The 144,179-nt window shown below is 50.1% G+C and overlaps 1 long non-coding RNA gene across 1 annotated transcript; it reads right to left on the reverse strand.

Moving 5' to 3' along the window:
• Nucleotides 1-15,856: 15,856 nt before the first annotated feature.
• LOC142295359 (uncharacterized) lies at nucleotides 15,857-74,288 on the reverse strand. Its single transcript, XR_012751437.1, has 3 exons — nucleotides 73,985-74,288; nucleotides 56,384-56,459; nucleotides 15,857-15,936 (listed from the first exon to the last, which is right to left on the reverse strand). It is a non-coding gene; the product is annotated as an uncharacterized LOC142295359 (long non-coding RNA).
• Between the last annotated feature and the right edge of the window lie 69,891 nt (nucleotides 74,289-144,179).

Below are 144,179 nucleotides of genomic sequence, written 5' to 3' on the forward strand. Positions count from 1 at the left end.
ATGGAGGCCTGGGGAGGCTGGCTGTATTATTATACATGGAGGCCTGGGGAGGCTAGGTACATTATTATACATGGAGGCTTGGGGAGGCTGGCTGCATTATTATACATGGAGGCCTGGGGAGGCTGGCTGCATTATTTTACATGGAGGCCTGGGAAGGCTGGCTGCATTATTATACATGGAGGCCTGGGGAGGCTGGCTGCATTATTTTACATGGAGGCCTAGGGAGGCTGGCTGCATTATACATGGAGGAGTATGGGGCTGCATAATACAAAATGAAGGACATCTTATACATGGAATATAGGGGTGCATTATACATGGAGGAGTATGGGGGCTGCATAATACAATATGAATTTTTATAGGGTTGCGTTATAATACATATAGGACTATGGTGGCAACATTATGATATATGGAGGACTATGGAATCTACCTTATACATGGACTATGGGGGTGCATTAAAAAACATGGAGCACTATGTGGTGCAGTATAATATATGGAGGACTATGAGGTGACTTATAATACATGGAGAACTAGGAGAAATTCATTATAATAATTAGAGGGCTATGAGGGCTACTTTATACATGGAGGACTATGGGGGTGCATTATAATATATGGAGGACTATGTGGTGCAGTATAATATATGGAGAACTATGGGGTGAATTATAATATATGGAGAACTATGGGAAATGCATTATACATGAAAGACTATGGAGGCATTCTAATATATGAAGGGTTATGTGGGACCCTTTATACTATATGGAAGGCTATGTGGGGGCCATTATAGTATTTGGAGAACTATATACAAGAGGGGGCCAAAGATACAAGCATGGGATGGGAACGTTTTGTGCTAAGGGAAAAAGGCTCTTTCCCTCAGCACCCAGCTTTACCATGCTCTGCTATACATCTTCTCTCAGCACCCAGCATTCCTATGCTCTGATACAGGAAATCTAGGTGCTGAGGGAAAGATATTTAACAGCATGGGGAAGCTGGGTGCCAAGGACAAGATGGATATCAGAACATAGGAAAGCTGGGTGCTGATAGAGGGACTTCAGATTATGGGAAACCTGGGTGCCAAGTGTCAGCGTCATTATCCCGTAGCCCGAGTGTCAGTGTCATTATCCTGTACCCCAAGTGTCGGTGTACGTAGTGGGGGGGGGGGGCCAGGTCGGAACTTTGCATCGGGGCCCATCAAACTCTAGTTACGCCACTGTGTATAAATACATGTGTGGTCAATATAAAGGACTGGCACATGACTTATTTCTTCCAAAGACAATACTAAGGACAAGGGGGCACTCACTGTGAGTGGAAGAAAAGCGATTCCGACAGCTAAATAGGAAAGGGTTCTTTACAGTTAGAGCAGTCAGACTGTGGAATGCCCTACCACAAGAGGTAGTAATGGCAGATACTATAACAGCTTTTAAAAAAGGGCTGGATGATTTCCTCAGTACACAAAACATTGTTGGTTATAAATGACTTTGTGACCAAATGTAGAACTGGTGGAGGAAGGTTGAACTAGATGGACCTAGGTCTTTTTTTTCAACCTAAGTAACTATGTAAAAAATGGTGAGTGGCATTTTTAAAAAAAAAACAAGAAAAAAAAACAAAACAATTCCTGAATTGCTGTTTTATATTCATTCTGCATCCCAAAAACTGGAATAGAAAGTGATCAAAAAATGTTTCCCACCCCCCCTAAAAAAAGTGGCACTAATAAAAACATCAACTCATCTCACAAAAAAACAAGCCCTCACATGACTCTGTTGGGGCAGAAATATAGAAAAATTATAGCTTCCAATATTTGGTGATGCAAATTTGTAAAACAAAAAAAAAAGCAGTTTTTAGTGTGTGATAGTAGTCAAGCATAAAAAAAGATAGAAATTTGGAATTGCTGTTATTGCACCAACTCGACCAATAAAGCTGTCCAAACTCTTATACCGCATGGTTAATGATGTAAAAATAAATAAAACAATTCTTGATCTGTTATTTTATTCATTCTGCCCCCCAAAGATCACAGTAAGGCTGAGCTCACATTTATCCTGCGCGCTAAGCTGAGCGCTCAAACTGAGGTATCCATGTAAATTTCTGATTCAACAAAATCCAGAAGATTTCCCCTAATGAGACAGAGGGAGACACCATAGATTCTGTTCTGTGATCTAGCAGTGTCCATCTTTCTATGCTTGCATAAAAGTGCAACCACAGTTCTGTGCACTTCTGAAAAGCACACTTTGGAACAGAGGCCAAATAGAATCCAAAATAACTCTGCTGCTTCATTATAGTGAATGGATCCTTCAGGGATGTCATCTGAATCACGTCGTCCTGAGATTTAAACCCCAATGTAAGTGCTCATTGTAGAGCGCAGGACAAATCTGATCCAAAACGTTATGTAAAATCATCCCAATAAAAGGTTGAACTCAATCCACAAAAAAAAAACAGGTCCACCATCTGTAAATGGAAATATGGAAGGCCTCCATGTACAGGTAGTACAAAGGCTCTGGAAAAGCACTATGGCTCCCCTCTTCACGAGAAAAAAAAAATCAAACAAAATCTGTGCTCCCAAATCAAAATCCTCCCTCCCTTCTGAGCCCCACAGGGTGCCTAATCCACGTTTAGCATCCACACGTTTGACATTGTTGTAGTGAAGAAGCCCACTTAATTTACAGCGTGCATGTCTCCAGAAACTCAAGCTAGGCATGATATGTGGGCACTACAATGCACTGGGCACAACAAAAAAACTCCAAGGATTAAGAGTAAACTGCCACAGTAAATAATGATAAATCTTTATTGGACAATATTTATAAAAACGATTAAAATAAGTGTGTGTGTGGGGGGGGGGGGGAGAGGGGACTCAAACAGAAGACTTGAAAGGAATGCACATATGTTCTAATATGGTATCTCAAATAAGCAAGAACCCCCACACAATTATGAGGACAAAATGTATTGCTTCAATGAGTAACACCGAAAAGATCCACTAGATGGCCACATGAAATTATGGAGTGACATATTGACACATTGAAATGTGGAGGTAAGTGAATAAGCAGGGGAAGAAAAAGACGTACCCAAAGATAAATGGCTATACTGTACAGCAGGGGTGGGGAACCTCCGGCCCGCGGGCCGTTTGCGGCCCGCGATGACTTTTTCTGCGGCCCCCGGGCACATTCCAGGCAACCGCAGTGCTTAAGCGGCACTCGTGCTTTTGCTGGCCACTGGCCCTTTAACACTAGAAGTCCCAGAGAGGGGTCATTTAACATTTCTACCTTTGGAACCCAGAGATGGGTCGAATGACCTGAAGGATTTACACTCTCTTACAAGACCTTTGTTGAGGTGGATCAACACAATTGCCCCCTGCAGATTCCTCAGGCAATGGGCACATTTACAAATGAAAGGATGCTAATTGGAGCCATCAGAGTTGTCAGTTTGGACTAAGAGTCATTTGACCCTCTTTCGGGACTTCAGGGGGAGCTCGAAATTTCTGGGACTTCTAGTGTTAATCCCTGTGCATTCTGGGTAGATGCTAGAATGTATGGGCTTTTTCCAGATCCTGATTGCAGCCCGTACTAAATGTACGGGCTCTTTTCGGGACCTGACCGCAACCCATACACTCTAGAATGAACCCGGGCCTGTGCTCGCGTGCTCAGGGCTTATCTTGTGTGAGGGGAAAGCAGCACGCTGTGCTCCTGTCACAGAAGAAGAGGGGCAGCAGATGCTTCCCTGCTGTACATACCTCCCGGACCTGTGCTGTGTGACTCCTCCTCCCCCACCCATTACTGTGAGTATGCAACCCATCGCTGCCCCCACCGTCCAGTGCTGTGTACCCCCTAGTACTGTGTGTAGCCCCAAGTGCTGTGTACCCCCTCAGTGCTTTATAACTAGTACTCTGGGTAGCCCCAAGTGGTGTGTAATTCCTCAGTACTGTGTACCCCCTACTACTGTGTGTAGCCCCAAGTTCTGTGTACCCCCTAGTACTGTGTGTACCCCCTAGTACTGTGTGTAACCCCTCAGTGCTGTGTACCCAATCAGTGCTGTGTAGCCCCATCAGGGCTGTGTAATCCATGCAGCCTCCTAGTGCTGTCAGTGCTACCACATAGTGCTCTCCCAGCTGCCTCTTAGGGCTGTCACCTAATGGCTCTCCGTGCTGCTTCCTAGTGCTGTCAGTATTGCCACCTAGTACTCTCTGTGCTGCCACCTAGTGCCCTCTGTGCTGCCACCTAGTGCTCTCTGTGCTGCCACCTAGTCCTCGCCGTACTGCCTCCTAGTACTGTCAGTGCTGTTAGTACTGCCACCTAGTACTCTCCGTGCTGCCACCTAGTGCTCTTCGTGCTGCCACCTAGTGCTCTCCGTGCTGCCACCTAGTGTTCTCCGTGCTTCCACCTAGTGCTCTCTGTGCTGCCACCTAGTGCTCTCTGTGCTGCCACCTAGTGCTATCCGTTGTGCCGCCTAGTGCTGTTTGTGCTGCCACCTATTGATGTTTGTGCAGCCACCTAGTGCTGTCTATGCCCGCCGCCAGTGCTGTCCATGCTCAGCATCTCCTGTGATGTATACCACCCTCCTGTGATATATACGCCCCCAGTCCCTCCTTTTATGTATACACTCCTCCTGTCATGTATACACCCCAGCCCCTCCTGTGATGTGTATATGCCGCAGCCTCTTCTGGCAAGTATATGACACAGCCTCTCCTGGCAAGTATATACCACAGCCTCTCCTGGCAAGTATATGCCACAGCCTCTCCTGGCAAGTATATGTCCCAGCCTCTCCTGTGATGTATACACCCCTCCTGTGATGTATACACCCCAGCCCCTCCTGTGTTCTATATGCCCCAGCCTCTTCTGGGATGTATATGCCGCAGCCTCTCCTTGGATGTATATGTGGCGCCCTGGACTAGCCAGGTCTTCACAGGTACTACAACATACACCCCCACCCTGAGACAGGCACATCAGCCAGACACAAAATTCTTGTTGCCTGCCTCCAGGGGCTGATGTCCACACCAGGTGGGGTAGAGCCAGGCGGTTGGCCCCACCCACTGAGGAGTTCACAGTCCTGGAGGCGGGAGAAGGATGTCAGAGTAGTTGGTGAGTGAGAAGTGAGAAAGGAGTGAGGAGTGAAGTAGAAGTGGAGGAGCAAACTGACCGTGTCCGAGTGTGTGGCCCGGGCACTAAGAGCAAGGTTGTCAGACGGTAGTAGCCGTCTGCAGGAGAGACAGAACAACGCGGAACCGTAGGACCGGGGACGGGCGGTGGCCCGCCGGTACCAAACCGGGAAGCGAAGTAAAGCCAGCACACACAGGCAGGGCCTACGGACCCCGACCAGGCTTGGAGTCGCCATTAGAGGTCAAATCCGTCAGTGACCAGAACCCCAGGGGTTTCCTAACAGCCAAGACCCGATTGAAGGCAACCGTCCAACCAACAGAAGGAAATACAGCTACCGCCACAGCTAGAGTTCCAAGGGCCAGAGCCTGCGGGCAAAAGGGCTCCTCCGGCACATATATACGCTGGGGAGCGGGTTACCGGTGGGAATCCATTGGGACCGAACATACACAAAGGTGCAGGGAAAGGCAGCCACCACTAACCGTCCAGGAGAAGCCACAGCAGCCGGCTGCGGGACCCGTCCATCCAGCCGTTTGGTTTACCAGAGACTTTGCGTACCTTTGTAGCTGAGTGAGTACTACCGTGCCGTCTGGCACCGCGCTGCGCAGTCCAAGCGACCTTGCACCCATCCAACCCTGCCTCCCCGTCACCTCACCGGGCCCCGGGACCACCATCCCCTACCCACGGAGGGGGAAAACAACATCCCAGCTCCTCCCTGCCATCGCTCTCGGGATCCCCGTCACCAGCAGCGGTGGTGCCCAACTTCACCACAACCCGTGGGTGGCGTCACGGACCAAATCCCCAAACCAAACTACCCCCTTTCACTCACGGGCGAGGAGAGCCGCTTGAGTCCCCGGATCCGGCCCACTGCTCGAGCCACCGAGCAGCCATCGCATCAGCGCAGGACCCGAGCGTTAGCGAGCTCAGCGCAGCGGCGTCCTTCCCCGCCCGCGACATATTTGCCCCAGCATCTCCTATGATGTGTATGCCCCCAGCCTCTCCTGTAATGTATATACCCCAGTGTCTCCTGTGATGTATATGCCCCAGTGTCTCAAGTGATGTGTATGCCCCCAGCTTCTCCAGACCAAGACAAACCTGGAAAAGTAGTTGTGAGAAACAACATGATCAATATCACCAAACATCACAGCCGCACCAAAGAGAAGCCGCTCCAGCCACCATAGTAGGGGTGAGTTAATTAATTGTTTGACCAAATATAGCCGGGTAGTTTTCAAGTTGATAATTTGGTGCGGCCCCCGAAGGTTAAGAATTCCAAATGGCCCCCGGCAGTAAAAAGGTTCCCCACCCCTGCTGTACAGTATCCGGAAACGTTACAAAAGATACAATCTCCTACGAATATCTGCAACGTTGCAGCCTGATACAGAAGATGAAATAGAGAGTAACAAAATTCCCCAAGCTGAGATAACAAAGGATGCCACAGAAACAAATAAGTGCAAAAACGCAGACAGACAAATGGAGGGTAAAACTTTGAGGACAAAGGTCACTATGGCACCCCGACACACGTTTCTCTTATTGCTTGTCCAGGGTTTTAAACATACTGGGAACTACAACGTACTGGGCACTACAATGGAACATTTGCCATTTTCAGCCATTGCTGCTTGTTCTGGAAAACACCCATGGAGTCAAAATCGTCATAACACCTGTAGATAAATTTCTAGAGGGGTGTAATTTCCAAAATGGGGTAATTTGAGGGGGGATTCTGATTTTCTGGCACTTAGGTGCTCTATTTATGTAGTCTGCAAACTATTGTATGAAAATTTGTACTCCATTAGTCAAATAGCGCTCCTTCCCTCCTGAGTCTCATCTTGTGACTAAGCAGTACTGTACAGCCACATGTGGGGGTATTGCCATGTTCAAGAGCAATTGTGTGAAATTGTGTGGCCCCGAACGCCTCTCCAGTGGAACTTGAGGTGACGAAATCCTAGAACCCTTCCGCCTGGTCTCGACTCGGCCCGCCGTGCTGCCCAGAATATGTGGGAGTAACCTAAGATCCAGATGCTAGGTCTCAAAGGATTTAAAAGAAAAACTGTTAGCCACTGTTTGCAGACTTTGACAATCATCGCATTAACATCTCCCCAGCTTCGGAGGTATTTTTAGGTGATTTGTTAACCAAAAATGAACCAATGTTTCCTCTTTTTTTTTTCTTTGTAGTATAGCCATGCTAACGCCAGACACTGTTGTGCCGCCCCCGTGTCAGCAGCCGGGCTGCTTGGATCCGGGTTCTCAGTGGCTCGAGGGTCTCCGGACCGGGGGGGTCGTGCGGCCATTCAAATGAAGGGGGTTATTTACAGGGGATTATAGAGTTTGTGACGCCACCCGTGGTGCGCGGCAACTCGGGTGAATACCGCCGCTGCCGTTGGGGAGTACCTAGGGTGATGACCGGGGCAGCCAGGTGTTGTGACCCTCCACGAGTAGGGGAGGGAATGCATCGGGACTTGGTGTGGGGGAAGCCATGGGATGTAGGTTTGGGAGGTTGGAAGGCAGGGAGCAGGGAACTCACAGTTTTTAGTCGTGGTGCTGGATGAGGTTGGTGCTGTTTTGGAAGGCCATTACACACACACAGACTGTAGTTAAACCAAAAGTCCTGGAGTACTGCTGACGTTCAGGAGGGGAGCCCGTCCAGGTGTCCGCTCCCAAGGATATTGCTTTGCTGTTTTCCAGTCTAGTTCGACCTTCCGGGAGCTTCTACTCCTCAGCCCCTCACACCATGAGTGCTGCTGCTTTGCTGTCCTGGGAGCTTCAAATCTTTCTCAGCTTTCTCTCCCCTGAGAGCTACTACTTTTCTCCTTTCTCCTTGCTCCCCTGAAGTCGACTGCCCTGTCACCTCCCACCAGTCTGCCTGACTCCCAGGTAGGCAGCCCTTTCTCCACTAGACCTACCCACTGGTGTGTGTGTGACTGGGATTTGCATGCTGATGTTAGCAATATCATTAGGTGGCACCTGGAACCAAGGAGGGTGGGCTCTGCACTATAAGCACAGGAGTTCAGTTCCCTATAACACCCTGATTAGTGCAGGGGCGTCACATTCCCCCTTGGTTAAACGTAGCATGTCCCCGAGCTACGTGACCCATCAGGTTTTATTTAAAACTGCTCCTGTATGGAGGAAAAAGGGATAGCATGTTATAAACAGTTTTCTATCCCTCACAGGGGAGGCACATTTCTTAAACGTTGCAAAAGAAAAAAAAATCAGAGTCCACATTCCCAATGTTCCGGATCTCTTTAACCCGCCACCCAAACAAACCTGACCCGCTGCATACCTACTTGGGTCTGTGAGTGGAAGGAGATCCAGCACTCGTCCAGATAAAATCAATTTTCTTTATTTCAAAATTTCATTACAAAACATGGGCCAAAATAAAACAAGGTACTGGCACCAATACATAGCATGCTATGAGTAAGGACCTTACAGTCTGAAACGCGTAAGCGGTGTGCATTGGTGCCAGTACCTTGTTTTATTTTGGGCCATGTTTTTTAATGAAATTTTGAAATAAAGAAAATTGATTTTATCTGGACAAGTGCTGGATCTCCTTCCACTCACTAGTATCCTGGACTGCCCGGCGTCTTGTTTCCCTGCACCGCCCAGTATCAAGTGGACTCACAGCCAGTAATATGGACACTGAATAGGTGAGCTGAAAGAATCCCCCCTTTTTTATGGATCTATTTGGGTCTGTGACAGGGCTAAAGTCCCGGGTTTAAAGGGTGACTCTAGCAGATAACACTTAGCAATTGCTGCCGTGGCAGCCTCCTACTGCAGCTTTCCTTCCCACAACCCGCCACCCCAACCACCCGGATCCCCAGTGCCACCTTCACTCACGGTGCTGCACTGTCCTGAATTCCCTGTGGTCTTCCGTGGCAACTGGTGCAGCTGCCTTCGCTCTTTCAGACTCTAACCGGGTAACCTTGTAACCATTACCTACTGCACCATCCTCCACCAAGGATCTCTGGTACCACCTCCTTGGGGCACACCGCTCCGGACCCTGATGGCCTTTTCATCTTCAACAGGCAGGGTGAAGAGGTTAAACAAGAATGGCGCCTCTTTAACTTTAACTTTCCTGCCACCCTCCACCTGGGGACCAGATGGCCTCCTCCACGGAACACGAGGACGTTCAACAAGGGTGACAGTCCAAGCAGTAATTTTTTTTTTTCTTTTCAAACCTTTAACTAACTTGCGGGTAGCTATCCATGTTCAGCTACCACTGCTGCATAGGGTCTTGAGGTTCACTCAGCCCTCCAGGGCTAGGATTCCAGGAACAATCGCAGCACATTCCAGGAGTCGGGTTGACAAGCGGGAATGGAGGCGGTGTGGTCGGCGGTGCTGCAGCTTAGGGAGCTGGGCTGGCTGGTGCTCCACAACCAGATTGAAGACTGGTTCCAGCTTCGGGCAAGTCAATGAGGTTAATGGGGTCTGCATTCCCATCTCCTGACGCTGCTCTGCGTGTACGGCCTGGTTCTCACAGGCCCACACCACTGCCACCATTCTCCGTACCTCCGCTTTCCAGTCCACCACTTGTTGCAGGGACTGTACTCACAACCGGACACAGAACCAGGCTAGTTCTCGCTCCAGCCAGGCAGCGGTTCCTGATACAGGACGGCTCAGTTCCTGCTCTGCTGGCGCAAACATTTTGCTTCTCCGTGTCCAGGAACGTTATGGCAGAGTCCTGGCGTCCCTGCTTCTCTTCCTCTGCTACATGCCGTCACGCCCCCTCGGTTTTTGCTCAGCACTCTCTTCGATGCTGTGACCCTCTGGGAACTTCTGGTTCCAGGCTCACTCTCAGGGTGAAGGGCGGGGCTTCTACTTCTCGTGCTTTCGTGGAGAAGATGGCGGAAATGGTGGGAAATGGGATTTTTGACTCGCGGTTTCGACTTCTAAGGCGCACGTCACCCAGGTAAGTGGTTCCTGCTCGAATCCTGTTTGTGACGCCAGGAATTTGAGGTGTGCCGCCCACCGTGCCAGCAGCCGGGCTGCTTGGACCCAGATCCGCGGTGGCTCGAGGGGTCTCCGGACCCGGGGGTCGTGCGGCCACTCAAATGATGGGGGTTATTTACAGGGGATTATAGAGTTTGTGACGACACCCGTGGTGCGCGGTAACTCAGGTGAATACCGCCGCTGCCGTTGGGGAGTACCCGGGGTGATGACGGGGGCAGCCAGGTGTTGTGACCCTCCACGGGTAGGGGAGGGAATGCCCCGTGACTCGGTGTGGGGAAAGCCGTGGGATGTAGGTTTACAAGGTTGGAAGGCAGAAAGCAGGGAACTCACGATTGGTAGTCGTCGTGCTGGATGAGGTTGGTGCTGTTTTGGAAGGCCATTACACACACAGACTGTAATTAAACCAAAAGTCCTGGAGTACCGCTGCCGTTCAGGAGGGGAGGACAGAAGTGCAGTTCCCTATGACACCCTGACTAGTGCAGGGGCGTCACACTTAGTTATCAGGAGATTCCTCCACTGTGTGCGGGGATAGTGGTAAAAGCTGTGAACTACGTAACTGCACGCATAGCTATGGGACGGGAGGGGTGTCAGTAGTATCAACGACCGCAGTCGGAGGGAGGGGTAGATAAGGGGTAGGGAGGGGTCGGGGCAAATCAAATTAGGTTTGGCCTGATATAACGGAAGAAACAGTCGGATCTCCACCGCCCTACTTTCTGTATTTCTTCGTTCGTGAAGCCGGCCCTTGCTGCCTCGATTGCTGCACCGATGTAGAAGGATTGGGCGCCGTAATCTCCTGGCCGGAGGCCTAGGCCGGAAAGTGATATTTTGAACAAAGCCGAAAACTGCGTCGCCGTGAGCGGGGACCCGTCCGCATGCTCTAGAAAAAATGTTTTGAGAGCACGAGACTCTAAATAACGCTGCAAGGTAAGAATGGGACACAATAGCCTGGGGGATGGGAAAATAGGGAACCAAACTCCTCGACCGAGCTGATCCGTTTTGGAGCACCTTTTGCGAACTCGTACCCCGCCGTTGCAAACTATAACGTCGTCACGGCGCAGGCTGCCGGGGCGACCTAAGGACCTGCTGACCAATTAGCTGACTCACAGGGCTCCAAAGAAGGCAAGTGAGAAAGCGGCTGAAAACAGGAGGACCTCGCTGTTCTCGGTGCAGATGTCGTCCAGCTGGTTTATTATGCCTGAAAGGATAGCAAATTAAATGGGCTTCCTGCTTTCTGTGCACTGACACGTTTGCTTCCAGCCTTTAACGGCCTGCGTGAACAAGAAGGGCTTGGTGACGTCAGGCCATCTGCGATAACGGAAGTGAAAGGCCAACCCCGAGAGCCGCTGCTGCGCTACTGTGCCCGACACACCACTAGAATGCAAATGCACTATGTATTGAGCAACAGCGTTGCAGAGAAAGACCGCGGACACTTGCCTTGGCAGCGGTTGGACTATGTTGAACCATTCATCCCAAGCCTTACCGTACGAACGCCAAGTTGATGGAGCTAGGGAGGCCTGTACCAATGGCATCAGCGGTTCTTTGGGACCATCCAGAGGGACTTTGGACACTTCTGGCCATTGCTGTCCGCTTTTGGGTGTATTACTCGAAATCTCTGAAAATCAAAATGTGATAAAGCATCAGCAATACTGTTATCGAACTCCGGCACGTGGTGGGCCCTGAACCAGATGTTATGCTCAAGGCACCTAAGAAGTACAGTAGATATAGATGCAGTCTGATTACTGGCGGGGATGAAGATGCCAGGTGGTTAATGGCGTGGACGACGCTGATGTTGTCAGTCCAGAAGCAGATCCACTTGTTTGCCAGCTGTTCTTCCCAAAGAGCCGTAGCTCAAGTACAGGGATATTTTTTGTCCAACATGACAGGTGCCATGTGTCGGGCCAGCGACTAGCGCACCAATTGGAACCTAGGAAGACTCCAAAACCGATGGAGCTGGCTGCATCAAAGAATAGAGATATATCTGAGCTGGAATCCTCCTGTTCCTGGAAACACGTGTGTCCATTGTAGGTGGCTAGAAAGGACTTCTATACACCTAGGTCCTCACGTAGAGCCCTGGTGATGCGGATCCTGTGATGGGGCAACTATGCCCCTAGTGGCCAAGCAGAGTCTCTGGGAAAAAATCCTTCCCATGGGCATGACTCTGCAGGCGAAGGTGAGCATGTCCAAGAAAGATTGCATTTGTGCGTGGGGTTACCTTGCAAACCGCGTGTAAACCGTCAAGGAGGGACGTAGTTTTTTTCATCCTTTTCCGGTGGTAACCGAAAAATCATGTTAACGGAGTCGATTTTGATTCCCAAAACTGAAAGGCAGGTCACTGGGCCAACTGTTTTCTCGGCTGACATCGGTACCCCGAACCTGTTCGCTATGACTTGAAAGGACTCTAACGCGGTTGAGCATGCTCCAGAGTTGGCGGGGCCAACAAACATGAAATCTTCCAGATAGTGGGTGATGGATTTGATTTTTGACATGTCCTTGACCACCCATTCCAGGAAGGAGCTGAAGAGCTCGAAGTGAGAGCAAGATATGGCGCAACTCATGGGAAGGCACATGTCATAGAAGAATTTCCCGTTGAGGGATCACCCCAGTAAGTGCTGGCCATTGGGATGCACCGTAAGTAGGCGAAAGGCAGACGCTATGTCTGATTTTGCCATGAGTGCCCCTTGCCCCGCTTTACGGACTAGGGACACCACTTTGAGAAAAGAGACGTAGGAGACCGCAGAGTCCTCTGGGGGGATGCCGTCGTTCACTGACCTCCCAGCCAGGAAGGACAGGTGGTGAATCAGGCAAAATTTGCCCTTATCTTTCCTGGGCACTACGCCTAGGGGTGAGATGCGGAGGTTCGAAAATGGCACATCTGCAAATGGGCCTGCGATGCAGCCTAGTGCCACTTCCTTCTGCAGTTTGTCCTCCAGGACCTGAGGGAGGTAATGGGCAGACTTGAGGTTGAGGGCAAAGCATGGTTGTGAGGAGAAAACAAAGGGGATAAAAAACCCGTGGGTAAAATCGTCCCTTATGGTGGCAGCCACCGCATTATTGGGGTAACGTTCTAGGGTCTTCAGAACCTGGTGGTGCAGCCTTGGTGCGGTGCCTGGCCGGCTGCATGTCGCATTTGGCAGAGGTGTGGTTGCCCCCGCATGATGAGCACTCGTGCTTGTATTTGCAGAGCCCTTAAAACCTGCAATGGCCTTTGTTGAAGTGCCAGCAGCAACCTGGTCTGCGGACGTTTGCAGCTCCCGGTGTGCCGTGTTGAGAAGAGAGGAATGATGACCCGGGAAAGGGCTGGTAGGTCTTTTGAGCCATCATGAGTCTGAGCCACGGATCGGTGGCCTTGACGTCCCAACCCAATTGGGGTTTTTAGTGATAAACGCCACCTAAATTCTTCGTCGTACTTCCACCATGTGGGACCCCATGGGTTTTATAGGAGTTGTAGATGGTGTCGCAGTACGTGAAGAGTTCTGAGAAACGTTCAGAGTGCTTTTGGCCCATCAGGCACCCCAGAATGCAGAAAGCCTGTAACCAATTATTTATGGTTTTGGCTACCGTAGGTTTTCTTTGTGGCGGGTGGTTGTTGTCTCGCTTCCCCTTATCAATGGTGTTCTGCTCTGCTGATACTAAGGACCAGATGTCCACGTATTCGTTTTGCCCAAATTTATTGTATGGTCTCCGAAGTTAAGTGTGACCTGCCTCCCTCACTACCCCTGGATGAGCACAGGGGTAAGTAAAATTGTACTCACCGGTTGATGCCGTTGGTTAGTCTGCAGACGACGCGTTCTGTGGCCGTTGTTCAGTCGCTGTATCATAATAGACGTGGTGCTGTGAAGACTTTACGTGTTGAGGACCGCTTAGAGAGCAGCTGTGGCGTGAACTGGACGGGGTTATCCTGGAGGATGTGTGATACCTCCTGCGGGATGATCTCTTGCTGCGCTTGGAGAAATGAGAGTGGCGCTTACGACGACAGCTCCTGGGAGAGCGAAAGTGACGTTCGTGGCTACCTCGGCTCCTACTGCGGGAGGTGGATGTTGATGTCCCAGAACGGTGGGTTTTGAAGGACCCTCGGTATGAAGCCGTCGTGCGCGGCTCGACTGCACCCCCATGCAGAGCCTGGGGCTGCCTTGTGTTGGTATGTCCTGGAGGGGTTGGCAGGATGGGCTGGGGGTGCCCCTGAGGGGAGTCGCAGGGGGGTTACCACTAGTGGCGGGAGAGCACATTGTGCTTCTCCCTCTCCTTGTCCAGGGAGCTCCTGCTCCGGTGGTACAAGGGAGCATGGGGGTGTGATGGGCAATGGTGGGTCCTCCGTTCTGTGGAACTCCCAGGTCCTTGAGAGCATGGTGCCCATAATGGTCCCCATACTGCTTTCAAGAGCCCATATATGAGGTCTCCTTAGAGGTCTTCCTCCTGAAGAGCTTCTGCTTTCAGAGGCTCCCATGCTGTGGGCTGGTTGATGAGGGGTTAAATGGGAGGAGCTGCAGTGGTAGTGCGGTCCAGAGCAGGGAGAGTGTGCGGGTACCTGCTGGTGGCCCAAGCATTGGCGGGGAAATGCCTTTGAATTCTGGACCGGAAGTAATGTGGTGTCACGTGAGGCCAGACCTCTGCAAACCAGATGTTGCCGTAAGTGATGCGTCAGTACCGGTTTCCAGATGCGGTCGCAGGTGCCACATGGGATCAGAAGGGATGCGGTCCCCACAAGTGATGGCTGGTCACACGGGGCCCCGTCGCCCGAAGCGACGCTCTGGCCCGGGGAAACGGGGGAGGTGGTGAACAGCGTGGCCGTGGGGGCCGCGCCTTGGTGGAAGCCGGGGGCTCGGGAGCTGCATGAGTGGGCGGCACGGCCTTTTCATCTCGTGCCACCCTGCACCTGCTCTTGGGGGCTAGTGTTGGGCTCAGACGCTGCGGTGGATGGGAGGTTCTGGAGGTCCTTTCCCTTTACCGCTGCTTTCAGGGGGTCCATCGACGATGCTCACCCTGAAGGTAGTATGGAAAGAGGGAGGATGGACTCCGGGTGCTGCTTATAAAGCCTGGGGGAGGACCTTCGGAGTGCCCCTGGGAGGTGACGTAAGGGCCAGGGAAGCGGGGCCAGCGGGGGCATTGCACATCGGGGAAAGGGAGAGGGGAACGTGCCCTAGCAGGAGCAGGGGCTCCACAATCAGGGGCAGTGGCATCAACTGCATTGCCCTGCAAAGTCGTCAGTCACTGTTTGACTGCAAACTTATGCATCCTCAGATCTCTGTATTGTAAGGATCCACTTCTTTTGCCGGGAGTGGGTGGCCATGGGCCACAAGTATGGGTTTTGTGATTTGCATACTTTCAACCACATTCTGACTAGGCTAGTCCTGGCTCAATACATTTGCATTGAGCAAGGTTGTGCACATTTAGACGACACGTGACCGCATGTGTGCCACCCCTAGGCAGGCGAGCTGCTCAGATCCGAGATTACTTTGGCTTTAGCGGACACTCAATGAAGGGGGTATTTACAAGGGAGAAGTGTTTGTGACGCCAGCTGCGGGTTGCGGTAATGGGTATACCGCTGCTGTGTAAGGGGGCCAGGGCTGATGGAATGGAGCAGCTAGATGTGAGTTCCTCCGCAGATAGGGAAGGCCCGGTGACCTCGTGATGTTGGATGAGGTGGATAGTGCAGGAACAGTCTATAAGACCTGTTGGTGTTGGATGAGGTGCACAATGCAGGAAACAGCGACACACACTGCTGGTTATCGTGGTGCTGGATAGGGTTGCAGAAAGGAGACACACGCTGATGGTAAACAAAGTCTTTACTCACATGTGAGCTGCAGGGGACGGCCAGTTCAGGTTCCCGGTACTATCAGTGCCACTGTGTGATCCAGGTACTTCTTCCATGCACTTTGTCTGTCTTTGGGGCCCGACGGCTATGTCCAGCAGTCACTTCTCTCTAAAGAGCATTATCATCAACAAACAAACAGAAATCAGAGTATATTGTATCAAAATAGTTTTATTTTGCAAAAAACTTTTTTAAAAAACATTTATTTACTCCAAATCACTAAAAACATCACAATATCAAGAAAACCATCACCAGAAAAAACACAAACTAAGGGAATCTTTGACCCGAAAAAAATATATTATTGGTGACAAGAGCAGAAGGAGGTTATACTTAGTTCATAAAGAAAATATATCAAAAGTTTATATCATTAAAGCATCACCTCTGCCCTTTCACCAATATTAGAAAACAGCACTGATACATATATTATATTAATAAATAGATATTACATCAATAAATACATATAATAGCCTCTGTATATAAATATTCAATCCCCAAAAGAACAAATTCAACTCTCATATAAATCTGTAAAACCTATACAGGAGGGATCTCATCTACATACATATAGATTCCCCCTTAGAAATGATATTAAATTATAGCTATGGAGTTTATAAGGAGTACAAGGGGTTAATAGAGAGGAAAGACACAGCCCATTCACTGACTTGTCTACTCGGGCTGGATGTGAATATCCACCACCCCCAAACACAACTAAATCAATCGCTTTATAACAGAGGCTCTTAATTAAATGTAGCATAAATTACTGTACCATACTTGCCTAGTATAAGGACAAAGAAACCCTCAGAACCTCGACGCACGTTTCAAGACAAACCTTTTCATCAGGAGGCGGCTGCCGAGTAGACAAGTCAGTAGGGAGTCTCTACTAATGTCTCTACTGGCAGCTAGTCACCGGTTCTCCCTTTGCTACTGAGTCTTCGGATTCTTTAGGGTCAGCAAGGTCCTTGATGGTTCCCTTTGCTGTGCAGGTGTTAACAGGTCGACTTGAAGCTCTTTCCTGTCCTAGGGTCATGTACCCCGTCGGTGCCTAGTACCCTAGCAGGTAAGTGTAGGGAGCCGCCGCTGCAGAATGTCTCTACTGATGGTATTGGCAGCTAGTATGGTACTCCCTCCGCAAGTAGGGTTTTGCTCCAGCGGGTGTATGCTGCAGTGGGCATGGGAAGAAGGGAGTCCATGTAGGTATTCAGTGTAACTGGTTTACTCACTTTTTTGAGTTGGTAACTGAGGGCCCGAGGCCGGCTGGTTTCGCCTCCAGGTTCCCTTCATCCCAGTGCCAGTCTGGTTTCTCTGGTACCTTCTTCCCCTGCACCTGTCTGTGGTAAGTGGGTCCCTGTGGTATGGAACACTGGGCGTCCCCATTCTGTGGTTTGTCCACTTCTGTCCGCCTGACGGTAGCGTGAACCTTGTGGGGTTGGAGTCTTTGGTCCTGTCCCCGGTTCTCCCTTTGCTACTGAGTCTTCAAATTCTTTAGGGTCAGCAAGGTCCTTGATGGTCCCGTTTGCTGTGCAGGTGTTAACAGGTCGGCTTGAAGCTCTTTCCTGTCCTAAGGTTATGTACCCCGTCGGTGCTCAGTTCTGGAAGTACTCCACCGTACTCCACCAGCAACCACCTCTCCTTTGGTACCAGTTTACCGTTAACTCAAGTCAGGACGTCACTATGCTTACACCTTCTCTCCTCGCCTGTCTGACACTTCTCTCTGACTACTGTCTTCCCGACTACTCTCCACAGTCTGCCCCTCCCACCTGGTCAACTAGTGGACTGGAGTGGCTCCACCTCTAGGCGGCCATCCATTGGTCCCACCATAGCTAAGTACCATTGTATGGGGGAATGTTGGAGAAAACTGGGATTACCTGGGTTTTTGGTGTTACCGGCACTGGTATCCTGGATCCCTAAGGGGGTAGGCCCTGCATCCTTGTGGGGATGCAAAACCTTGTAGCACCCTGATGGTTTCAGGAGCGCTACATATGCAAATCTTATACTTGCGGTCCTGTGTACCCCGCTTCCAGCTCCGGCACAGTGAGCACGATGTGAGGATTAACAAGTCTGCAGTTACATAGAATGATGGACGACTTGTAGCCTAAAATAGATAAGAAGCACTCCCAGATTAGGTGAAAAAAACTTGAATATTTTATTTCATATTCAGTGTAATGCGTCAGACGTTTCGGCCCAGAACATGTCCTTTGTGAAGACTAGCATATAAAGTAAGTGTAGGTTATCAGTTCCTGAGTCACCTCTTGGACAGGGTTAATTTGTAAGGCGCTATTGAGTATGTGCAGTACAATTGAGCTCTATTGTGAGCGGTCTCCACCGCTGTATATATGAAAAGCACTAGCAGACTTGTGCTGTGTGTGTGAGTCCTGTCAGACAGCAGTATCCACCTCTGTGGTTGCCGGTGGATACTGCTGTCTGACAGGACTCACACACACAGCACAAGTCTGCTAGTGCTTTTCATATATACAGCGGTAGATACCACTCATAATAGAGCTCAACCATACTGGGCATATTTAATCAGTGAGCACAGCAAACAGTCTCATACATATGGCGCAATTTTGCTAGTTCTAATGCTTTACAAGTGCACAGCAGCGGATACTGCTCCCAATAGAGCTCAATTGTACTGCACATACTCAATAGCGCCTTACAAATTAACCCTGTCCAAGAGGTGACTCAGGAACTGATAACCTACACTTACTTTATATGCTCCTCATTGACAAAGGCCATATTCTGGGCCGAAACGTCTAACGCATTACACTGAACCTGAAATAAAATATTCAGGTTTTTTCACCTAATCTGGGAGTGCCTCTTATCTATTTTATACTACATGGTTTGGAAGCCTACGAGAGCACCCCAGTTACAGAACTGTTTTGGTGGAAGTGCCTTATTCTATTGGACTTGTAGCCTAATGCTGGCGTCACACTGTACGATATATCGTGTGATCGCACGAGCGATCGTACCTGCCCTCGTTGTTTGTGCTTCACAGGCAATTAGTAACCCCCGTCACATGCACTTACCTCCCGGACGACGTCGCTGTGTTTGGCGAACATCCTCTTCCTGAAGGGGGAGGGACGTTTGGCGTCACAGCGACGGCCCACAGCGGCCGGCCAATAGAAGCAGAGGGGCGGAGATGAGCGAGACATACCATCCCGCCCACCTCCTTCATTCCGCATAGCCGGCAGGACGCAGGTAAGCTGTGTTCGTTGTTCCCGGGGTGTCACACGGAGCGATGTCTGCTGCCTCGGGAACGATGAACAACCGGCGCGCAGAAGGAGGAACGAGATTAAGAAAATGAACGACGTGTCAACGAGCAACGATAAGGTGAATATTTTTACTCGTTCATAGTCGTTCAGAGGTGTCACACGGTACGATATGTCAAACGATGCCGGTTGTGTGTCACTAACGACGTGACCCCGGCGACATATCGCCCGATATATCATACCGTGTGACGCCGGCATAAGACCGGACAACCCTTTTAAGACCTTCATATGTCAGCGTATGACAGGAATGATTAAAGACGTGAGGTGTGAAAACCATGCTCAGGATTAATTGCTTGTAAACAGGGTAATGCTGCCTAATGTTATGATATGCCAAACAGCAGGGGAAGTAATGATGTCAATGCTTTGCTCTAGAGCCATACATTTGAGACTTACAAGTGACTATTTTCAATACCCCTATTAATCTAATTGCACAATGAAATCCAAGCTATGACTTCATCCTCCTCTGCTGGAAAATCACATAACCTTTTCATCTGTATATATATTATTCTTCGTGTCACTATTCAATGCCTTCATCAGCAACGCATCAGAGAACTTCTACATGAAACAGTGAGATCACGGAAATTAGAATGGGCTCAGATCAGCTCTAATATAAGCACATCGAGGTCCAGTCACAGCAACATAAGCCAAGTTCACATTTCTGCATACAAATCTATTATACAAGAGACAGAGTACAATGAATTGGAAGGTTTCTATGTATGATTGGGTACAAAGCCCGATCAGATAGCACCACTATGATATGCCAGTTGTCTGTAAGAGATTGAATTGTATATCAGGAAAAAAAAGAATAATGAAGAGGTGTAAAACTGCTAAAGGGTTAAGAATATTTCCCTCTTATCATTTAAAAAATAATGAATCAGTGTAGCCGTGCATGAAATGACGCCATCACACTTGCTTTGACATAGGCTTATGCATGTTTTACAATTTAAAATGTAGAATGTGTAATGAATGCTTGTTTTTAATATTCTCACTAAATTCCATATTGTACCATACCACTTCTTCTGTCCTGGTTACTGAGTGTGTAGCGCCCCTGAAGCCATCAGGGAGCTACAAGGTACTCCATCCCCACCAGGATGCCGGGCCTACCCCAGGGACCCAGAAGACCATTGCCGGGAACAACAAAAACATTCCAGTTAATCCCTGTTTTAACCCCCAAATTCCCCATAGACTGGTACCAGATTAGGGTTGGACCTAATGGATGGCCACTTAGAGGTGGAGCCGATCCAGTCCACTAGACGACCAGGTGGGAGGGGCAGACAGTGGACAGTCAGACAGTGGAGTTGAGAGTCATCGTCAGTGACAGACGGAAGCACTGACAGGTGTGTGATGGTGACCTGAGGGCCCAGGCGTGTAGTCGCCGGTGGAGTACGGTGAAGTGCTCCCGGAACCATAGCACCGACGGGGTACAGAATCCTAGGTCAGGCAAACGCTCCAGGAAGACCTAATAAAATCCGTACAGTGAGGGGACCATCAAGGACCTCACTGACCTTGAAGTTCAGGATTCAGTAGCAATGGGAGAAGCAAGGAACAGGACCAGAGACTCTGACCCCACAGGGTTCACGCTACTGTCATACGGACTACTGTTAAGAGACTACCAGGAGGGGTCCCCCAGCTGCTCCAAGCCACGGGGACCCACCAACCAAAGACAGGTGCAGGGGAAAGAAGCCACCAGGTCACTAAACCGGCACTGGGACTAAGGGGACCAGCGGTCAAGACCAGCCTTCCTCGGGTGACCAGTTTCCAGCTTACTGTGAGTAAACGAACCAGTTACACTGCAACCCCCTGTGTGGCCTACCTTCTTTCTGCACCCATCCACTTCACCTGCCTTCTGGGGCCCAACCCTGCTTCCGGAGGGCCCAACATCTAGGTTTCCACCAACACCAGCCCCAGTAGTGAGATCTACATAGCCGCAACCCGCAAGTGGCGTCACGTAATAAACTTTCATTTAATCTCCCCTGTAAATATTCCCCTTTTAAAAAGCGTCCCCAGGATATGGAACCAGGTAACGGCCACCAAGTGACATCTCGCCAGCAATATACCGCCCGGGACCAAGTACCCCATAGCCTTAGGCGACACAAGTGCATTTCTCAGGAATCTGTATTATACTGTATATACAGACAAGGCACAGTACCACTTCTCCTATCCTTTAAATATGGTGTAATTCTCAGTATCTGTACACTGTATATACATTATATATACACTGCACAGAACTACTTCTCCTGTCTTGTATACTGACTGTAATTCTCAGTACCTACATTATTCTGTATACACTGAACAAAAATATAACTGCAACACTTTTGTTTTTGCTCCCATTCTTCTGCAGCTGTACTAAGACTTTTATAAATGTAAATAAAAGGCTTGTTTCTCTCACATATTGTTTACAAATATGTCTAAATCTGTGTTATGAGCACTTCTTCTTTGCATTTATAAACCATCCACCTCACAGGTGTGATGTATCTAGATGCTGATTAGACAACATGATTATTGCACAGGTGTGCCTTAGGTTGGTCACAATAAAAGGACACTCTAAAATGTGTAGTTTTATCACATAGCACAATGCCACAGATGTTGCAAGTTTTGAGGGAGAGTGCAATTTACATGCTGACTGCAGAAATGTGTGACGCCCCTGACTCTATCAGGGTGTCACAGGGAACTGCACCCCTTTCTCTTATGGTGCAGAACTCACCCTCCATGGTTCTGGGTTCCTACACACTGGTATTGCTTCCATCAGCACTCAAATCCTAACCACACGAAACTCTGTCAGGCACACCAGTGGGTGGTCTAGCTGGAAAAGGGCCACCCGCCTAGGGGTCAGGCAGACTGGTGGGAGGGAGGAAGTCAGTTTAGAGTTGCCCTCAAAGAGTGAGGAGCTGAGGGAGTTGTAGCTCCCTGTGTGACCTTGGTTGGGTCGTAGACGGTGGTCTGGGACCAGAGGAGTCGGAGACATGGTCGCAGGGTATTGGAAAAGAGTGTACTGACTTAGTTTTGGAGAATGGTTAGAACCGGAAAGTCCAGTAACCGGACCGGTACCGAGCACGGCGGGTTACAGGACCCTAGATCGGGGAGTTGCTTCACGCAACCTGATAATTCACCTGTGGAGGATAGTCTCTTTATGAACTTTCCCCAAGAGCTCAGAGATCAAAGGCACTAACACAACGAGGGGTATAGGGCTTTCCAGCTTATGCGGCCTACAGAAATCCCTAGTGTAAGCCATCGAGAGCACAGCTCCACTATACCGTTATAGGGAGCGGGACCCTGACAGCTTCAGGCCGAAGGGTCACTTAGGAAAATCTACAAAATTGTGCAGCACCCGAGACTTGGTTTACTTCTGTGTCAGAGTCTGCTTAATGGTTGCACTAACGTCTACACCACCTGAGTGAGTACACTGCACTCCATGCGTCCTGCCTGCCCGCATAGCCTGCACAATGCTATCCGCCACTTATCTCCAGAGTCCCAGGGTCTCCCCTACCTGTGGAGGGATCACCATCTGGCTGCCCCACTCCATCTCCCCCAGGTACTCCCATCGGCAGCGGCGGTACTCCCCCTTACCGCAAACCACGGGTGGCGTCACAAACTCTCCCTGATGCTGCAAAAAACGATCCGTTGTTTATTTTTTTTGTTTTTTTTTTACTGTTTTACCAGCGGCCGGCTATTGTGAATGATCAGCTGATCACCCGGCCGCCGGGCGATCAGCTGATCGTTTACAATAGCCGGCCGCCGGGCGATCAGCTGATCGTTCACAAAAGGCCGCCGCTGGGTGATCAGCTGATCGTTCACAGTAGCTGGCCACTGAGCGATCAGCTGATCGCTCACAAAAGCCGCCGCTGGCCGATCAGCTGATTGTTCGGCCACCGAGAGAGAGACATTGATTCCAATGATTAAACACAAGAGCTGAGCATGAGCATTGAAAACAAAAGGATTCTGCCGCTCAAAAAACGCTACATGCTGCGTTCCTGCCGCCCGACGGTCAGTCGTTCCACAGCTGATCCATCACGCGGCGTATGCAAAGCAAGGCCATCAGTCGCAATCCGTCATCCATACAAGTCTATGGGGAAAAAACGGAATCCTGCAAAATATTTTGCAGGATACCATATTTCCTTAAGGCGACAGATTGTAACTGATGCAAAACAACACAAGTGTGAAAGCAACCTTACCCCACACGTATTGTTTATTTTTCAGCATTATTGGCTTTACTGGGGTTCCAGTTTTTCACATTGTTTGTATTGTGGCTGAGTGACTGATGGTCTTATTGGGGGGTTTCATACCCCGTGATTTTAAATGGTTTTATTTGCATACTTGTAACACGTGTGGTGTTTAATAAAGTTTTTTCATTGGCATTTACTAGTGGTGTGCTCTATATATACAGCTCTGGCAAAAATTTAGAGACCACTGCAAAATGTTCAGTTTTTCTGATTTTTCTCTTTATATTTTTGAGTAAAATGTAAATTCCTCTTATTTTATAAAACTACTGACAACGTCTCCGAATTAGTTTTTTATTCATGATCATTATTGTAGTTGGACAGGTGCGTATCTGGGTGATGTGTATAAATACAAGACAAAAAAAGGGGACCAGTCGCACACTGTGAAAAAATTTAGTTTTTCACAGTGTGCAACTGGTCTTCCTTTTTTATCTTGTATTTATACACATCACTCAGATACGCACCTGTTCACATTGTAAAGGTGCTGCCAGTCCGGTTTGAAGTCAGGTTATTACCAGCATGGTAAACCAGTAAGGGAACGCCTGCTTTCATTCTGTTTATGTTCTATTGTATAATGCATATAACAGGGAGTGATGCTCTGTTTTGCTGGATTTGCACCCCAGCTCCTGGCTGCTTCATTAGCCTTCTTTGTGTTCACCAGCTGATCTTGTAGGTTTTTAAAGCCCAGAAAAGATGCAGTTTAGTGTAGGACCCAGCAAAGGAGGGTGCCGTGAAGGGGCGCTGGGCTGGTATTACAATGGCCATTATAATATTCTAAATACCTCCATTTTATATATATATATTAGTACAGACCAAAAGTTTGGACACACCTTCTTATTCAAAGATTTTCCTTTATTTTCATGACTCTGAAAATTGTAGATTCACATTGAAGGCATCAAACCTATGAATTAACACGTGTGGAATTAAGTACTTAACAAAAAAGTGTGAAACAACTGAAAATATGTCTTATATTCTAGGTTAATCAAAGTAGCCACCTTTTGCTTTGATTACTGCTTTGCACAATCTTGGCATTCTCTTGATGAGCTTCAAGAGGTAGTTACCGGAAATGGTTTTCACTTCACAGGTGTGCCCTGTCAGGTTTAATACGTGGGATTTCTTGCCTTATAAATGGGCTTCGGACCATCAGTTGTGTTGTGCAGAAGTCTGGTGGATACACAGCTGATAGTCCTACTTAATAGACCGTTAGCTGCTTTTTTTTGCCATAATACAAATTCTAAGTAAAGAAAAACGAGTGGCCATCATTACTTTAAGAAATCAAGGTCAGTCAGTCTGAAAAATTGGAAAAACTTTGAAAGTGTCCCCAAGTGCAGTGGCAAAAACCATCAAACGCTACAAAGAAATTGGCTCACATGAGGACCGCCCCAGGAAAGGAAGACCAAGAGTCACCTCTGCAATGGAGGATACGTTTATCTGAGTCACCAGCCTCAGAAATCGCAGGTTAACAGCAGCTTAGATTACAGACCAGGTCAATGCCACACAGAGTTCTAGCAGCAGACACATCTACTCACAGCAAAAAAGGGCAACCAGTCCAGTTAGCCCAGGCCAACATATCTAATGCACAAACAGGATGCAGACAAGCCTCTCAACATGATGGACACTTCACAGGTGCAAGGTAAATCTTCTTGTTGCTATTTTTGATATTTATCAGTGTAGGGACCTGCAAGCGTGAGGATCCGTGATGAGGATTGTGGGCTTACGTACATTGGCCAATTTACAAACTAATACCTCACATATATTTTATATGTATTTTTTGCACTTTGACTATGCGGGGTGCAGCCGGGCCTCTTAATACGGCCGTGCATAGTGGAATTTCTGTCCCTTGGGTGCTGCAGTGAGTAGTGTCCGAGTAACCTGCCTAATCTAATAGTAAGGGCGTGGTAATAGGTTGCTGGCTGGACCCCATGCGCATACAAGTGTGAACAGTGCCCTATGCGCGCCACTAGTGTGCAATTTACCTTATACCTGTGAAGTGTCCATCATGTTGAGAGGCTTGTCTGCATCCTGTTTGTGCATTAGATATGTTGGCCTGGGCTAACTGGACTGGTTGCCCTTTTTTGCTGTGAGTACATTTTATAATACTTTTTTGGGGGAGTTTTCATCTCCTCTTCTTGTTGCTATTTTTGATATTCAGCAGACACATCTCTAGAACAACTGTTAGGAGGAGACTTTGTGCAGCAGGCCTTCATGGTAAAATAGCTGCTAGGAAACCACTGCTAAGGACAGGTAACAAGCAGACGAGACTTGTGTCACGAGGTTCTTTTCCCATATCATACAATCAACAGAGCGAGAGATGGCTGTACAATCCAAAGATCATTTATTCCAAGCAAATCAAAACGGTCCATAACATAATCCACAAAACAAAGGGTAAAATTAGTCCAGTAGTGGCATAAATGTCCCCATCTCTCTGAGAAGCTTCCCAGCTTCTCCCAGAGGATCAATCCTTCTTCCTTAAAGTTCTCAGACTGCCCAAGTCTTCAGGTAAGCAGAGAGTTTAGGTGGATCTCACGCCCCCTCCCCCGACTTAGGAACAAAAGCCTGGTAGGGGAGGAATTAAACCTGAAAATGGGACAATGTACACACAAGGGACACAGAATGGACAGTGAACCACGCCAAAACATTAACCCACACAAAATGGTACACAATCCACAATATTCCACCATCTAAACTTGTTTATGCTAAAGAACACAAGGAATGGACATTAGACCAGTGGAAATCTGTGCTTTGGTCTGATGAGTCCAAATTTGAGATCTTTGGATCCAACCACCGTGTCTTTGTGCGACGCAGAAAAGGTGAACGGATGGACTCTAAATGCATGGTTCCCACCGTGAAGCATGGAGGAGGAGGTGTGATGGTGGGGGAGTGCTTTGCTGGTGACACTGTTGGGGATTTATTCAAAATTAAAGGCATACTGAACCAGCATGCCTACTACAGCATCTTGCAGTGGCATGCTATTCCATCAGGTTTGTGTTTAGGTGGACCATCATTTATATTTCAACAGGACAATGACCCCAAACACACCTCCAGGCTGTGTAAGGGCTATTTGACTAAGAAGTAGAGTGATGGGGTGCTACGCCAGATGACCTGGTCTCTACAGTCACTAGACCTGAACCCAATCGAGATGGTTTGGGGTGAGCTGGACCGCAGAGTGAAGGCAAAAGGGCCAACAAGTGCTAAGCATCTCTGGGAACTCCTTCAAGACTGTTGGAAGACCATTTCCCGTGACTACCTCTTGAAGCTCATCAAGAGAATGCCAAGAGTGTGCAAAGCAGTAATCAAAGCAAAACGTGGCTACTTTGAAGAACCTAGAATATAAGACATATTTTCAGTTCTTTCACACTTTTTTAAGTATTTCATGCCACATGTTTTAATTCATAGTTTTGATGCCTTCAATGTGAATCTATAATTTTCAGAGTCCTGAAAATAAAGAAAACTCTTTGAATGAGAAGGTGTGTCCAAACTTTTCGTCTGTACTAATATAATAGAAAAAAACAGAATGAAACAGGGGTTCCCTTGCTGGTTTCCCACGCTGGTACTAACCTGAATTCAAACCGTACTGGCAGCACCTTTACAATGTGAACAGGTGCGTATCTGGATGGTGTATAAATATGACAAAGAATTCCAGCTGCACACTGTGAAAAACCAAGATAAATTCTACCTTATAACATAAATGGAGGTATTTAGAATATTATAATGGCCATTGCAATACCAGCCCAGCGCCCCTTCACGGCAACCTCCTTTGCTGGGTCCTACACTACACTGCATCTTCTCTGGGTTTTAAAAACATACAATATCAGCTGGTGAACAAAAAGGAGGCTAATGAAGCAGCCAGGAGCTGGGGTGCAAATCCAGCAAACAGAGCACCACTCCCTGTTATATGCATTGTACAATAGAAAAAAACAGAATGAAACAGGGGTTCCCTTGCTGGTTTCTCACGCTGGTACTAACCTCCAGCCGGACCGGGTGTGTGATATGATCCGTGTGCTGATTAGCGTGGAGCAGGGATCACCCAGACACGCTCCACGCTAAACAGCAGATGGATCATATAACACACCCGGTCCGGCAGGAGGGAGCATACTACTGCTGTTTCCTGCATTAGTGTCCCTAGGCATGGTTCCTTATCCCAATATCCACATAAATACATAAGGAGATTTGAATATAATTTAATCCCAGTACTGAATTTTTTACCCTGCCTGACCGTCTACATGACATCACGGCCATATGTGGAATAAAACTCTGTTTGTCTACAATTAAGTATTGCAATTGCTGAAGAGAACTATACAACAGATATCACATTTGCCAAGGCTCTCCCGACGTATATATATCCGTTTTCCTTACGAATATATATATACCAACACATAACTTACGCCTTACGTGTGCTAATAGTCCAGTCTGAACAGGCCCAAAGGCCGAAATGTCGACGTTTTTGGACAAATACATGTGTCAACTATTATCAAGATTTTTTGATCAATAAAAATACCTGATTATGCAAACTGTTTCTATTCTTGTAGGGTATACAGTGTGCCGGAGTTCTCTCTCCAAAGACCTCACGTCATGACCTGTCAGACACACCAGTGGGTTGGTTAAGCTGGAATAGGGCCATTCACCTAGGGGTCAGGCAGACTGATGGGAGGGAGGAAGTAGGAAGTTCAGTGGCAGCCCTCAAAGAGTGAGGAGCTGGAGTGGTTGCTACTCGGGAGCTAGACCGAGTTGAGTCGCAGACGGTGGTCCGGGACCAGAGAAGTCGGGGACCGGTGGCAGGGACATTGGAAAAGGGTCGGACGGACATAGTCTAGGAGGACTGTCGGCATCAGAAACCCAAAAGAACTGACCAATACCGAGCACGACGGGGTACAGGACCCTAGGTTAGGAACCGATTCAACGACCTGATAATTAACCTGAGAGGGAGAGTATTGTCACAAATTTACCTAAGAGCTCAGAGATTGAAGGCATCAGCACACGACGGGGGATAGGGTTTTCCAGTAAAGCAGCCCACTGAAATCCCAACTGCCAGCCATCAAGAGCACCCTGCGCTCCCAAATATCCACCAAAACCCCAGAGGCCGGGGCCTTTCCTGTAAATTATCCCCTTTCAAGGATCGTAGTGTTTGCCGAGCCCGGGTCGGGACACCTCGAGCCACGAACACCCCAAATCTGAGCACCCCGATCCGCGCCGGGGCAGCACATATGTATCTATCCATCTATCCATTCATCCATCCATCCATCCATCCATCCATCCATCCATCCATCCAATCTTTGTAGCTGAATAATCTGCTTCTGGTTTCTCTAATGCAATACAGAGGTTAAGATTACCAAATCTTCCTATGTTTTTCAATAAAGGCAGTAGCTCAATGGTAGAGCTGCTGCCTATGGACAATGAGTTCATGCGTTTGAGTCACGATAAAACTAGAGCATATGCAAATTTAATTTATTCACTGCACTGAAGGGAGGAGTCGGGAAAACATCTGTGAGCTGCGGGACTGCGGGGGAAAGCCCTCAAATCGGGACAGTCCCGCAGAATCCAGGATGGTTGGGAGGTATGGCTGCATCAAGCCTCTGCTTTGTTTGAATAGAATATGTATTTCTAGTGTAGCGCCCCTGAGACTGGTCGCTACAAGGTATTGCATTTTATGTATTTTACAATGTCCGTCCATCCTGGGCAGGAACAGGTTAAGGTCTGGTAAGTTTTATTTTGCATCACACAGCCTTGCAATCACAGACAGCAGGTGCCTCACACAGAGACAATGGGGAATTTACAGTGACCATAACAACGGGCTGGGACATTCCTCAGGTGGGGGCACAAGCAGGAGTGAGTTACAAAAGAAACAGTTTCGTTTCATTTTACCTCAGAGCGGCTTGAGAGACCAGACAGAGTGGACACACAGTGAGCAGCACCCTGAGGGAACCCCCTCAGGGAGGTAGAGCAGAGGAACAACAAGGTCCAGACCATTTCATACACCCTTCCCTCACCTTGGACCGGGCGGGTGGATGGCTGAGGGACCCTAAACTGAGAGCGGTTCTAGGTTTCTAGGTGGATACTGGATGCTGCCAGTTAGGAGGTTCTTGGTCCATTAGCCGGCAGAGACTTGGAATGGGAGAGGTGGCCAACCGTGAAGGAGTTGAGAGCCTGGGACCAGTAGTCATGCAGCATGGAGGAGAAGAGGGATACCGAGGGGAGGATTTAGTTGCCCTCTGGAACCAGAGCAGCTTTGGGTGGCAGAGTAGCGAGTCCCAAGCACTCCAAAGACAAGGAGGGGACCGCCACACGAGAGCACAAAAGGAGAAAGCCCACAGACTGCCCTACCAGACTTTGACCTCTGTCCTGCCTGGGATCGACTGGAAACCATCACAGTAAGGACCAGCATCCTGGGTGCAACACAAAGACCTGAGTAAAAGATCTGAAATCCGCAACCCAGTGACTCTGACTCTGTGTGTCATCGCCTTGCGCTCTGGCGATTCCCAGTTCCCCGTTCTTCCTCCCGGGGGCCGCTCCGCCTGTTGGGAGCGATATCATCCCAACTGCACCCTAACATTTTCCCCGACAAGGTACCTTGCAGCGGCGGCCTTTTCCGTGGCCGCATACCACAGGTGGCGTAGTCGACATCATCCGTTCCACTCCTGAAGGAGGGAAGGTCGGAGGAAGGGTCTGCAGTGGAGGAGGCCGGGACCCCAGTCACCACCGTAATCGGTGACATCCTCTCCAGGAACAATCCTTGCTTGCCCCTTTTACTGTGCACCACGGGGCCACGGAACTGGGCCAGGCCACGACTTCTGCAAACCACTGGCCCGGCGACAGGTATACAAGGTACGGACTGAAGCTCCTATCTTGGGTCCCGTGGGGTGTCACACTAGATATTGCAGTGGTTCCGTTATCATCAAAATAGGTATTATTAAATGGTTCAGGTCATGCAATAAGGTCAGACCCATGTGGCATATGTATAGGCCCAAGCAGCCATGATATCAGCCTGTTCTCTCTGTATGAAAGTCTTTTGTTTGGTTCTCAGCAGCTGAAACTTTTTAAGTGTTAAGGATTTTTAGCTGCAGAGCAAAACTAATATAAACCTTAGATTTATAGTCATAACAAAACAAAACCATTTTTCTTAGGACCCATATGTAACATTATGCAATGACTCAGGAAAGCTGACTTCACATAGGCAAGCCTGGTGGTTTAATTTAGCGATGTTAAAAACAAGAGCCAAAATTGCTTAACAAATCCTGGAGGTCTGTGTAAATGGGCCTCACCGTGACACTTTATCATTATGTCGGTACTTGATAGAAATGAGTATCCCGCTGGCTTCTACTATTTACAGATGATGGAATGAATTAGCTGTCGTCTAAATGGCAAGTTCCAACATATCCTTCATTATATGATCTGCAAACTGCACAAATACTTAGTGGGTACACTTAACACTCGGAAACCATGAAAATTGCAGGATTATCACATAAATATAAAATGTACATTGCCGTTTGTTAAAGACCAGATGCTTGCAACTAACTTCAAAGGGAGTGATAAACTTTAAAGGATGTGGGGCGCTGATAAGGGAGCAGAGGGGAGCATGATGCACTGTAAATACTGAATGTCATGAGAAGTAGAGAAGTCATTACCATGGATAACGTTAATCTTCCTGATGTTCACTATATTTTGTTCTTTACCCTCGTTAGCACAGGTCATATCTTACAGTACACTCACTACCTTTCTCAGCCATCACTTTCTCAAATTCATGACTTATTACATGCACCATACTAACACTCATAGTCACGTCATTACTATGTTTCAGCAGATACCATACATGTCTACGCAAACCTTTGGGGAAGGGTGTTAAGATAGGTTTAGGATACAATGCAGGTATGTTCACATGTTTCTGCACGAAAAACTAGAGTGGTGGCAGGAAAAATGTACAATAAACACTTTTGTTGCATTACGTGTATTTTTTGCAGTGTTTTTACCTTTTATTTTATTGGGTGAAAAGGGCTGCTAGAGCGCTGAAAGAATCGACAATGAAAAGTGCAGCAGTGTTCAAAAATAAGCCATCCCCCAAAAATAAGCTCTAGCAGAAATTTTCAGTATAAGGCTTAAAATATAAGCCCTCCTCCAAAACTAAGCCTTTGTCGTGGTTAAGTGTCCATGCAGCTAAAAAAGTTAACGAATACTGCAGGACACTTCATTATAGACAGCGGACAAAACAAAAGAAAGAAGGCAGAAGACCCCGCGATCATACTAACCAGATGCCGAATGGGAAGACCTGCAGTGAAACACACCCTTACACATCAGATCACACACCCACACACATTAGATCACACTCAGATCGCACACACAATCACACATCAGATCATTCACACACATCAGATCACACACCCACACACATCAGATCACACTCAGATCGCACACACAATCACACATCAGATCATTCACACACACACACAAACATCAGATCACACACAGATCAGGTCACTCACATAATTAAACATCAGAACACACACACATTCACATATAGGACGTGAAGTGGAACGCATGGATGCGTTCCAGCAACGAGTCCTCCATGCGTTCCATTGCACTGCGTCCCATCTTCCCCTGCTAGCCGGAAGCAATCGGTATTGCCGGATGTGGTGAGTGTGTGTGTGTGTGTGTGTGCGCAATCTGATGTGTGATTGTGTGTGATCTGATATATGTGCAATCTGATGTTTGTATGTGTGTGTACGCAATCTGATGTGTGATTGTGTGTGCGATCGGAGTGTGATCTGATGTGTGTTGCGATCTGATGTTTGTGTATGTGTGTGTGTGGCGCCCTTAAGGCTTCAGTCGCCACAGGGTACTGCACCTCACTTAAGGTGCGGTACTTATCCTGGATCCAAAGGAGGTCGGTACCAGTTCCACAACACACCAACTCATACACACAACCAGGTTGGCCTCCCCATTGGGGACTGGCTAGGGTTGGGTCTTAAGGCAGTCACCAAACATGGGGTGCTGCCACCCACTAGTGACAGGGAACCCGGAGGAGGAGCAGCCACCAGGGGGAGTTAGGAGCAACACAACAGTTTTACCAGTGGCTCTGGTGGGAAACAGGAGTCAATACGGTCGCTGAGGGGAGAGCTTGATTGCTCCCTTGGGACCGGCGCAGTGCTGGGTGCAGGATCCTAGGATGGATTAGACTTCAAGTTGTCCACCAAAATCTGCAGGCCAGGGGGATTGTATGTCTCTCCGGCCACCACAGTTCCTGGAGCACAGTGCTAAAAAGGGTCCGGAGTCGTGAACTAAGTCCGGCCCTGCCACGGACCCGCGGCACCTGCATATGGCACAGGAGTAAACACTTTTCAAGAACCGGGGTCCCCAAGAAGCTTCGGGCCATGGGGATCCATCTCTATAGGCGCAATGAAGAAGGGCCCACCGTCCACTGTACCAGTACTGACCTCCAATGGATCAGGGATCGGCTGGGGCCCATCAAGGTGGTGACCGGCATCTCACGGGTAAACCAGAACAGTGAGTAAAGAAACCTTGAACATGCAGAGACTGTGTCCGCCGATCCTTGCCGGCGCCGGCGCCCCATGCTTTGGCGCCCGCCATCACTATTCCCCTCATCATCCTCCCCGGGACCCGTTCTACCTGTGGGGAGCAGAAACATCTTAACTGCTACAACCATCAGCCCCGGAGTACAGCGACAGCAGCGGCGGCTATTCCATGGCCATGTACCGTAGGTGGTGTCACGAGACAAACCTCCACCATCATACAAATCCCCCCCTTCTTTATTGTACACCTCAGGGCCACGAAACCAGGCAAAAGGGCCACCCATGACATCCCCAGACCCGACATCACCAAGCCCAGCGACGAGTAAACAGTTAACTACTTGCCCCGTGGCTGCTACATGTGTGCAATCTGATCCGTGATTGTGTGTGTAATCTGAGTGTGATCTGATGTGTGTGCGATCTGATGTTTGCGTGAGCACGATCTGATGTGTGATTGTGTGTGCAATCTGAGGTGTCTATGTGTGTGTATGAGTGTGTGTGTGCAATCTGATGTGTGTGAGTGTGTCAGACAGAAGCAGGGGAGGACCTTGTGGAGCACCCGCTGAAGATTGCAAGAGGACCTGGGAGCCACGCAGATGTCTGGGGTCTGGAAAATATGAGTATCCTGGGAAGGGGGGGTCTGCTTTTTTGGGGGGTAATCTTACCCCCAACCATGTTTCTCCAAGAATAAGACCTACCCAAAAATAAGCCCTAGCGCTTTTTTCAGGGAAAAAAAGAAGTATAAGAGAGTGTCTTATTTTTGGAAGAACACGGTATGCATGGAAAAAAACAGCATATACATGAGCTATCAAAACTCTTACTGATTATGCTGGCACTTTAAAACTGCGTATTTTAATCACCAAACACTACATAAAATACACAGCAAAACACCGAGCCATGTTCGTTACTGACTGCACAAAGATTTTCAGGGAAGAATTTTAAATGTGAATGCAGAAAATGAATTTTCAATTAAATGTACTTCATTGCTTTGTAATCTTTAAGAAGGTTGTCAATCAATTCAATGTAGTTTGGTGCTTGATAGTGGCAAATTCTCGGAAACATCCTTGAATGATTTCCAAGCAATTTTCTCAGGCCCCACCAGCAGCTCTTCGAAATGCTTGTCAATCATGGTTTGTCGTATTTGCGAACCAAAAAAAATGCCTTTCTTAATCTTGGCATCTGTTATTCTGGAGAATATCTGTCTCAAATAATGAAAACCTTCTGCTTCCTTGTTTGTTGCTTTCACAATGGAGTGAAGTCCATTTTTATGTGGACTTCACATAAAAAGTCCGCTTTTTATGTGAAGTGGGCGCAGAATATCATTGTTGGGTCCACTAGTGCTTTATGTGCGACATTTTTCTGGCCGGGAGTCAACAGGTTACTTATTAACCATTTCCTTCTACTATGATGCGACTGATTAGCGCGGCTGGCCCATTCGCAAATGAAACAGCAGTACTTGGTATATTGAAGCTGCAATCCAAGCAGCTGGGCCACCACTTTTATATCTCCAGTTGTAGTTTCAGTATTTGATGTGTTTCAACAGTTCCATGTTCTTGTATGTTTCTTTCATGTGTACAGCATAACCAACAGGTATTGAAGGATGAATATTACCACTGTGTAACAAGACAGCCGTGAGGCTTAAGGCCCTGGGCGCATACTGCATTTTTTACCACGGTTTCGCCGCGGTTTTGCTGCAGAAAATGTTCATAACCTTGCTGCAGTCCTTCCCCAGCAAAACCTATGGTAAAAAAAAAATGCTGTGCGCACACTGCGGTTTTTTTTCACCTACAGGTTTTGCTGCATGTTTTCTGCAGCAAAAAGAATGTGCATGTCACTTCTTTTCCGCAGGTACCTGCAGTTTTTGCCATAGATAATAGTAAAAAATCGCAGGAAACAACCTGCAGAAAATTTGCGGCAATACCGAGGCAAATTGCAGTAAAACCACATGCGGTTTTCAGGTGCGTTTTTTTACAGCAGGTGCGGTAATCTTTCAGAGGGTGTGAATTTTCTTAAGAAAATTACATTGTCTAGTGTGCACAGGGCCTAAAACTAAAGAGTCAATATAAAGAGACGCCACTGCTTTGGCTCAAGCTCACAACCCAAAGCTGTGAACAACCCATCAATGTTGTCAACTTCGATGACATGCAAGGAATTCATGCCTTTGCTTGCCTATAAATTACAAAACAGCACATACAGTATATTGTGGACAATACATGGACAGACTGAAAATATGGAGAAAAAAAATTGCTCAAACTGAAAATGTCAGAAAAATGGTGCATGATTTAGGCACTGGTTAAATGGGATAAAGGTAATCTGTCAGCAGGTTTTTGCTATGTAATCTGAGGACAGCATGATGTAGGGGTTAAAAAACAAAAAGCAATTGTGCTTCCCTTATCTGTGTGTGTGCTATTGTTTATTTAAACTAATAGCTTAATCACCTGTGATTAACATTACAGGACTAGAAACTCAAGCGCAAGGCAGTCCAATACGCCCCCTGCTGTGATTGACACCTCACTGTCAATGCACAATCTCTACTGAGAGCTTGGTGTGGACAGGGACAGCTCTCAGCTCTGCTATAAAACTCAGTTCTTTAATTATGTGAAAACGGCTGCACCCAGTAATCTATGTTATATACCCTTGGATTCAGAATCTCCTTGCCTACATCAGGGTGCTGTCAGATAAGGTTGCAAAATCCTGCTGACAGGTTCCCTTTAAGTCACAAGAAATCCAAACCTGCTAGATGTGTTGCCACCTGTGTATCATGGTCTCAGCAATATGAGAGTTGCAATGCCATCACATTCACGTATGTTCTGTCGTAATGTGGCATTACCACACTTACTATGCTTTTTTGGCTGAACCAATGTCAAGTGGTCAAACTCCTTTAGCACCAAACTTAAAGGGGTTGTCTACCTTTTGTACATATAAAAAATGATATCATATCACTGTCTGGGTCCCTCACCAATCTCCTTGTTTACGTTTCTGGCTGAGATGACGGATATTTGCTGCTGTCAATCAACGGCCCCAGCAGTGACATGTTGGAAACTCCTATGGCCACTGTTTGCTTGCAGCAGTTTGATGAATTCTAAAAAAATAAAGAGATTGGCTAGGAACCCAGATAACAATACAAGGAAGCGGTTTAGAATTGTTAGTAATTTATTTTCTTACTATGCTGGATCAGTTCGTTTAAACACAAAACACAAACTGGTGTAGAACCCCATAAAAGTGTTTGTCAAGTACAATAGATTACATATTTCATCTGACCCACCTCCCAAATACCGGATGAAGCAGCATAATGCAGGTGCATAATGTGACCTCATGATTTACTGTAAATCGCAAAAAAAGTAAGAATCAGTTAGTGTTTTTTTTATTTTCTTGTTGCAGTCATGATACTGTACGGGTTGCAATGAAGCTGCCAGTTGAGGACCTGTGAGGCATCGATTTCTCAAACTAGAGACTCTAATGTACTTGTCTTGTTGCTCTCAAAAATAAGGAAATATCTAAGTGACCCTAAACTTTTGAACTGTAGTGTTTATACAGTATTTAATGGTAAGACACAAATGTGTGCTGCAATCAAGTAGCATATGTTCTAATACAAAAGGGTCAATACAGAAAAAAAGGTTATAATGTATGTTTATAAATGAACAATAAATGGCAAAAAGAAGGCTTCCTAAATGTACATAGAGACATAGTTTGAGATGTGTGGTAACAATGTAAACAGCCACTCATGTACTATATCTCTCCAAATAAAGTGCAATCACTACACATAAAAACAAAAGTGCAAATATGTAAGATCATATAAAGTGGAAACCCATATAGCAAAATGCTATGGCTTAGTATGCAGCAAACTTCTCTAGAGAAAGGTAAATCCAGGAACCCACCATACCCGACATGCGTTTCACAATGAAATGCTTCCTCCAGGGCCGTTTGCTGCATGCATTGAATAACGTGTACAGATGACACCAGGAATTGGCTGGAATGGATAACAAACAATATAGCTGGTTGAGTTAAGCTATGAATATTATTATATTTATATAGAAAGGATTATTTTAAACCATTTGTGCAGTTAATGATAGATTTTCTAACTTACATGATGTCTCTAGGAGACTATCATAAAAGGAGATCTCATAGGCTCCTGGAAAAGCTACAAAATCTACTCAACATCCCAGCATGTCACAAGTGGTGACAGTATGCTGAGTACTACTACATGTGGGAATGGATGGAAGTGCAGGAGTCGTGATACGTGAGCAATGACTGCCTTATGGACTATGTTGTGATATGAGTACCTGATGATCTACAGTATGTTTCCCATGATGGGGGAGCTACTCTTGTGTTTGTGTAGACTGGCTAATTCTCTCTTCAGCATGTGCAGCTTGTAATGAGAATGCTAAGATATGTATTTGCTATATACTTGGACATCAGGATCTATGTCAGGGGATGGTTGTCAGCAGGTTACAAAGTTTGGGATCTGTACACTGAGGGTGGAGTGGAGGTGGAGTACACTGCAGTTGATATACAGAGGTTCTGGTCTAAGTTCTGTACACAGAGAATCGGGAGTGGGGTTTGTATACAGAGGGTTCTGATCAGTACACTTCTGGGGTCTGTATACAGTGGGTCCTTGTCAGGTCTGGGCTCTTTATATGATGGGTTCTGCACCAGAGGTCATGGGTCCTGGTTCCCTCAGGGAGAAGGGATGGACTGGGAGATGACGGGGCAGCAGGAGTTAATTGAGAGGATGGCTCATCAGCACAGGAGGAGATATAGGGGAAGGAACTTCCTGGTTCAGGCAGATAGGGAAAGACTATGATACAGAGCAGAACAAGAGAGAGAAGTCCAGGAGGGACAGAAGAAGATCAGAGTGGAGTACAGAAGGGTGGAGGTGACAGGAACAGGATTCAAGGGTGAAGGGAGCCCAAACCTTCACCATCCCCTGGTCCCTGCTACAGAGACAGGACAGAAAGAAGAAGGAGAGAAGCCAAGCTGTTAGAAGGGGCTCTATTGCAGCAGGACATAAGTATAGAAGTGTCATGGAGACGTAAGGAGATATTGGGGTGCTCCTACCTGAGGCGTCATCTGCTGGTACCCGAGGAAAAGCAGTTGCAGCGGTAAGGCAAGTGGTCTACCTGTCCGTTAGCCAAGCAGAGTGTCCCAACACCATGCTGGGGGAGTCGGTCCGAAGTGGGAAGTTAAGTCGCTCCATTATGGCTGTCCCTGCAAAGCCGAGTTGGATGTTAGGGTACCTTCACACTTAGCGATGCAGCAGCGATCCGACCAGCGATCTGACCTAGTCAGGATCGCTGCTGCATCGCTACATGGTCGCTGGTGAGCTGTCAAACAGGCAGATCTCACCAGCGACCAGTGAACAGCCCCCAGCCAGCAGCGACGTGCAAGCGACGCTGCGCTTGCACGGAGCCGCCGTCTGGAAGCTGCGGAGACTGGTAACTAAGGTAAACATCGGGTATGGTTACCCGATGTTTACATTAGTTACCAGTGTGAGCAGGGAGCAGGGAGCCGCGCACACTGAGCGCTGGCTCCTTGCTCTCCTAGCTACAGTACACATCGGGTTAATTAACCCGATGTGTAATGCAGCTACATGTGCAGAGAGCAGGGAGCCGCGCACACTGCTTAGCGCTGGCTCCTTGCTCTCCTAGCTGCTGTACACATCGGGTTAATTAACCCGATGTGTACAGCAGCTACATGTGCAGAGAGCCGGAGCCGGCAGCACAGGCAGCGTGAGAGCTGCAGAGGCTGGTAACTAAGGTAAATATCGGGTAACCACCTTGGTTACCCGATGTTTATCTTGGATACAGCTTACCTCAGCTGTCAGACGCCGGCTCCTGCTCCCTGCTCGCTTCATTTGTCGCTCTCTTGCTGTCACACACAGCGATCTGTGTGTCACAGCAGGAGAGCGGCTTTGAAGAAAACGAACCAGGGCTGTGTGTAACGAGCAGCGATCTCGCAGCAGGGGCCAGATCGCTGCTCAGTGTCACACACAGCGAGATCGCTAATGAGGTCACTGCTGCGTCACAAAAAGCGTGACTCAGCAGCGATCTCGGCAGTGAGCTCGCTGTGTGTGAAGCACCCCTTAGAGTTGAAGTATCTGAAAGATAAGGATGACGATAAGACTATTGTGAAACTGTCTGCCTGCAGGCTATTTAGTAAAGTGAAGCAAATGTTACCAGGTGTTTGTCTCCTTCCTGACTGAGCAGGGCTCAAGGCCCATAGGAGTGAACAGGACCCAGAAGGCGATTGGCAGCAGTCAGCAGGTACCACCTCCACACCACATACCGCTTACTCCACTCTGCCCCCATGTCTGTACTGTGCCGGGGTGGGTTGAGGTCCACCATGACCCTCGCACACAACTGCCCCTCCCTGGCACTTTACATACTCATCATTCTTCTTCCTCCAAACACGGCGAGTGGATTTGATACCAAAAAGTTCTATTTTGATCTCATCTGACCAGATTACCTTCTCTCATTTTTCCTCTTGATCATCCAGATGGTCATTGGTGAACTTCAAATGGGCTTGGACATGTGCTGGCATTAGCAGGGGGAGCTTGGGTGCAGGATTTTAATCGATGATGATGTGGAGTGTTACTAATGGTAATCTTTAAGATTGTGGTCCCAGCTCTCTTCAGGTCATTGACCAGGTCCTCCCATGAAGGTATTGGCTAATTCCTGATCTTTATCAGGATCATCCTTACACCATGAGGCAAGATCTTGCATGGCTCTCAGACCAAGTAAGATTGACAGTCATTTTGTTTCAACCATTTTCTAATCAGTGCGCCAACAGTTGTTGACTACTCTCCAAGCTGCTTGCCTATTGTCCTTTTGTTCATCCCTGCTTTGCGGAGGTCTACAATTTTGTTCATGGTGTCGTAAGACAGCTCTTTAGTCTTGGACATGGTGGAGTGGTTGGAGTGTGATTGATTGAGTGTGTGGGCAGGTGTTTTTTATACAGGTAACGGATTCAAACAGGTGCAATTAATACAGGTAATAAGCACAGAGTAGGAGGCCTTACAGAAAAAGTAACAGGTCTGTGAGAGCCAGAATTTTTTCTGATTGGTAGGTGATCAAATACTTATGTCATGCAATAAAATGCAAATTAATTATTTAAAAATCTTACAATGTGATTTTCTAGATTTTATTTATTCTGTCTGTCATAGTTCAAGTGTACTTATGAAATAAATTACAGACCTCTCCATTCTTTGTGTGTATATATATATATGTATGTAAATGTAAATGTAGAGGATCCGATATGTGGTCACTATTCATTTTGGGTTGCTCTAACAGGGGTCACATGTACTTCAAATTACATATGTTGGGCATGTGTCCAATACGTAGTAGGTGTAATAATAATAAAATTAGCAAATACCTCCAACTAGAAATGTAGTATAGTTCTCCTTATTATGTCACATACCTCATTTGCACAGCATTGCAGCTTAGGTATCAATGCTTACGACCACGATCAACTAATTAACTGCCACTATAATGAGGTTGGATACCCGTCACTCTGTATAATAATGGGTGCAGCAGATAGGATATACCGCTCCTTATTTGTAGCGTAAACAATAAATCTGGCACTCCTTTGATTTATTGGTAATGGCAATCAAAAAAGTAATATTTCGGTCTTACAATATAGACCTTCTTCAGACGGACTGCCAGGTGTGAGGAGTGACGTGTAGCGCCAAGGAATAGGGGGAATAAGAGCAGTGGTTACCAATAAATCAATTGTCTACTACAATTTCCAAAAGAGTGCCAGATTTATTGTTTACCCTAACTGACACTATATGCGTGGTCATACCCATGGATACCTAAGGTCCTGCAATGCCCTGCGCATGAGGTGAGCGACATAGTGAATCATGAGAACTATACTACATTTCTAATTGGAGGTATTTGCTAACATTATTATTATACCTACTACATATTTTGATCTATGAGATGGGAATACCCCTTTAAGGGTACGGTTCCACTTGCGTTTTGCACGGACAAGTGCAATCCGATAAAACATCGGATTGCTCTCACACTAGTGCAAAATTATGGGGCAGTGTCTATCTGCGATTGATTTCTCATGCCATATCGGCATGTGGAATGAATCGCAGCATGCTGCGTTTAGCAGGGAGTCTTGGCTCACACCCCCCTATACAAGTCTATAGGAGTGTGTGAAACATTGCACTGCACTCGCATGTCATCCAACCACACTGCGATGTATACAGAGACAGGTCATGGAGGAGATGGGGAGAAAGTGCTCCCTCCTTCTTCTCCGCAGCTGTGATACGATTGCAAGATCACATCACAGTCGCATGATCCTCAGCTGATGCTCATTCGCATTGGAAGCTATGCGCAAGTGGAATCATACCCTAAGTCATACAATTCTAGCCACCAGTAGAAGGCACTTAGTCCACATAGATTTGTACAGCTCATATTTAATATAAGGTTACTGGGAAGAGATTCCCACTGTCCAAATAATCGCTACCCCCACCAATTTGTAGATTAAATATGTTTCTTGAGCAATTTCATATAATTATTGGTAACTAGAAGGAGGCCCGATTCTACGCATCGGGTATTCTAGAATTTACGTATTGTGTAGTTCATGTATGATTTTTGTTATAGATATAGATATATATATATATATATATATATATATATATATAGATGTTGTTGTGTGTAGTTACCAAGTGTTTGTGTAGGGCGCTGTACATGTTCTGGGTGTTGTCTGGGTGTGGCGGGGGGTGAGAGCGGTGTTGTATGTGTGTTGCGTTGTTTGTGGAGCGCTGTGTATCTGTCGCGTTGTGTGTGTGTGTGTGTTGCGCGGTTTGTGTGGGTGTGGTGTGTTTTGGGGGGAGGTATGTTTTGTGCAATGTGTGTGTTGTGCGGTATGTGCGTATATTTATGTATGCCGCGGTGTTTGTGTGTTGGGTGTTGTGTGTGTGCAGCGTTGTCTGTGTGTGTGGGTGTCTGTGTATGGCGGTGTTTGTGGTTCCCTGTGTGTGTGTGTGTGTGTGTGTGTTGGGGGGAGGTGTGCACCTCCCATCGTGCTCCATCCCCCATGCTGCGCACCCCCCATCATGCCCCATCCCCTATGCTGCGCATTCCCCATCGTGCTCCATCCCCCCTGCTGCGCACCCCCCATCGTGCTCCATCCCCCATGCTGCGCACTCCCCATCGTGCTCCATCCTCCATGCTGCGCACTCCCCATCGTGCTCCATCCTCCATGCTGCGCACTCCCCATCATGCTCCATCCCCCATGCTGCGCACCCCCCATTGTGCTACATCCCCCATGCTGCGCACCCCCCATCGTGCTACATCCCCCATGCTGCGCACTCCCCATCGTGCTACATCCCCCATGCTGCGCACTCCCCATCGTGCTACATCCCCCATGCTGCGCACCCCCCATCGTGCTACATCCCCCATCGTGCTACATCCCCCATGCTGCGCACTCCCCATCGTGCTACATCCCCCATGCTGCGCACTCCCCATCGTGCTACATCCCCCATGCTGCGCACCCGCCATCGTGCTCCATCCGCCATGCTGCGCACTCCCCATCGTGCTATATCCGCCATGCTGCGCACTCCCCATCGTGCTACATCCCCCATGCTGCGCACTCCCCATCGTGCTACATCCCCCATGCTGCGCACTCCCCATCGTGCTACATCCCCCATGCTGCGCACTCCCCATCGTGCTACATCCCCCATGCTGCGCACCCCCCATCGTGCTACATCCCCCATCGTGCTACATCCCCCATGCTGCGCACTCCCCATCGTGCTACATCCCCCATGCTGCGCACCCGCCATCGTGCTCCATCCGCCATGCTGCGCACTCCCCATCGTGCTACATCCGCCATGCTGCGCACTCCCCATCGTGCTACATCCCCCATGCTGCGCACTCCACATCGTGCTACATCCCCCATGCTGCGCACTCCCCATCGTGCTACATCCCCCATGCTGCGCACCCCCCATCGTGCTACATCCCCCATCGTGCTACATCCCCCATCATGCTACATCCCCCATGCTGCGCACTCCCCATCGTGCTACATCCCCCATCCTGCGCACCCGCCATCGTGCTACATCCCCCATGCTGCGCACCCCCCATCGTGCTACATCCCCCATCGTGCTACATCCCCCATGCTGCGCACTCCCCATCGTGCTACATCCCCCATGCTGCGCACCCGCCATCGTGCTCCATCCGCCATGCTGTGCACTCCCCATCGTGCTACATCCCCCATGCTGCGCACTCCCCATCGTGCTACATCCCCCAAGCTGCGCATCTCCCCATCGTGCTACATCCCCCATGCTGCGCACTCCCCATCATGCTACATCCCCCATGCTGTGCACTCCCCATCGTGCTACATCCCCCATGCTGCGCACTCCCCATCGTGCTACATCCCCCATGCTGCGCACTCCCCATCGTGCTACATCCCCCATGCTGCGCACTCCCCATCTTGCTACATCCCCCATGCTGCGCACCCCCCATCGTGCTACATCCCCCATCGTGCTACATCCCCCATCGTGCTACATCCCCCATGCTGCGCACTCCCCATCGTGCTACATCCCCCATCGTGCTACATCCCCCATGCTGCGCACTCCCCATCGTGCTACATCCCCCATGCTGCGCACCCGCCATCGTGCTCCATCCGCCATGCTGTGCACTCCCCATCGTGCTACATCCCCCATGCTGCGCACTCCCCATCGTGCTACATCCCCCAAGCTGCGCATCTCCCCATCGTGCTACATCCCCCATGCTGCGCACTCCCCATCGTGCTACATCCCCCATGCTGTGCACTCCCCATCGTGCTACATCCCCCATGCTGCGCACTCCCCATCGTGCTACATCCCCCATGCTGCGCACTCCCCATCGTGCTACATCCCCCATGCTGCGCACTCCCCATCTTGCTACATCCCCCATGCTGCGCACCCCCTATCGTGCTACATCCCCCATCGTGCTACATCCCCCATCGTGCTACATCCCCCATGCTGCGCACTCCCCATCGTGCTACATCCCCCATGCTGCGCACCCGCCATCGTGCTACATCCCCCATGCTGCGCACCCCCCATCGTGCTACATCCCCCATCGTGCTACATCCCCCATCGTGCTACATCCCCCATGCTGCGCACTCCCCATCGTGCTACATCCCCCATGCTGCGCACCCCGCCATCGTGCTCCATCCGCCATGCTGCGCACTCCCCATCGTGCTACATCCCCCATGCTGCGCACTCCCCATCGTGCTACATCCCCCATGCTGCGCACCTCCCCATTGTGCTACATCCCCCATGCTGCGCACTCCCCATCGTGCTACATCCCCCATGCTGCGCACCCGCCATCGTGCTCCATCCGCCATGCTGAGCACTCCCCATCGTGCTACATCCGCCATGCTGCACACTCCCCATCGTGCTACATCCCCCATGCTGCGCACTCCCCATCGTGCTACATCCCCCATGCTGCGCACTTCCCATCGTGCTACATCCCCCATGCTGCGCACCCCATCGTGCTACATCCCCCATGCTATAATAGTTCTCCTATTATACTCAGAGAGGAGTATAATAGGAGGACTGTAATAGGAGTAGTCCTGGGGGGAGAGGAGTATAATGCCGGCTCCCTGCACATGTGTACCGGGAGCCGGTGTACACTGGTAACGGACCTTAGTTACCCGATGTGTATAATGGTTACCAGCGTTCACGGGCTCCGTCAAGATCCCAGCATCGCAAGGTTATGTCTGGCGGTGCTGGGATGGTGACGGAGCCGGTGTACACTGGTAACTATGATACACATCGGGTAACCAAGGGACCTTAGTTACCCGATGTATATAGTGGTTACCAGCGTTCACGGGCTCCGTCAAGATCCCAGCATCGCAAGGTTATGTCTGGCGCTGCTGGGATCGTGACGGAGCCGGTGTAGAAGCAAGCGATATCCCAGGATGTTGTGAGTGTGTGGATGTGATGTGTGAGGTGTGTGTGAGAGTGAGTGTGATCTGATGTGTGTTTGTGTACTCACCTGGGAGTCGGAGCTTCGTGTCAGTTGGGCCAGAGCGAGCGTGCATTGCGTGAGGGGGGCGGGGCCTGCAGAGTGCCGGGGCGAGAGGCCAATCCGTGTGGGGGGGCGGGCCATGGCGAGCCCAGCGGCCAATCAGCTTTGTGTCACCGTAAGGACACAATTTTGGAGCATGACAGACAGACAGACAGACAGACAGAATAAGGCAATTATATATATAGATTATTACCTCCTTTTGCTCGGATAGTTTGGAACATGGACGTTACATAATAGGGGTTGAGCCAATATTCGTCTATCATCCACTATACTTCAAGTGTGGTTAGACGCTTCTACCACTTGGAAGAAGATAATTGCACTTTTTAGGACTCAACTAACTTATTATTGTGCATGAGATTATTTCGGCCATTAAGTGAAGAACGCCAGTGCCGTTAATATTTCTGTATACAAATACCTGTTGGTTGTAGGCAGCATAGGAGATCTTTTATAATGTCAGACTCATTCTCCATGAGGATTAATCTGGAATGATTACACAGCAGACTCCAGTTCACATCATTCTACAGATATCTATTTTGTCTGGTTAATGCGCTGGTGAAGCTGCAGCAGAATAAATCATGTGAATTGGCCCTTCGCTAGCCATGTTTTCATTAATAGTCCCCAATACTGGCAGCCTGTAATGTGCCCTGTAGGCATTTTTCAGACGTGAAGAATGAACTTAGAGTAAGCAAAGCCCAGTCCGGCTATTGAATGCAGGCGAAAATCCACTGACGCCGTCACCGCAGCCCGTACACAAGCCTTCAATTCAAGTTCAATTAACAGCTGCTAAATTATGCCAAATGACATGAAATGACTGCCTGCAGATTTGTAGGTAATTTCTAGTTAGTCGAAAATATAGGAATCTTATTTTAGACAGCCCGTGCTATTAACGTCATGTTAATGGGTGCTGTGTTTATTGTGTGCTGGAGTGAAATATGGATATTGCTACTTTGGGTTCAGCCGTTCCTGATGGATTTTTTAAAACATTTTTTTTTTAAAAATAAAATGTTTGCATCGATAAGACGGCTTTAATGTAGTCTGCAGGTGGCATAAAATGAATGTGTATTGAATGCATGTAGAAACACTGGAGAACAGTGTTTTATTATCAGCCACTCTAAAATAAAATGCCTCCTGCGCTTTCTGCACGTTTTATATTTCAATAATAAAATGTCACACTGCCGACTGAGAGAGCGGATTGTGCCGAGCATTTATCTGAATTAAAATCAATTCATCATGAAAACATAGTTATTGTGGAAAGTGCCATTTCTGGATTGTCGCGTCAAATACATGTTACGGATGACAAGTGTCAAGATTATACTCATGAAAAAATGCTACTGATCTTACATGTCCGTCTAGCAGCATCCAGTTATTTGTGAAATGCTCAAGTGTTTGCCTGTATCGTGACAGCACTATTGTTAGACTGCAAGAAAACTGAGATGATGAAGAATCCATACATACTACAAATAACATGTCCTATAGGTAAAAGAGTGCAATACTGCCAAACGATCAATAATACATAACATAGCAAACTAGGACTATAGACACAACCGCAAGTGACTATTATTAAAAAATTCAGAATTCACCATAGGTCTTCTGTTCTCAGATTTCGGAACCCCCTCCTGGTCTTAGTGTAAGAAAAGATTACAAAATCGATCGGCCTTCAGACATGATACTTCAGGTGTCGCGGGCGGGGAGGAGGGTGTCAGCACCGCGCTCACCCCTCTGCTCGGGTCCGGCTGCTGCTGCTCAGTGGTGGCTCGAGCGGTGGGCCGGATCCCGGGGGTTCTCGAGCGGCACTCCTCGCCCGTGAGTGAAAGGGGATTGGGTGTTGGGATATTGTCTATTGTCCGTGACGCCACCCACGGTTGTGGTGATTTCACCACCGCTGCTCTATATGGGGATCCCGGGAGTGATGGTGTATAGCAGCGAGTTGTTGTGTTGCCCCTCCGTGGGTAGGGGTTGGTGATCCCGGGGCCCAGTGATGAGGTGGGAGATGCAGGGCTTGGTGGGCGCAGGGACGCGGGGGAAGCGCTGTGCCTTGCGGCACTGTGGTACTCACTCAGCCTGAGACGTTGACACAGTTCTCGGTAAAACACACGGCTGGAAAGACGGTTCCCACGGACGGCTGCACTTGCTTTCCCCAGTAGGTGATGGTGATGTCCCTTTTCCTGCACCTAATGTTGTTGATGGTTTCGATGGGTTCCCACCGGTAACCCGCTCCCCGGCTTCAAGCTGGACCGGAGGAGCTCTACTCTTTGCCCGCAGGCGCTGGCCCTTAGAAACTGGTGCCCTGGCGGTGGCGGTGTCTCTACTGTAATGGTTGGGCTGTTGCCTTCAATCGGGACTTGGTTGTTGGGGGATCTACGTCCCCTTCACTGACGGATTTGGCAAATTATGGCGACTCCTAGCCTTGCCGGGGTCCGAGAGGCCCCTGCCCTGGTGCTGACTGTCCTTTGTACACTGCTCCAGACCGCCGGGCCACTACCCGTCCGCGGTCCTTCCAGGAACTTCCAAACGGTCACCCCTCCGGACAATCACCGCCGTTGCTGACCTTGCAGACTCTGTCCTGCACACAGCTGGACCCACTTCCGGCTTTCTTACTGTCACCGCTCTTACTTTCCTCCTTTGCCACTTTACTTCCTTAGCTCATCTTAGCTGTTTACTCCTTCCACTTCCTCCTCCAAACTCTAACTTTTCTTATCTGCCTGGTTCTTCCCGCCTCCAGGGCTGTGTACTCCTCGGTGGGCGGAGCCAACCGCCTGGCCCACCCCCTGGTGTGAACATCAGCCCCTGGAGGAAGGCAACAAGGATTTTGGGTTAGCTTTGATGTTCCTAACTGGGGTGTAGGGTGTGGTGGTGTGATGACCTGTGACCCCTGGCTTGCCCAGGGCGTCACATTCCCCCTTAGCAAAATGCAGACCGTCCGCGGGCTGCCCGTCCAACACCGGTTTTATTTTTCTGTAAAATATAACATTGTAAAAAAAGTAACATATGTACATTTTTATTAATTCTTCCCATAACGGGAGGCACATTTCTTAAACGTTGCATAACGGTTTACGGTTACGGTTTCCGCTCTCTCCCACCCAAGCCACCTGGCCCTGATGCTGCCCCTAAAACCCAGGCAGCACCCCTTGACCCACAGTCCAGCACACGTTACCCGAGCGGGATCTGTCCTTCCCCTCCAGAGGGTAGCCACCGGTTCCTGTGGTGGCTGGGCCCCAGCCGGCTCTACTGCGGGCCCTCCCTCCAACCTGCTTCTCCGGAGGCGGTAACTGCGGAAACGGTAACGGTAAAACAACTTATTTACATTCCACTAACGTTTGTGGTTGCCCTGCAAGTTCACGGGCTTGTCCATAAGGAGTCCCTTATGCAACTTTTTAAACGGTCCCCATGGGGACAACGCTGCCGGCAACGGCCGGTTCTCAATCACGGTTGAATCAGGTGAAGCTTCGGTAATCATCTTATCATTGCTTTAAACTTTCAAACATAAACTCAGTGGTGGTCCCAACGGGGACTGGACAACGGTGCTCCGCTGCCATTACTCAGAGTCCTCAACATCACCTGAGGGAGGGGGCGCGGCGCTCACTCGGGACTCCTGGCTGCCCCTTAGCTTAGCGTCCAGCGCAAACCACCCCCTCTCCCCACAGTGCAGGGTGTACTGCACAATGTCGCCTGGCATTAGGTTACGGCCGGGATGCTCCTCAGGCAGGTGGGCATTCACATCCCGCCAGGCTACAAACACTTCGGCCTCCAGGCCCGGTTCATATATAAACCCATAGCCCCGGCGGACATCAAACCGCCTCACCTGCCCTTCGTACAGCGGGCCCCGGACACAGAACGTTGCTTGATGGAGGTTCTCCTTTTCTCTAATCGCTCGGGCCACCAGCTCCGCTTTCTTCCTCTCTCTTTCACCGATCTCCAGGCCCAGCGGTACCGGCTCCCTGTCCCAATACGGCGCTGCTGCGAGCTCCGGCGCACGGGTCGGGCCCCGCGGGACATTCTGGACGCTGCCCACTGTCAGGGATCTGGGCGGCAGGTCCCGCGGTGTCTTGGCCTTGGGCGCCGCCTTGCAGCGACAACCCGGCGCTACCTCAGCCGAGGTGTGGGGGATGGGCACAGGGGCTTTCCGCAGCTGGGCCTCCGGCTCGGAACGGGTCATCAGCTCCGGCTCGGGGGACTTCTCAGGGGCTGCCTCCGGTGCAGACTTCGGGGCCTTCCATGGCAGCACCTCCGACTTGCTACGGGCTCCGGCTACAGGTCGGCCCGCCGGGGCGGGCATGCTGGGTATCGCTACCGGTTGCGGTGGCAGCGGGACTAGTGGCGGGGTCACAGCTTCCGAGACGGGTGGCGATGGAGGCAACAGAGCGAGAGGGCTTGGACCGGGTCCCGCAGCCGCGATGACCGGCCCTTCAAGGGCATCGGGGCGTGGGTCACTCACCCTCCCTTCCTCGGCTTCCTCCTCGCGTCTCCGCACGGTCGCGATCACGTCCGCCATGTCGGCCTCCCACTCCTCCATGAGGAGCTGCATCTTGACCTGCAGCCTTTGGTAGAGCTGCGCGGTCCGGATCTCCACCCACGCCGCGGTTCCCGGCGCGGGGGCTACGGTGCTACGGGACAGCATCCACATTCTGCTGGTGACTTCTTCCAGGAACAGGGTGACTGCAGAGTCCTGGCGTCCCTGCTTTTATAGCTGCGCTCACATGCAGCCAGCCGCCATCGCGTCCCCCTTAGCTCTTTCCGGCTCCTCCTCTCTCGGGGCGGGGTTTTGGACTTCGCGCCTCGACTACTCGAGAAGACGCTCGAGTGGGAACTTTTCGCGCCAAAGATGGCGGCTTATGAAATTTTCCTGCCGGATACCTCCGGCGGTCACAAGGCGCACCTCTACCAGACGGCAGAGCGGTAAGATCCTGTTCGTGACGCCAAGTTGTCGTGGGCGGGGAGGAGGGTGTCAGCACCGCGCTCACCCCTCTGCTCGGGTCCGGCTGCTGCTGCTCAGTGGTGGCTCGAGCGGTGGGCCGGATCCCGGGGGTTCTCGAGCGGCACTCCTCGCCCGTGAGTGAAAGGGGATTGGGTATTGGGATATTGTCTATTGTCCGTGACGCCACCCACGGTTGTGGTGATTTCACCACCGCTGCTCTATATGGGGATCCCGGGAGTGATGGTGTATAGCAGCGAGTTGTTGTGTTGCCCCTCCGTGGGTAGGGGTTGGTGATCCCGGGGCCCAGTGATGAGGTGGGAGATGCAGGGCTTGGTGGGCGCAGGGACGCGGGGGAAGCGCTGTGGTACTCACTCAGCCTGAGACGTTGACACAGTTCTCGGTAAAACACACGGCTGGAAAGACGGTTCCCACGGACGGCTGCACTTGCTTTCCCCAGTAGGTGACGGTGATGTCCCTTTTCCTGCACCTAATGTTGTTGATGGTTTCGATGGGTTCCCACCGGTAACCCGCTCCCCGGCTTCAAGCTGGACCGGAGGAGCTCTACTCTTTGCCCGCAGGCGCTGGCCCTTAGAAACTGGTGCCCTGGCGGTGGCGGTGTCTCTACTGTAATGGTTGGGCTGTTGCCTTCAATCGGGACTTGGTTGTTGGGGGATCTACGTCCCCTTCACTGACGGATTTGGCAAATTATGGCGACTCCTAGCCTTGCCGGGGTCCGAGAGGCCCCTGCCCTGGTGCTGACTGTCCTTTGTACACTGCTCCAGACCGCCAGGCCACTACCCGTCCGCGGTCCTTCCAGGAACTTCCAAACGGTCACCCCTCCGGACAATCACCGCCGTTGCTGACCTTGCTGACTCTGTCCTGCACACAGCTGGACCCACTTCCGGCTTTCTTACTGTCACCGCTCTTACTTTCCTCCTTTGCCACTTTACTTCCTTAGCTCATCTTAGCTGTTTACTCCTTCCACTTCCTCCTCCAAACTCTAACTTTTCTTATCTGCCTGGTTCTTCCCGCCTCCAGGGCTGTGTACTCCTCGGTGGGCGGAGCCAACCGCCTGGCCCACCCCCTGGTGTGAACATCAGCCCCTGGAGGAAGGCAACAAGGATTTTGGGTTAGCTTTGATGTTCCTAACTGGGGTGTAGGGTGTGGTGGTGTGATGACCTGTGACCCCTGGCTTGCCCAGGGCGTCACACAGGCACTTATTGATTTTTAAGGGCAATCAATACTGTAACATTATTAAAATGTATTTTAAACACAATATATGGAGTCATTTTCAGATCAAATGTTTCCTCTGGGAAAAGATTTTAATGTATTCAGGATTGCGGTAAAAGATGACCATGACATGTTGTGGTGGTTTCACCCAGTTAAAGGAGTTGAGGCATCTTAATGAGTGAAATTGCAAAGTGCTTGTAAAACAATCTACCTCTTATTAAAAATCCTCCCTGTTCTCCGAGCTGATCCAGTCTTAATGCACTTCTCTCATGCTGCAGAGGCCAAGTGACCTGTGCTACCAACACAGGAGAACGTACAGCTCAGACTCAGGCAAGCCCAGCCCAAATCTGAAGATAGGGAAATGAGACAACCCATTGGTGCCTGGATCCCGTGTCTTCTGCCGCGCAGCCGACCAAGCTACCTCACAGATGGTGGAGAATGCGGGCATGCCAGCCCGGTGAGGTGTAGCATCCATCCCTGGTGACCCAGTAGCGCATGTCCTGGATTCGAGCGGCTATACTACAGCCCAAACCCGGCGACGCCATGGAGGACATACTAAAGCAGCTGGCTCAGGCTAATGCACAGCAACAACAGACCAATGCACACCTGCTCCGGTCGTTGGATCGTCAGCAGCAATCCTTGCAATTGCAGGAACAAAGGCACCAAGAACAGATGGTTCTCCTGGCCAAGTCGATCCGTGCCGGACCGGCAGCAACAACCCCGGGACCGGGTGACGACGGCAGCGTCCGGAAAACGGTGAGACAAGCGTTGCAAAAGATGACCCCGGGGGATGATGTGGAAGCGTTCCTGGCGGTGTTTGAGCGGGTGGCCGAGCGGGAAAAGCTGCCGACCCCCCAGTGGGCTGAGGTATTGTCGCCCTATCTGACGGGGGAGCCCCAAAAAGCGTACCTGGACCTTTGTACCGAGGACGCCATAGAATATGAGACCCTGAAAGCCGAAATACTTGCTCGGTTGGGGGTGAATACCTATGTACGGGCTCAGCGGGTAAATCAGTGGTTCTATGAGGAAGTCAAACCCGTACGCTCCCAGGCCTATGACTTGTTGCATCTGGTAAAGAAGTGGTTGCAGCCTGACACTCTGAGCCCTGCGCAAATGGTGGAAAGGGTAGTGGTTGATCGCTTTGTGCGCACTTTACCCGTCACCATTCAACGGTGGGTAGGACAGGGTGACCCAAGTACCCTGGACCAATTAGTGTGCCTGGTGGAGCGGCATGTGGCTACGCAGGACTTGATACGGGACACTGAGACTTTGCGTGCCGCCCGTCGGTCCGGCCCCTCCAAGCCTCGGGCCAAGGACCCACCGCTGACACCGGTGCGGGAGTCTGCTACCGTTCCGTCTGAGGCCGCGCCCGCCATCCCTGAGGTCCGGAAGGCTATGTACCCTAAACGACAATTCGTCAAGGGGGTTTCCTTCCCTATTAGATGTTGGCGGTGCCAGCGGGTGGGACATATGGAAGCCCAGTGTCCACTCATCACGGAGCCCATGGATTGTGGGGTTACCCGGCGGGGTTCAATGTATGCTCAGGCGGTGTGTACCGTGGACCTTGTCTCCCCTGAGACTGAGCCCCACTTGTGCCAAATACAGGTGAATGGATGTCCGGTTATAGGCTTGTTGGACTCCGGAAGCTTAGTGACCCTTCTGCGAACAACCCTAAGGGCTGAAGTAAAGGCCACAGGACGTACCGTGGGGGTGGTTTGCATACATGGGGACCGCCGAGACTATCCCACGGGGGTTGTCACCATCACAGCACCCTGCGGGCAGGTGCAACATGAGGTGGGACTTATGAACACTCTTCCCTATGACGTGATCCTAGGAAGGGATCTGCCGTATTTTTGGACTCTATGGAAGGGGCCTCCTAAGTCCCCTCAAGTATTGGACAGTCCGGGACCTGAGCCCGACAATCCCGAATCCGGGACGCCTGCCGTAGGGGTCCCCATGATAGGGACAGGATGTGAACCCGATAGGTCGCCCCTAGAGGTATTGGCAGGAGAGGCTGAGATGGTCGAGCCCATCCCGGAGTTGTAGGCGTCCCCAGATACGTTTGGGACAGCCCAACTCCAGGACCCTACATTAATACATGCCCGGAGTCGGGTGACAGTAGTTGACGGGGTGGCACAGCTGCCCGGTGCCCAGGTAAGGTACCGACATTTCGCTCTTAAGCAGGATTTACTCTACCGGGTAGATGAAATACGGGGCGTGGGGGTAGAGCAGTTGGTGGTGCCCCAGCCGTATCGCCGGCGGGTCCTCGACTTGGCTCATAAACACCTGATGAGTGGCCACCTAGGGGTCAAGAAAACGCAGGAGCGAATATTGCAAAGGTTCTATTGGCCCGGGGTCTTTGGGGAGGTAAAACGGTTCTGCGAAACCTGCCCAGAGTGTCAGCTTACCGCATCCCTGACCCACTTTCGCAGTCCGTTGGTACCGTTACCCATTATAGAAGTCCCTTTTGAACGGATAGGGATGGATCTGGTGGGGCCCCTCGTAAAGTCCGCTCGAGGGCACCAACACATCCTAGTGATCGTTGACTATGCCACCCGGTATCCAGAGGCGATACCTCTCAGACATACTGCGGCGAAGCTTATAGCTCGGAAGTTGTTTGCTGTGTTCTGCCGGGTGGGGTTGCCCAAGGAGATCCTTACGGATCAGGGGACCCCATTCATGTCTAAAGTGACCAAAGAGCTATGCCGGCTACTCCAGATCAAGCAGTTGCGTACGTCTGTGTATCATCCTCAAACGGACGGTTTAGTGGAGCGATTCAATAAAACCCTGAAAACCATGCTCAAAAGAGTGATTTCCAAAGACGGGAAAGACTGGGATATGATGCTTCCCTATTTGATGTTTGCCATCCGAGAGGTGCCACAGGCATCCACGGGGTTTTCGCCTTTTGAGTTGTTATACGGGCGACATCCCCGGGGATTGTTGGACCTGGCAAAGGAAACATGGGAGCAGGAGCCCACCCCCCATAAAAGTGTGATTGAACACATTTTAAGAATGCAGAACCGCATAAGCGCGGCCATGCCAATTGTGAAGGAGCATTTACAGGAGGCTCAGGCCGCGCAAAGCGGCCGCTACAATAGACAAGCCACCGTGCAGACCTTTAAACCCGGGGATCGGGTGTTGGTATTGGTCCCCACGGCGGAGAGTAAATTCCTGGCTCAGTGGCAAGGCCCCTACGAGATAAAGGAAAGAATCGGGGTGGTCAACTATAAGGTATTGCAGCCCGGTAGGCGGAAACCTGAACAAATATACCATGTCAACCTGTTAATACCTTGGCAGGAACGGGAAAGCCTGATGGTTGATTTATCCCCATCTCCCTCCTCTTCGGGTCGTTCATACCCTGCTCCAGCGACCTCCGGAGAGGATGAACCGGAAGTAAGGATTGGAGAAGCCCTCACCAAGCAACAGAGGCGAGAGGCCAGACGGCTGGTTCAGCAGAACCCCGATGTCTTCTCCGAGCTGCCTGGTAGGACCAGTCTGATACGACATGACATTGTCACCGAGCCTCACCTGAAGGTACGCCTGAAGCCATACCGGGTACCGGAGGCTCGAAGACAAGCCATATCAGAGGAAGTGAAGACAATGCTACGCCTGGGGGTCATCGAAAAATCCCGGAGTGAATGGGCTAGTCCCATTGTCCTAATACCAAAACCCGATGGCTCCTTAAGGTTCTGCAATGACTTTTTAGGTGCGGCACCTCACGCTGCCGCACATGTGAATTTGCCTTACCTTGTAGCTCATTTTCAAATACTGGTGAGACTGCCACATATTCCATTTCGAGGTACATTAATTGTAATACCACCAATGTGGTTTATTGCATTAAGTGCACCAGCTGTAACCTACTTTATATTGGTTGTACAGTGAGAAAACTCAAGGTGCGTTTTAATGAACATATCCGGGATATTTATAATTCTAAGGGCACCGTTATTCCAGCCAGAAATCTCTCATCGGCATCCAGACATTTTATTTCACATCACAATTGCAATACTGACTCCCTGCGTGTTTTTGGCTTAGAAAAAGTTAAAATCTCTCCTCGTGGTGGTGATATCCAACATCAGGTTCTCACACGTGAGGCTTTTTGGATATTTCATTTGGGAACTAGAATACCCAATGGTCTTAATCTGAGACGAGATGTCATGTTTCATTATTAAATCTTGGTAGATAATGTTCGCATGTACATTTCGGATGATAGAGTTTTTTTATGTGGAATTTGAATATCAAAAATCTTTTCTGTATATATGAAAAAAAAAAAAAAAAATCTGTTCACTTATTGTTGAATTTTTGTATTGTTGCTTTGTATGTTATCTACCCCATGCTGGCACATGTGCTTTCTGATTAAACACACTCCTCCCATTGGTAGGAGTGAGTTTAAATGCTTGTGAGCAAGACATGTTCACTCAGGCTTGACAAAGAACGCAGGCAGCGTTCGAAACGCGTAGCCTTACGCCGCATATGGGCTCCCTATTTTTGTCATCACATTAATTTTTACGTCATTTAATAAAATTTTGCATCAGTTTTATTACTACTCCGGAAGCTGGATTTTTCTTTCTTCTATTGGACCCTTGCACTGCCAGAGTGTTATCCTTGCATGCCGGACTTTGCCCCAGTTGAGCTGGATCACCTTTTTTCCTTCTCATTAAAATACAGTGGTCCAAGCAGTTCAAAACAGCATTAATGCAGGAAAGTAGTGCAGATAGGACTACGCGTTTCAGTGGTAAAATCCGCCTTCTTCACGGTCCAGAAGAGATTCAGAAGAGAAGGCGGATTTTACCGCTGAAACGCGTAGTCCTATCTGCACTACTTTCCTGCATTAATGCTGTTTTGAACTGCTTGGACCACTGTATTTTAATGGATCTATGAATAAAAAGTAAGAAAAAAATGTTTAACAGCATCCTGGATTGCTCACGTTATTGCTGGACTTTGCTCTGTTGTTGTTCACATTTGTATGGATGACTCCTACATCCTGACCCGGGCACAACGAAGTTAACCAGGTCAGCTGAGGTTCCAGGTGGTTCACAGGAGTGAGCTGGTCTACATTGCTGGACTTATATATATATATATATATATATATATATATATATATATATATATATATATATATAAAAAAAAGAAAAAAAAAAAGAAACACTTGTGAGGCTCATGTGTTGCCCATGGCAATTGCTTGTTAGTTGGTTGCTATGGGTAACCACAATTTTTAAATTAGTATTTTTTTTACACATAAAATGGCCACCAGCAACATCAGGATGGCATCAGAGAGAACAGCGGCCATCAGATCCTTAGCAGCCAATCAGAAATCACGTTTCATGTTTTCCATCCAGGATTAAAAATGAAAGCCAAGCTCTGATTGGTTCCCAACGCCGTGTGTTGTTGGAGATACCTGTCACCGTGTAGGGGTAGTAGATCCAGGGTTTTTCCACACGTAGAACATTCAAGGAACCACGCTGGGTATCCTTCTGCAAAAAAAAGAGGTGAAAATTAATACTGACCCATAATATGCTCCATAAAGTCCCCCACCGCTTCTTAATGCCACTTGTAAAATAACACTGCTCCTCCCCCACCTGCAGCCCCTCATATAAAAGTACATCTTCGGCTCCTCTGGAGCGCTTACCTGTGCCTGCGCGTCCTCCTCTTCATTCCTGCAGCTGCGGCCCCCGGTGATGATTATGTCGGTGCAGGACTGAGGCGCGCTCCTATGCAGCCCTGGCGATTACGGTACGTCGCGGGGCTGAGCAGAGCTGCTCTCCCTCCTGTCACCGGCCGCACTGTACAAATGTATTGCGCGCCTGAAAGACACGCATACATCTGAATACCGGCGCGGTCGGTGCAGTCCTGGGGACTCCCGCAGTGAACCGCTAGGACCTTTGGTGAGTCACATGACACATGTGATGTCACTAAAGGTCCTGCAACTGCGAAAACTTCAGTGATCGTACAGAACTTGTACGATCACTGAAGTTTACGATTGAAAGGCTGGGTGCCAGGGCCCACTCAGGCCTGTGCATGGGCGTACCCAGGACCAAAACTAGGGGGGGGGGGGCAAGCCATGGTCGTTCGGGTTGTAAAATATTAGAACGGAAAAGGTGAATGAAACGAAAATTTTGAGAATTAAATGTAATTATAGCTTGATTAATGACTCCGCGCCCCTCTCCACACACACACACACACACACACACACACACAATACATCCCCCATTACCCACTACATACACACAAATACCATGCACCCCCCATTACCATCTCCCCACGCACACAATACAATGCACCCCCCCATCACCCCCTACACACACACACAATACAATCCTGATAACCCCCCACACACACACACTACAATGCACCCCCATTACCCCCCACACACACACACACAATGCATCCCCCATCACACCCCACACACACACGCACAATACAATGCATCCCCCATCACACCCCACACACACACACACACAATGCACCCTCCATCACCCCCTACACACACACACACACACACACAAATACAATGCATCACCCCCTACACACACACACACACACAAATACAATGCATCCCCCATCACCCCCTACACACAAACACACACACACACACACACAAATACCATGCACCCCCATCACCCCCTCCAAACACACACAATACAATGCACCCCCCATCACCCCCTCCAAACACACACACACACACACACAATACAATGCACCCCCCCCACACACACACATTACAATGCACCCCCCACACACACACACAATACAATGCACCCCCCATCACCCCCTACACACACACACACACACACACACAATACAATGCACCCCCCATCACCCCCTATACACACACACACACACACACAATGCACCCCCCATCACCCCCTGCACACACACACACCACACACTACAATGCACCCCCATCACCCCCTATACACACACACACACCACACACTACAATGCACCCCCCATCACCCCCTATACACACACACACAATGCACCCCCCATCACCCCCTACACACACACAATACAATGCACCCCCCATCACCTCCTACACACACACTACAATGCACCCCCATTACCCCCCCCCCACACACACACACAAATGCACCCCCATTACTCCCCCCACACACACACAATGCACCGTCCATCAGCCCATACACACACACAATGCATCCCCCATCACACCCCACACACACACGCACAATACAATGCATCACCCCCTACACACACACACAAATACAATGCATCCCCCATCACCCCCTGCACACACACAAACACACACACACACACACACACACACTACAATGCACCCCTATTACCCTCACACACACACACAATACACGCTCTATTATCCCCCACACACAGTACATCCCCCCATCACCCCCTACACACACAAATACAATGCACCCCCCATCACCCCTACACACACACCCACAATACAATGCACCCCCACTACTCCCCACACACACACAAATGCACCCCCATTACTCCCCCCACACACACACACACACACACAATGCACTGTCCATCAGCCCGTACACACACAATGCACCCCCCATCACCCCCTCCAAACACACAGAATACAATGCACCCCCCATCACCCCCTACACACACAATGCACCCCCCCATCACACACACACACACACTACAATGCACCTCCCATCACCCCCTACACACACACACACACACTACAATGCACCCCCATTACCCTCACACACACTACAATGCACCCCCCATCACCCCCTACACACACACACTACAATGCACCCCCATTACCCTCACACACACACACACACAATACACGCTCCATTACCCCCCCACACACAGTACATCCCCCCATCACCCGCTACACACACCCACCCACAATACAATGCACCCCCACTACTCCCCCCACACACACACACACACACAATACAATATATCCCCCATTACCCACTACACACACACACAATACAATGCATCACCCCCTACACACACACACACACACACAATACATCCCCCCATCACCCACTACATACACACACAATACCATGCACCCCCCCATTACCATCTCCCCACGCACACAATACAATGCACCCCCCATCACCCCCTCCAAACACACACACACACAAATACAATGCACCCCCCCATCACCCCCTACACACACACACACACAATGCACCCCATCACGCCATACACACACAATGCACCCCTCCATCACCCCTACACACACTACAATGTACCTACAATGTACCCCCCATCACTCCCCACACACACACACACACACACACACACACACACACACAATACAGAGCACACTCCATTACCCCTCCCCCACATACAATACAATGCACCCTTCATTACCCCCTCCCCAGACATAATACATTGCACCCCTCATCACCCCCTGCAGACACAAATTACACTGCCCTATTACTACACACACCTGCCTCCCCCCTCCCTCGGAATACAGCACTCCCCCTCTGCCTGTCACAAAACTGTGTCTCCTTCACAAATGTTCCCCGTTATGTGTCCTCAGACCCTCCCCACACATCCCCATTAATTACACCTGTCACTTCGGCTCCTCCATGGAGCGCTTACCGCTGCCTGATGAATCCAGTGTGGCGCCCGCAGCACTGTGATGACGTCAGCAATGTGCTGATCTCATCACGTCCTCTCACACATATCCATAGGGGCCCAGGGGGGGGTAGGGGGGCTGTGCCTAAGGGGCATGGCCATCAATAGCAGGGTCCCACCGTGGGTTCTCCCGACCTCCTGGTGGGCCAGTCCGCCCCTGTACGTGAGGATGGGGCCCACAAAAACCTGTAGACGGCCCTGCCTGCATCCCTATATGTCACACAGCCTGTACCCAAACTTACCCCTCTCTCAAACACCCTGCACCCCATTTTGTCACAATCTGTACCCCTCATATGCACTCACCCTGCAACCCCATTTTCCCTCATTACCGGTCACGCGTTCCCATCTCCTTCAGGAATCAGGATCGTCTGGCTTTCTGAGCGGCTCCTCCCACTCCGTCACATGGGCATGACATCATCGCAGGTCCTATCTACACCACTAGGATGTATTTTCGTCATCTGGACAAGTTTCTGCTCTGCCTCTGCAGCACTCAGGCTATTTGCGCATGTGGCGCCCCTGAGGCTTCCGTCGCCACAGGTCATTGCACCCCATCCAGCGGTGTGATGCCCCATTCTGGGAGAGGAAGAGAGTGAACTCCGGTCCCCTGGTAAATCCACACTACACCCATTGCTAGGAACACACTGGGACCAGGGAAAGTGGCAGACAACCTTCCCATGCTGCATGCTGGGAGGGGTCGTAAGACCCATCCCTGCTCCTATAGGGTAGAACAGGGCAATTGGGGAGGTGCCATCAGAGAGCAGACACAGAGAGAAAGGTCAAGTTTAGTCAGTCTACCTCAGGGAAGGAGAGTGTGAAGAGCCAGCATGTAGTTGAGGAAGAAGAACGAGAGAAAGGAGGGAGGAGGAGGCCTGCTGGAGGCAGGCAAGGAGGAAAGAAAGAAGGAAAGAAAGCTCCAAGTCAGAGAGGAGCAGAGAAACAGAAGGAGACGCTTCCTGGTGAAGACCCTGGGACCCAGAGGTCCAGGTGACACCACGTAGGAGACAGAAGGAGTCGCAGGGCCACGGGTAGTCTGTATAGCTGTCGGGGCAGTTTAGAGCTACGGTGGCCTGTTCCACAAGAACATCGGTGGAGGGATCAAGCTGCGACAGGGGACGGTCCCTAGAGACTGGAGGAGTGCAAAGATCATCTCCAAACAGTAAAAACCGAGGCCCAGGGAACGTTGTAGACTCCCCGGGCCAGAACCCATAGCAGAACTTCCAGAAAACGGGTAATCAGCCGACAGGTGACCCCCCAGCCTGGAGGCTGTAGTGGAGGCCAAGCCAGGTTTATCCTATCAAAGGCAAGGCTAAGGAAGACAGCAGAAGAAAGAGACACTAAGAGAAGGGTACCGGCTTTCACTCTCAGAATCACCCAGAAACGGCGGAGGTCCCTGACAGTGGTCCCAGCAGTCCAAGGGTCCCTACAGCGCTGTGACAAGAAGTGTGAGTAAAGAACTTGAACTGCACCCTTGAAGTGGTCTCTGTTATTTCAGCTGCATTGACATTCCCAAGCACCAACAGTGCCCCGGGCATTGCTCCACCTGTGGGGAGCAGTACCACCATTGCTGCCATAACATCATCCCGGTGGCCTCACACAGCAGCGGCGGCTTAATAGCCGCATACCACAGGTGGCGTCACGAACACAACTTTATCCACCAAGCCACATATTTTACTGACACCCACCAGGGCCACGAAGCCGGGCCCAGCCACCACTGACTACCACCGGACTAGTCCGGCCCGGCACCGGGTGTCCCACAGCCCTGGGGTGGGCGAGTCACGCACGTGTGCGTATTGCATGCATTTATGCTGCGTCTATAGCACTGCAGTGTATATGCATGTGTCCTGCGTCCCCTGCACAATCTATGAAGATTGTGCATAATCCGTGCGCACCATGCTTTTTTGAACGCAGCGATTTGAGTGTCAAAAATTTTACAAAATCTCTGCATTTAAAAATGTAGCATGTCACTTCTTTCGTGCGCTTTGGATGCTGCTCCCACTCTGTCTATGGGAGAGGCGGCATCCCGAGCGCGTGAAATCGCCATCTATTCTGCAGACACACTACATCCATTATGCAGTGTCTGCAGCGATTTGAAGCGCACATGAGCTGCCAAATCACTGCAGAATTTTCTACAGTGACACGACGCAACGTGCGCACATAGGTGGAAGCGCCTAGTGGACCTCCTCTGAGCACAGGGCAACTGCCCCCTCTGCCACCTCCCGGTAGCTACACTACTGCCGGTCATTAATAGTCCTGGTCTTCTCATATGGACCAACATGGAAAAGGAGTAATAGATTGCAGTCACCTGTCCTACAGTCTCTTCCCCCCAGTAATGGCTGATAACAGGGAGTAATAGATTGCAGTCACCTGTCCTACAGTCTCTTCCCCCCAGTAATGGTTGATAACAGGGAGTAATAGATTGAAGTCACCTGTTCTATAGTCTCCGCCTCCATGGCTGATAACAGAAAGCAATAGACTGAAGTCCCCTGTTCTACAGTCTCCCCCTCCAGTAATGGCTGATAACAGGGAGTAATAGAATGCAGTCGAGGGCCTACAGTCTTTTTCCCCCAGTAATGGTTTATAACAGGGAGTAATAGATTGCAGTCACCTGTCCTACAGTCTCCTCCCCCCAGTAATGGCTGATAACAGGGAGAAAGGCAGGTTTCACATATGCGTTGTTTCGACGCAAACGGACTCCGTCACTAATGTATTACAGTTCATTTATTTACAGTTGAAGAGCGACAGCATGCCTCATGCACTACCCGCATGTGTCCACATGGTGTCGCGCTTACACTGTAAATAAATGAACTGTAAGGCTGCTTTCACACTACGTCTTTTTAACATGCGTCCTGAACGTTTTTTTGCTGCAAAAGCGGATCCTGCTTTTACAGCAAAAAACGCATGCAAACGCATGTGTTACTTTGCAGGATCCTGTCACTGGATGTTTAGGGGCGGGCATTGGAGTCATGTGATCGGGAGTGAGGGGAACTAAACGTGCCAGACTGGGAGCCGGCTTCTTACAACTGCGGAGGTTCGTAACCAAGGTAAACATCGGGTATACTTGCTTGGATACCCGATATTTACTTTGGTTACGAGCGTCTGCAGCTGCTAGGAGCCGGGCTCCCTGCACACGTAACCAACGTAAACATCGGGTAACTAAGGACGCATGTTAGGCTGCTTTCACACTACGTCTTTTTAACATGCGTCCTGAACGTTTTTTTAACGCAAAAAGGATCCAGTGCAAATGCGTTTTCATTTCAATGCATTTGCAATGGACTCGCGTTAACATGCGTTCACCTGCGTTTGCGTGCGTTATAGTGAGGATTCAGCGACTTGCAGTTTTTTAACATCTTTCAAAAACGCTACATGTAGCGTTTTTGAGCTGCGTCCAAATACTGCAAATCGCTGGATCCTGACTAAACAGCACGCAAAACGCAGGTGAACGCTGGCGTGCTGATAGACAGGATCCTGCTTGCTCTACTGAGCATGCCCAGAACCAGTCTCGCGTGATCAGTCCCTCTCTCTCCTCCCTCTCTGTCTCTCCCCCTCCCTCTCCTCCACCTGAGAGCTGCGGACACTCGTAACCAAGGTAAATATCGGGTAACCACTTATCTTAGTTACCCGATGTTTACGTTGGTTACGTGTGCAGGGAGCCCGGCTCCTAGCAGCTGCAGACGCTCGTAACCAAAGTAAATATCGGGTATCCAAGCAAGTATACCCGATGTTTACCTTGGTTACGAACCTCCGCAGTTGTAAGAAGCCGGCTCCCAGTCTATCACGTTTAGTTCCCATCACTCCCGATCACATGACTCCAATGCCAGCCCCTAAACATCCAGTGACAGGATCCTGCAAAGTAACACATGCGTTTGCGTTTTTTGCTGTAAAAGCAGGATCTGCTTTTGCAGCAAAAAAACGTTCAGGACGCATGTTAAAAAGACGTAGTGTGAAAGCAGCCTAATACATTAGTGATGGAGTCCGTTTGCGTCGAAACAACGCAGATGTGAAACCGGACTAATAGATTGGTCACCTGTCCTACAATCTCCTCCTCCATGGCTGATAACAGGGAGTAATAGATTGCAGTCGAGTGTCCTACAGTCTCTTCCCTCCAGTAATGGTTGATAACAGGGAGTAATAGATTGCAGTCACCTGTCCTACAGTCGCCTTCCCCCAGAAATGGCTGATAACAGGGAGTAATAGATTGCAGTCGAATGTCCTACAGTCTCTTCCCCCCAGTAATGGCTGACAACAGGGAGTAATAGATTGCAGTCGAGTGTCCTACAGTCTCTTCCCCCCAGTAATGGTTGATAACAGGGAGTAATAGATTGAAGTGACCTGTCCTACAGTCTCCTCCATGGCTGATAACAGGGAGTAATAGATTGCAGTCACCTGTCCTACAGTCTCCTCCCCCCAGTAATGGCTGACAACAGGGAGTAATTGATTGCAGTCACCTGTCCTACAGTCTCCTTCCCCCAGAAAAGGCTGATAACAGGGAGTAATAGATTGAAATCACCTGTGCTACAGTCTACTCCTCCACAGAGTTCCGGAATATCCCTGACGTCAGATAAAATCATGTGACTGCTGAAGCACGCGACACCTGACCGAGTAGATAGCACTGCGCATGCGCGACTAATTAAAGGGCCAGCTGGGACCGATTATGTAGTGGGGGTATAAAAGATCTGAAGGACACGGCATTTTGAGACTCCTTGAGGAAGACCATGTGAAACAGTGGCAAAAGAGACACAGCAGTGCCACATATTACAGGAGATGATGGGTGAGTGCAATAAATAACTACTTGTGTTTATGCTGCTGGGTGGTGAGATATATCTGATTTACTGTTTATGCATTCAGAGCCCATTAGAGATATTACTCCCTCTGGACTTTTAGGTACTTAGCACTTTATTTTGCTTGTAGTCCTGCACCATGCACTTTTTTGTAATGTATTGATGTGTTTAGATATTTATGTGCAATAAAGTTTATATGAAGCCTTTCAATATAGGTGATGATCTATATGTTGCCATTTTTCTATAAGGTAAAATTCTGTGGAGGAGCTTTTCAGTTATACTATCCCATGATCTCAATTGAGGAGGCTGGGAAAGTCTTAGGCTACATGTCGACGCTGCGTTATTTGCTGTGGTTTTTTTGGTGCAGTTTTGTTGTCAGAACTTTCTGACTTCCCAGCAAAGTCTATGAGAAGTCAGATTTGCTATGTGCACATTGCAGTTTTTGTCTGGGGCTGCCACCGGTCGGGGTTTTTGTGGGCCCTGGGCTGCCACCGGTCGGGGTTTTTGTGGGCCCCATCCTCACGTAGACACGCACATACAGGCATAGGCTGGAGTCACACTTGCGTGTATCGGATCGCACTGCCCGGACCGGCCGCGGCTCTCCTGAGAGGAGCGGGTCAGCATCATAGAAATACATACAGCAGAGCCGCTCCTGACAGAAGAGAAGCCAGCCGGTCCGGGCAGTGTGATCCGATACTCGCATGAGTCACATACAAGTGTGACTCCAGCCTATGCCTGTATGTGTACGTATCTGTATGTGCGTGTCTACATGAGGATGGGGTCCACAAAAACCTGCAGACAGCCCTGCCTGCATCCCTATATGTCACACAGCCTGTACCCAAACTTGCCCCTCTCTCAAACACCCTGCACCCCATTTTGTCACAATCTGTACCCAGGGCCGGATTATAGGCGGGGCAGACGGGGCTCCAGCCCAGGGGCCCCCACCAAAAGAGCTTCTAAGGGGGCCCCCACCATACTTGGCACCTGTCAGCATTTTTTTTTCTTCACACCCTCTCCCCCTCCGTAAAAACAGTAATAAATCAGCTGTGTTTTCGGGGGGGGGGGCGCGGGGTGTTGAAGCACCGCTATTTATTTGTATCTGCGTCTTTAAGACGCAAAAACAAACTGCGGGCACAGGACGCTGATTGACACCGGAAGTACCAGCGGCCACTTGTACTTCCGGGGTCAGGTGTGCTAATGCTCCCTGCTATGTGCTGCGGCCGTACCCAGCGAGGGGCGGGCAGCTTCCCCCCCCCTCCCCTCCCCCTCCCTCTCCCTAGAAGCAGGGGCACTGTGTAGTGCACCGCTGTATCTGCTGTCCCCGCTGCGCTCCTCTACACTGTGTGCATGCCAGGCACACTAGAAGGAGGCAGCGCGCTGTGCTCTGTCGGCTCTGCTGTGTGCTGTGCTCGGCATGCACCCAGTGTAGAGGAGCGCAGCAGAGCCGATGACCGCAGCTTCCTCTTTCCGTTCCTATTCAAATGTATTTGCATCTTTCAGACGTAAATACATTTGAACAGCGCGCCGGGACTGGGCCCCGCCCCCGACGTGCAGCAACGTGATGAGATCAGCAGCTTGCTGACGTCATCACAGTGCTGCAGGCGCCACACAGGGGACAAGAGGAAGCCAGCGCTCCATGAAGGAGCTGAAGAGACAGGTGTAATTAATGGGGATGAGTGAGGAGGGGCTGAGGACACAACGGTGAACATTTGTGAAGGAACACAGCTCTGTGACAGGCAGAGGAGGAGTACTGTATTCCGAGGGAGGGAGGAGTGTGTAGTGATGGGGCACTGTAATTTGTGTGTGTAGGGGGTGATGAGGGTTGTATTGTGTGTGGGGGGAGGGGTAATGGAGGGTGCATTGTATTCTGTGTGGGGTAGGGTAATGAGGGGTGCATTGTATTGTGTGTGGGGGAGGGTTAATGGGGGGTGCATTGTATTCTGTGTGTGTGTGTGTGTGTGTGTGTGAGGTGATGTGGGGTGCATTGTGTGTGTGTTTGTGAGGTGATGTGGGGTGCATTGTGAGGTGATGTGGGGTGCATTGTGTGTGTTTGTGAGGTGATGTGGGGTGCAGTGTGTGTGTGGGATGCATTGTAGTGTGTGGTGCATTGTGTGTGTGTGTGTAGGAGGTGATGTGGGGTGCAGTGTGTGTGTGTGGGGGGGGGTGCATTGTAGTGTGTGTGTGTGTGTGTGTGTGTGTGGGGGGTGCATTGTAGTGTGTGTAGGGGGTGCATTGTAGTGTGTGTGTGTGTGTGTGTGTGTGTGTGTGTGTGGTGCATTGTAGTGTGTGTGTGTGTGTGTGTGTGTCAGAGCTGTGTGTGTAAGAAGCAGTACTGTGTGTGTATATATGAATTAGAGCAGTCTGTGCGCCCCCCCCCCCCCAGAACTATATGGGTCCCCCAGAGCGCTATGTCACCCATCGCAGTAATGAGTACACCACCAAAGCTGTTTGCCACTCCAGTAACGTCTATGCCCCCTGCCCCTCCTGTAATGTATATATTGTAGCCCCCAGCCCCTCCTGTGATGTATATACAGCAGTGCTGTCAGTGTGCAGTCATGTCTGTTAGTGACAGCCATCATGAAACACAGCCACATGTCCTGAAGGAGCTGGACGGAAACAAGCGGGAGAGGTGAGTGAGGCTGCTGGCGATTTCCCCATATTAATACCTGTAAAGGCTCATGCACACGTAACTGCTGAATATTCTGCAGCGATTTGACAGCACATGTGCACGTCAAATCGCTGCAGAAACACTGCATAATGGATGCAGTTTTTCTGTACAGAAAATCCGATTTCATGCGCTATGGCTGCTTCCCCCACCATAGACAGAGTGGGAGCTGCATCCATAGCGCACGGAATAATTGACATGCTCATTTTATGAACGCATGGATTTGGGTCAACATTTTAGCACCCAAATCACTGCGTTCCTAAAAGCTACGTGCGCACGTATCATGCACAATCTACATAGATTGTATAGGGGACGCAGGACGCATGCATTTACACTGCAGTGCTATACGCAGTGTAAATGCATGGAATTACGCAACGTGCGCACGAGCCCTAATGCGTCTGTGTCTGCATATATGTCAGTGTATATGACTGTGCATATATTTGTCTGTTTATATGTATTTTTCTGAATTTGTCTTCAAATATGTATATGTATGCCTGTATGTGTATGTGCGTGTCTGTGTGTGGATGGGGTTCACTGAGACTCTTTCACCCGGAGGCCACAAAAACCTGGAGCCGGCCCTGGCTGCCTTAACATTGGGATCAATAAAAAATGTGGGTAAAGTTTTACACGCTACAATATATATAACGATGTGTCACGTCGTAAGTGACGCACATCCGGCATCGTTAGTGATATTGTAGTGTGTGACAGCTACGTGCGACCCTGATTGTGCGTTAAAACGTTGATCGCTGACACGTCGTTCATCTTCTAAAAATTGAACGTCTGGTTGTTCATCGTTCTTGAGGCAGCACACATCGCTCCGTGTGATACCCCGGGAACAATGAACTGCAGCTTACCTGCGTACTGCCGGCAATGCGGAAGGAAGGAGGTGGGCGGGATGTTTACGCCCCGCTCATCTCCGCCCCTCCGCTTCTATTGGCCGGCCGCTGTGTGACGTTGCTGTGACGCCGAACGTCCCTCCCACTCCAGGAAGTGGATGTTCGCTGCCCACAGCGAGGTCATTTGTAAGGTACGTGTGATGGGGTAATCGTTTGTGCGACACGGGCAACAAATTGCCTGTTCCGCACATACGATGGGGGCGTGTGTGATCGCATATGAGATCGAAATGTGTAAAGCAGCCTTAACTCTACTTTCCGTGTATAAGTGACGGCTGTGAGTGATCCTGGACTGTGTCTGTATTGTAGTACTGTAAATCTGAATGTGGCAGAACAGGATAAATGTTCATGGATTTCTATCTAAATGCTACAGTTCGCGCTCTACTGTTATGGCTAAAAATGTTAACGTTATGGGGCCCCCACCAGATTTTCTGCCCAGGGGCCCCCACCAACCTTAATCCGGCCCTGTCTGTACCCCTTGTGAGGTAAATCCGGAGATATGACGATAAATCATGATATTCAAGTTATGTCAGGAAGCCCTCTCCTGGTGTCACCCCCCCCCTTTCCTTCACACAACTTGTTTAGCAACCCATCCCATGGCCATCTCCTGTGATATGGAAATTAGGTGATGTGGGAACAAAGGACACAGGATGACTCCCTGCCGTCACCCTGTAACAAGAGTTGTATCTCATTATAAGGCTCTGGAACTAGCCAGACAGAACGACTCCAGTAAAAAATGGTTCATATCTCGCAAGCCATATTTCCGATAAATACGGCAACCATAAAAATGGTGTTTTCGCATGCGGACGATGCTGGCACACCTTTTTTATGGGAGCGGGAGCTTGGGAAATACCCCAGGCGTGATATCAGCCAATGTGGAACTAGTAGACAAGTCATGAAACCTCTCATTCTGTAGCTAAATTCATAACTGTCACAATGAGAGCATTGGCGTCCGCCTACGACGCTCCCAGGCCAAGTTATGGCCATATTCCATGTTGTGGATTTTGTCCATAACTCCAGCCAGGGGTGGAGCAGTGCTCCCTCTGAGGTCACGAAGGTAGGAGGGGACCTGGATTTGCCCAGGTTGATAACCCTACTTCGGCCATTTTCCAGTGTTCTTTCGCTGGGGGTCACGTGCAGGAAACATCTGTGGGAGTTCCTGGAAACCTGGTCTACAGCGCCCCCCTGTGGCCAGACGCACAAGGTAACTGATTGAATTGCATACCTGTTTGTAAACCATGCTTTATCTGTAACTGTACTCTGACATATGTATATTCTGTAGATTCCCTATTGTATATATTGTAGTTTCTAGTGTGCTTTAGGCTGATTAAATTATATAATTAATCTTGGGCTGTTCTGTTATCTCGATCTTGAATCCCACGTCTGTGTGTTCGGCTAATAGTTACCGTGAAGCGGTTGGTGGCAGCGAGTTGTGCCAAGGATTATTGTGGGGAGGCCAGTGAGATTCGGGAAGATATTATATATTCCGCCCGCGGAGGTCGGGGGAATATATACCCTACTCTCACCGGGGACCCTTCAATAATCGGCATAAGTAGTATAGCGGCCTCCTTGCTTATTGTCGGGCAATTCCATAATTGGCCTGACTATAAGAGGGGCGCTAGAGAGCGCGTCACGTGCTCTGTCTGTCGGTCGGGAGGTATAAAGGAGGGGTGACCCCCACTTGTTACCCCCCCGATTGTGACGTACTGGTAGCCAGCGCGGGGGATTTCTGAGTGACCCCCCCGGTGGTTTGTGACACCCCTCATATGCACTCACCCTGCAACCCCATTTTCCCTCATTACCGGTCACACGTTCCCATCTCCTTCAGGAATCAGGATCTTCTAGCTTTCTGAGCGGCTCCTCCCACTCGGTCACATGGGCATGACATCATCGCAGGTCCTATCTACACCACTAAAGGGTATTTTCGTCATCTGGACAAGTTTTTGGAAAGTCTAAGGGCGGCTTTGCACACTACGACATCGCAGGTGCGATGTCGGTGGGGTCAAACTGAAAGTGACGCACATCCGGCATTGCATGCGACATCGTAGTGTGGAAAGCCTAGATGATACGATTTACGAGCGCAAAATCGTCGTAATCGTATCATCGGTGCAGCGTCGGCGTAATCCATAATTACGCTGACGCGACGGTCCGATGTTGTTCCTCGCTCTTGCGGCAGCACACATCGCTGTGTGTGAAGTCGCAGGAGCGAGGAACATCTCCTACCGGCGTCACCGCGGCTTCCGTAGGATATGCGGAAGGAAGGAGGTGGGCAGGATGTTTACATCCTGCTCACCTCCGCCGCTATGCTGCCTGCCGTGTGACGTCGCTATGACGCCGCACGACCCGCCCCCTTAGGAAGGAGGCGGGTCGCCGGCCAGAGCGACGGTCGCAGGGCAGGTAAGTGCATGTAAAGCTGGCGTAGCGATCATGTTCGCTACGCCAGCTATCACACAATATCGTACCTGCGACGGGGGCGGGGACTTTCACGTACGACATCGCAGCATCGGCTTGCGATGTCGCAACGTGCAAAGCCCGCCTTAGGCTACATGTGGACGCTGCGTTATTTGCTGTGGGTTTTTTTGGTGCAGTTTTGTTAGACTTTGCTGGAAAGTCAGAAAGTTCTATGAGAAGTCAGATTTGCTATGTGCACATTGCAGTTTTTGTCAGGGGCCCCGGGCTGCCACCGGTCGGGGCCGTTTCTGGGCCCCGGGCTGCCACCGGTCGGGGCCGTTTCTGGGCGGCTGTAAGCTGTTATATTACATATTAAATTTCTTCACATGCATATCATCCTACTGTACCCTTTTTCAATTACCCTGGCAATGAATGGTGACACCCAACACAGTAAGATCCCCAACTGTGACCCCACCCCCACACAGCATTCCATGCAGTATAATGGCTCACACACAGTCTGATAGACCCCCACACAAACTTTCATACTGAGTAGATGCTTGCTTACAGTATAATGGCACTCCAATAATAAGTAAATTATAAAGACTCCCTCATAGGCATTGAAATAATATAATTGGCCTGACAAAACTTTCCACATAGTATAATGGGCCCTACATCGTCTTCCATGCAGTAATGGGCCTTATGTCCTCCATGTATTATAATACACCCCATATTTCGTGTTATGCACCGCTTGTATTCCTCAATATAGTATTATGCAGACCCCGTATAGAATTGTGCGCCCCCATATAGTGTTATGCACCTTCATATGCTTTTAGGCAACCCCCATATAGTAGTGTGCAGCCCCAATAGTCGTCTGGCCACCGTGATACATAAACTCACTTCTTCCGCTCTCCGATCTCCTCAGCAAGTCTACTGAACTGCTGCTTTCGTCACATCTCAGCACAGCGGCACAAAGTGGTGACATGATAGCGCTCCGCTGTTCTGACACATCAGAGTGCTGTAGACACAGCGGGAGAGTGATGAGAGAGCAGTGATGGCAAACCTTTCACAGGCTGAGTGCCCAAACTGCAACACAATTTTTTAACTTTTTTTTTTTTCCTTCTACAAAGTGCCAACTTGGTAATTTAACAAATTCTATTATGTTAACAATTGATTTTAAACTTACCTTTGCAGTCTTCTCTTCAGCAGGGGGGCATCAAGCTCATGCCTGCTTAACACACATTGAAGCTGAGCCACTCCCACTGCTCTTTCTAGCGACAGCAGTTGGATCGATCTTTATGGAAAAAATGCATAATATTACATATATTTTTAGCTTAGAATGCAATCCGATTCCATCCTGAAATTCACATCTACATTTCAAAGTGTCAACATCTCTAAATCTTATGAAGACATACGAGTTGTTCCTCTCCCCTTTCATTATGTAGTAATGTCCCCCATCCTGTACTAACATCCCCCTTCCTGGTAAATATGACACCATCATAAAATAGACATCCTACATTCTGGTATTTGTCCCTATCATGGCCCCATCCTGATAAATGTCCCCCATCCTGGCAAGTTCCCTCCACATCCTGGCAGGCTCACCCATCCTAGCAGGTCCCCAATTGCCAATACAATTGATAGTGTGATTCTTGATGGGGGCACAGTGTCAGTGCTTACTCCGTGCCCCCTTAACTAATGGGCCCCAAAGTGGTCATGTTGCATGCCTCTATTAGCAGTATGCCCCTGGGTACTGTATGTGCTGGGAGCATCTGTACAAATCAGGGCAGGAGGCTAATTGGAAATTTCTACAATCATTGGTCGGCCGCACAAAATGATGAACTTACAAATTACCCTGCTATATTTTGGGAAAACAATGAACTCCCTCCTACTGTGGTGGCTGGAGCTGCTTCTTTGTGTGGGTTTGATATTAGGCGATATTGATCTTATTGCTTCTCACTACTGCTTTTCCAGGTTTGTGTCAGCTGGGTCTGCTGTATATACATCACATAGGAAATGCTGGGGTGAGATACATTACTGAGGTGGGCTGGGGGGCCTAGACATGACTGGGGGGGCTATACAGGACTAGGGAGGCTGATGGGGCCTAGACAGGACTTGGGGCATATACATCACAGGGAAGGGCTGTGGGGCATAGATGTTACTGGGGAGGTCTTGGGGGCATAATGTGACTGGGGAGGCTAGATGGAACTGGGGGTCCTATACGGGACTAAAGAGGTTGGGAGGGGCTTACATGGTACTGAGGAGGCTGGGGGAGGGGTCTATACGAGACTGGGGAGGCTGATATGAGGCCCAGACAAGACAGGGGGACTAGACATCACAGGAAACACTGGGTGCATATACATCACTGGAGATGCTGGGGGTATATACACCACATGAGGGGCAGGAGGCATATACACCACAAGGGAGGGCTGGGAGTCATCACTGGGGGGGCCGAAACATGACTGGAGAGTCTTGGTGGGGGTCTAGATAGATTATGCTATTTGATGTTTGGTAGCCCTTGTCACAGCCGTCTGACTTGTACAGATAAATGTCTAAAAAGAGCAACTATAGCAGACACCAGGTCCCAAAATCCAGCACCTATGTAACAGAACTGTCCAATCACACAAAGCATTGCAGTATCCAGGCAACTGAAAGGCCAATCATAAAGAAGGTATGTAAAAGCTTTCCAATCCTGTGAACGAATCCCTATCATAGCAACCATACAGACCAATCATGAGAGCCCATCTATATGTTTTATACACCTTCACAGTACATACTCGCTCACATATAATATCTAATACACGCAGCTCCGCTACATGGGTAAGGGACTATTAACAGAATGTAAGTGAACCCTCTAACTCAGAGGTCTCAAACATGCGGCCTACAGACACCTAGACCCCGTGACTATTGTGGCACATATATACACATCTACACTAATAACAAGGGATATTGCAACAGGATGGGCACATTAGTACAAGGGAACAATATGGGCACATTAACACAGGATGGGGAGACCTTATACAAAATGTTGGCTTAAATTACTATATGGTGGTAATTGTAAAATATTACTTACAAGAAGTGGATAAAATGGGGAAAACTAATTTTTTTCCCCATTGAAAATACTTTTTTATATATACTGAAATAAAAAAGTGCACATTTGTTATAATAAACGAGCGAAAATGTTAAAAAAAAAAAAAAGTGATGCATATTTTATTCTATAAACATTTGGAATCACTAAAAAAATGTCACTGGGTCCACCAAAAAATGCAGCCCCGCCAATAATTTTTTTTTTCGATATGCAACTCTTATACTCAGCCAAGTTTGAGACCCCTGCCCTAACTTATTAAGCCCCTATTCAAATGAACTGCATTAATGCATGTGCGCCCCTAGAGTGAAGCAACACAATGTGAGGCCTTTCAGACTGACTTTGCCTTTTTTGGACATTTATTTATTTATTTATTTTTTTTATATATATATAATTTTATCCCCATCCCCCCCCACTTAGTCTGGTGAAACCTCTCCTCATTTATCAAAGCTTTATAATTAAAAAAAAAAAAAAATACCCTCTCTTAGTTATCCATAGAAACCAGCCATGATTAATAAAAGCTGAGGCCTGACTGGTTGCTATGGGGTAACAAGAACAGTTGTAGTAATGTTATATATTCTCCATAACTTCTCACCTTTCTCGCCCACCAGGCCGATGTGACTGGGTCCTGAGTCTCTGGAAGATTTGCTGTAATGGCTCGTCCTCCATTTACATCTGAGTCTTGTCATGGCTCTGTGAAGGTGCGCTAAGAAGCAGTTATCCTTTAATTATTTTTTCTTGTCTTTACCCTCCTTTCAGTGTCCATGTTCTCTAATTGGTTTCTCTCGCCACGATTTCCTTCTCATCCTTTGGTTTCCAAATCCTTTGTCTGCTTCGCTTTCCCCACTCTGAGCGCTTACATGTATCTCTACTCTCCTGCAGTGAGTGAGTGCAAAGCACCTTAGCTGTCCGCCTGTGCTGCCACATTCTGGAACCTACCATTGTGATGTCATACAGCTGCCACATTCTACCACCTGCCATTGTGATGTAATTGCTGTGTCAATGTATCTAGCTCCCAGCCATCTTGGATCCTGCTGGACTGTCCTGATTTTGAGGGACATATCTTGGTAGATAAAGACATTCTGCCACCATATGATATGTATTTAATGCTGCAGATATTTTAAAAGTGTATGTGTGTGTGTGTATAATATAATATATATATATATATATTATACACACACACATACACTTTTAAAATATCTGCAGCATTAAATACATATATGTGTGTGTGTGTGTGTGTGTGTGTGTGTGTATAATAAATAAATATATATATATATATATATTTATATATTATATTTTATTTTTTTTTTTTCAATTTAAATGTATTAATTATGAAAGTTCAAATTAAACGCAAAGCTTCACTGTGCAATCAATTATCTTCAGATTGAGTTCTTATAGTAAGGGATTCCAGCTTAAAGCCGTGACCACCGGCTACATGGATACAAGGATAAAGTGAATCCCATGGGTAGCTTAAAAAAAAAAAGCTGAAGGATTTTTACTAAATGCTCCATGAATGCATTTCTGGCATTATACAACCTTAGTCAGAGTCTGGAAATTGCATCATGGGACATTTGTGTAACCCCTTAACAAGCGCGGGCAGTAAAATTACGCCCTAAGCATTCATAGTGTAATCTCCACCGGCTGCTGATGGGGAACTGCACACATGTCAGCTGACTTTAACAACTGACATGTGTGCATTGCAGGCACAAGTGGATCCATGTTCCACCCATGCCTTACCCCTAAATCTTCACTTACCCGGCTTCATCAGCATCGCATTGATGTGATCACTGTGAGCGAATTGTTGTCATGGTAGGACAGGGTCATGTGATAACTCCCGTAGCTAGCATTAATCACTTCCTGTTTCACTCGGCCGGCTGCTGCCAGTGACAAGAGGTAAGTGTTTCTGTGATCACAGCTGTGTAGCTGTAATGAACAGAAATACATCAGCAATCAGACTGCTGATCCTTATAATTGTAAATGGTGCTCAGAAAAATGATCAATATAATACAAATTTGTGGCACACGTGGGATTGTGAGAACATATTTTTTACTTTAGTGATTTCTGCAAAAAGTCAAACCGTCGTATTTTTGTTTTTTTTTGCCAATGTTTGGGCTCTTATATTCAGAGCCTTCGTCTGGGCAAAATTGATTCTGAGGTTGACTATGACAGACTTGCAGAACTAGTTGCCTGAAGCAGTAATGAGTGCCTTGTTATTAGGACAAGGAAGCAGCAGCCTTCACACCGGATATTCCTCCCAGGCACCCAGCTGCTCTCCTAAGGCGCCAGCCCTCCATTATCTTCACCACAGATGTCATGGATTGTGATAGGTTAATCTCCAGTGGCTGTCTCCAGCAGCAATTCCCTACACATGTCAGCAGATTTAAACAACTGACATGTGTTGCTATCATGCACGAGTGGATCTGTATTCCACTCATGCCTGTTAACACCTTGCATCTCACTGTCTAAATGTGACAATACCACAGCAAGCAGAAAGTCCAGCACCACAGAGCTAACGATAGACGTTTTTGTTTCTTATTTTAATTAGTCCCTATATTAGACATTATATTTTATTGCACTGATTGCATGTATAATGTATTGAAATGCACCCGCTTTGCAATATATTATACTCAGTGCAGCACTGACAGACATCTGGGATCATGCTCCTGGTATTATCCCAGAGGCTTTCTGTACTTTGCTGACCCGGAGGTCATCATGACTACCTCAAGCATGGCAACAATTAGGCCCTGACTATATCACTTTGTGGAGGTACCAATCGGAGGGGAGAGGAAATAATCCCTCAAACCTGCCCGATAGCAATTGCAGCATTTAGAAGGTTAAACACAGTTGAGACCATCCCTGGCTGTGAGACGGGGCTTGGCTGTTGCATACGCAGTCTCCGGCAGCGATCTCGTGGGCATATCTCCCATGCTCCCGCTACTGCCAGGACTTACTGGGTATGTTCTTGGTTGGGAGCACACTGACTGTCAGGATGTACCCAGTACAGGCAATGTTGGGAATAGGTCATGGCATTTTCTCCTGTTACCCTTGTGAAAATGGAAAACTTGAGGCTAAAGTAACATTTTTGTGGGAAAGAAATTTTCATTTTTTTTTATTCCTTCCACATTGCCTTATTTCCTTTGAAGCACCTACAGGGTTAATACGTGCCAGCATTGAGAAACATGTGATGGTGTCTCTGTGGCATTCTTATTTTGCATATTTTCCCAGGGGGCCTTGTTCTAGTGTCACTGCATTGAGAAACACGTGATTGTGTCTCCGCGGTGTTGGATGTTGATCTCCCCGAGGTCAACCATCCTTACCTATGTTGAATATGGATTTGAGCAGTTTGAGGGGTGCTGTTATTGTAATGGTGTGAGTTTTGGGTATTTTCAAAGTCACTTCAAATGTGATGTGGTCCCTAAAAATATTTTTGTTAATTTTGTTGGAGAAATGAGAAATTGTTGATAAACGTAACTCCTCCAACTTCCTAACAAAAAAATGTTTGAAATATTGTGATGATGTAAAGTAGACATGTGGGAAATGTTTGTTCACTATATTGTGTCCTTAAGCCAGAGAGTTATATGACATTCATAATTAAAATTTTGAAAACATTTTCACCAAATATTTTCTCAAACAAATATCCTAAATTTACCACTAACTTGAAGTACAATGTGTCACGAAAAAATTGGCCTGGTCAAAGGTGAAAACTAGCAGGGAGTGAATGGGTTAAAATAAAGATAATAAAAAATGAGTAGTCTATGGTATCACCACATTCAGAAAAGTCGCAGTTATCAAGATATAACATTATTTAACCCAGTGGCAAACACTATAAATGGAAAACATTCAAACCAAAACATGAAAACCAAAATGTCATTTTCTTGGTCTCTGCAATACCATAAAAATGCTGTAACAATCAAATCATCATATCTATCCCAGAATGGTGTAAACAAAAAATGGCGTTTTGCCCAACAAAAATAAGCCATAACACAACTCGATTGTCTACAAAATTAAAACATTATGGATCTCAGAAAATGGCGACAAACCCCCCCCCCCCAAGTTTTGGTTTTTTTTTTTCCCACCTCTAAAAAAAGTAAAAAAAAAAAATTGACATGTTTGGTATCACTGTAATCAGACTGATAGAAGAATCATATTGCCAGGACCTTTTACCATATAGTGTACGCCATTAAAACAATCCCAATGCCAAAATTATGTTTTTTAATTTCACCGCAATTGGAATATTCTTTTTTTAGTACACTATGTGATAAAATGAATGGTGTCATTCAAAAGTACAAGACGACCCTGAAAAAACCCCATCATATGTCTATGAAGACAGAAAAATAAAAAAGTTATGGCTCTGGGAAGTGGAGGAAAAAGGAAAAATTGAAACCGCAAAAACGGAAATCGTGCACATTGTCAAGGTTAATGTATATACTGAGACATACTGTATAAGCAAAGCATATCCTATGACCAATAATACACAGGGGCATCTGTCACCTCAGGAATCCATAGCAGAAAAAATGTATACAATTAACATTTTAATTTTCTTAATTTAATAGTAACTTTATTGGTTATTTAATAAAAGTTTTGTACAAACACGTACACTTTACAGCACTTATGTATTCTTTTCCCATCCTCAATCAACACAGAGGAAGAGGAGGAGAAAGAAAGAAGAAAAGGAATTAAAGAAAAAATTGGAGAGGTTGTAGGTAGAAAATGATTACTTTAATACAATTATTCTATACGAGTTATTTTAACAAACACATAAATAGTGTATACATTAAACAAATGTCTGCATATGATGTAAATAGTCTTATCATCAGTTTCCAACAAAACTTAAAACATGAGGGGTATACTGCCGTAGAAGGAAAAGTGTCTGCAATAAAATGCCAGTAATCTGCAGGTAAAGGAGCTATTTGTAGATAAATACTGGTTTAACCATGTGCAGCAATGTAATAGGAAGTGTGACTCAGGGAGAAAAAAAAATGATGTTCTCTCTGCAACCACTCACTTCCAATCATCGGTGCCAGGGCAGTGATCCGTCAGTGATCACCACACAGTGAGGGCTGTGTAATCTCACCCATCGCTCGCTGTGTAGTGATCGCTGACTGGTCACTGCCCTGGGGCCGCCCCAAGAGCTGGAAGTGAGCGGCTGCAGGGAGAAGAGAAATTCATTGTTTTCCTTTTTCCAATTAGACGGCCACACGTTATGTAACACAGCATTTATCTGCAGAGTTTTATCTGCTGAGAGGATTTCATTAAGATTCACATTAGAAATAAGTTATACAGCTCCTTCCAAGTCATGGGACCAGTTCTCTCCTTATCTCTGTGCATATAGACTGTGTGATGTGAGTGTATTGTGCTGTATGTACTGTACATGGGGTACAAAGAATGATACTCACCACACGATGATCAGTAAAGTGTGGTGTAATCCTGGAAATCCTGCAAAATGTAAAACTCTCAATCCAAGAAGTGTTCAGTTGCCGTAGTGACCAGTAACTGCCACTCACCTGCCGGCACCTGCCAGTCACATGACCTCCTCTCTGCAGACACCACTTTTCTCTTCCATTTAAAGCTTTCAAGTAAAGATTTATTCCCCAATTCATCAGGATTAACGGTTATGATGCCAGTCTTGATGAGGGGTCGTGCTGGAGTCAGACCGGTTTGATTCTTTGGGAGGCGTATGTCTCTTAAAGAGATTTTCCCATGGGCAAAGTTCATTATGATCAATAGATCGGAGTTGAGCAATAATTTTGTAACTTCGGCGTGAGGCTCACACCACTTTTCAGATGCTTCTGACTCATTAAAGGATTTTCCCCACAAAGTTTAATTTTAAAGTTGATTTTAATCCATAGATCCTGGAATAATAATAATTTCCACAATTGGACATGTTTAAAAAAAAAAGTTCCTGTTCTGAGATAATCTTATATATGTGCCCCTGCTATGTACTGTGTAATGGCCGTGTCTGACCGTACAGGGACGTGGTGTGATCATACCACAGCTCCTGGGCAGGGGAGAAAGCAAAAGAGTATTAAAGACATTACAGTACGGGATCAAAAATTCTTTCTTTGAGGTAAGCTGTGATCCCGTGCTGTACTGTCTGTATACTCCCATTTGCTTTCTCCCCTGCCCAGGAGCTGTGGTATGATCACACCATGTCCCTGTACGGTCAGACACGGCCATTACACAGTACATAGCAGGGGCACATATATAAGATTATCTCAGAACAGGAACTTTTTTTTTAAACACGTCCAATTGTGGAAATTATTATTAATCCAAGATCTATGGATTAAAATTGACTTTGTTTGTGGGGAAAATCCTTTAATGAGTCAGGAACATCTGAAAACTGGCGTGAGCCTCACTCCAAAAGTTGCAAACTTCTTACACATCTCCTGCGTTGTGAAAAAAAAGTGCAACTTTTCAAAGCCCTTAATGGCAAAATTCTGGAATAATCTCTTTTGAACCCCTCACCCCAAAAAATAAACAATACATGGATTTTATTATTTTCTGTATTTTTTATTATTATTAATGTGGCGCCCTGCACTAGCCAGGTTGTCACAGGTACTACAACATGCACCCCCATCCTGAGATAGGTACATCAGTCACACACAAAATCCTTGTTGCCTCCCTCCAGGGGCTGATGTCCACACCAGGTGGGGTGGAGCCAGGTGGTTGGCCCCACCCACCGAGGAGTTCACAGTCCTGGAGGCGGGAAAAGGAAGTCAGTTGAGTTGAGATCAGTTCAGAGTGGAGGAGAGTGAAGTGGTAGTGGTGGAACAGACTGACCGTGTCTGGGTGTGTGGCCCGGGCACCAAGAGCAAGGTTGGCAGACGGTGGTGGCCGTCTGCAGAAGAGGCAGATCGACGTGGAACCGTAGGACGGGGGTCGGGCGGTGGCCCGCTGGTACCGAACCGGGGCGCGAAGAGAAGCCAGCACACTCAGGCAGGGCCTGCGGACCCCAACCAGGCTTGGAGCTGCTGTTAAAGGTCAAATCCGTTAGTGACCGGAACCCCAAGGGCTTTCAAACAGCCAAGACCCAATTGAAGGCAACCGTCCAACCAGCAAAAGGAAATACAGCTACCGCCCCAGCTAGAGTTCCAAGGGCCAGAGCCGGAGGGCAAAAGGGGCTCCTCTGGCACACATACACGCCGGGGAGCGGGTTACCGGTGGGAATCCACCGGGACCGAACAAACACACACAGGTGCAGGGAAAGGCAGCCACCACCAACCGTCCGGGAGAAACTACAGCAGCCGGCTGCAGGACCCGTCCATCCAGCCATTTGTTTTACCAGAGACTTTGCATATCTTTGTGGCTGAGTGAGTACAACTGTGCCATCCGGCACCGCGCCGCGCTGCCCCCGCGACCCTGCACCTCACCAACCCTGCACGCCCCCGTCACCTCACCGGGCCCCGGGACAACCAACCCCTACCCACGGAGGGGGAAAACAACAACCCAGCTGCTCCCTGCCATCGCTCCCGGGAGACCCGTCACCAGCAGCGGTGGTGCCCCAACCTCACCACAAACCGTGGGTGGCATCACGGACCAAATCCCCAAACCCAAACTACCCCCCTTTTCACTCACGGGCGAAGAGCGCCGCTCGAGTCCCTGGATCCGGCCCACCGCTCGAGCCATCGAGCAGCCATCGCAGCAGCGCCGGACCCGAGCGTTAGCGAGCGTAGCGGCGTCCTCCCCACCCGCGACATTAATAATTCTAAATAATATAATAAATGACAGTGGAGAAATAGCAGATTCTGAGACACTGCAATGTGGTGTGTGTGTGTCACCATTAACACTCATCCCGGGTGACATGGTAGATATGTTGGTGAAATTACACCTTTACATTTCTAATGGCCGCTCAGGTTTATGGGGGTTAAGCATTTCCTCTAAAAAAAATAGTGATTGTCTAACAAACTAGAAAACACAGTGGTGATCAGCATCAGTGATTCTCTCATTGTGTTTGGCCTTAAGCCCGCTTTACACGCTGCAATGTATCTTACAATGTGTCGGCGGGGTCACGTCGTAAGTGACGCACATCCGGCATTGTAAGGTACATTGCAGGGTGTGACAGGTACGGAAAATCCGTTCATCGCATACACATCGTACCTTTCTCTAAAATTGAATGGCAGGTTGTTCAATGTTCCCGAGGTAGCACACATCGCACTGTGTGACACCCCGGGAACGATGAACAGATCTTACCTACGTCCTGCAGCTCCCGGCTGACAATGCGAAAGGAAGGAGGTGGGCGGGATGTTTACGTCCCGCTCATCTCCGCCCCTCTGCTTCTATTGGCCGGCTGCCGCGTGACGTCTATGTGACGCCGATCGTCCCTCCCACTCCAGGAAGTGGATGTTCGCCGCCCACTGCGAGGTCGTATGGACGGGTAAGTACGTGTGACGTGGGTTAATCGTTTGTGCGGCACGTTCAACAAATTGAACGTGCCGCATATACGATGGGGGCGTTGTAAATCAAATACGATATCGTATGCGAAATTGCAACGTGTAAAGCAGGCTTTACAGAGGTATTCCCATCTCCAAGATCCTGTCCCAATATTTAGTAGGTGTAAAAATAATTATATTCGCTAATGCCTCCAATCAGAAATATAATATAGGTCTCCTGATTCGCTGTCGCTTACCTCATGTGCAGGTAATTACAGTAGCTTAGTTATCCATGGTTACAGCTCACTCATATGGTGACAGCCAGTTACTTAAGTTTCCATGGTGACGATCACAAGCACCTAAGCTGCAATTCCCTGCACATGAGGTAAGAAACATAGATAATCAGAAGAACTATACTACATTTCTACGTGGAGGTATTTGCTATTATTATTATTATTATTTTTACACCTACTACATATTGGGATAGGATCTTGGAGATGAGAATACCTCTTTAACCTGAGTTTTTTGAAGCCTTCTGTATTCTCCAGTAAGCTGCTGATTTTGCTGGGCAATGCCAGGGGTCAGCCACATATTTCTCTTACAGTAATTCATGATGTTTGTTTAGATGAATTGAAGGTAGGCGTGTCGCGGGCGGGGAGGGGGCCGCTGCGCTCACTACCACGCTCGGGTCCGGCGCTGCTGCTGCTTGCTGCTCGGTGGCTCGAGCGGTGGGCCGGATCCGGGGACTCGAGCGGCGCTCCTCGCCCGTGAGTGAAAGGGGATGGTTTTTGGGGTTTGGGAAGTCGGTCCGTGATGCCACCCACGGTTTGTGGTGAGGTTGGGACACCACCGCTGCTCTGGACGGGGATCCCGGAAGCGATGACAGGGAGCAGCCGAGATGTTTCTCTCCCCTCCGTGGGTAGGGGGTTTTGGTGGTCCCGGGGCCCGGTGAGGTGACGGGAATGTGGATGGCAGGGTTTGGTGAGGTGCAGGGTCGCGGGGGCAGCGCGGTGCAAGACGGCACGGTGGTACTCACTCAGCCAATAACATATACGGAGTCTCTGGTAAAACAAACGGCTGGATGGACGGGTCCCGCAGGCGGCTGCGGTGGTCACTCCCGGTAGGTTGGTGGTGACTGCCTTTCCCTGCACCTGTAAAGTTCCTTCGGTTCCAATGGCTTCCCACCGGTAACCCGCTCCCCAGCTTGGATAGATGCCGGAGGAGATCCTTTTGCCCGCAGGCTCTGACCCTGGGAATTGTAGCCTTGGCGGTGACTGTATTTCCCTTCTCTGGTTGAGCGGTTGCCTTCAATCGGGTCTTTGTTGCTGGGAAACCCCGGAGGTTCCCGTCGCTAACAGATTTGACCGGTTTAACAGCGACTCCAAGCCTGGTCGGGGTCCGTAGGCCCTGCCGAATGGTGCTGGCTTCTCTTTGCTCCCCGGTTCGGTACCGGCAGGCCACCGCCCGACCCCGGTCCTACGGTTCCGCGTCGATCGGCCTCTCCTGCAGACGGTCACCACCGTCTGCCAACCTTGCTCTTAGGTGCCCGGGCCACGTACCCGGACACGGTCAGTCTGCTCCACTACCACTTCACTCCTCTCTTTTCACTTTCCCTCACTCCACTACTCTGACTTCCTTTCCCACCTCCAGGACTGTGAACTCCTCAGTGGGTGGGGCCAACCGCCTGGCTCCACGCCACCTGGTGTGGACATCAGCCCCTGGAGGGAGGCAACAAGGATTTGTGTGTGACTGATGTGCCTAACCGGGGTGTGGGGTGTGTTGTTGCAGTACCTGTGACGTCCTGGCTTGTCCAGGGCGCCACAGGGCCACAGGCGCCTGTAAGAAATTAACATTATTTGATGTCTGAAGTGTCAGACAACGTTCCCATGATTAATGTTTGGTGAGTTTTGATGCTGCTTACAGCAAAGTGGAAGGATTTATAGACCTCTCCGGCCACTGGGCTTCTCAGTGTAATCTGATCATGGTGCGTGTCTCAGATCCGCAGCGTGTCCATTTCTCCTGCGGGTACACTAAATTTCTCTGTGCAGATTTTCCCCATAGACGTGTGTGACGCCCTGGCAAAACCAGGTAGTCACACACAGGCCCGTGCATAACAGGCACGGCTCCTCAGGTACACAACAAACCGGGAGTGGACTCCCGTGTTCCAAACTGGGAAGTCCTATCTACAAACACCAGTGCAGAGGGGAAAGACGGCGACCACCAGCCCGGGTGGGGGACCAAAGTAAAACCGGTCGTGGAGGCCGGCCACCAGCACGTTGGTTTACCAAAAGACTTATATGAATCACACAAGTGTGAGTAACCAACCATCCCCTGATACGTCCGGGCTCGCAGGACCCTGCCATTGCCATACCCTGCACAGAGACACTGGGTCCCGGGCCAACCATCCCTACCCACGGAGGGGTTAACATCCAGCTGCCACTACATCTCCCCTGGGTGTCCCACAACAACAGGGGTGGTGTCCCACTTCCCCACGCACCCTGGGTGGCATCACGAACTGAGTACGGTCAAGCCAGTACAACTACGTCCCCCTTTTCATTTGGCGTGTCCGCGTGACCACCGGGTCCGGAGGATCCCTCGAGCCACACACAGCGGGTCCAGATCCGAGCAGCCCGGCTGCTACAGGCATGGGGGTGGCACAATTGCATCAGATACAGAATATCTGCAGGTAGGAAAAGTGTGACGCCCTGGCGCCGCCAAGTGGTCACACACAAATAGACCCCTGCACAACACCCTCCCTCACAGGGTTACACCAAGCCAACAAAACCCTAGTCACCCCCCCAAAGCAGGACAGGCACACCAGTGGGCGGGACCAGGTGGAAGGAAACGCCCACCTAGGGGTCTAGAGAGTCAAATTGTTGATTAAACTTAACCCCTCCAACTTCCTAACAAAAAAAATGTTTGAAATATTGTGCTAATGTAAAGTAGACATGTGGGAAATGTTTGTTCACTATTTTGTGTCATTTAACTCTCTGGCTTAAGGACATTAAAAATTAAAATTTTGGAAAATTTTTCACCAAATATTTTCTCAAACAAATATCATCCTAAATTTACCAATAACTTGAAGTACAATGTGTCACGAAAAAATTGGCTTGGTCAAAGGTGAAAACTAGCAGGGAGTGAATGGTTAAAATAAAGATAATAAAAAATGAGTAGTCTATGGTATCACCACATTCAGAAAAGTCGCAGTTATCAAGATATAACATTATTTAACCCAGTGGTAAACACTGTAAATGGAAAACATTCATGAAAACCAAAATGTCATTTTCTTGGTCTCTGCAATACCATAAAAATGCTGTAACAATCAAATCGTCATATCTATCCCAGAATGGTGTAAACAAACAATGGTGTTGTGCCCAACAAAAATAAGCCATAACACAACTCGATTGTCTACAAAATTAAAACATTATGGATCTCAGAAAATGGCAACGAAACCCCCCCAAGTTTGTTTTTTTTCCCACCACTAAAAAAGTAAAAAAAAAATTGACATGTTTGGTATCACTGTATGGTATCACTGTAATCAGACTGATAGAAGAATCATATTGCCAGGGCCTTTCACCATATAGTGTATTTTAGTACACTATGTGATAAAATGAACGGTGTCATTCAAAAGTACAAGACGACCCTGAAAAAACTCCATCATATGTCTATGAAGACAGAAAAATAAAAAAAGTTATGGCTCTGGGAAGTGGAGGAAAAAGGAAAAATTGAAACCGCAAAAACGGAAATCGTGCACGTTGTCAAGGTTAATGTATATACTGAGACATACTGTATAAGCAAAGCATATCCTATGACCAATAATACACAGGGGCATCTGTCACCTCAGGAATCCAGAGTAGAAAAAATGTATACAATTAACATTTTAATTTTCTTAATTTAATAGTAACTTTATTGGTTATTTAATAAAAGTTTTGTAGAAACACGTACACTTTACAGCACTTGTGTATTCTTTTCCCATCCTCAATCAACACAGAGGAAGAGGAGGAGAAAGAAAGAAGAAAAGGAATTAAAGAAAAAATTGGAGAGGTTGTAGGTAGAAAATGTTGATTACTTTAATACAATTATTCTATACGAGTCATTTTAACAAACACATAAATAGTGTATACATTAAACAAATGTCTGCATATGATGTAAATAGTCTTATCATCAGTTTCCAACAAAATTTAAAACATGAGGGGTATACTGCCGTAGGATGAAACGTGTCTGCAATAAAACGCCAGTAATCTGCAGGCAAAGGAGCGATTTGTAGATAAATATTGGTTTAACCATGTGCAGCAATGTAATAGGAAGTGTGACTCAGGGAGAAAAAAAAATTATGTTCTCTCTGCAGCCGCTCACTTCCAATCATCGGTGCCAGGGCAGTGATCCGGCAGTGATCACCACACAGTGAGGGCTGTGTAATCTCACCCATCGCTCGCTGTGTAGTGATCGCTGACTGGGCACTGCCCTGGGGCCGCCCCAAGAGCTGGAAGTGAGCGGCTGCAGGGAGAAGAGAAATTCATTGTTTTCCTTTTTCCAATTAGACGGCCACACGTTATGTAACACAGCATTTATCTGCAGAGTTTTATCTGCTGAGAGGATTTCATTAAGATTCACATTAGAAATAAGTTATACAGCTCCTTCCAAGTCATGGGAACAGTTCTCTCCTTATCTCTGTGCATATAGACTGTGTGATGTGAGTGTATTGTGCTGTATGTACTGTACATGGGGTACAAAGAATGATACTCACCACACGATGATCAGTAAAGTGTGGTGTAATCCTGGAAATCCTGCAAAATGTAAAACTCTCAATCCAAGAAGTGTTCAGTTGCCGTAGTGACCAGTAACTGCCACTCACCTGCCGGCACCTGCCAGTCACATGACCTCCTCTCTGCAGACACCACTTTTCTCTTCCATTTAAAGCTTTCAAGTAAAGATTTATTCCCCAATTCATCAGGATTAACGGTTATGATGCCAGTCTTGATGAGGGGTCGTGCTGGAGTCAGACCGTTTTGATTCTTTGGGAGGCGTATGTCTCTTAGGCCCCCTTCACACGTCCGTGAAAAACACGCACGTGTGTTTCGGGCCGTTTTTCGGGTCCGTGTTCCGTTTTTGTGTCCGTTTTTATGGTCCGTGTGGCACCTGTGTGAATTGCGTATGCTAGCCGTGTTTGTGTGCAGAACGTCCGTGTGTGCGTGTGGAATTAACGTGTATGTGTACGTGGAATATCCGTGTGGAATGTCCGTGTGTGTGATGCACAATGTCGTTTATAAATGTCGGCTGACAGCAGACAGAGTTGCGCGATGAGAATGAACTCGGGTGAACTGCACCCGACTTCATCCTCATACCGCGGCTCTGTCTGTGTCGAGTACTGATTAGCGGTCACCTGTGAAGGATTCACCGGTGACCGCTAATCCCCCGAGTGACTGAAGTTTCCCCCCCTCTCTCATACTCACCGTTCCTCGATCCCCGGCGCGGCCCTGCACGGCATTCACACTGCTGCGGCGGCTTTTACTATTTTGAAAAAGCCGGCCGCTCATTAAACAATCTCCTATTCCCTGCTTTCCCCGCCCACCGGCGCCTATGATTGGTTGCAGTGAGACACGCCCCCACGCTGAGTGACAGGTGTCACACTGCACCCAATCACAGCAGCCGGTGGGCGTGTCTATACTGTGCAGTAAAATAAATAAATAAATAATTAAAAAAAAACGGCGTGCGGTTCCCCCCAATTTTAATGCCAGCCAGATAAAGCCATACGGCTGAAGGCTGGTATTCTCAGGATGGGGAGCTCCACGTTATGGGGAGCCCCCCAGCCTAACAATATCAGTCAGCAGCCGCCCAGAATTGCCGCATACATTAGATGCGACAGTTCTGGGGCTGTACCCGGCTCTTCCCGATTTGCCCTGGTGCTTTGGCAAATCGGGGTAATAAGGAGTTATTGGTAGCCCATAGCTGCCAATAAGTCCTAGATTAATCATGTCAGGCGTCTATGAGACACCCTCCATGATTAATCTGTAAATTACAGTAAATAAACACACACACACCAGAAAAAATCCTTTATTAGAAATAAAAAACACACATATACCCTGGTTCACCACTTTAATCAGCCCCAAAAAGCCCTCCATGTCCGGCGTAATCCAGGATGCTCCAGCGTCGCTTCCAGCGCTGCTGCATGGAGGTGACCGGAGCTGCAGAATACACCGCCGCTCCGGTCACCTCCACGCAGGTAATGAAGACAGCCGCGCGATCAGCTGCTGTCACTGAGGTTACCCGCTGTCACTGGATCCAGTGACAGCGGGTAACCTCAGTGACAGCTCAGCTGATCGCCGGCTGTCTTCATTTGCTGTGTGGAGGTGACCGGAGCGGCGGTGTCTTCTGCAGCTCCGGTCACCTCCATGCAGCAGCGCTGGAAGCGACGCTGGAGCATCCTGGATTACGCCGGACATGGAGGGCTTTTTGGGGCTGATTAAAGTGGTGAACCAGGGTATATGTGTGTGTTTTTTATTTCTAATAAAGGATTTTTTCTGGTGTGTGTGTGTTTATTTACTGTAATTTACAGATTAATCATGGAGGGTGTCTCATAGACGCCTGACATGATTAATCTAGGACTTATTGGCAGCTATGGGCTGCCAATAACTCCTTATTACCCCGATTTGCCAAAGCACCAGGGCAAATCGGGAAGAGCCGGGTACAGCCCCAGAACTGTCGCATCTAATGTATGCGGCAATTCTGGGCGGCTGCTGACTGATATTGTTAGGCTGGGGGGCTCCCCATAACGTGGAGCTCCCCATCCTGAGAATACCAGCCTTCAGCCGTATGGCTTTATCTGGCTGGCATTAAAATTGGGGGGAACCGCACGCCGTTTTTTTTTAATTAATTTATTTATTTTACTGCACAGTATAGACACGCCCACCGGCTGCTGTGATTGGGTGCAGTGTGACACCTGTCACTCAGCGTGGGGGCGTGTCTCACTGCAACCAATCATAGGCGCCGGTGGGCGGGGAAAGCAGGGAATAGGAGATTGTTTAATGAGCGGCCGGCTTTTTCAAAATAGTAAAAGCCGCCGCAGCAGTGTGAATGCCGTGCAGCGCTGCGCCGGAGATCGGGGAACGGTAAGTATGAGAGAGGGGGGAAACTGACCGACAGACTGTGAGAGAGGGACAGACAGAGAGACCGACAGAGAGACAGACCGACGGACTCAGGGAGATTGACCGACATACACAGAAATAGAAAGAATAGCCGACATCACTAGAAATAAAAACACCAAACGGACACGGACTATAGGTAGATGCATACGTGTTTACTAACGTGTGTGCACATACCCATAGGCTTTCATTGTGTCCACATGTGCGTGCTCCGTGCAGATAACGGACATGCATCCGTGCAAAACGCAAACACATACGGATCACGGACACGCACACACGGACATAATGAAATAACGGACGTGTGACCACAATCATAGATTAACATTGGTGCACGTTTGGCCGTGTCTCCGGTATATACGGAAACGGACCAAACACGCACGTGTTTCACGGACGTGTGAAGGGGGCCTTAAAGAGATTTTCCCATGGGCAAAGTTCATTATGATCAATAGATCGGAGTTGAGCAATAATTTTGTAACTTCGGCGTGAGGCTCACACCACTTTTCAGATGCTTTTGACTCATTAAAGGATTTTCCCCACAAAGTTTAATTTTAAAGTTGATTTTAATCCATAGATCCTGGAATAATAATAATTTCCACAATTGGACGTGTTTAAAAAAAAGTTCCTGTTCTGAGATAATCTTATATATGTGCCCCTGCTATGTACTGTGTAATGACCGTGTCTGACCGTACAGGGACATGGTGTGATCATACCACAGCTCCTGGGCAGGGGAGAAAGCAAAAGAGTATTAAAGACATTACAGTACGGGATCAAAAATTATTCTTTCTTTGAGGTAAGCTGTGATCCCATGCTGTACTGTCTGTATACTCCCATTTGCTTTCTCCCCTGCCCAGGAGCTGTGGTATGATCACACCATGTCCCTGTACGGTCAGACACGGCCATTACACAGTACATAGCAGGGGCACATATATAAGATTATCTCAGAACAGGAACTTTTTATTTAAACACATCCAATTGTGGAAATTATTATTAATCCAAGATCTATGGATTAAAATTGACTTTGTTTGTGGGGAAAATACTTTAATGAGTCAGGAACATCTGAAAACTGGCGTGAGCCTCACTCCAAAAGTTGCAAGCTTCTTACACATCTCCTGCGCTGTGAAAAAAAAGTGCAACTTTTCAAAGCGCTTAATGGCAAAATTCTGGAATAATCTCTTTTGAACCCCTCACCCCAAAAAATAAGCAATACATGAGGCGGGGAGGAGGACGCTGCGCTCACCACGCTCGGGTCCGGCTCGGGGTTGCTTCGCTGGCTGCTCGGTGGCTCGAGCGGTGGGCCGGATCCGGGGACTCGAGCGGCGCTCCTCGCCCGTGAGTGAAAAGGGGAATGGTTTTGGAAATTTATTGTCCGTGACGCCACCCACGGTTGTGGTGAGGTTGTGACACCACCGCTGCTCTGGACGGGGATCCCGAGAGCGATGATGGGGAGAAGCTTGGATGTTGTTTTTCCCCTCCGTGGGTAGGGGGGTTGGTTGTCCCGGGGCCCGGTGAAGGTGGATGGCAGGTGGGTTACGGGACCTGGGGAGGTGCAGGGTCGCGGGGGCAGCGCGGTGCCGCACGGCACAGTGGTACTTACTCAGCCAATGATGAATGCAAAGTCTCCGGTAAAACAAACGGCTGGATGGACGGGTCCCACAGACGGCTGCGGTGGTTTCTCTCCCGGTAGGTTGGCGGTGACTGCCTTTCCCTGCACCTGTGTTATGTTCTCGGTTCTGATGGCTTCCCACCGGTAACCCGCTCCCCAGCTTGGATGGATGCTGAGGGAGCCCCTTTTGCCCGCAGGCTCTGGCCCTGGGAACTGTAGCCTTGGAGGTGACTGTATTTCCCTTCACGGTTTGAGCGGTTGCCTTCAATCGGGTCTTGACTGCTGGGAAACCCCGGAGGTTCCTTTCGCTAACGGATTTGACCGGTTTTACGGTGACTCCAAGCCTGGTCGGGGTCCGTAGGCCCTGCCGAATAGTGCTGGCTTCTCTTCGCTCCCCGGTCCGGTACCAGCGGGCCACCGCCCGTCCCCGGTCCTTACGGTTCACGTCAATCAGCCCCTTCTGCAGACGGTCACCACCGTCTGCCAACCTTGCTGTATGTGCCCGGGCCATGTACCCGGACATGGTCAGTCTGCTCCACTACTACTTCACTCTCTCAGCTCTCAAACTGCACTAACCTCCTGCCTCCAGGACCGTGAACTCCTCGGTGGGCGGGGCCAACCGCCTGGCTCCACCCCCTGGTGTGGACATCAACCCCTGGAGGGAGGCAACAAAGATTTTTGTCTGACTTTGATGTGCCTAGCCAGGGTGTGGGGTGTGTTGTTGCAGTATCTGTGACGTCCTGGCTTGTCCAGGGCGCCACAGCATTTTATTATTTTCTGTATTTTTTATTATTATTAATAATTCTAAATAATATAATAAATGAGAGTGGAGAAATAGCAGATACTGAGACACAGCAATGTGGTGTGTGTGTCACCAATAACACTCATCCTGGGTGACATGGTAGATATGTTGGTGAAATTACACCTTTACATTTCTAATGGCCGCTCAGGTTTATGGGGGTTCAGCATTTCCTCTAAAAAAATTGTGATTGTCTAACAAACTAGAAAACACAGTGGTGATCAGCATCAGTGATTCTCTCATTGTGTTTGGCCTTAAGCCCGCTTTACACGCTGCAATGTATCTTACAATGTGTCGGCGGGGTCACGTCGTAAGTGACGCACATCCGGCATTGTAAGGTACATTGTAGGGTGTGACAGGTACGTGCAATTGCGATTGAACAAAAATCCGTTCATCGCATATGTCGCGGGCGGCGGGGCGCTGCGCTCGCTAACGCTCGGGTCTGGCGCTGCTGCTGGTGCTGCTGCTCCGTGGCTCGAGCGGTGGGCCGGATCGGGGGACTCGAGCGGCGCTCCTCGCCCGTGAGTGAAAGGGGAATGATTGGTGTGGGGAGATTGTCCGTGACGCCACCCACGGTGTGTGGTGACGGTGGCACCACCGCTGCCGGTGACGGGAATCCCGGGAGAGATGACAGGGGGCATCGAGGATGTTTTCCCCTCCGTGGGTAGGGGGGTTGGTGCTCCCGGGGCCCGATGGAGTTGACGGGGTGGCTTGACCGGTGGGGGTGCAGGGTCGCAGGGACAGCGCGGCGCGGTGCCGGACGGCAATGGTGTACTCACTCAGATAGTCAATGACAGAGTCTCTGGTAAACCAAACGGCCGGATGGACGGGTCCCGCAGCCGGCTGCAGTGCTGATGTTGTGTTCTCCCCGGACGGCTGATGGTGGCTGTCTTTCCCTGCACCTGTGTACATGGTTGACTCCGATGGTTCCCCAAACGGTAGTCCGCTCCCCGGCGTATAGGTGCCGTAGGAGCCCTTTTGCCCGCAGGCGCTGGCCCTTGGATCTCTAGCCTTGGCGGTGGCTGTATATCCTCACGGTGTGAGCGGTTGCCTTCTAACGGGACTTGGGTTGTTCGGAAACCCCTGGGGTTCCGGTCACACTTGGTATTTGACCTTTACTGGCGACTCCAAGCCTGGTCGGGGTCCGATGGCCCTGCCTGTGTGCTAACTTCACTCCGGTCCCCAGTTCGGTACCGGTGGGCCACCGCCCAACCCCGGTCCTACAGTTCTGCGGAGATCCGTCACTCCTGCAGACGACCACCACCATCTGCCAACCTTGCTTTAGGTGCCTGGGCTCCAACCCAGACACCGCAGTAGTTTACTCCTTCCATTTCCACCTCCAAACACTATCTGCTCTCCTTTTCCTGCCTCCAGGACTGTGAACTCCTCGATGGGCGGGGCCAACCACCTGGCTCAGCCCCACCTGGTGTGGATATCAGCCCCTGGAGGGAGGCAACAAGGATTTTTGTTTGCATGCTGTAACTGCCTAGGGTGGGTGTGTGTGCATGTTGTTGCAGTCTGTGACCCCTGGCTAGTCCAGGGCGTCACACTCCCCCTTGGTAAAACGCAGACCATCCGCGGGCTGCCCGTCCATCACCGGTTTTATTTTTACAACTGTAAAAGATAAATAACATTTAATATTCAACATATGTATATTTAGGAATCTTCCCTTACGGGAGGTGCATAGCTTTAACGTTGCAAACATTTTTTTAACATACGGACGGTTGTCTTCCGCTCTCCCACCCAAGCAACCTAGCCCTGGTGCTGCCCCTAAAAAGTGGGCAGCACCCCTTTACCCCAGTCCAGGTTCAGGCTGCCCGAGCGGGAACGGGTACGGTAATGCGCACTTCAGGGGACCCCACGTCCAGGGGGACCCCTGACCCCCAGAGGATGGCCACCAGTCCAGGTGGTGGCCGGACCCCAGCCTGCTCCGCTGCGGGTCCCTCCTCCAATCTGCCTCTCCGGAGGCGGCACTGACGGAAAACAGCCCATAACATTATTTACAATCCCACAAGTTCGTGGGTGGCCTGCCAGTTCTCGGCCTTGTCCATGAGTAGTCTCTCATGCAGCAACAAAACACAAAGGGTCCCTCCGGGGACAACGTGTCTCAAACGGACGGTAATCAGGCAATCAGGTGAACACTGGGTTTGATTCATTTATTTACTTAGTTACATGGTTAACACCTTGCACCCCTAGATGGTAGTTTCCCTGTACCTAAGTGGGGGCCTACCTTGGTTGGGGCGTGTGGACCTTCTGGGCCCAATGTCGTTAGTGGAGGGCAGGGGAACAGAGAAAGCAGCTGGTTCCTCTTCCCGCGTAACAGATATGGCTGTTGGAGACCCATGGGGGTCGGGCATAGGTGCATCCCTGGGCGCTGGCTCAGACGGTTCGCTGGCGGTTCTCTCCGTTTCCATTTCTTCCACGGGTTGTGGGAACATTACCACCGGAACAAGCACCGCACCGTTCTGCACCGGCCAGTCTGCTGGAAAGTCACCCATCACTGTATGGATCATCTCTCCTTCCTTCTTCTCACTCGGTTTCGGGACCGGAACTTCATTTGTCAGCCTTAAACGGGGTGGACACCTTTTCAAGTGATCTCTGGAGACCGTAGCCGTGGTTTTTCCTTGGTCACGACTAATCCGATAGGCCTTTTCATTCTCCCATTCAGTAGGCTGGATGACATACGGGGTCTTCTCCCATTGATCATCAAGCTTATGGGTTCTTCTTTTCCATTTCAGCACCACATCCCCGGGCTCAAAGGGGGTGGCGTAGGCCCGTTTGTTAAAGCGCTGTTCCTGTTTTGTTCGGCTCTGACACAGGTTCCTCTCCACGTATTCCTGAACTTGTCGGTACTGGATTTGCCGTCGGGCATCCCAGCCTGTAGTTGAAGGAAGGGCCTTGGGAGCTTCCAAGTCCATTTCTAGGTCCACCGGCAGCCGGCCCGGTCGGGCTCTCATCAGATACGCTGGGGTACATTTAGTAGAACTACTGGGGACGTTGTTGTACATGTCAATCAGGTCAGGTAGCTTCTCTGGCCACATGTTTCGCTCTTCCAGCGGTATCACCTTGAGGAGATCCAGGACCAGGTGGTTCATCTTTTCGCACATTCCGTTAGTCTGGGCATGATATGGCGTGGTCCTGATCTTCTTACAACCGTACAATTGACAGAATTCTTGAAATACTTCTGCTTCAAAGGCGGAGCCCTGGTCCGTAAGCACCCTCTTCGGGTAGCCGTGCGGTCGGCAGAAATAGGCCTGGAATGATCTAGCCGCGGTACGGCCGGTCAAGTCCTTGACTGGAACAACCACGATGAATCTAGAGTAGTGGTCCACGATGGTCAAGGCATAGGTGTATCCGCTCCGGCTAGGTGTAAGCTTGACGTGATCCAGTGCAACCAATTCCAGCGGTTGATGGGTGACGATCGGATGTAGAGGGGCCCTTTGGCTGGTGTTGTCCTTCCTTCTCAGCGCACAGGGGCCGCACTCTCGGCACCAGGCCTCCACAGATTCTCGCATCCCACTCCAATAGAACCGTTCTCTCAGCAACATCTCCAGCTTTTTCCAGCCGAAATGCCCGGCGCCATCGTGGTATGCTCGTAGGACTTTGGGCACGCTGGCCTGAGGGACCACCAGCTGACGAACCTTCTCGTGAGTCTTCAGGTTAATCAGCCCCCGATACAGCTTCCCTTCATGCAGGTATAGCCGAGCCCGTTCTTTCCACAGGCGCTGGGCCTCAGAGGGAGCTGCCGGATCCATTCCGGAGGAGCCTTGCTCGATCATGGTCTTAACCAGCTGGACAGCAGGCGCTTGATCTTGGGCTTCTTGCCTAATTGGGTAACGGGTCCAGGGCCACCTGTTGTTGTTTGATGTATAGTTTTTCGACCGGCGGCCGATGGAACACAGGCAACTCGATTTCTTCGAGGTCGTTGTCTTCTGGCCCCCCATCTGGCAGGTGGGGCATCTGGGATAACGCGTCCGCGTTGGTGTTCTTGCGGCCAGCTCGGTATTTAATAGTGAAGTCGTATTTAGACAACCTGGCTACCCACCGTTGCTCCAGAGCGCCCAGCTTGGCTGTATCCAGATGGGTTAGCGAATTATTGTCCATGTAAGCGGTGAATTTTGCCGCTGCGAGGTAATGTCGGAACCTCTCGGTGATTGCCCACACCAGGGCCAGGAACTCCAGCTTGAAAGAGCTGTAATTTTTGGGGTTTCTTTCCGTGGGCCGGAGCTTTCTGCTGGCGTAGGCGATCACTTTTTCTTTCCCGTCTTGGACCTGGGACAGGACTGCTCCCAAGCCCACGTTGCTGGCATCTGTGTAAAGGACGGACGGAAGGCTGTAGTCGGGGTACGCCAGGACCTCTTCTCCCATCAAGGCCGTCTTCAGCTGGTGGAAGGACTCTTCATGCTTCTCCTCCCACACGAACGGAGGCCCAGGGTCCCTGCCACCCTTGGTCTGTCCCACGAGGAGGTCTTGCATAGGCGCAGCCATCTTTGTATACCCCTTGATGAAGCGGCGGTAGTAGCCCACCAGGCCCAGGAACTGTCTCACCTCTCTCACGGTGGTCGGCCTCGGCCAGTCTTGGATAGCCGTGATCTTCTCGGGGTCTGGGGTGACACCTTCGGCGCTCACCACGTGTCCGAGGTACTGTACCTTAAGCCAGCTTTACACCTTACAATTAGGTGTGCGATCTCGTATGCGATGTGACACGCCCAGGTCGCATATGCGATCTAATGAGATTGCATGTAGGTCGTTCATTTGCTGTCACACGTGCGTTAGTAGTCTATGTTAAATTGATCAATTTTGTGTTCGATCCTTTAGATCATGTGTTCTGTGACGTATGCATTGGGCACCTTTTTTTTTTTTTTTAATTTATTGACTTGCCAAGCGTGTGTAATGTGTAGGGATGCGTTTTTACTATGTCATCTGCCATTCAGCTCTGCTACATGGCCGCTGACAGCAGACACAGACAGCCATGTAGCAGAGCTGAATGGCAGATGACAGCAGACAGAGCCGCACAATCTGAATGAACTCGGGTGAACTTCAGCCGATTTCATTGTCATGCTGCGGCTCTGTCTGTGTCGCGTCCTGATTAGCGGTCACCTGTGAAGGGCTCACCGGTGACCGCTAAACTCCTGAGTAACTGAATTGAGCAGCCCTCTCTCATATACTCACCGATCCCCGGCGCTGCACGGCGTTCACACTGCTCCGGCGGCTTTTACTATGTTTAATGAGCGGCCGGCTTTTTCAAAAATCTCGTATTCCCTGCTTACCCCGCCCACCGGCGCCTATGATTGGTTGCAGTGAGACACGCCCCCCACGCTGAGTGACAGGTGTCACACTGCACCTAATCACAGCAGCCGGTGGGCGTGTCTATACTGTGAAGTGAAATAAATAATTAAATAATTAAAAAAAACGGCGTGCGGTTCCCCCCAATTTTAAAACCAGCCAGATAAAGCCATACGGCTGAAGGCTGGTATTCTCAGGATGGGGAGTTCCACGTTATTGGGAGCCCCCCAGCCTAACAATATCAGCCAACAGCCGCCCAGAAATGCCGCATACATTATATGTGACAGTTCTGGGACTGTACCCGGCTCTTCCCGATTTACCCTGGTGCGTTGGCAAATCGGGGTAATAAGGAGTTATTGGCAGCCCATAGCTGCCAATAACTCCTAGATTAATCATGACAGGCGTCTCCCCGAGATACCTTCCATGATTAATCTGTAAATTACAGTAAATAAATACACACACACCCGAAAAAATCATTTATTAGAAATTAAAAACACAAACACATTCCCTCGTACACCACTTTAATCAGCCCCAAAAAGCCCTCCATGTCCGGCGTAATCCACGGACCTCCAGCGTCGCATCCAGCTGTGCTGCATGGAGGTGACCGGAGCTGCAGCAGACACAGCCGCTCCTGTCACCTCCACACAGCAACTGAAGACAGCCGCGCGATCAGCTGAGCTGACACTGAGGTTACCTGCATCCACCGCTGGATCCAGTGACAGCGGGTAACCTCAGTGACAGCTCAGCTGATCGCGCGGCTGTCTTCAGTTGCTGCGTGAAGCTGACAGGAGCGGCTGTGTCTGCTGCAGCTTCGGTCACCTCCATGCAGCAGAGCTGGATGCGACACTGGAGCATCCTGGATTACGCCGGACATGCAGGCTTTTTGGGGCTGATTAAAGTGGTGTTCGAGGAAATGTTTGTGTTTTTAATTTCTAATAAATGATTTTTTCGTGTGTGTGTGTGTTTATTTACTGTCACTTACAGATTAATCATGGAAGGTATCTCAGGGAGACGCCTGACATGATTAATCTAGGACTTATTGGCAGCTATGGGCTGCCAATAACTCCTTATTACCCCGATTTACCAACGCACCAGGGCAAATCGGGAAGAGCCGGGTACAGTCCCAGAACTGTCGCATATAATGTATGCGGCAATTCTGGGCGGCTGTTGGCTGATATTGTTAGGCTGGGTGGCTCCCCATAACGTGGAGCTCCCCATCCTGAGAATACCAGCCTTCAGCCGTATGGCTTTATCTGGCTGGTTTTAAAATGGGGGGGGGGGGACCGCACGCCGTTTTTTTTAATTATTTAATTATTTATTTCACTTCACAGTATAGACACGCTCATCGGCTGCTGTGATTGGGTGCAGTGTGACACCTGTCACTCAGCGTGGGAGCGTGTCTCACTGCAACCAATCATAGGCGCCGGTGGGTGGGGTAAACAGGGAATACGAGATTGTTTAATGGGCGGCCGGCTTTTTCAAAACAGTAAAAGCCGCCGGAGCAGTGTGAACGCCGTGCAGCGCCGGGGATCGGTGAGTATATCAGAGAGGGGGTAAGAGGGATAGACTGACATGGACAGAGAGAGAGGGACAGAGATAGTGACCGACTGACAGAGATTAGTGAATGACAGACATTGTGAGGCGCTTCAGAACGCAGCTTTTCAGCTGCGCTCTGAAGCGGACCTTTTTTTAGCTGCGGTGCAGAGCGCACACCTGCGCACATAGCCTCAGACACCAAAATCGTATGAGGGATGTCACACGTTTCAATTGACTAGGTTCATGCAACAAAACGTCCAATGTATGAGGAATAAACGACGTGTATGCGATCACCGTATTTTCGTTCAATCTTGATTGCAAGTAGGTGTCACACGCAAATACATCATGAACGATGCAGGATGTGCGTCACTTACAACTTGACCCCAACGATGGATTGAAAGATTTATTGAAGCGTGTAAAGCAGGCATTAGGCTTCAGTAGATGGCACTTGGAGGGCTTCCGCTTCATCCCATATTTGGCAAGGGACGCAAACACTTCGGCCAGGTGCTCCAGGTGGGCCTCGTACGTCTGGGAGTATACGATCACATCGTCCAGATACAGCAAGACGGTTTCGAAGTTGAGATGTCCCAGGCAACACTCCATGAGCCGATGGAAGGTTCCGGGGGCATTGCACAGCCCGAACGGCATGCTGTTGAACTCAGAGTCCCATGGGAGTAGCGAATGCAGTCTTTTCACGGTCCTCGGGGGCGACCGCCACCTGCCAGTATCCACTGGTAAGATCAAGGGTAGAGAAGAAGTTAGCTGTTCTCAGCGCAGCTAGCGACTCTTCGATATGGGGGAGAGGATAGGCATCCTTGTGCGTTATCTGGTTGATCTTCCGGTAATCCACACACATTCTCATGGTGCCGTCCTTCTTTTTCACCAGCACCAGTGGGGCTGCCCAGGGACTACAACAATCCCGAATGACCCCTGCCTCCTTCATGTTCCTCAACATGTCTTTAGCGCAGTGGTAGTATGCTGGCGGGATGGGCCTATATCTCTCTTTGATTGGTGGATGTAGGCCTGTGGGGATATGGTGTTGAACCCCTTTAATTCTCCCAAAATCTAATGCGTGTTTGCTGAAAACCTGTCCATACTCTTGTACCACCCTGTGTACCCCCTCTTTGTGATGCATGGGTGTGGTTTCGGTGCCTATATGTAATTCCTGGCACCACGCCTCTAGCTGTTCGGAGGGTATGTGGTTACTGACAGGGGGTGCTGAGGTAGGTGGGGTGGCCTCGTGAATGGTGTGAGGGTCTAGGGTAAGCAACTTGGCCAGTGTGGCGTAATGGGGAAGCCTGACTTCTTCCTCCCCACAATTCAGCACTCTCATAGGCACTCTTCCCTTCTTGACATCAACCACCCCTCTGGCGGCCATCACCGTGGGCCAGTGTTCCGAAGGCATGGGTTCCACCATTGCCGGGTAGTCGCGCCCTTGAGGACCTACTGCTGCCCTGCACCAGATCATCATCTCACTTCTGGGGGGCACTACCAAGGGGGCCACATCCATCACCCTCACGCCACCAATCTCTCCACCCGTTGAATTCACTTGCTGCCGATATAGGAGGGCCCGGATCTCGCGCTGCACAGCTCTCTGTCGGCCTCCTTCTGCTGTGGCGACCAACTGCTGCAACAGACTCAGCACCTCACTCATACAATGCTCCATCACATTGGTCCCTAGGACTACTTTTGGGTTATGATCACTGGGTTCATTCATCACCACAATCATCCCTTGGTGTTTTAGCTCCGCACGTCCCACGGTTATGGTCACTTGTTTATATCCCACCTTCAGGGGGGGGGCAAGTTCATCAGTGCCCTAATACTGCTGGTACAGTGAGTATGGTATCGTGGTTACCTGTGATCCTGTGTCCGATAGGGCCATAAGCGGGATGCCGTCTACTGCCAGAGGGATGATGAGGTGTCTACTCCTGAGGATTGGCCCTTGGCCCCAGGGGTTGCTCGTTTAACGGACACCGCCTAGAGTAGTGCCTGGGCTTGCTGCACCTGTAACAAATAGGAGGCCCATACCGTGAGTCATTGGTCCTTCTCCGCTGCATCCAGGGGATGTCCTCTGGGCTGTCAGCAAGTTGGATCCTCCTTGGGGGCTTGACGTTCGTCGGGAGCTGGAGTGCGGCGAGGATCTTGGCTAGGTCTCCATCCATGCGGCGGACCTGGGCAGCCAGCTCCTCCATCATCCCGGTGGGCGCTGCAGGGACCGGTAGCGCCGGGAGAGTAGGCGCCACCGTGATGGGAGCAGTTTCAGCCGGCCATGGGGCCGCATCGGGGGCGTCTGGTGCTGGGGGCTGCAGGGCCTTGATGGCCCGCTCCTTCAATACTGCAAAGTCCAGATCCGGGTGCTCCAGGGCCCACAGCCGTAGCTGCTTGCGGTCCTCCGCGGACCCCAGTCCCTGCAAGAATTGTTCCACGAGCATTTTATTGCTGTCCACCTCGTTAATAGTATCCACCCGCTTCAGCGCACAGAGAGCGGTTTGAAGGCGCAAGGCATAGTCTCTTATATTATCCACAGGCCGCTGTCGGCACTGGTAAAACTGCATCCGCAGCTCCGCTTCCGTGCGGGTCTCAAAAGCGGTTTGGAGTTTCTCAAAAATGATAGTCACCGAGGCCCGGTCCGCGTCGGTCCAGGTCTCCGTCTCCTGCTCAGCCGTGCCGGTTAGCTGCCCCAGCACTACCGCTGCCCGTTGTCTGTCCGTCAAGGGGTATAAATCGAGGACCGAGCTAATCTTTTTCCAGAACACCTGCAAAGCATCAGGTTTCCCATCGTACTGCGGTAGCCAGGTAGTACCGGGCACATAGGGCAGAGAGAATGGCATCACCTGGGTGACCGCTGGACCCGCAGCCAGCCCCGCTCCTGCGGCTGGAGCACGGGCTGTCCCGTCTCTGTCTGCGGGCGCCGCTGCGGCTGCGACCGCCGCTCCTCCAACGGCTCCGTCGGGCGCTGACATCTTCTTCCCGTCCCCCCTTGGTACTTTCTAGCACTCTTTCTCTCTCGGGGGCGGGGCTTCTCCTTCGCGCCTTCCCTGCTCGGGGAAGACGCTCGAGCGGGAAATCTTCGCGCCAAAGATGGCGGCGCTTCAAATTTTTCTGCCGGACGCCGCCGGCGGGGACCACAAGGCGCACGTCCACTGGTAAGTCAGATCCTGTTCGTGACGCCAAGTTGTTGCGGGCGACGGGGCGCTGCGCTTGCTAATGCTCGGGTCCGGCGCTGCTGCTGCTGCTCGGTGGCTCGAGCGGTGGGCCGGATCCGGGGACTCGAGCGGCGCTCCTCGCCCGTGAGTGAAAGGGGAATGATTGGTATGGGGAGATTGTCCGTGACACCACCCACGGTGTGTGGTGACAGTGGCACCACCGGTGCCGGTGACGGGAATCCCGGGAGAGATGACAGGGGGCAGCGAGGATGTTTTCCCCCTCCGTGGGTAGGGGGGTTGGTGCTCCCGGGGCCCGATGGAGTTGACGGGGAGGCTTGACCGGTGGGGGTGCAGGGTCGCAGGGACAGTGCGGCGCGGTGCCAGACGGCACTGGTGTACTCACTCAGATAGTCAATGACAGAGTCTCTGGTAAACCAAACGGCCAGATGGACGGGTCCCGCAGCCGGCTGCAGTGCTCTCCCCGGACGGCTGATGGTGGCTGTCTTTCCCTGCACCTGTGTACTTGGTTGACTCCAATAGTTCCCCAAACGGTAGTCCGCTCCCCGGCGTATAGGTGCCGTAGGAGCCCTTTTGCCTGCAGGCGCTGGCCCTTGGATCTCTAGCCTTGGCGGTGGCTGTATATCCTCACGGTGTGAGCGGTTGCCTTCTAACGGGACTTGGGTTGTTAGGTAACCCCTGGAGTTCCGGTCACACTCGGTATTTGACCTTTGCTGGCGACTCCAAGCCTGGTCGGGGTCCGATGGCCCTGCCTGTGTGCTAACTTCACTCCAGTCCCCGGTTTGGTACCCGTGGGCCACCGCCCAACCCCGGTCCTACGGTTCTGTGGAGATCCGTCACTCCTGCAGACGGCCACCACCGTCTGCCAACCGTGCTGTAGGTGCCTGGGCTCCAACCCAACAAATAGGAATAACGTTTGGAACACCATTCTAAGTCCGAACTGGGTGCAAAAACCTAAAAAAACATCACTATGGGGAGATAAGGTATGCACACCAGTGACTATGTAAGGGGAATACATGAAATAGCAGAAACTGCTGTGTGAATACTGACTTGAAAAATCCAATAGCTATATGCAAGAGTGAATATGTGAAAAATGTAATCTGCATTACTGCCATGAACATATGAATCAAGAGAAATTTAGCTACTGAATTGATCAATGCAATAAAGCCCCAACACTACGCCAAAGTATTTCTCTACGTTGGGGTCCCTAGCTTGTGTGTGTCCTCTCATGCAGTTAAAAAACCTACCGTGTATGGGAAGCTGAGACCCAGGCTATTTATGCGTATGATATGGATTGGCAATAGGTGTGGTTGGGGAGGGTTCACAAACGAAAAAATACTAACAAATAGGAATAACGTTTGGAACACCATTCTAAGTCTGAACTGGGTGCAAAAACCTAATTTTAGGTATTTTTTCATTTGTGAACCCTCCCCAACCACACCTATTGCCAATCCATATCATACGCATAAATAGCCTGGGTCTCAGCTTCCCATACATGGTAAGTTTTTTAACTGCATGAGAGGACACACACAAGCTAGGGACCCCAACGTAGAGAAATACTTTGGCGTAGTGTTGGGGCTCTATTGCATTGATCAATTCAGTAGCTAAATTTCTCTTGATTCATATGTTCATGGCAGTAATGCAGATTACATTTTTCACATATTCACTCTTGCATATAGCTATTGGATTTTTCAAGTCAGTATTCACACAGCAGTTTCTGCTATTTCATGTATTCCCCTTACATAGTCACTGGTGTGCATACCTGGGCTCCAACCCAGACACCGCAGTAGTTTACTCCTTCCACTTCCACCTCCAAACACTATCTGCTCTCCTTTTCCCGCCTCCAGGACTGTGAACTCCTCGATGGGCGGGGCCAACCACCTGGCTCCGCCCCACCTGGTGTGGACATCAGCCCCTGGAGGGAGGCAACAAGGATTTTGTGTCTGACTCTGGTGTTTCTGCCCGGGGGTGGGGGTGTGAGTGTTATTCATGTGGCTACCTGGCTTGACTGCTGTAACTGCCTAGGGTGGGGGTTTGTGCATGTTGTTGCAGTCTGTGACCCCTGGCTAGTCCAGGGCGTCACACATACACATCGTACCTTTCTCTAAAATTGAACGGCAGGTTGTTCAATGTTCCCGAGGTAGCACACATCGCACTGTGTGACACCCCGGGAACGATGAACAGATCTTACCTGCGTCCTGCAGCTCCCGGCTGACAATGCGGAAGGAAGGAGGTGGGCAGGATGTTTACGTCCCGCTCATCTCTGCCCCTCCGCTTCTATTGGCCGGCTGCCGCATGACATCGATGTGACGCCGAACGTCCATCCCACTCCAGGAATTGGACGTTCGCCGCCCACTGCGAGGTCGTATGAACGGGAAAGTACGTGTGACGTGGGTTAATCGTTTGTGCGGCACGTTCAACAAATTGAATGTGCTGCGCATACAATGGGGGCGTTGTAAATCGCATACGATATCGTATGCGAAATTGCAACGTGTAAAGCAGGCTTTACAGAGGTATTCCCATCTCCAAGATCCTGTCCCAATATTTAGTAGGTGTAAAAATAATTATATTAGCTAATGCCTCCAATCATAAATGTAATATAGGTCTCCTGATTCGCTGTCGCTTACCTCATGTGCAGGTAATTACAGTAGCTTAGGTATCCATGGTTACAGCTCACTCATATGGTGACAGCCAGTTACTTAGGCTTCCATGGTGACGACCACAAGCACCTAAGCTGCAATGCCCTGCACATGAGGTAAGAAACATAGATAATCAGAAGAACTATACTACATTTCTACGTGGAGGTATTTGCTATTATTATTATTATTACACCCAGGGCCGTATTTACCATTAGGCACCCGTGGTCCCGTGCCTAGGGCGGCAGGATGCAGGGGGCGGCACCTTCTAGCAATAAAAAAAAAAATTTTTATTTTTTTTTACACATCATTAAATCCGCTGTATTTTCGGAGGGGGGAGGGGGGAGAGGTGCACCTTTAATTATTTGTATCCGCGTCAATTAAGACGCGAATGCAGAAAAACTGCGGCGGCCGGGCACAGAGAGCTGATTGACCCCGGAACTGCCGGCGCCTGCACTTCCGGGGTCACAGGCGCGCCAATCAGCTCCTTCCTCTGTGCTGCGTCAAATGCTGTGTGGATTACACATGCAGAGCTCACAGCAGGACGCCGCGATGGAAGCCGGTGTCAGAAGAGGATACTCACGTGAGCCAGGAAGATGACGGCGGGCCCTGGAGCAGGTAAGTGCTCGCAGAGCTGAAGATTCATAAGGAGCGTGGGGGTGTCTCTAATGCAGACTGGAGATCTGCGTATGGGGTGGGAGGAGAGAGGCTGATACTGGGGGAGACTTGGGGGAAGAAAAGCTGATACTGGGGGAGGCTGGGAGGAGAGAGTCTGATGCTGGGGGAGGCTGGGAGGGGGGAGGCTGATGTTGCGGAAGGCTGGGATGGGGGGAGGCTGACGCTGGGGGAGGCTGGGAGGAGGGAGGCTGATGCTGAGGGAGGCTGTTGCTGGGGGAGGCTGGGAGGAGAGAGGCTGATGCTGAGGGAGGCTGATGCTGGGGGAGGCTGGGAGGAGAGAGGGGGAGGCTGGGAGGAGAGAGGCTGGTGCTGGGGGAGGCTGATGCTGGGGGAGGCTGGGAGGAGGGAGGCTGATGCTGGGGGAGGCTGGGAGGAGGGAGGCTGATGCTGAGGGAGGCTGGGAGGAGTGAGGCTGATGCTGGGGGAGGCTGGGAGGAGAGAGGCTGATGCTGGGAGAGGCTGGGAGGAGAGAGGCTGATGCTGCGGGAGGCTGGGAGGAGAGAGGCTGATGCTGGGGGCGGCTAGGAGGGGGGAGGCTGATGCTGGGGGAGGCTGGGAAGAGGGAGCCTGATGCTGAGGGAGGATGATGCTGGGGGAGGCTGGGAGGAAAGAGGCTGATGCTGGGGGGGAGGCTGGTGCTGGGGGAGGCTGATGCTGGGGGAAGCTGGGAGGAGGGAGGCTGATGCTGGGGGAGGCTGGGAGGAGGGAGGCTGATGCTGAGAGAGTCTGGGAGGGGGGAGGCTGGGAGGAGAGAGGCTGATGCTGGAGGAGGCTGGGAGGAAAGAGGCTGCTGCTGAGGGAGGCTGATGTTGGGAGAGGCTGATGCTTCGGGAGGCTCGGAGGAGAGAGGCTGATGCTGAGGGAGGCTGATGCTGGGGGAGGCTGGGAGGAGAGAGGCTGATGCTGGGGGAGGCTTGGAGGAGAGAGGCTGATGCTGGGGGAGGCTGGGAGGAAAGAGGCTGATGCTGGGGGAGGCTGATGCTGGGAGAGGCTGATGCTTCAGGAGGCTCGGAGGAGAGAGGCTGATGCTGAGGGAGGCTGATGCTGGGGGAGGCTGGGAGGAGGGAGGCTGATGCTGAGGGAGGTTGATGCTGGGGGAGGCTGGGAGGAGAGAGGCTGATGCTGGGGGAGGCTGTGAGGGGGGAGGCTGGGAGGGGGAAGGCTGATGCTGGGGGAGGCTGATGCTGGGGGGGGCTGATGCTGGGGGAGGCTGGGAGGAGTGAGGCTGATGCTGGGGGAGGCTGGGAGAAGAGAGGCTGATGCTGGGGGCAGAGAGGCTGATGCTGGGGGCAGAGAGGCTGATGCTGGGGGAAGCTGGGGGAGAAAGGCTGATGCTGTGAAGCTGAGGGAAGCTGGGGGAGAGAGGCTGATGCTGGGGGAAGCTGGGGGAGAGAGGCTGATGCTGGGGGAAGCTGGGGGAGAGAGGTTGATGCTGGGGGGTTGGGGGGAGAGAGGCTGATGCTGGGGGAGAGGCTGCTGGTGAAGGCGGGGGAGAGCGGCTGCTGCTGGGGGAATGGGAGAGAGGGGCCAATCCTAGAGACAGAGGACAAGGGTTGAGGGATAGTGCAATGACAAAATCGATGGGGGGGGGAGTGTAAGGACTCAGAATGAGAGGGGGGCAGCATTGGGAGCTCATTATGGAGAAGGGGCAGCATGTGTGGGCTTAGTATGGAGTGGAGCAATGTAGGGGAGTCAATATCAAGAGTGGGGTAGTGTGTGTGTGGGGCGGGTGTCTCAGCATAAGCATTAGTGTGGTGGTCTTAGTATGATGAATGGGGCAGCATGGAGGTGTCATTATAGAAAAGAGGAAGGCAGCATTAGGCGCTCATGGAGAGGGGCAGCATGCATGGGACATTGTGAGGACGGGGAAGCATGCATGGGACATTGTGAGGAGGGGGCAGCATGCATGGGACATTGTGAGGAGGGGGCAGCACGCATGGGACATTGTGAGGGAGGGGGCAGCATGCATGGGAAACTGTGAGGAGGGAGCAGCATGCATGGGACATTGGGAGGAGGGGCAACATGTATGGGACATTGTGAGGGGGGACAGCATGCTTGGGACATTGTGAGGAGGGAGCAGCATGCATGGGACACTGTGAGGAGGGGGCAGAATGCATGGGACATTGTGAGGAGGGGGCAGCATGCATGGGACATTGTGAGGAGGGGGCAGCATGCATGGGACATTGGGAGGAGGGGGCAGCATGCATGGGACATTGTGAGGAGGGGGCAGCATGCATGGGACATTGTGAGGAGGGGGCAGCATGATGTGAGGTCAATGTGCAGATCATATTTCATAATTGAGGAAGGTGTGGTGGGTATAATTTATAAGGGAGGGCAGTGTGTAGTTTATTAGGGGCAGTGTGACAGTCACAGTATATAAGTGGGGACGGTGTGGTGGGAATATTTTATACTCACGCTATGTTTTGATGTGCCCGTGGTGATCCCCATTGGGGGGGGGTTAGTGCCCTTCGTTTCTCATTGATACTTTTTCAAGTGTTTTACAGAGTAGATCTGCCTTAAACAGATGTCGTGTGCGAAAACTCAGTGTTACGTTGTCACTAAGGGGCGCGACCACTTAAAGTGCCTAGGGCAGCACGAAGGCAAAATACAGCCCTGATTACACCTACTACATTTTGGGATAGGATCTTGGAGATGAGAGTACCTCTTTAACCTGAGTTTTTTGAAGCCTTCTGTATTCTCCAGTAAGCTGCTGATTTTGCTGGGCAATGCCAGGCGTCAGCCACATATTTCTCTTACAGTAATCCATGATGTTTGTTTAGATGAATTGAAGGTAGGCGCCTGTAAGAAATTAACATTATTTGATGTCTGAAGTGTCAGACAACGTTCCCATGATTAATGTTTGGTGAGTTTTTGATGCTGCTTACAGCAAAGTGGAAGGATTTATAGACGTCTCTGACCACTGGGCTTCTCAGTGTAATCTGACCGTGGTGCGTGTCTCAGATCCGCAGCATGTCCATTTCTCCTGCGGGTACACTAAATTTCTCTGTGCAGATTTTCCCCATAGACGTGTGTGACGCCCTGGCAAAACCAGGTAGTCACACATAGGCCCCCGCATAGCAGGTACGGCTCCTCAGGTACACAACAAACCGGGAGCGGACTCCCGTGTTCCAAACTGGGAAGTCCTATCTACAAACACCAGTGCAGAGGGGAAAGACGGCGACCAGCAGCCCGGGTGGGGGACCAAAGTACAACCGGCCGTGGAGGCCGGCCACCAGCACGTTGGTTTACCAAAAAACTCGTGTGATTCATTTAAGTGTGAGTAACCAACTGTCGCGGGCGGCGGGGCGCTGCGCTCGCACTAAACGCTCGGGTCCGGCGCTGCTGCTGCTGCCGCTGCTGCTCTGTGGCTCGAGCAGTGGGCCGGATCCGGGGACTCGAGCGGCGCTCCTCGCCCGTGAGTGAAAAGGGGATGGTTTTGATTGGGGGTTGAGTCCGTGACGCCACCCATGGGTTGTGGTGAAGATGGGCACCACCGCTGCTGGTGACGGGGATCCCGGGAGCGGTGTTAGGGAGCAGCTGGGATGTTGTTCTCCCCCTCCATGGGTAGGGGTTAGTGGTCCCGGGGCCTGGTGAGGTGACGGGGAGGCAGGGTTGGTGAGGTGCAGGGTTGCTGGGACAGCGCGGCGCGGTGCCGGATGACACTGGTGTACTCACTCAGCAATCGATACACAAAGTCTCCGGTACACCAAACGGCTGGATGGACGAGTCCCGCAGCCGGCTGCAGTGTCTCTCTCCCCGGACAAGTGATGGCGGCTGTCTTTCCCTGCACCTGTGTAGTGTTTTGGCTCCGATGGCTTCCCAACAGTAGCCCGCTCCCTGGCGTATAGGTGCCAGAGGAGCCCGTTTTGCCCGCAGGTGCTGGCCCTTGGATCTCTAGGTTCTGGCGGTAGCTGTATATCCTCTGGTGCGGACGGTTGCCTTCTAACGGGTCTTTGGTTGTTAGGAAGCCCCTGGGGTTCCGGTCACTAACGGATTTGACCTTTGTCGGCGGCTCCAAGCCTGGTCGGAGTCCGCAGGCCCTGCCTGTGTGTGCTGGCTTCACTTCGCTCCCCGGTTCGGTACCGGCGGGCCACCGCCCGACCCCGGTCCTACGGTTCTGCGTCGATCCACCACTCCTGCAGACGGCCACCACCATCAGCCAACCTTGCTGTCAGTGCCTGGGCTCCCTCCCAGACACCAGCAGTAGCTCCTCTCACTTTCACTGCTCAACACTATCTGCTTCCTTTTCCCGCCTCCAGGCCTGTGAACTCCTCAGTGGGTGGGGCCAACCGCCTGGCTCCACCCCACCTGGTGTGGACATCAGCCCCTGGAGGGAGGCAACAAGGATTTTGTGTCTGACTCTGGTGTTTCTGCCCGGGGGTGGGGGTGTGAGTGTTATTCATGTAGCTACCTGGCTAGTCCAGGGCGCCACATTCCCCCTTGGTAAAATGCAGACCGTCCGCGGGCTGCCCGTCCATCACCGGTTTTATTTTCACAACTGAAAAAGATAAAACATGGAAACATTTCGAACATAAGCATACTTTTCTGGTCACTTGAACGTTGCAAACATATTTACATTTTTTAATAATAACGGACGGACGGACTTCCGCTCTCCCACCCAAGCAACCTAGCCCTGATGCTGCCCTTTAGAAATGGGCAGCACCCCTTTACCCCAGTCCAGGTCCAGGCTGCCCGAGCGGGAACGGTACGGTATCTCGCACCCGACTGTCGCTTCAGGGACCCTCACGTCCAAGGGGGACCCCTAACCCTCGGAGGATCGCCACCGGTTACGGTAGTGGCGGGCCTGGGCCATCACTTTCCTCCAGGCCCATCCTCCAAATCTGCCTCTCCGGAGGCGGCAACGGCATCCATCCCACAACATATTTACAAACCCACAAGTTTGTGGGTGCCCTGCAAGTTCTCGGGCCTGTTCATGAGTAGTTCCTCATGTGGGTATGGAGTCAACGGAACAACAGAGACAACTCCAGTCCCAACGGGGATGGTTCTTTTCGGATGGTAAATCAGGTGATTTTTCAATTAGATCAGTACTGTGAGACTGTGACCGGGGTTGTCTATGACGGCCGGTACGTCTCGCCCCGGTTGTGCTCCCTCCATGTATAGAAAGCAACTCCACTCCAGGGTTCATTGCTGTTTCCCTGCAGGCTGAAAGGAGGGTTAAAAGGAAACAGGAACCTGGGTGTGGGGCCCTAGTGTGAGGGAGTGAATACAACTCCCTAAGCTTCTGCCGAAGAAGCACATGTGAGCCATTTCTGGAACCTGGTTTGTTGGTTCTGGAGGAGGATATTCCGGAACACGTGTTGTGTGCTGTTTTGGATTTTTGTTTGGACAATAAACCGCGTGCTGTGGCCATTGGTGCCTGGATCCTGTGTCTTCTGCCGCGCAGCCGACCACGCTACCTCACATATGGTGGAGAACGTGGGCAGTCCAGTCCGGTGAGGTGTAGCATCCATCCCTGGTGACCCAGTAGCGCATGTCCTGGATTCGAGCGGCTACACTACAGCCCAAACCCGGCGGCACCATGGAGGACATACTAAAGCAGCTGGCTCAGGCTAATGCACAGCAACAACAGACCAATGCACACCTGCTCCGGTCGTTGGATCGTCAGCAGGAACAGCACCAGCACTCCTTGCAATTGCAGGAACAAAGGCACCAAGAACAGATGGTCCTCCTGACCAAGTCGATCCGTGCCGGACCGGCAGCCACAACCCCGGGACCGGGTGACGACAGCAGCGTCCGGAAGGCGGTAAGACAGGCGTTGCAAAAGATGACCCCGGGGGATGATGTGGAAGCGTTCCTGGCTGTGTTTGAGCGGGTGGCCGAGCGGGAGAAGCTGCCGACTCCCCAGTGGGCTGAGGTATTGTCGCCCTATCTGACGGGGGAGCCCCAAAAAGCGTACCTGGACCTCTGTACCGAGGACGCCATAGAATATGAGACCCTGAAAGCCGAAATCCTTGCTCGGTTGGGGGTGAATACTTATGTACGCGCTCAGCGGGTAAATCAGTGGTTCTATGATGAAGTCAAACCCGCACGCTCCCAGGCCTATGACTTGTTGCATCTGGTAAAGAAGTGGTTGCAGCCTAATACTCTGAGCCCTGCGCAAATGGTGGAAAGGGTAGTGGTTGATCGCTTTGTGCGCACTTTACCCGTCACCATTCAACGGTGGGTAGGACAGGGCGACCCAAGTACCCTGGACCAATTAGTGTGCCTGGTGGAGCGGCATGTGGCTACGCAGGACTTGATACGGGACACTGAGACTGCGTGCCGCCCGTCGGTCTGGCCCCTCCAAGCCTCGGGCCAAGGACCCACCGCTGACACCGGTGCGGGAGTCCGCTACCGTCCCGCCTGAGGCCGCGCCCACCGTCCCTGAGGTCCGGAAGACTATGTACCCTAAACGACAAATCGTCAAGGGGGTTTCCTTCCCTATTAGATGTTGGCGGTGCCAGCGGGTGGGACATATAGAAGCCCAGTGTCCACTCACCACAGAGCCCATGGATTGTGGGGTTACCCGACGGGGTTCAATGTATGCTCAGGCGGTGTGTACCGCGGACCTTGTCTCCCCGGAGACTGAGCCCCACTTGTGCCAAATACAGGTGAATAGACGTCCGGTTACAGGCTTGTTGGATTCCGGAAGCTTAGTGACCCTTGTGCGATCAACCCTAATGGCTGAAGTAAAGGCCACAGGACGTACAGTTGGGGTGGTTTGCATACATGGGGACCGCTGAGACTATCCCACGGGGGTTGTCACCATCACAGCACCCTGCGGTCAGGTGCAACATGAGGTGGGACTTATGAACACTCTTCCCTATGACATGATCCTAGAAAGGGATCTGCCAAATTTCTGGACTCTATGGAAGGGGCCTTCTAAGTCCCCTCAGGTAATGGACAGTCCGGGGCCTGAGCCCGACAATCCCGAATCCGGGACGCCTGCCGTAGGGGTCCCCATGATAGGGACAGAATGTGAACTCGATAGGTCACCCCTAGAGGTATTGGCAGGAGAGGCTGAGATGGTCGAGCCAATCCCGGAGTTAGGGGCGTCCCCGGATACGTTTGGGACAGCCCAACTCCAGGACCCTACATTAATACATGCCCGGAGTCGGGTGACAATGGTTGATGGGGTGGCACAGGTGCCCGGTGTCCAGGTAAGGTACCCCCATTTCGCTCTTAAGCAGGACTTGCTCTACCGGGTAGATGAAATACGGGTCGGGGTGGTAGAGCAGTTGGTGGTGCCCCAGCCGTATCGCCGGCGGGTCCTCGACTTGGCTCCTAAACACCTGATGAGTGGCCACCTAGGGGCCAAGAAAACGCAGGAGCGAATATTGCAAAGGTTCTATTGGCCCAAGGTCTTTGGGGAGGTAAAACGGTTCTGCGAAACCTGCCCGGAGTGTCAGCTTACCGCACCCCTGGCCCACTTTCGCAGTCCGTTGGTACCGTTACCCATTATAGAAGTCCCTTTTGAACGGATAGGGATGGATCTGGTGGGGCCCCTCGTAAAGTCTGCTCGAGGGCACTAACACATCCTAGTGATCGTTGATTATGCCACCCGGTATCCAGAGGCGATACCTCTCAGACATACTGCAGCAAAGCTTATAGCTCGGGAGTTGTTTGCTGTGTTCTGCCGGGTGGGGTTGCCCAAGGAGATCCTTACGGATCAGGGGACCCCATTCATGTCTAAAGTGACCAAAGAGCTATGCCGGCTACTCCAGATCAAGCAGTTGCGTACGTCTGTGTATCATCCTCAAACGGACTGGTTAGTGGAGCGATTCAATAAAACCCTGAAAACCATGCTCAAAAGGGTGATTTCAAAAGATGGGAAAGACTGGGATATGATGCTTCCCTATTTGATGTTTGCCATCCGAGAGGTGCCACAGGCATCCACGGGGTTTTCGCCTTTTGAGTTGTTATACGGGCGACATCCCCGGGGATTGTTGGACCTGGCAAAGGAAACATGGGAGCAGGAGTCCACCCCCCATAAAAGTGTGATTGAACACATTTTGGGAATGCAGAACCGCATAAGCGCAGTCATGCCAATTGTGAAGGAGCATTTACAGGAGGCTCAGGCCGCGCAGAGCGGCCGGTACAATAGACAAGCCACCATGCGGACCTTTACCCCCGGGGATCGGGTGTTGGTGTTGGTCCCCACGGCAGAGAGTAAATTCCTGGCTCAGTGGCAAGGCCCCTACGAGATAAAGGAAAGAATCGGGGCGGTCAACTATAAGGTATTGCAGTCCGGTAGGCGGAAACCTGAACAAATATACCATGTCAACCTGTTAAAACCTTGGCAGGAACGGGAAAGCCTGATGGTTGATTTTCCCCCATCTCTCTCCTCTTCGGGTAGTTCAAACCCGGCTCCGGCGACCTCCGGAGAGGACGAACCGGAAGTAAGGTTTGGAGAAGCCCTCACCAAGCAACAGAGGCGAGAGGCCAGGAGGCTGGTTCAGCAGAACCCCGATGTCTTCTCCGAACTGCCTGGTAGGACCAGTCTGATACGACATGACATTGTCACCGAGCCTCACCTGAAGGTACGCCTGAAGCCATACCGGGTGCCGGAGGCTCGAAGACAAGCCATATCAGAGGAAGTGAAGACAATGCTACGCCTGGGGGTCATCGAAAAATCCCGGAGTGAATGGGCTAGTCCCATTGTCCTAATACCAAAACCCGATGGCTCCTTAAGGTTCTGCAACGACTTTAGGAGATTGAACGAAATATCCAAGTTCGATCTCTACCCCATGCCCCGGGTGAATGAGCTGATTGATAGGCTGGGACAGGCACGATATTTCACCACGCTCGACCTGACCAAGGGGTACTGCCAGGTGCCACTGACGGAGTCCGCCAAGGAGAAAACCGCTTTTGTTACGCCGGAGGGTCTCTTCCACTATGTTGTCTTGCCTTTTGGGTTACATGGCGCTCCGGCCACGTTCCAGAGGTTGATGGACCTAGTGCTGGAACCCCACCAGGCGTATGCATCAGCGTACCTTGATGACATCATTATTTACAGCTCCGAGTGGCAGACCCACATGGAACAGGTACAAGCGGTGGTGAACGCGCTCCGAACAGCCGGATTGACAGCCAATCCCAAGAAGTGTGCGTTGGGGCTCACGGAAGCCCGCTACTTGGGCTACGTAATAGGCCAAGGAGTGATTAAGCCCCAAATTAACAAAGTTGAGGTGATCCAGAAGTGGCCTAGACCCCTGACCACGAAGCAGGTTAGGGCCTTCCTGGGTATCGTGGGGTATTACAGGAGGTTTGTTCAAAATTTTGCGGGGGTATCAGCCCCCTTGACGGACCTTCTCAAAGGCAAGAAGTCTGTCATGGTGCGCTGGACTCCGCAGGACGAGGACTCCTTCCGGGCCCTGAAGGGGGTCCTGTGCGGACAGCCCGTTCTTGTCAACCCTGATTTCCGGAAGGAGTTCGTAGTACAGACTGACGCCTCTGAGGTCGGCCTGGGGGCAGTGCTGTCTCAGGTGGTTCAGGGGGAGGAACACCCCGTCACCTTCTTAAGTAGGAAGCTCACCCCTCCCGAGCGGAATTATAGCGTAGTGGAGGAGTGCCTGATGATCAAGTGGGCCTTGGAGTCCCTACGCTATTACCTGCTGGGACGGCGGTTTCGCTTGGTGACTGATCACTCTCCGCTGGTCTGGATGAGGTCCGCCAAGGAACGGAATGCCCGGGTTACCGGTGGTTCCTTTCTCTACAGAACTTCTGGTTTATGGTTGAACACCGAGCCGGAAGGTTGCAGGGCAACGCCGATGCCTTGTCCCACGGCCCGTGTTTGATGGCGGTAGTTCAACCCCGCACGCTTGAACTGAGGGGGGGCTATGTGAGACTGTGACCGGGGGGTGTCTATGACGGCCGGTACGTCTTGCCCCGGTTGTGCTCCCTCCATGTATAGAAAGCAACTCCACTCCAGGGTTTATTGCTGTTTCCCTGCAGGCTGAAAGGAGGGTTAAAAGGAAACAGGAACCTGGGTGTCTGCCGAAGAAGCACATGTGAGCCATTTCTGGAACCTGGTTTGTTGGTTCTGGAGGAGGATATTCCGGAACACGTGTTGTGTGCTGTTTTGGATTTTTGTTTGGACAATAAACCGCGTGCTGTGACCATTGGTGCCTGGATCCCGTGTCTTCTGCCGCGCAGCCGACCACACTACCTCACAGTACTTATCAACAGGAACAACGGTGCTGGGGGTCCCAACGGGGACAACGGCTGCAATGGTGGACCGCTGCCTATTCCACCTCTTCCTCTGAGGTGGGCTCGTCCTCTAACAGGGCAAACATACGGTAACAGTTCCGGTGGGAGAGGGCCGCCCGGTATCCGTTCCCACCGCCGCACGGGACATAGAAAGCTACTGGCGCATTGCCGTCAGAGAGGCTCTCACCCGCTTCCTCGGACTCAGAGACCAGTTCTGTATCGGGACCGGAGCTATCACTATCGGTCTCCTCCTGGGCAGGCATCCCCTCTTGGGCTGGGCAGACTGCCGGGGCCCCACTTCCTTCCGCGTTAGGCAAATCACCTCCAACTGCAGCAGCATCCGGGCCTGCGACCGTCTCCGTTTCTCCGACCTTCGGACCTCCTGAGATCAGCACTTCGGGCCCCGCCGCCATAGTATGGGACAGCGGGCCAGGTAGATCAGCACTGGCGGCCCCCACAGGGGATGACAGGGACGGTACAAGGGCCAGGATCAGACCGGGTCTCCCAGCCGCAGCGGCCAGTCCCTGTGGGACATGGAGGCGTGGGTCACTCACCAGCTCCATCACGTTGGCTCCCATTTCGTGCATTTGGGCGATCCCAACCAGAGACTCCACCTCGGTGGTCCACTGCTCCGCCAGGAGACGTATCTGGCTCCGATGGCGTTGGTTAGACTCAGTCACTTGGGCCCTCATCCATGCCACGGTTCCGGGCGCGGGCTGCGGGGTCTCCGGCTGTGCAGGCGAGGTGGACATGGTGCAGTGACTTTGGGATTCCAGGAACGGTATTAACACGGAGTCCTGGCGTCCCCGCTTCTCCACAACCTCGGCTACATGCGGCCGGCCGCCATTCGTCCCCCCTTGGTACTCTCTTGGCACTCCCTCTTTAGGGGCGGGGCTTTATTTTTCCCGCCTCCTCTGCTCGAGAAGGCGCTTGAGCGGGAAAATCTTCGCGGCCAAGATGGCGGAATCTGAAATTTTTCGGCTGGACACCGCTGGCGGGCCTACAAGGCGCACTTCTACCAGCCGGTAGAACGGTAAGTATCCTGTTCGTGACGCCAAGTTCGCGGCGCTCCTCGCCCGTGAGTGAAAAGGGGATAGTTTTGTTTGGGGGTTGAGTCCGTGACGCCACCCACGGGTTGTGGTGAAGATGGGCACCACCGCTGCTGGTGACGGGGATCCCGGGAGCGGTGTTAGGGAGCAGCTGGGATGTTGTTCTCCCCCTCCGTGGGTAGGGGTTGGTGGTCCCGGGGCCCGGTGAGGTGACGGGGAGGCAGGGTTGGTGAGGTGCAGGGTTGCTGGGACAGCGCAGCGCGGTGCCGGATGACACTGGTGTACTCACTCAGCAATCGATACACAAAGTCTCCGGTAAACCAAACGGCTGGATGGACGGGTCCCGCAGCCGGCTGCAGTGTCTCTCTCCCCGGACAGGTGACGGCGGCTGTCTTTCCCTGCACCTGTGTAGTGTTTTGGCTCCGATGGCTTCCCAACGGTAGCCCGCTCCCTGGCGTATAGGTGCCAGAGGAGCCCGTTTTGCCCGCAGGCGCTGGCCCTTGCATCCCTAGCTTCTGGCTGTAGCTGTATATCCTCTGGTGCGGACAGTTGCCTTCTAACGGGTCTTTGGTTGTTAGGAAACCCCTGGGGTTCCGGTCACTAACGGATTTGACCTTTGTCGGCGGCTCCAAGCCTGGTCGGGGTCCGCAGGCCCTGCCTGTGTGTGCTGGCTTCACTTCGCTCCCCGGTTTGGTACCGGCGGGCCACCGCCCGACCCCGATCTTACGGTTCCGCGTCGATCCACCACTCCTGCAGACGGCCACCACCGTCTGCCAACCTTGCTGTCAGTGCCTGGGCTCCCTCCCAGACACCAGCAGTAGCTCCTCTCACTTTCACTGCTCAACACTATCTGCTTCCTTTTCCCGCCTCCAGGCCTGTGAACTCCTCAGTGGGTGGGGCCAACTGCCTGGCTCCACCCCACCTGGTGTGGACATCAGCCCCTGGAGGGAGGCAACAAGGATTTTGTGTCTGACTCTGGTGTTTCTGCCCGGGGGTGCGGGTGTGAGTGTTATTCATGTGGCTACCTGGCTAGTCCAGGGTGCCACACAACAATTCCCTGATACGTCCGGGCTCGCAGGCCCCTGCCATTGCCATTCCCTGCACAGAGACACTGAGTCCCGGGGAAACCATTTCTACCCACGGAGGGGTTAACATCCAGCTGCAACTACATCTCCCCCGGGTGTCCCACAACAGCAGGGGTGGTGTCCCACTTCCCCAGGCACCGTGGGTGGCGTCACGAACTGAGTACGGTCAAGCCAGTACAACTACATCCCCCTTTTCATTTGGCGTGTCCGCGTGACCCCCGGGTCTGGAGGATCCCTTGAGCCACACACAGCGGGTCCAGATCCGAGCAGCCCGGCTGCTACAGGCATGGGAGCAGCACACTTGCATCAGATACAGAATATCTGCAGGTAGGAAAAGTGTGACGCCCTGGCGCTGCCAAGTGGTCACACACAAATAGACTCCTGCACAACACCCTCCCTCACAGGGTTACACCAAGCCAACAAAACCCTAGTCACCCCCACAAAGCAGGACAGGCACACCAGTAGGCGGGACCAGGTGGAAGGAAATGCCCACCTAGGGGTCTAGAGAGTCCGGGGGGGGGGAGAGTGAGTTCAGGTTGAGCTTCAAGTGAGAGTTGAAGTGGAGAGTGAGAGTTGAGAGAGGAGAGGAGAGAGTAAAGTGCAAGTGAGAAGCCAGAGAGGAAAGGCCATCGGGGTTGGAGCCCCGGTGAGCTGGCTAGGTGGCAGACGGTGGTTTGTGTCTGACAGGAGACGGGAAGACGGCTGCCGGAGATCTGAGGTGGACAGGGACAGGGTAGGAGCCCGCCGGTACAGACACCAGAGAACCGACCCGAAAACCGTGCACAGAGGGGGTACCTGGACCCTGAAGCAGAGACTGGAACAACCGACTTTGTTAATTAACCAGTTGAGGACAGGATTACAGGTCCTGTCCCACCCAAAGTCCCAATAGCAGACCAGCAGCCCACCGGGGGGGGATAGGGCATCCGCCAGGGCCCCTTTAGATCCCAAGGGTCAGCGTCTGTGGGCAAGGCTCCCACCCGTAGTTCTGGGAGCGGACTCCTGAGTTCCATACCGAGAAGTCCAAACTAAAAACAGTTCAGAGGAAAGTGACACAGACCATCACCCCGGTGAGGGACCAGAATGCACGCAGCCGCGGAGCTCTGGCCACTGGCACCTTGGTTACACTGGACTTGTGTGATTTCTTCAATAGTGAGTAGCCTAACATCCCCCGATCCGACCGGGTTCGCCGGCCCCTGCAGCCACCATCCTCAGCACAGAGACACTGGGCCCCGGGGCATCCATCCCTATCCACGGAGGGGTTAACATCCAGCTGCCATCCCATCGCCCCCGGGTGCTCCCCAACAGTAGCGGTGGTGTCACATCTCACCACTAGAGTTGAGCGATGTCCGAGGTTCGATATTTGCCAATTTCATGTTCGAATGATTTTACGGGTGCTTGAGATCGAACTCGAACTCGAGCTTTTTGCTAAAAGCTCGACAGTTCGAGTAACGTTCGAGAACGGTTCAATCAACAAAAAGCCTAGCTAGTTACTTTAATAGTGTGAGTCACTGTGATTCACGCTATTATCAAATTTCAGCGTATAGTGTACGGGGGGACGCGGTTTAGATCTGTGCTGCTGCTGAGTGCTGATATAATGCTGATCGCCATTTTTTTTTTCATAACCGTGCGTGCAGTGGGGCGGGCCAGGCAGTCAGCCAATCACAGACACACACACAGCTAAGTGGATTTTTGCCAGACAAGCAAGGGCATGTGTCATAGGCTGTGCATGTCACATGTCCTTGCCTTATAAGATACGGCCATTTTCCCCGTCGCCGCCATTACCTGCCTTCTGTGTGTGGGTGACAGTCACCGCTCACGCTGCTGCTCCTGCTCCTGCTGTGTGCGCTATAGACATAGTGCAATCTACATCGCATTGTAGGGATTAGGGACTGCTGGTTATTTCAGCCCTTTTCAGGGCTGATTTCCAGGCGTTCATAGCCATAGCTGCTAGGCAGGTCTGTGCAAACGCTGTGTACAGCTTTAGATCACAACGTCTGACTACCTCAGCTCAGGAAATTCCTTGCTGCATTTTTTCATTAGCAGGGATAGAAAGTGAGGCTTCCTTTCCTGTCCTGGTACCCACAGAAACCGGGCACTTTACCCACCTGCCCAGTTTTGCCACACTTTTTTATTTGCCCAAAGAGCTGACACTTTGTGTGCCATCCTAAAACTGTCTGGAATACTAAGTTAGTGTTCCTTTCTTGTCCTGGTACCCACAGAACCCGGGCACTCTACCCACCTGACCAGTTTTGCTATGCTATTTTATTTGCCCAAAGAGCTGACACTTTTTGTGCCATCCTAAAAGTGTCTGGAATACTAACTTAGTGTTCCTTTCCTGTCCACTGACGCACAGAACCCGGGCACCCTACCCACCTGCCCAGTTTTGCCATGCTTTTTTGTTTGCCCAAAGAGCTGACACTTTTTGTGCCATCCTAAAAGTGTCTGGAATACTAACTTAGTGTTCCTGTGCTGCCAATCAAGGTACACCACATGTGCATTCTACACTCCTCTCCATTACTGCTACGCAATTTTAATTTACAAAAGTGCGGCCACTGTTAGGGGCATACTCCAGTTGTCTGTGATACCACCTTAGTGTTCCTGTGCTGCCAAGCAAGGTACACCACATGTGCATTCTACACTCCTCTCCATTTCTGCTACGCAATTTTAATTTCCCAAAGTGCTGACACTTTCAGGGGTGTACTAAAATTGTCTGGGATAGTACCTTAGGGTTTCTTTGCTGTCAAGCACGGTACACCACATGTGCATTATACACTCCTCTCCATTTCTGCTACACATTTTTTAACTGCAGGTAGTTCAGCCAATCTGTGATGAAGGTGCAGGCGTGGATATAATGTTGCCTTCATCCAAAGGTGGTTCTCTTGATGTCTGAGAGAGCTCAACACCACCCGCTGTTTCCACTTCCAAAACAACTGACGACATGACAATCACACTCCCTGTTGTGGGTAAAGGGGTGGAAGGTCAGCGTGATAAAGCATGTGTGACTGCTGTCCCCACAGTCACAGAGGATGAAGAGCATGCAGATGCCATTGATGGGGCAGACGGTGGTTGCACCGCCCCGTTAGTCCGCATTGTAGCATAGTGACGTTTCCACTGTGACTTATGCGCTATCTTCCCACAGGTATGTCAATTCATCCATCCAACTTTCCCATGAACTGATCTGCTCTCCCCTTCTCTCTGCTGTGTGTTTTAATACATGGTATGTCAATTCATCCATCCAACTTTTCCAATATATCTGACCTGTTCCCTCTTTCTTCAATATCTCCCTGGCATGCTCCAGCATCTCACTGTGATCTCTCACCCCCTGTTCCCCACCTTACTTTTATGACCTTTGTTTATTTTGCCTATGTGAAGCTGCATCTGGCAATCTGATTGAGTGATCAAAGGGTTTTTGTTGCACCCCACCCCTTCACAGCTGATTGCACTTGTATGTGTATATACTGGGCCAACTAAAAGTCTGCACCAAGACAAGTATGCACCATATAAGTATGATGCATTGAATTAGGCCAGAATTGTGCCAGAAGTGTCCGGAAGGTGACTGCATACATAGTCACTGTAAACATTGTTTGTGTGTCTCTTAACTTTCACCTCTATAATACCTCACTTTCTACTGCACCCTCTGATCCCTAAACCCAGTAATGAACTTTTCATCTCTCCCTCCATCCTCCCCACCCATCTCACCTTTCCCTCACATATTTTCTTCCACATTTCACCTAGTGTCTCCAGACACACACGGCCACCTCACGGCCTCTCCTGCTCCCACCTACTAACACTCTCACTGCTTCTCCTCACTGCTGGAGATATCTCTCCAAATCCTGGTCCTCCTCACCACATCCCTAATGTCACTTCAAACCCTCATCCACAATCTAACACAAATTTCCACACCCTCTCAAACCTCATACCCATTCACCCAGCCCCGCTCCCCCAGTCCCACTAACAGGAGCTCTATGGAACGCTCGCTCTGTCTGCAACAAACTATCCTACATCCATGATCTTTTCATCACTAATAAACTCTCTTTCCTCGCCATCACTGAAACCTGGCTCACTCCCTCTGACACAGCCTCTCCTGCTGCACTTTCATATGGCGGTCTCCAACTCTCTCACACCCCCGCCCCAGCAACAAGCATGGTGGAGGAGTTGGTTTGCTCCTGTCCGACCAATCCTCCTTTACACCAATTCCACTACCACCCTCTGTTACTCTCCCATCTTTTGAGGTGCACTCCGTATGCATCTACGCCCCCTCCAACCTTCAACTGGCTGTCATTTACCGCCCTCCAGGGCCAGCCACTGCCTTTTTTGATCATTTCACCACCTGGCTACTACACTTCCTTTCCACCGACATCCCCACCATCATTATGGGTGATTTCAATATCCCCATTGACACTTCCCACTCATCTGTCTCCAAACTTCTAACACTCGCTTCCTCCTTCGGCCTCACCTAATGGTCCTCTGCAGCTACTCACAAAGATGGCCACACGCTGGACCTCATTTTCACTCACCTCTGTTCCCTATCCAACCTCTCTAACTCGCCTCTCCCCCTGTCTGACCACAACCTACTCACATTCTCTTCCCTCTCTTCGCCAAGTACGCAACCCCCTCCACAAACTTTCACACCCTCGCAGAAATATCAAACACATTGATTTACACGCCCTTTCTCAGTCCCTTCTCCCTCTCACAGACATTGCATTTCTACATGATGCAGATGCTGCTGCAACTTTATACAACACTACAATCTCTGCAGCTCTCGAATCAACTGCCCCCCTCACACACACCAAAACCCGCACAATCAACAGGCAACCCTGGCACACGAGGCAGACTAAAGAACTAAGACGGGCTTCCAGAATTGCTGAGCGCAGATGGAAAAGGTCTCATTTCACTGAGCACTTCATTGCATATAAAGAGTCCCTGACCACTTTCAAGTCCACACTCACTGCTGCAAAACAAACCTACTTCTCATCCCTCATATCTTCTCTCTCTCATAACCCTAAACAGCTATTCAACACTTTCAATTCTCTCCTCCGTCCTCCAGCACCACCTCCCTCTCCTCTCCTCTCAGCTGAAGACTTTGCCTCTTTCTTCAAGCAGAAGATTGACAACATCAGAGCAAGCTTTGGCCCACAAACACCACAGCCACTTCTCACAACTACTCAGCCTTCTTCCTCCAAATCCAGCTTCTCCGCCATGACAGAAAACAATCTTTCCACTCTACTCTCAAGATCACATCTAACAACCTGTGCACTGGACCCGCTCCCATCCCACCTCATCCCCAACATCACCGCAGTCCTCATCCCAGCCCTAACCCATCTCTTCAACCTATCACTAACAACTGGTGTATTCCCTTCATGCTTTAAACATGCCTCTATTACACCCATCCTCAAAAAGCCCTCCCTTGACCCATCCTCTGTGTAAAACTATCGCCCCATATCCCTTCTCCCCTATGCCTCAAAACTACTAGAACAACATGTCCATCTTGAACTGTCCTCATACCTCTCATCCTGCTCTCTCTTTGACCAGCTACAATCTGGCTTCTGACCGCATCATTCCACTGAAACTGCCCTAACGAAAGTCACTAACGACCTACTAACCACCAAAGCCAAGCAACACTACTCTATCTTCCTCCTACTGGACCTGTCCTCTGCCTTCGACACAGTAGACCATTCCCTCCTTCTACAGATTCTCTCATCTCTGGGCATCACAGACTTGGCCCTATCTTGGATTTCTTCATACCTAACCGACCGAACTTTCAGCGTGTCCCACTCTCACACCACTTCCTCATCTCGCCCCCTATCTGTCGGTGCCCCCCAAGGCTCAGTTCTTGGACCCCTGCTGTTCTCCATCTACACCTTCGGCCTGGGACAGCTCATAGAGTCCCACGGCTTCCAGTATCATCTCTATGCCGATGACACACAGATCTACGTCTCTGGACCTGACATTACCTCTCTACTAACCAAAATCCCACAATGTCTGTCTGCTATTTCATCCTTCTTCTCTGTGCGATTCCTAAAACCTAACATGGACAAAATAGAGTTCATTGTCTTTCCCCCTCCTCACTCATCTCCTCCAACAAGCCTTTCCATCAAACTTGATGGTTGCTCACTCTCCCCAGTCTTACAAGCACGTTGCCTTGGAGTAACCCTCGACTCTGCTCTATTATTCAAGCCACACATCCAAGCCCTCTTCAACTCATGCCGATTACAACTCAAAAATATCTCCTGAATCCGTGCTTTCCTTAACCAAGAATCAGCAAAAACATTAGTGCATGCCCTCATCATCTCCCGCCTTGACTACTGCAACCTCCTGCTCTCTGGCCTCCCTTCCAACACTCTTGCACCCCTCCAATCTATCCTAAACTCTGCGGCCCGCCTAATCCACCTCTCCCCTCGCTACTCCTCAGCCTCGCCACTATGCCAATCCCTTCACTGGCTTCCCATCACCCAACGACTCCAGTTCAAAACATTAACCATGACATACAAAGCCATGCACAACCTGTCTCCTCCCTACATCTGTGAACTAGTCTCCTGGTACCTACCTGCACGCAACCTCAGATCCTCACAAGATCTCCTTCTCTGCTCCTCTCTTATCTCCTCTTCCCACAATCGCGTCCAAGATTTCTCCCGTGCATCCCCCATACTCTGGAATGCTCTACCTCAGCACATTAGACTCTCACCTACCGTGGAAAGCTTCAAGAGGAACCTCAAGACCCACCTCTTCCAACAAGCCTAAAACCTATAATAGCCCTCAGTCCAGTAGACCACTGCGCAACCAGCTCTGTCCTCACCTATTGTACCATCACCCATTCCCTGTAGACTGTGAGCCATCGCGGGCAGGGTCCTCTCTCCTCCTATACCAGTCTGTTTTGTACTGTTAATGATTGTTGCACGTATACCCTCTTTCACTTGTAAAGCGCCATGGAATAAATGGTGCTATAATAATAAATAATAATAATAATTTAAAGTAGTGAACAGGGTGGGCTTCCCAGTATACAGCAAAACCACACACTAGGAAAAGGACTCTAGACAGTTGGGTTGATAAATGATTGTTTTACTTTCCCAAAACGAACAATAAGAACCATTCATAAAACTGAAAGAACAGAACAACCTATTCACAATTCCAAAAGCCTACACGCCTATGCTGCGACAATCGTAATGGCGATTTATACCCCATGCTCACCAACTTTTTCCTAACCAAGGGACTGTCTAAAGAGTTGCCTACTACCTGGTAATCCCTCTGCGTAGCAGGAGTAATTGTGTGTGTGCGTGTGTGTTTGCGTGTGTGTGTGTGCGAACACAACTTACCAGTGTCGCATCACAAGAGCTTACAACTTATCTACCTAAAAATAGACAAAACCCATTACCCCCCCCCCCGAATACCCTTGTTAGCTGAAGCCTCACAGATAAGGCAGATGATAAAGGTGGTGTCACACACAGCGACAACGCAGTCACTGCTACGTCACCATTTTCTGTGACGTTGCAGCGACGTCCCGTCGCTGTCGCTGTGTGTGACATCCAACGAGCTGGCCCCTGCTGTGAGGTCACCGCTCGTTGCTGAATGTCCAGATTCATTTTTTGGTCGTCGCTCTCCCGCTGTGACGCACAGATCGCTGTGTGTGACAGCGAGAGAGCGACGAAATGAAGCGAGCATGGAGCAGGAGCCGGCATCTGGCAGCTGCGGTAAGCTGTAACCAAGGTAAACATCGGGTAACCAAGGTGGTTACCCGATATTTACCTTAGTTACCAGCCTCCGCCACTCTCGCTGCCAGCGCCGGCTCCTGCTCTGTGCACATGTAGCTGCAGTACACATCGTGTAATTAACCCGATGTGTACTGTAGCTAGGAGAGCAGGGAGCCAGCGCTATGCAGTGTGCGCGGCTCCCTGCTCTCTGCACTGTGACATGTAGCTGCAGTACACATCGGGTTAATTAACCCGATGTGTCCTGTAGCTAGGAGAGCAAGGAGCCAGCGCTCAGTGTGCGCGGCTCCCTGCTCTCTGCACATGTTGCAGCACTGTCGTTATGATCGCTGCTTCGGCTGCTGTGTTTGACAGCTAATCAGTGATCATAACAGCGACTTACAAGGTCGCTGCTACGTCACAGAAAATGGTGACGTAACAGCGACGTCGTTGTCGCTGTCGTTTAGTGTGACCCCAGCTTTACAGTGTGAATGCAAACCAAACAGCTCATCAACACAGTCCTGGAAATCCTGTAAAGCAACACTCAATGCAAACATGTGTCGCTGTCCCTCTATGAGTTTAACTGTAAGTGACAATTTGACAGTGCAGAGGCAGCAAGTCTTATTGTCTATATAGTCGGCCTAACCAGAACAGATATATGTTTTGCTAAGAAAACAAAGTGTTGCGTGCATGCATCACTGTCTGGTCCCAGCCTACCGTACCCGGGTACTATTGTCGCAGGCGGAGGGGACGCGCTCGCTACGCTCGGGTCCAGGGCTTCTGCTGCTGTTGCTCGGTGGCTCGAGCGGTGGGCCGGACCCGGGGACTCAAGCAGCGCTCCTCGCCCGTGAGTGAAAAGGGGTGGTTTGTTTAGGGAGATAGTTCGTGACGCCACCCATGGGTCGTGGTGATGATGGCACCACCACTGCTGGTGACGGGGTTCCCGGGAGCGATGGCAGGGAGCAGCTAGGATGCTATTCCCTCCATGGGTAGGGGTTGGTGATCCCGGGGCCCGGTGATGATGCGGGGAGACTGGATAGCTGGGGTGCAGGGTTGCAGGGGCAGCGCAGAGCGGTGCCGGATGTCACTGTTGTACTCACTCAGACAGAAGGTCACAAAGTCTCTGGTAAACCAAACGGCCGGATTGACGGGTCCCGCAGCCGGCTGCAGTGTCTTTGCTCTCCCTGGACAGGTGATGGTGGCTGTCTTACCCTGCACCTGTGTAGACTGTGTTGACTCCAATGGTTTCCCAACGGTAGTCCGCTCCCCGGCGTATAGGTACCATAGGAGCCCTTTTGCCTGCAGGCGCTGACCCTTGGATCTCTAGCCTGTGGCGGTGGCTGTATATCCTCACGGTGTGGACTGTTGCCTTCTAGCGGGACTTGGGTGTTAGGAAACCCCTGGGGTTCCGGTCACTCTCGGATTTGACCGTTGTCGGCAGCTCCAAGCCTGGTCGGGATCCGATGGCCCTGCCTGTGTGCTTAACTTCACTCCGCTCCCCGGTTCGGTACCGGTGGGCCACCACCCAACCCCGGTCCTACGGTTCCGCAGAGATCCGCTAACTCCTGCAGACGACCACCAACGTCTGCCGACCTTGCTGTCAGTGCCTGGGCTCCTACCCAGGCACACGCAGACGTTTTACTCCTCTCACTTTCGCCTCCAAAACTAATCTGACTCCTTTTCCCGCCTCCAGGCCTTTGAACTCCTCGGTGGGCGGGGCCAACCGCCTGGCTCCACCCCACCTGGTGTGGACATCAGACCCTGGAGGGAGACAACAAGGGGTTTTGGTTGACTGGTGTAACTATCCAGGGAAGGGGATGTGTGTGTGGTGTTATGTCTGTGACTACCTGGCTAGTCCAGGGCGTCACACTATGGTGTCCAGTTGCCATAAATACAGACTTTACGCTCCTCTCACGGTAAACAATATAGACAGCACCGGAAGAATGTCGGTCAGTGGCACAGGATGCTGCTCACAGGCGTTACGGTCCTCCTTACCAAACTCCAACACGCCTCCCCTTACAATTGACCGAAGTGTTTCCGCGGGGGCTCCTTGCTGTAACACACACCTTTAGCTTTTCCTTCTGTTCATAGACAGCATCTCCTCCGCTCTCCAAGTCCACAGCCGAAGACTGTTTTGCTATTGCTATAGTGACCAGACAAAGGCAGATGCAAAAAAACAGCTGCCCCTTGTGTGTAGTGTGCAACAATGCATGCAATGAATGGCAAATAAGCATGTTGCATTGACAGTGGATAAAGCTGATCAATACACCCTCACGCTATCAATTCATGTGACACTTGTGACAAATGTGACACTTCATGGACAAAGTACTCTAAAGGCCACTTTACACACAGAGATAAATCTGCAGCAGATCTGTGGTTGCAGTGAAATTGTGGACAATCAGTGCCAGGTTTGTGGCTGTGTACAAATGGAACAATATGTCCATGATTTCACTGCAACCACAGATCTGCCAAAGATTTATCTCTGTGTGTAAAGTGGCCTTAAGTAGTGAGTTTTTAGCCTCTACTTAGAGATTGGTGAAAAATCTTACAGATGACATGACTTGGGTGATCCTTTGCGATGTCAAAAAAGCCCCAGGCTAAACAAGGCTTACAGTCCATGTGACCTGCAGAGCCACCACGACTTCTGCTCAGAGGCAGAGTTGTGGCTGAGGATTCAGTTGTTGACGTGCTTCCAGTACTTTGTCTCTGTCCAGGAAGACGCAACGTAACCTCGTCATCAGTAGCATCCTCCTCCACCTCCTCTGCTGACCTCATCGACTGGCTGACTTTGGTTTGAAAGTAAGTGGGGTCTCCAACCTCATCATAACCCTGTGTGTTTTCACTCCCCTTGTCCTGACTCCTCCGAGCCAAGCTCTTCCTCCCCTGACCGAATAGTAAAGTTGTCGTTCCAATCAGGTATCTGAGTCTCCTCAGCATGTTCCCCATTGTCTCCACCAGGATAATTTACAGTTTGGGAATGAGGGTGTACATTATGATTAGCACCTTCTTCATCGGGTCCTGGATCCGACTTATAAAGCTTCTGGGCATCAGTACAGATCATTTCCTTGTCTGGACTCACTGCAGCTTTGGGGAAGACCTCTGATTCCCAGGCTATTGTGTGACTGAACAGCTCTGCAGACTCAACCATCTCTGTTACCCCATACGCAGCAGGGCTGGTGGAAACTTGAGAGCTGTTAGGAAGCAAGTGCGATTGGGTTGACACCACAGATGAATGTAGTATTTGGGATATTGAACTTGAGGTGGAGGAGAGGCCACATTATGGAGCACTTGAGATCCATTGAAGCAGCTGCTGTTTTGCTGGCTCATCTACATTTGTTAGCGATGGTCGTGTCCAGGAAAAAAGTGATCATAGATTATCCACGGGAAGAAGTACACCTGTTATTTTGGCTGGTAGTTGGTGTTACGAAACGGTGCCTCCGTAAACGCAAGCAGACTGCTGCGGTTCCAGTTGCGCCCAGGCGTCACCTGCCATTTTGGGCTGTGCCTTGGGTTGTCCAGCTGGCTGCTTTCTCCTCCACGTCTAAGTGTGGAGAGGTGGCTAGTGTGCATGCGTGTGCCAATTTACCCCAGCCGCAGCCTAAGTCCACTGTTTTGCCTAGTGAGTATGCTCAGCCTGACTGTGCCATTCCTGACTGTGGCTAAGTCCTCAGTTCGGGCTACAGCGCATGCTCCCACACTTACTGCGAAAAGCCTCTTTGCACAGGTACTTGGACTCCATGCCGTGTCTCAGTCCTGTGTTGTGCCTAGACAGCATGCTGAAGCTGATAGTCTTTTTTCTGAGACTGTTGTTCATGCTACTGAGCATGCTCAGGCACTTACTGCATCAGAGTCTAGGTCCGGGAATGAACTCTTTGGCCCTGCCCTGTCAGGTGTCCTGATGACGTGGCCAGGCCACTCCAGACTGGCTTGCAGAGGCCCGACCCTATGACTTGTCACCTCATTATTGTTGGTCAGACGATGACTGGTGAGGTGTTTGGGTCGTGGCTGCCATGAGGTCATCATTGAAGTGGCGGTTCCAAATAGGCCGCTGGTTATACCACTGATGACGTGTCACTCTGCTTTTGTCTCCAGGAGTTGCATTGTGGTTCACCCTGGGTTGGGGCGGACCCAGGTTATAAAAGGGGCTGGAGCTAACAAGGAGGTGCGCAGTCTTCTATTATGCTCAGAAAGAGCACACCTCCATGTGTTGAACCCATTGCGGCTTTAGGCCAGAGGTAGGCAGAGATAGGGCGTCGGTGCAGGCCATCACCACAGTTGGTAACGCAGAATGGTTAAGACCAGTTCCTGTCCTACCAGTCCTGTTATTGCAGCCCAGTGGCATTAACTGGGCTGCTGCTGCTGATGCGCCTGGTGTCCACAGGTGTGGCCCCTACGCACACGGACAGCGTACCCAATGGCCCCTGTGTTGTTAACTGGGAGTTCCTGTGCTGGGTGTGTGGACCCTGTGACGCTAACAGGGAACCCCTGTAAAGGGCACATGTATGTTTGGAACAAGAAATGAGTGCTATGAACTATGGTGTGTCTTCTATTCTTGAATATATCAATAGACGCAGAGTTGGGGCGTGGTTTGCTGAAGATATATAAGTAAACTATTAGGACTGGGGAAAAAAAGAGTGAAAATAGGGTCTTACCAGGTATTAAAGGAGCAATGTGTAATAATATACACTTACCTTATGGGTTTGTGAGGGTCACAACCACCTGAGATAGCATACAGATAATGGCGGCTGCCGCAGCCCCACTTAGATCAATCTTCAATGCTGGAGAGGAGAAGGAGTTAATGCCACGCTGTCGCCAAAAAGGAAGAAAAAAAATTGTTGATTTAGTAATAAATATTTTATTCCATGTGTCTACACGCTTCAATGTTCAAAACCTCTTCTTCAGGACCAAAGAAAGCAGAAAAATCAACAATCCAAGTCTCCTTCCCACCTGTTTTTACAGCTGTTTTTCTTCCCTCATGTCTTCCCCCTTTTTCCCCTTTTTGTCCAATTACAAGTGTTTTCTGGTTCTTGTCCTCATCACTTTTCCCTATTCCTTTCCTCACCTTTCCTTTCCTCTCCAATCCTTACCTTTCCTTACCTCTCCATTCCTTACCTTTCCTCTCCTTTCCTTTCCTTTCATCTCCTCTCGTTTCCTTTCCCTTCTTTTCCTCTCCTCTCCTTTCCTTTCCTCTCCTCTCCTTTCCTTTCCTCTCCTCTTCCTTCCCTTCCCTTCCCTTTCCTCTCCTGTCCTCTTCCTTCCTTTCCCTTACCTTTTGTCTCCTCTCCTTTCCTTTCCATTCCTTTTTCCTCTCCTTACCTTTTCCTTTCCTTTCCTTTTTCTTTTCCTACAAACACATATTCAGGACTCGCTCACACGAGCATATTAAATGGCTGAGTGCAATTTAATAATTTATCGAATAACCCTCAGCCCAATGTTATACTATGGACCAGTGCTTTTTTTCCATGATGGTTTGGCGTGAGAAAAAAATTGCTGTATTCTGTGATTGTCCATGGTCGTGTGTGCATGTCTGGAAGAATGGAAGGCGTCTCTATCACCTAGGCAACTTAAGCGGCGTGTCGAGTATACTGCGGGTCATAATATACCGCCGGTTTCATATGTGCATATCTGCTGCATAGCGTGATTTAAATGTTGGGAAGCCCGTAAATCACCTGGGCAACTCAAGCACCATATCGGCGCTTCAGCTCTGTGAATATTAACTTGCTGCAGTGGATTAGGAATAAGACGTTTATCGAGCGATCACTTATTTGGTGCTATTGAGTAGAACAGTGGCATCTCGGTCGGGGCAGCAACTATCAGTGGCTGTCATAAAATTGTATTTTGGGATGGTTGCTATGATGATGTATGGCTGGAATTGAGGTGCTTTGTCCCAATGGGAGTAGTCTGCTGTGGTCATATGATAAACCATTCCTGGTGATCTAGGAAGTGACTTCAGATGCCAGAGGGAGTTGCTTTTAAGTTTGTGGACCGCCATGTGCTTGCTGCACAGTACTCTGTCAGTTTTTGGGGTGGTTTTTACATCCAGAAACCCCCTATTCCCTGTATTATTTGGAGTTCCCACAAACTGGGGGATCCATTACACTTATATAAATATCTCCCTTGAGGAGTCCCACCATAAGTCGTGGACGAAACGCATCTGGAGGTTATACAATACGGATGTTAATTAGTGGAACAGACCACACTACACACTGTCCTTTTGATAACACGAGACAAAGCATGGGGCATGATAGGGATGATAGGGTCTCTTATCCTTGTCCAGGGACTCATCTTTTATTTCTCGATGGCCTCATCCCAAAGAACGCTTAGTATGGTGAGACCAGACTATTTTTATGGAGCACTGGTACACTTGAGCACTTTATCACTTTATACAAGGATTGTTAGTTTGGGAAGGTATCAATTTTAAAATAATCTAATTAAATTAATATATAGTTATATTTTACTGTAATATTGTGCCCTTGCTTAAAATGTGATTAAGAATTGGATATTTATATCTGGCTTTATATTGTATGCTGTGATTGGCAGCGTGTATTGGAAGCCGCTCACCCATTTATGTCAATGGGTGTGTGCAAAACATCAGACTGCACTTGGATGTCATTCATGTGCTGTCTAATATACACCAAAACACATAATGGAGATGTTGGAGTAATTAAGTTCTGCCTCTTCTCCTCACCTTTGCTCTGATTCGCGCACTCGAGAGAATCGGAGTACAATGAATGACACTTGGAGCATGCTCTGATCAGAGTTTGAGCTGAGTGTCATTAGAATAAATGGCTGATTCTCTCGCATGAGACAATATACGGCTGTCTGACCTGAGCATTATTGACACAAACATGAGGGCGCACAGTTAGATCTGCAGACACATGATTTATATATTTCTATCTACAGAGCAATAGTATGATTGACGTTATGTATTTTATTCTGCATGCATACTCATGTAAGGGTGTTGTGAACACATTTGGACCGGGTTCCAGTTTTGGGCTCCCTCTTGTGGCCAATTCTGGCCGTGAAGTTAGCTTGCTTAATAGAAGAAAAAACGTATACAGTATATCTATTTGAGTGTAGTTATACAAACGGAAAAGACCTCAAATTTACTTAAAATGATAAACTTTATTGATATATATTAAAATTTGATAGACACCCCGTGATTAAAAAAACACACAAGGGAATATGAGGGGGAGGAGCTAAATATATGGGATCCCTATAGCACCCTATGGGATCTAGCTCCTACCTACCAACGGAGGGTGTGACGCCGTAACTGTTTTGAGCGCCCCCGTTCCACGTCGGCTTTCCCTCACTAAGCCCTAAAATAGTGAATTACAAAAATTACACTAAAGATGGCCAGATAGTGATATGAGACTATGCTTGGTATAAATCAAAACAGATACAAAGTTAATATCTTCCAATTCTGGGAATAAACACCGACACACAAAAGATCATCTGTTGGGTCTAAGGCGGGCTTTGCACACTACGATATCGCAGGTGCGATGTCGGTGGGGTCAAATTGAAAATGACGTACTTCCGGCATCGCATGCGACATCGTAGTGTGTAAAGGCTCGATGATACGATTAACGAGCGCTAAAGCGTCGTAATCGTATCATTGGTGCAGCGTCGGCGTAATCCATGATTACGCTGACGCGACGGTCCGATGTTGTTCCTTGTTCCTGCGGCAGCACACATCGCTGTGTGTGAAGCCGCAGGAGCGAGGAACATCTCCTACCGGCATCACTGCGGCTTCCGTAGGATATGCGGAAGGAAGGAGGTGGGCGGGATGTTTACATCCCGCTCATCTCCGCCCCTCCGCTCCTATTGGCCGCCTGCCGTGTGACGTCGCAGTGACGCCATACGACCCGCCCCCTTAATAAGGAGGCGGGTCGCCGGCCAGAGCGACGGTCGCAGGACAGGTGAGTCCATGTGAAGCTGCCGTAGCGATAATGTTCGCTACGGCAGCTATCACAAGGATATCGCAGCTGTAACGGGGGCGGAGACTATCGCGCTCGGCATCGCAGCATTGGCCTGCGATGTCGCAGCGTGCAAAGTGCCCCTAAAGGAAGGTAAACAACCAATTTGAACCAACCAGAACAACACATGAAAAGTCATTCAGACAAATGTGATGGAGGACCTAAATGGAGGAAAACTTGTTTTCATATTCCGTCACTCAGTGTCATCTCCATTATCATAATCCATATCACGGCCATCATCCAAGCAAAACACTAATATAGAGGAGGGATTGAAATCAGTACCAAACATGACAAAACAAAATTTACTGCAGAAAATGAAGCAAGGTACACAGACATTCCCAACAGGGAATGATCCAACTCCACTCAGACTCCACACAAGCAAAATCAGAAAATAAGCCTAAGTACCTAAAAAGCAAACAACAAGTAAGTAGAAGCAACCAGCAGGGTACAAAGACCGGACTTATCTGTAATGAGTCCAGGTAGAAACAGAAGGTTAGGCTGGCTTCAGGATGTCCTGGAACACAGGAGGAAACATTGAGCACCGGCTAGGAGAAGAGAACACTACACAGTTATATAGGCCAGTCAGACCAACCTGATTTCCAATCCTCATCAGCTTTCTGGCTTCTATTAAGCAAGTACAAAGTTAATATCTTCCAATCCTGGGAATCAACACCGACACACAAAAGATCATGTGTTGGGTCTAAAGGAAGGTAAACAACCAATTTGAACCAACCAGAACAACACATGAAAAGTCATTTTAGGGCTGAACGGCAGGGTTTTAGACGGTGTAATAAGTTATGTTTTTTTCTGTGGAGACGCCTTTCATACTATTTCTGTCTGCCCTAAGCGCGAAAAACTATTTTCCCGTTTATTTACTTTGGGAATATACAGCCTAAGTTTCTTTTGTCAGTTTCTTTGATCTGTTCCCTGTCGTCATTTTCTGCTATGGCTTTTATTGATTCAGGAGCGGCCCTAAACTTGATGGATTTTGGGTTTGCTGAGCGCTGTGATTTCCCTATGGTACCTTTGTAAACTCCTGTTTCTTTGAGGGGTATTGATGCTACTCCTTTAGCTGAAAATAAGCCCCAGTATTGGACCCAGGTGACAATGCGAGTCGCACCAGACCACCAGGAGGATTGTAAATTTTTGGTGTTGCATAATTTGCATGACACTTTGGTTCTGGGATTCCCTTGATTTCAAACCCATAATCCAGTTCTGGATTGGACATCTTTGTCTGTGACTAGTTGGGGCTGTCAATGTGTGCATAGTGATACTCCTGTTTTGTCTATTTCGTCTCAGACACAGGAGGTCCCTGACTATTTGTCGGATTTCATGGATGTGTTTTATGAGACTGAGGCTGCGTCCTTGCCTCCACATAGGGACTATGATTGCGCTATTGAATTAGTGCCTGGATGTAAATTTCCAATTTATCTTACCTGAACATGTTCCTATGTGGACTTATATTAAGGAGACTTTGGAGAAGGGTCACATCAGACCGTCATCTTCACCTTTGGGTGCCGTTTTTTTCTTTGTGGCCAAGAAGGATGGCTCATTGCGACCCTGTATTGACTATCGTCTCCTTAATAAAATTACGGTTAAATATTAGTATCCATGGCCTCTGATTTCCGACCTGTTTTTTAGAGTGAAGGGTGCTAGTTGGTTTACTAGGCTTGATCTTTGGGGGGGTGTATAATCTCATTCGCATTAAGCAGGATGATGAATGGAAGACAGCGTTTAATACCCCTGAGGGGCATTTTGAGTACCTATTGCTGCCCTTTGGGCTCACGAATGCCCCTTCCGTCTTCCAGTCTTTTATGCATGATATTTTCCGGGACTTTGTTGACAAGTTTTTGATTGTCTATTTGGACGACATTTTCTGACGACTGGGATTCCCATGTTGAACAGGTTCGGACAGTGTTTAGGTTCACAGGGACAATATGTTAAAGGATCTGTCGCGGGCGGGGAGGACGCCGCTGCGCTGCGCTCGCTAATGCTTGGGTCCGGCACTGCTGTGATGGCTGCTCGGTGGCTCGAGCAGTGGGCCGGATCCGGGGACTCGAGCGGCTCTCCTCGCCCGTGAGTGAAAGGGGTGGTTGGTTTGGGGAATTTAGTCCGTGACGCCACCCACGGGTCGTGGTGAAGATAGGCACCACCGCTGCTGGTAACGGGGATCACGGGAGCGATGGTAGGGAGCAGCTGGGATGTTGTTTTCCCCCTCCGTGGGTAGGGGTCGGTGGTCCCAGGGCCCGATGATGTGACGGGGAGGCAGGGTCGGTGAGGTGCAGGGTTGCAGGGGCAGCGCGGTGCGGTACCGGATGGCACGGGTGTACTCACTCAGCAAGAAAGGTACAAAGTCCTCGGTAAACCAAACGGCTGGATGGACGGGTCCCGCAGCCGGCTGCAGTGTCTCTCCCCGGACAGGTGATGGTGGCTGTCTTTCCCTGCACCTTGATGTTCTTCTTCTGACTACTATGGATTCCAAACGGTAGTCCGCTCCCCGGTGTCTGGGTACCGGAGGAGCCCGTTTGCCCGCAGGCGCTGGCGCTTGGGTCTCTAGCCTTAGGCGGTAGCTGTATACCCTCACGGTGTAGGCGGTTGCCTTCAATCGGGACTTTTGCTGTTGTGAAACCCCTGGGGTTCCAGTCACATTCGGATCTGACTATTGACGGCGGCTCCAAGCCTGGTCGGGGTCCGATGGCCATGCCTGTGTGTGCTGGCTTCACTTCGATCCCCGGTCGGTACCAGCGGGCTGTCGCCCGTCCCCGGTCCTACGGTTCCGCGTTGCTCCACCACTCCTGCAGACGGCCACCACCGTCTGCCAACCTTGCTGTCAGTGCCTGGGCCACAAACCAAGACACCCAAGTGTTTGTTCCTCTCACTTCAAACTCCAACTGCTTTCTGTCACTTTTCCCGCCTCCAGGCCTGTGAACTCCTCGGTGGGTTGAGCCAACCGCTTAGCTCCGCCCCACCTGGTGTGGACATCAGACACTGGAGGGAGGCAACAAGGATTTTTGTTTTGCTGTTGTCCCTGTCTGGTGGGGGTGGGGTGTTTGTGTGTTATCTGTGACGACCTGGCTAGGCCAGGGTGCCACAGATCGAAATGTCTTTTTGGCGTACAATAGATCTCTTTTTTGGGGTTCATTTTGTCCCCATCTTCTATTGAAATGGATCTGGTCAAGTTCCAGGCCATTCATGATTGGGTTCTGCCTACTTCTTTGAAAGCCCTTTTTTTGGGTTTTGCTAATTTCTACCATAAATTCATAGGTAATTTTTCTAGTATTGTCAAGCCATTGACTGATTTGACCAAAAAGGGAGATGATGTTGTGAATTGGTCTCTAGAGCCAGTCTTGGCTTTTCAGGAGCTTAAAAGGAGATTTACTTCTGCTCCAGTCTTGCAGCAGCCTGATGTGTCTCTTCCATTTCAGGTGGAGATCGATGCATCAGAGATCGGAGCAGGGGCTGTCTTGTCTCAAAGAGACCCTGTGACTTCTAACATGAGACCTTGTGTCTTCTTTTCCTGAAAAGTTTCACCACCGGAATGAAATTGTGATGTGGGGAATTGGGAATTATTGGCTATGAAGTGGGCCTTTGAAGAATGGAGACATGGGCTGGAGGGGGCAAGACATCAAATTGTTGTACTTACCGATCATAAGAATTTGATCTATCTCGAATCAGCCAGGAGGTTCAATCCCAGGCAGGCTAGATAGGCCTTGTTTTTCACGCGCTTTAATCTCGTGGTCTCTTATATTCCGGGTACTAAGAATACTAAGGTGGATGCCCTTTCTAGGAGTTTCTTTGCTGATTTTCTTGATGTAACTGAACCTGCTACCATCCTGCATGAGCGAGTGGTTCTCTCCGCTATTTCACCTGCTCTGAGACTAGCTCTTGAGGAATTTCAGGAGAACAAATCTGAAAGATGTCCTGTTCCTGACCAATGGAGGAGTAAAGTGATGTCTGAAATTCATTGTTCTGCACTGGCTGGTCATCCTGAGATGTTTGGCACCAGGGATTTGGTGAGTAGGTCCTTTTGGTGGCCTTCTCTATCTCGTGATGTGAGGAGTTTTGTATTATCCTGTGGGATTTGTTCTAGATCCAAGCCTTGTTGTTCTCGTTCTAGTGGATTGTTATTGCCATTGCCGATACCTAAGAGACCATGGACTCACATCTCAATGAATTTTATTTCCTATCTCCCTGTTTCTCAGGGGATGACTGTTCTGGCACCCTCAATCTGTGCTTTGGAAGAACGAGTTGACAGACAGCTAAACTCTTTCCCATCAATGCATTGAGTCGGACGCTGGGGGTCCTTTACAACTTTTATTAATGAGATCAGTGTAAAACTACAAGAAATAAATGAAAATACTAAGTACAACATACAACGTATCTGAGTTACAAAGCATTCCATTTGATACAGGACATGCAGGGTAAATGCACTACATGGCGAATACATATTAGCTATAGTGACAGGATAATACTTGCAGAACAGAGCAACTACATTATAATTTGATGAGCCCTAGCCAGGGGATCATAACTCACCGACTGTGCTATGTAGAGGCAAACAAAAGGAGCAGATATCAGGAGAGATGATCAGCATGCAGAATGTCTGTGTCCATGTAACTAAAATGGCTGCAGAAGAACAAGTAGGGGCAGAGCCCATGCAGGGTCTGATAGGTAACTACAAAAGCCTTGGTGGGACAATTTTCATTGCACAGTAACCAGTGAAACATTAGATAAACAAGCTGCAGAAAGAAAACATTGTCAAGAGATGGCGCTGTTGGTTATCACTGGACAGTATCAATGTCAATTACTAAACTTTATCTTATTACATGGCATAATAAAATAATTATATGCATTTCTATGAAGACATGACAATGACGGTTACTTTGGTAATCTGTGATAGATTTTCCAAAATGATCCATTTGGTGCCACTGCCTAAGTTGCCATCATCTTCGGAGTTGGTGCCCTTGTTTCTTCATCAGGTGGTTCGTTTGCATGATATGCCTGAAAACATTGTGTCCGACAGAGGAGTCCAGTTTGTGTCTAGATTTTGGCGAGCTTTTTGTTCAAGGCTGGGAATTGAGTTATCCTTCTCTTCTGCGTTTCATCCTCACACCAATGGACAGACTGAGAGGACAAATCAGACTTTGGAAACCTATTTGAGATGTTTTGTGTCTGCGAACCAGGATGACTGGGTTTCTTTTTTGTCTTTGGCTGAGTTTGCTCTAAATAATAGGGCTAGTTCGGCCAATTTGATGTCTCCTTTTTTTTGCAATTTCGGGTTTCATCCTCGGTATTCTTCAGGGCAGAAGGAGGCTTCAGCCTGTCCGGGCGTTGATTCTGTTGTTGCGAAAATGCAGCAAATTTGGGATCAAGTGGTGGATAAATTGTCCCACTCCCAGGAAAATGCCCAACGGTTTGCCAACCTGCATAGGACTGTGGGTCCCCGGTTTAAAGTGGGGACTTGGTCTGGTTTTCTTCCAGACATGTTCCTATGAAAGTTTCTTCTCCGAAATTTAAGCCAAGATTTATTAGGCCTTATTATAGGATTTTGAAGATGATTAATTCTGTTTCTTTCCGTTTGGCTCTTCCAGAGACTTTCAAGATTCACAATGTCTTTCATAAGTCTTTCTTGAAAAAGTATGTTGAACCGGTAGTGCCCATGGCTGCGCCTCCTGATCCTGTGTTAGTCGAAGGGGATCTGGAATATGTAGTGGAGACGATTTTGGATTTCCATATTACTAGACGGAAGCTTCAGTACCTGGTCAAGTGGGAAGGTTATGGTCAGGAGGATAATTCTTGGGTGTTTGCTTCTGACATACATGCAGATCGCTTTGTCCGTGCTTTTCATCGGGCCCATCCTGACAAACCCGTGGGCTCTGGTGAGGGTTTGGTGACACCTCCTCAAGGTGGGGAGATACTGTTATGAACACATTTGGACTGGGTTCCAGTTTTGGGTTCCCTCTTGTGGTCAAAGCTGGTAGGGGAGTTGGCTTGCTTAATAGAAGCCAGACAGCTGATAAGGATTGGAAAGCAGATTGGTCTGACTGGCTTATATACAGTAACTGTGTAGTGTTCTCTTGTTCCTGGCCAGTGCTCAATGTTTACTCCTGTGTTCTAGGACATCCTGAAGCCAGCGTAACCTTCTGTTTCTATCTGGCCTCATTACAGATAAGTCTGGTCTTTGTATCCTGCTGGTTGCTTCCACTTACTTTTTGTTTGCTGTTTAGGTACTTAGGCTTATTTTCTGATTTTGCTTGTGGGTCACCCCTGCAGCAGTCGAACTGCTCGGATCCAGGGTTGCTGGGGCTCGAGGGTCTCCGGACCCGGGGGCTTGCGGCCACTCAAATGTAAAGGGGGATGTTTACAGGGGATAAATGTTTGTGACGCCACCTGCGGATTGCGGTAAGGGGAGTACCGCCGCTGCCGAAGGGAGTACCGGGGCAGATGGTGTGGGGTCAGCAAGCTGTCAGTTCCTCCGCAGGTAGGGAAGGCCCTGGACTCTGGAGTTTTGGTGGATAATTGGGAGCGCAGGGTGCAGGGGCAACAGAGTACTCACTGTAGGTTGCTGTGGTGCTGGATGAGGATTACAAAACAGACACACTGAAGATAAATCAAAGTCTCTGTGCATCCATTCACTACAGGGGAGCCCGTCCAGGTATCCGCTACCACCGGTGTCACTTGATAGTCTGGACCCTTGCCTCCGTGCACAATGTTAGTGTTCATTGTGGCCCCTTGGCTTGAAGCTGTTGGGGTCCCGCTACCTCTGTGTAGAGCAGCTATGCTCTAGATAGCTGGCACTCAAGATTGCAGTTGGGCTGCTTTATATGGGAAACCCTATCCCTCGCGTTGTGCTGATGCCTTCAATCTCTGAAATCTTAGGGAAGTTTGTGAGGATGCTTTCCCTCCCAGGTTAATTATCAGTATGACTGAACCTGCTCCTGACCTAGGATCCTGTACCCCGTCGTGCTCGGTACCGGTCAGTTCTTTTGGGGTTCTGATGCCAACAGTCCTCCTAGACTGTGTCCGTCGCACCCTTTCCAATGTCGCTACCACCGGTCCCCGACTCCTGTGGTCCTGGACCACCGTCTGCGACCCAACCTTGGTCTCGCTCCCCGGAAGCTACTACTCCCAGCTCCTCACTCTTTGAGGGCTCTCACTGCTCTGCTCTCCACTTCCTCCCTCCCACCAGTCTGCCTGACACCTAGGTGGGTGGCGCTATCTCAGCTTAACCAACCCAGTGGTGTGTCTGACTGGTTTGATGTGAGGTGTGGTTGCGATCTGTAGTGCTGATGGTGTGACACTGGTTATTAGGAATCTGGAACCATGGGGGGTAGGCTCTGCACCCTAGGAAAGGATTGCAGTACCCTGTTGCACCTTAATTTATTCAGGGGCGCCACACTTGTCTGGAGTCTGTGTGGAGTTGGATCATTCCCTGCTGGGAATGTCTCTGTACCTTGCTTCATTTTCTGCAGTATATTTTGTTTTGTCATGCTTGGTACTGATTTCAGTCCCTCCTCTATATTAGTGTTTTGCTTGGATCCCAGTAACACCAGAGTACTGATATAGTGAGGGCAGAGTCCGTGTGGACTCAGTATTTTTCCATATCAGGCGTGTTGGTATTTTCTAGGGTTTTGTACGGCTGCAGACAGTGCTCTTTTCTATCCTTTCCTATATAGATAGTTTGGGCCTCATCTTTGCTGAATCTGTTTTCTTCCTGTGTATTGTGTTTTCCTACATCACCGTAATCTTTATATGTGGGGAGCTATCTATATCTTTGGGGGACTGCTCCGAGGCAGATTAGCTTTTCTTGTATTCCTCTCTGTAGGAATAATTTGTTCTCAGGCTGTGTCAAGGCGACCAGGTCATCGTAGGCACATCCCACAGCTACTTCTAGTTGTGTGTCAGTGTGAGGTCTGCAGTCCGCTAAGATTCCCACCACTCTGGTAACACTCTGGGTTTCCCAGTTTTTGTCCTTTTTTCGGATCCTCCTCGATCACTGAATCATAACATAAGGGGGTGCACTGGCACTTCTCCTTCTTCTCTCCTCGTTCCCCTTGTTGTAGCTTTGTAAGCTTGTGATTTTTATTTCTTTACTTTCTTTTATTTATATTAATTGTATCTTCAAGGTAGGTGTTGTCTTCAGGATACGTGACAGCTTACTGATCGTTAGGTGCCTGACAGTAGGACCCACACCAATCGGCAGATGGGGGTGTTTTTGTCCTCAATGGGGAACATTTATCCCTGTTACAAAATGGCATGGCAGCTCAGAAACCCTATTGCTGCCCTATTCATTCCTTATGGAATTGCTGTAAAAAGTCAAGCACAGTGTTCTCAGCTCCATAGGAATTAATTTAGTAGTGGCTGATCATGCGCATGTCTACTCCGTTCTAACAAGGATATAACTCCACCATTCTGTCGATTGGTGAGAATCGCAGCGGTCAGACACCCATCAATCCTGTGGATAGAAGATAACTTGTTGTCAGTAAACAACCCCTTCAATTATAAAGGTATTTTCCTCTTGAAGCTTGGCGGTATCATGCCTCAGTAATTTCTACAATTTTTTATGTAGATAAACCCCTGAAATTTTTGCTAGCTTGGGAATCTTTGTTCCTATTCTCATCTTCATGAAAGGGCATTTAATTGAAACCATAATTTTCATTATATTTCATAAATCAATAGTTAACATAGGCAACTTTGTAATATACCTTATCAGACACATTTGCTTTGTTTACCTTCTGGATTGATCTTTCACTCATTACATGGGTGTAAATTGCACACTGTACATGTGATCACATGACCACTGACCTGCATAGGGAATACAGGAGAATCTTGACAATGTGCACATGGCACACTGTCAAGTTTCAGCTGTCTGCAGTCACATACAGTCACTGGTGGATATAAGCAGAAAAGGGCCCCTGTGTAAGAACAGTAAATGGACCCTTTGCAGTCCAATAGCTCATGATATTCCACCTGCTTTTGAGATGGTAATGGGCCACTCTACCTCGTAGGCCCCTATGCGGTTGCACAGGCTGCACCAATGATATGTCCACTCCTGCATACAGTGACTGCTTGCCTTCTTAGACTGGATACGCCCTTTACTAAGCAGAGTCTAAGGTGCCAGCATATCTGAGTAAGCATCATTGAAGTTTTTGAACTCAGTTTGCCAACTAGACTGCTAACCAAGGTTTGCTTATGGTCAGAGCCAGAGGCAGATATATTGAGCCAGAGGCGGACATATCACTGGTGCAACGTATGCAGCCGCACAGGGGCCCCAAGGGGTAAGGGGTCCCAGTTTAACCTTCAAATCACCAAGCAGGTCCTGTCACAGAAACAAAGAGAGGTCCATATACTGCTCTTACTCAGGGGCCTTTCCTTCCATATCCATCACTGAGCAGTAATGATGAACCTTGCAGGTAGACCATGCAGCTGCTGCGGGGAATGTGCAAGGGTACAGTCGCCAAAATAAGGTACATAACATGAATGCTTGCTATGTATCGGCAGATATAATGGCTGCTGTGCTCAGTTCAGAAGAGATCTGGGTCATAATATGTTCCTGTGTATCTGTAGGTGTATGTGGACCTGTATGTAGTTTTACATGTATTTCATGTCTTCATTTCTAACTGTGCTGTTCAAGTACAATTTACAGACTGATACTTTTATCTATTACAGATATATTTGTGCTGTCAATGCGTTTCATTTTCCGAGGTTTGTATGGATTAAATGAAGTTCTCTCAGGGTTAGCTCTATATTGTGATAACGGTAACCAAAAGATCTGTAGCCACTAGATGCCACTGTTAGGCCATGACAAAAACTATAGAAAAGAAATAAAGCTGTGGAAAATGAGAGATGGGCTATCTGTTGAATGAACGCAGCTTAATATACGGCAGGTGAATGTAGTATAGAAGCACAGGACCCGTCAGCCACTGTATTAGATCTACAGTATATAAATCTGTAGCATTTTACTTAATTACTTTGCACGGTTACAGTAAGTAAAGTCAAAATATATAGTATAAACCAGTACCAGAGCCAATATAATTGCCATAACAGAAGCATTGTTATGTATTCATTGTTTGCTTTTCTTGGTCAAAAGAGTAGAGAACTAATAATTACAATGTGTAAAACAATAAAAAGATCTTAAAGGGATTCTGTCAGCAGTCACACCCCAAGCTATTTATATGTGCATCTAGCTCTTTCAAAGACTACTACAGCAATACTTTTACATGTCCAGACACTTATGCGGGCGTCACACGAGACAATGTGTCATGGGCGGGGAGGGAGCCGTCGCTGCTGCACTCTCACTGGCGCTCGCGTCCGGCGCTGCTGCTGCTCAGTGGCTCAAGCGGTGGGCCGGATCCGGGGACTCGAGCGGCGCTCCTCACCCGTGAGTGAAAGGGGTGGTTGGTTTGGGGATTTGGTCCGTGACGCCACCCACGGTTTGTGGTGAAGGTGGGCACCACCGCTGCTGGTGACGGGGATCCCGGGAGCGTTGTTAGGGAGCAGCTGAGATGTTTTTCCCCTCTGTGGGTAGGGGGTTGGTGGTCCCGGGGCCCGGTTGAGGTGACAGGGAAGCAGAGCTGGCAAGGTGCAGGGTCGCTTGGACTGTGCAGCGTGGTGCCAGTCGGCACGGTAGTACTCACTCAGCCACAAATGGAGGCACAGTCTCTGGTAAAACAAACAGCTGGACGGACGGGTCCCGCAGCCGGCTGCTGTGGCTTCTCCCGGACGGTTGGTGGTGGCTGCCTTTCCCTGCACCTTTTGTGTGTGTTCGGTCCCGATGGCTTCCCACCGGTAACCCGCTCCCCAGCGTGGATATATGCCGGAGGAGCCCTTTTGCCCGCAGGCTCTGGCCCTGGGAACTCTAGCTGTGGCGGTAGCTGTATTTACCTTTTGCTGTTTGAACGATTGCCTTCAATCGGGTCTTGGCTGTTTGGAAACCCCTGGGGTTCCGGTCACTAACGGATTTGACCTGTTTAACGGCGACTCCAAGCCTGGTCGGGGTCCGCAGGCCCTGCCGGTTTGTGCTGGCTTCACTTCGCTCCCCGGTTCGGTACCGGCGGGTCACCGCCCGTCCCCGGTCCTACGGTTCCGCGTCAATCTGCCTCTCCTGCAGATGACCACCACCGTCTGCCAACCTTGCTCTCGGTGCCCGGGCCACGTACCCGGACACGGTCAGTTTTGCTCCTCTACTACCACTTCCCTAACTCAACTCCAACTTCACTCGAGCTCTGCCCGAGCTTTACTGACTTCCTTCTCCCACCTCCAGGACTGTGAACTCCTCAGTGGGTGGGGCCAACCGCCTGGCTCCACCCCACCTGGTGTGGACATCAGCCCCTGGAGGGAGGCAACAAGGATTTGTGTCTGACTGATGTGCCTATCTCGGGGTGGGGGGTGTTGTGTTGTAGTACCTGTGACAACCTGGCTAGTCCAGGGCGCCACAGATCTATCGTGCGATATGTCGTCGGGGTCACGGTTTTCATGATGCACATCCGGTATTGTTTACGACGTCGTCCCGTGAGACACCTACGAGCGACGCAGAACATTCGCAAATTGTGTATCGTTGACACATCGTTTGTTTTTAA

This window comes from Anomaloglossus baeobatrachus, chromosome 3, assembly GCF_048569485.1.
Source record: "Anomaloglossus baeobatrachus isolate aAnoBae1 chromosome 3, aAnoBae1.hap1, whole genome shotgun sequence".
Lineage (NCBI taxonomy): Eukaryota > Metazoa > Chordata > Amphibia > Anura > Aromobatidae > Anomaloglossus > Anomaloglossus baeobatrachus.